Here is a 143,764-nt window from a genome sequence, read left to right on the forward strand (position 1 = left end):
TTCTGTTGCTATTCACAGACCATGCTACATTGCTTAAGGAATGAAGAAGGCCTAATGACATGACAGGTTCAAGTGGGGAGCTATGTGAGGGTGCAAGCAGCAAACAATTCCACTCTGCAAAGCAGGGAGAAGAACAACATCCTGACTGGGGAGGTGTGCTTGAAAGAGGCTTCACGGCAGAAATGTTGTTTTTCCTTCATTCATTCTACTTTTCAGCAAGGAATTGACCTCTACTTGTTCTTAAAGACTTGATTACAGCTTTAAAGCCAGGTGCACCTTCAAGAACCCTCAGGAAACAAAGAACCCCACTGATTCCTGGCCTTTCTCAAGCTGAAAGTAAACCGGAGTGTGTCTGTGAGTAATCTGTGGGCGATCTGACGTTTTCTCTCAGGGCTGGATCAGCTGATGACAGAGTGACAGAGCAACAGGAGGCATGGAGGAGACTAGGGTGTGGGAGTGGCAGGAGATGAGGAAGCCGTTGTGCTTTGTCAGTCCTGAAGAGGTGCTGAGGATGGAGTGAAAGCTCGGATTATCTCAAGTGTCTGTCAGACAAAAGCACAGCGGGTGGACACGGCCAAGAGGAGCTGGAGTAAAAATAAACAAAACTGACCTGGAGGATAAAGTTGCAAAAAAACCAAAAATCTCAGGAAACCTGAAAATGGCAAAAAGGAAGACAGGAGCAATCACAACACTTCTCCAGGTAGCATCCGAACCTGAATTGGAAGACGTTTGGTCACTCAAGTGTCTTTTTGACACAATTGAACATTTCCTGTCATATAAACACACTTGTGGAAATCGAGGCAAAGAATTTTTTTCATGCGACGCTGGTATGAAAGCACGTGAAAAAAAAAAACCCTTCAGGTAGCTACTGTTTAACAAATACACTTTTCCAAAGCAAGTAAAAAATTTCTGCATTGGAAATAATATCATCAACAGAACACCAGATAACTGAAATAAAAAGGCAAGCAACTGTGGCCTGAGCAGCTTTTGCAATATTACTAAAGATCTGTTGACTTTATCATTGTACTGAAAACCCAATGACATCCTGGTAAGTGAAATCATGCAATGCAGCTTGAGGTCACTTGATGGCAATTTCAAGCAAAATTAATGATTACGGAATATACTGTTGTGTGATTTTTGTTTCTCTTTCTGAATTGATGACAGGTGTACAGCAAACACGGGTGTGTAAATTTAATGGACTGTCTTTCAAGTTGAGGCCATCATAATGCATGTGCATTGTTCACTTTCCAGTCCTGCAGAACAATGGATTCTTCCATTTATCTGTAAAATTCCATGACTGACAACTGCAATGTCGTCTGTCAACTCAACCATGATGTCTCATCACTTAGACCGTGTTCACAATTGGTGGCATTAATGGTTGTCCTCATACTGGTCTGATCAAACTTAACACAGCCAGACATTGGAACATCTGTCTTTATCAGCTTAGTAACCACTTTCAATCAGCCTGAGCTACTACAAAAGCTGTCACTGGCACTTAAAGCATAGCAGTGTAGCATATTCATCTTTAATCTAGTCTACAGCATTAAAAGAACAGTTTGAAAACACATCTTCCAACTAAAAGGAGTTTTTGTCTGTTGGCAAAGATCTCCCAATTCCCAGAAACAATATCCAGTCGGATCAAATCTACACCACAGCATTATTTATTAATTACATAAATGGAAGGACACATTTTTTGTCAAGCAGATGTCCATTAATAATAAGAAGCACATACATTTGCACTATTCTGTAATGGTTGAAGTATTTGATATGCCTTTAAAAGGAATGCTTTGGCTCAAACTAAACATTCAGGTTTCAGATCAACAGAAACAAGTGTTTTGATGACTGAAACAGCCATCCTTATAGGGCATTCTTAATAAAGTCAGCTTTTTCAGTTTAACTGCATTGCACTCATTTAGATAAAATGTAGCATTGTGTCTCTCTTCCCCTTTTGTAAACAGTTCATCAGTCTGTGGTAGAAAACAGCTTTGTTCTTTGATTTGACTTCTGGCTGTCGAAGGATTTTCACATCTGACTGACGTAAATAGCTTGTGGCCTATGACCTTGGGGGTGTGCCTAGTTTACAGAATGACACTGGTGGGCTGTTGCCAAATTGAAGTGCTGTGCATTGTACAAGGACAGAGCATGGGGCTGCAGGGTTTAAACACCAATGTCATTACTGGCCTGCTGTAGGTAAATAGTCTTTTAAGATATCTTTCCGTAAATGGTGTTGTTTACATGACCAACTTCATTTACACCTCCTTGTATGAAAGCCATCACTAAAAACAAAGCTGCAAAACGAAAAACATGCACCTGTAGGTCATTTCATGCCAAGTTACTAAAATGGAAAGTAATGAAAATGAAAGGAATCTGCACATTTCAGTGTGTTGGGAATTTTGCACAATTTACACGGGCAGTGCTGGCTCAGTGGTCAGCATTGCTGCCATACAGCACTGAGGTCTTGGGCTCAATTCCTGGGGCGCCATTTGCATGCAGTTTGGATGTTTGTCCCATGTTTGAGTTTGGATTCCTTCAGATGCTCATTTCCACCCAGTGCAAAACCTGGTTTGTGTAAAATTGGCCCTGCTGTGAGTGTGTGCCCTGTGAACTACTGACAGCCTGTCCTGGCCAGGATTGCACCCATTGCAGGCTGGGATAAGCTCTGGCTCTCCTGCAACCCTGTATTGGATAAAGCAGTCTCACTTGTAGCATAGGCCTCACCCAGCCCGACCTTTCTCATTCCAAAATCTTCTGATGCTCCCCCAATGGTAATTTCCAAACTAGAGCTTTGCTTTAAACTGTGAAACTATTAGATTTCACATTACTTACAAAAAATATAAGCAAATTGCCCAGTCCACTAACTCACTCCATTCTCCTGACTCACAGTGAAAATACAGGAATCCTGGATCAGTGGCAGGAGCTTATCGGACAATGAAAAAAGTGAGGACTTCATACAAAATCACAAAGGGCTAATTCAGGCTTAACAATGAGTAAGGAAGAAAAAATCGTTAACAAAAGTCAGGACTAAAACTGGGAGGCATTTCAAGACATGGAGAACAAGAGCATTTAGATCTACCCATGTTCTTGAAGTTCACTCCTGGGATGTTTCAAGACAAAGCTAGATGAGGTTTCTAGATGGTCCTCTAATGATCAACCAATGCACACCAAATGAACAGCTGTATTTCTAACCTACTCGTATGTGCATTTTAAACTGGACTTCATGTTCCTGCGATTCTCAAATCAAATTATTAAAAAGTACTCCATACGAAACCAAAGAAAGTGCAAAAAAATTTCAACTCTGCTTTATTTTTTTTTTCAGAAAAAAAGTTTAAAAATGAAAAAAACAGATTTCCTAGTGATGAGATCATGTTTTAGTAAAATGTGAAAAACTCAAGTTCCGAGTCTTTTACCACAGGAATGTAGAGAAGTGCCTGGAGCCGGGAAATGAAACACAGACGTGAGACATGACTTTATTCTTCACACATGTAAATGTATCTAACTATTCAATTACACCACAGTATAACACCTTGGCTTAAACCAACTCCCAACACAACTGTAAATAAAATATAACTCACACCCAGAAAAGAAACAATTGTTATTTGACTTCCAAACAGAAACTTCACATTTTACAAGTGGTTATGGACCACTTTTTCACAGATAAAAAAAAAAATTACAATCACAGAAACATTAGCCTCGTTTCCACAAGCAGATAATTTTCATGACATACAGTAGCATTACCATGATGTTTTTTCATCTTCTGCATACTGTATCAGAATTGGCTATACTCCACTAGTTTAAAGCTTTCTGAACAGACCCTTTCCTCAATCAAAGGATGCACATTGTTTCTATCGCCCTGTTTCCATCAGCCAGGCACTTCCCAGAGGAAAGACAATGAATCACTATGTGCACAGAGGTGTTTCCAGTGTAGGCTGTCTGTGTCCACTTCATGGAACTCGCCACAACCCGATGAAATCTTTAAGAAGAAATACCTTTCTTTCCCCAAAACACATAAGTATAACCATTTCCCCAACAATACTTTAGGGTCCATTTTATTAACCTTGTGAAACATTACCATTTCCAGAAATGCAAAATCTCTTTTACAACCATGTAACTGTCGTGCCAGAGATTAAAGTCCTAGTCCTTAAACACTAAGCAGACACTTTGGGTGAACTACGCAGGTTAAGAAAAGCAAACTGCTTTATGTTGGGTGCAATTTACTTTTGTGCTGAGACAAAAGTATTAATTTCAACATTCACAATTTGCTTTTGGATTTAAGCTGTTTTTCAAATGAAAAAGGTTCATAGTCACCTCCAGCTGAATATTTATCTCGCTTACATTTGCAATTAAGCTTTTGTAATTTGTCTATCCAGCAAATAGGAGATACATGGGCCCTACACTGGCCAGGCCAATGCACTCCATTACTGAAACGCTAGGCTAGTCTTCTCGGAGGTAGGCCTCGGGAACATCATCATCAAGGGCATCTCCTTTCCCAGCTTTCTCAAAGGCTCTGGTGGCTGCAGCTTGTGCCGCAGTTCTCTGGATCTCCTCCACCTTCACTTCAGCCAGCTGCTTCTCAGCCTCCGAAGAAAGCCGCTTCATTTCTTCCACCTGCGTCTGGGCCACGTTCAGATTGGTGCGTGCCGTGACAGAGGCCTGGTCTGCTCCTGAAAGACCAACCATAACCATGACGCTTGAGCGCTGACAGCCACCCTGTCCTTCCCTTTACACGGTGGAACAAAAGAAAACAAACCACTGTGGCCTGTGTGAGTTCCACCTGTCAATGAGATGGATCATTACAAATTAAGTGTGGGACCATTTACATGCCAAGAAGACATGTAACAGTTATTGGCAACAGAAAACCACTGTCACTTAGACAGTGCTATAATACGATATCAGTTTCAAAGAAACTTTAGCTGGAGAGAGACGTCTTTTAATTCTGCCGTCAACAGTTTCTGATACCTTAAGACAGCAACATATTTTACAGACTACAAGATTATTTTAAAACTCGTTAATCCACTTTTTTGTTTAGAATTTGTTTCTTTTTATGTTAAGCAAGACTTCATTTTCTTTTACTCTGTACAACCAAAATTGAAAAACAGTTATTTAAAAAATGCTTAAGGAAAAAAAATCATAATGGGAATTAAGTAATCTGCAAAGGATTCTTTTTCTCTAAAAACTCCAACTTGCTTAATATAATGATTATATAATCGGTAATCTAGAAAAATAAGGATGTACCACTATTTTTTAGAAGGGTTACTGTGTAAAACATGTAAGAGGAAACTCTCTCACTCTGTCAGTGACATAGGCCTGTTCTACATTTCTCTTTGGACATTCACTTCATTTCCACTGAATCAATTCAGCATTATACAGACATCTGATCCTTGAGTTCAGACAGATAAAACGCCAACAGAAATACTTATTGCTTGTAGGAATAAAAATAGAAGGAAAAATAATGTGGAAATGTAATCTCCATAAAATATCTCACTTTCATTTAGTTATATTTCATTGCTTTTAAATGGCTAAAATATTTGTATTTTAGCTGGGCAGAGCGGTGGCACTGTGGCTAAGGATCTGCGCCTGTGGTTGGAAGGTTGCCGGTTCAAATCCCACAGCCGGCAGGGGATTAACCCTTAACCCCAGCTGCTCCAAGGGCGCCATATAAATGGCTGACCCTGTGCTCTGACCCCTGAGCTTCTCTCTCCCGTCTGTGGACAAATTCCTAATGCAAGAAATTGTATAAAGTTATCTTAGCTTGTTTTTATTACCCCCAGTTAACCAATTCCACCTCCTGATTTCAAAGATAAATCCCCACCCACCCAAGGTAAATATCATGATTTCATTCTTCTACTCTTAAGTTCCTGAATTTGAATCTGGCCATCTGAATGTTAACCCCCCTTACAATTTTGATTGTCGCTCACTGTTGTTGAGTGCTTAGTTCGAGAGGGCTTAAGGAAAAAGAACAATCAAGACATCTATAAATAGAGCACTGTTCCATACAGCCTGTGCACTGTCACATTAAAGGAGTACCATTATGAAAACCCAAATCAAAGCACACCTGCATTATAGGCAGCCTCAGCAGCCAGCTCTGACAGGTTTATTGCATTCATCCAGTTTGATTCAAAGTGCCTGCATGTGTCCAACTTGTCGTTCATCTGCACAGAGGAGACAAAATGACAACCTGAGATGCTCTATCACATTGAGCGATAGAAATCAGACATGGCTGAAGAGATGGGAGTAAAAAAAAAGTTTTGCCTTGTCAGTGAACAAAAAATCAAAACCAGTAGTTTTTTCCCCATATATGACCTGCAAGATATGAGGCACCTTTATTGTAAAATATAAATAAAAAAAAATTTGGACTTAACAATATTAACAATATCAGTTGCCACTCCGCTTTCAGTGGATCACTGCGGAAGAGCTTAAAGAATTTCATTGCTTACTTCTCTTTGAATCAAGGTTTTTTTTTGCTTAGAAATTTGCCAACATAATTTATCTATTCCAGCATGACTCACGGTCTCCCCAAAGATGACAAAGGGAATCAACTCAAGATTTGTATGAGGCACAATGTACTTCCGACCTTGCCTGTACACTCTGAATAAACACATTAAAAACTATTTTTTGGAAATTCTGAACACAGTAAGTAGTAATATAAAAATGTGGAATCCTTCTGAGCACATATTAAAGAACAGGCCAATGGGCTGGGCTTCTTCAAAACACAGTGGTGAGAATATTTAGACTTGAAATTCAGCTGCAAAGAGAATCTGTCGATGGACACCAGCAAAGAATCCTTTACCCTCAGACGAGGCTGACAGAAAGGAACGCAGAGCCTACCTCCACACGAGCTCCAATTATAACCTGCCAGATGGCATCCTCCTCCGCAGGGGTGAGTTTACCAATTGAGTTCATGTAGCGCTTCTGCAGGGCAATCAGCGTGTGCACTGCCTGCAGAGACAGACAAGCCTGCGTCAACACCAGAGAGAGGGATTGCTCCATTAGCAGTACAGACTGCCCTGGGCTTTCAGGAATTCATTGCGGAGAACTACCAATAGACAGCAGCAGAAAAACAACGTCCAAGAATTGGCTCTTCCATGTACCCCTAGCCCATTGATAACACATGGATGCGACACTTATTTCCATCTCTGTTGTTCTTTTAAATGCAACAGCTGTCTGCTTATGAACACAAAACAGGATCAGTGGCCAACACAACACCTGACGTGACAGGACGTCAAATGCTTGCCAATTAACATTCCTTAGATTTCAGTGACATGAAATATGCAAATAGTTTTAGGTAAAGCACAGCACAAACCAACTAGAGATTCACTAATTTAGAATGTTAAGCTTCAAACAACACATTAACATCTAATTCCCGACCATAATAAATAGATTTGAATGTTATTTTATGCTGTCATCTTGCATCTTTAACAGGTATTACAAAATCAAACAGATGTCTTATTTATGGATGATGACTGCTCTTTCTGACTATATTATGCTTGATTCTTCTACCAGTACAATCTTGTCAAGCTTTATGCTCTCTCGTCTGGAGGATTAAAGCCTCACTACACTCCTGAAGGAGTTCAGCTGCATTCACATTTAAAGCTAAACTAAGATAAACCACAACAAAAGGAGGCGGACGCCATCCAGTCGGCTTCCCGAGAGATATAAAGTTCTAAGAAAACTATCCAGGAATCATCACCGCAGATAATGGGTTTTCACACACCAGTCCCAAACCACAGTCGTTATGTCTTAACGACACAGGAAAGGTGTGCATTGTAGGTGGATGCATACATTATTGTAATACATATTTATAAATCTTTTTTTAAAATAATAATTAAGCATCCCTTTGTGTTTAAATTATAAGACCTCAAATAAGAAATAGTGCAATGAGAACGCAGTGATGCTATGGAGCACATAGCGGCTAAATAATAAAAACAAATATCAATCAGGCCTGGGACTTGCCTTACTATGATCAAATTAAGTTAGATAATACAACTTCCCCACTTATCAGGAAACATCAAGAGAGATTAGGTGATGTAATTAATTTTCTGTGAACAATTATGCTTTTGATAAATAGGCAATAGGTTAAAAAGAGTGTGTTAAAACTAATGCATTCATACATTTATATTATATTTTAATATATGTGTATGTGGAGTACTTTTCTTAGCTCAAAGCACTGCATCCAAATGTTCCCCACTAAAGTACTCACAACTGTCAACTGACGCTCAAAATCTTTACACACACAAATCTACATAAGGTAAGCTGTGTCATAAAATACCTCTGTATCCACCTCTGTAGATAAAGGCACATTTTAAAATAATACTAAAAGAGAATATTTGCCCCCTCAAATAACATTTAAATAAAAGAAAGAGTGCCAAATCCACTTGGCAGATATACAAAGGGAAATTTAATAGTTCTACAAATATGGAATAATGCAGCTCTTAAGTCTACATTAGATTACACTAAAGTCCCTTCAGTGCCCGATACCTGGTTTTGTTCATGAGGAATCCCAATAGTGAAGACTATCTGTAGTACCAGGGTATTCACTCACCTGTCCTTCTCTCCTACCTACCTCTCTGCTACTCTGTTAATCCTCTTTTACAGTCTGTCTTTTAAATACACTACTGGTCACATGAATTTGGCTGGTCAAACCTGGGAAATTTCAGCCTCAGACGCTGTCAGATGTTTGGGGTCTCAACTCAATGGGACACTGCTTGTGTACAAAAAGGAGTGGCAGACCCTTACAAAGGACAGGCTCAGTGTCCACAGCCTTGCCAAAAAAACTGGGCAACACGGGTAGACCTGGTAATCCAGAGAAGACAGGCCGTACTCCCACTGCCAACAAGGAGAGGCAGAGACAGGGACACTTTCTGCTACACTGCAGTGAGACTGTGGGATTAGAGAAACATTCTTCCCTAAAACAACTAATCCAGTCCCAGACTGACCAGAAATCAGAACATCATACTGGGGGAGAGGGGAGGACAGCATGGGATATCCTGTCACAGCCTGAGAAACAGACAGCGAGCTTTTCAAATATTTGTATTGTTCTTAAATGTTTGTAAATGTTTTGCTAATTGTTAGTGCTCAATCATGCCAATAAGGCTCTATGAACTTTAACCTAATCAGATCACATCCAGCTCTGAAAAGATCTTATCCCCTTCCGTCAAGCAATTGAGACAACATTGATGCCAGAACAGATCTCTGTCTCTTGATAAGGGGCGACAGAAAAATTACCTAAAATGCAAAGTTATAAATAACACACAACAGAAACACTGTCAATTACTGTATTTCTATATTGGCTTGTACCCAAGTTACATTATTTACATACGTGTACAGAAATTGACTAGAATTTATTTGAATTTTGCATTATTGTAAAATTGAAAAATACTTCATATGTAATGTTATTCTTGGCCAATTTACTTCCAACTGTGTCTGGGGAGGTAATTCAACCACAAGGCATTCTTATTTATTCTTATTCTTGTAATAATGTTTTAGGGCAATCAAGGCTCTTTTGACCCATCAAGAACCTTGTGCTCTCTATGCCAACAAAAATTAAACCCAAGACGCTGATGAAATCCCCATATACCCATAAATACATATCCTTCCTTGCTTTTTTGCAAGCAAAATTCTATCAGGCTTTAAAAATCCTAGAAATAAAACAATGAAATGAATAACTTGAGCAACAGAACACAAATTGCAGATTACATCTCAGGTCTGTATTGAAAAAGTATGTATTTCCTTAAAAGTATGTCTGTATTTCCTTATTTGCTGCATCAGCATACAGAGGAGTAAATGAGGACAAATATCAAAGACTAGCCATTGTAAAACAGTGGATACTAATGATTGATGATACATGGCAGACATAATCTACTATGTAATAACTGGTTATTCACAGGTGGTCCCAAGAGGTCTAATCGGTTTCTGTCTGGAAGTGAGATGTTCTAGTGGTGACAGTGTAAATGCTATCAAACTAGAGCCACAGCGGCCTCAGAGCTGCCCAGCATCTACCAGTGTGTTTGACACGTCTGTGACAGGACTTGATTTTGCAACACTCTCCACATTTTACAGCACAAATGAGTTGATTCATGGTGACGGAAAAGGAATTTTTAAACATCCTTTGTTCTGACCTATGAAGGATTGTGCAACACTGAAATTTGAAATGATTTAAATGGACAGATAAAATTGACATCCAGAAGGCTATCCAGAAGTTACAGAATTTCTGTTACAGAGGGAGATGTAAACCGCTGGCTAATACAACATTTTAGCACTTTAGTAGAACATTCAAAAGCACAAGTTACTTTAAACAGTTACTGCTTAGGAAAGAATGTAGACAACTTCCAGGGCTGAGATATAACAGCAATGTTACAGTCTCATAGTCTGATTTTGTTTGACCTCAGAAGCTCAATAAGGCTGTACTTAGTCATTATTGGAGGTGGAAATTAGACCTTCATGGAGAATGTGGTTGTTGCTGTGTAAGTAGTGTTGGTAGACCAGTAGGTAGCGTTTTTCCCACTGGACCAAACGTTTCAGACCATTGCCCCACTATGGTGACTCAGGACACTGCTGTTGGAGGAACTGGAAATCCTCTCTGGGCTTGAACAAGTTCAGAGGAAGGATATACAGTGGTGTGAAAAAGTGCCCCTTCCTGATGTCTTATTTTTTTTGCATGTTTGTCACACTGAAATGTTTCAGATCATCAAACAAATTGAAATATTAGACAAAGATAACACAAGTAAACACAAAATGCAGTTTTTAAATGAAGGTTTTTATTATTAAGGGAAAAAAAAATCCAAACCTACATGGCCCTGTGTGAAAAAGTGATTGCCCCCTAAACCTAATAACTGTTGGGCCACCCTTAGCAGCAACAACTGCAATCAAGTGTTTGCGATAACTGGCAATGAGTCTTTTACAGTGCTGTGGAGGAATTTTGGCCCACTCATCTTTGCAGAATTGTTGTAATTCAGCCACATTGGAGGGTTTTCGAGCCTTAACCGCTTTTTTAAGGTCATGCCACAACATCTCAATCGGATTCAGGTCAGGACTTTGACTAGGCCACTCCAAAGTCTTCATTTTGTTTTTCTTAAGCCATTCAGAGGTGGACTTGCTGGTGTGTTTTGGATCATTGTCCTGCTGCAGAACCCAAGTGCGCTTCAGCTTGAGGTCACGAACAGATGGCCGGACATTCTCCTTCAGGATTTTTTGGTAGACAGCAGAATTCATGGTTCCATTTACCACAGCAAGTCTTCCAGGTCCTGAAGCAGCAAAACGGCCCCAGACCATCACACTACCACCACCATATTTTACTGTTGGTATGATGTTCCTTTTCTGAAATGCTGTGTTACTTTTACGCCAGATGTAATGGGACGCACACCTTCCAAAAAGTTAAACTTTTGTCTCGTCAGTCCACAGAGTATTTTCCCAAAAGTCTTGGGGATCATCAAGATGTTTTCTGGCAAAGCTGAGACGAGCCTTTATGTTCTTTTTGCTCAGCAGAGGTTTTCGTCTTGGAACTCTGCCATGCAGGCCATTTTTGCCCAGTCTCTTTCTTATGGTGGAGTCATGAACACTGACCTTAACTGAGGCAAGTGAAGCCTACAGTTCTTTGGATGTTGTTGTGGGTTTTTTTGTGACCTCTTGGATGAGTCGTCGCTGCGCTCTTGGGGTAATTTTGGTCGGCCGGCCACTCCTGGGAAGGTTCACCACTGTTCCATGTTTTCGCCATTTGTGGATAATGGCTCTCACTGTGGTTCGCTGGAGTCCCAAAGCTTTAGAAATGGCTTTATAACCTTTTCCAGACTGATAAATCTCAATTACTCTGTTTCTCGTTTGTTCCTGAATTTGTTTGGATCGCAGCATGATGTCTAGCTTTTGAGGATCTTTTGGTCTACTTCACTTTGTCAGGCAGGTCCTATTTAAGTGATTTCTTGATTGAGAACAGGTGTGGCAGTAATCAGGCCTGGGTGTGGCTAGAGAAATTCAACTCGGCTTTCCAAAGATGCGATAAACCACAGTTGAGTTATGTTTTAACAGGGGGGGCAATCACTTTTTCACACAGGGCCATGTAGGTTTGGATTTTTTTTTTCCCTTAATAATAAAAACCTTCATTTAAAAACTGCATTTTGTGTTTACTTGTGTTATCTTTGTCTAATATTTCAATTTGTTTGATGATCTGAAACATTTCAGTGTGACAAACATGCAAAAAAATAAGAAATCAGGAAGGGGGCAAACACTTTTTCACACCACTGTACATGTCTATGCACAGGCTTCCTCTCCCTAGGAAGAAGGGAGAACTGAGGAAAAGCAAAACTTAATGGAATGCAAACCACAATGAATAGCACCTGAAAACACTGAGGTGCAGAGTGAGGGATTGCGATTCTTTTGTCAAGACATGGGCAGGAGATACAAGGACAACTCTATGTAGATCAGTAAACGAACAATGTCTTTCTATTCAGATAACATCGTTATCCACTGTTATCTGTAAGGCAACCAGCAGATGACTTATGTCCTTGTTATCTTGGATAGCTACTTTAAGAAAAACATGCAACGAATTCTTGCAAATCTATGCTCTTATGCCAGATTTTTGATGACCAAGGATGTAAAAATTCCCAGACGTAAATGCCACTCTAAAAAACGGAGTCCAAAGTGTAAAAAAATTGCACACTTTTTAGTTAAATCACTGCAGAATTGCTTTGTATTTTATCAAAAGCATTACTGATAAATATTTATACTTTGTTTTATAACTGATTATTTGAGATGTTCGTATTTCTTAAGACTTTTCTATGCCCTGACATTACGAATGCAAAGCACCCTAAAAAGTTCAGCGAACCAAGAAGCACAAGCATACTGTTGCTAGTAGTCTTTGTGGTATTAGATACACTTAATAATCATATGCACAGTATTTAATGTAACTATATGAAGTATTATACTGTACATTAAAGTTGAATTGAAAAGTATTTGGCTTTGTGTTCCTTTCATCTTCATGTGTACTTAATATGCTGGATATGCTATCTTGTGTTTTTAAAATGTTTCAAAGTTCAAATATATTTAAGTGCTCAACTTAATGGGTCATTACAGTAATCATTCAGTATATACACAGACAATGTGATTGTACACTACTGTAGACTGATGTCATTGTGTCATGGCTTTATTATAGTTTAAACACATTGATCCTTACAGAGAATGTGCTATACTTAACTCCCTCCAGGGAATATTTATGTCCTCTTGGTCCCCATTAACCCCATTTCCACTATAATCAATTCTGAATGTATTGGAAAAACAGGCACCAAAGAGTTTGCTATCAACAGCAAGAAGTTAAGACATGAGGCCAGAACAGTCCAGCAGTTTCAGTTCTGTATCTGACGTGTAAATGACGCATCTGGTATATGTGTGTGGTGGTATATGTGAACTGGAAAAAGAAAACTTCAGTGAAGAAAGTAATACAGAAAATGTACAGAAATGCAAATGGGAATTTAACTCTTTCTGGCTTGTCAGGACATTAATCTGGGCTTCTGGTCTGGTTAGTATTATGAACTCATGTCTAAAGACATTTGACTGCAGAATGGAGTTGAACACAGGCCAGAGTTCATCTAAAAGAGCCAAATGTTAACTGTCTGCCACCAAAACAAATGAACCTTGGCCACAGTCAAGGTGCACACTCTGCAAAGCTGTCTTTTGTGAGAATAAAAATGGAACTGTTTTTTTTTTTTGTTTCTCCACACAGAAATGAAATGAAGTGTTTTTCACTACACTTGACATTTGTACATTTGAAACTGAATCATCATTCAGTCCTTTATCATACATCGCATTAAACCTTGTATTAAAAGCATCTGACAACCTAATAACATCACATGGGTGCAAAAAGATCTCTGCCTGGACTTTTAACTGCAGCTGCCGGTAAATACTGATCTACAACAACAAGAACCTGAGTTAGTTCTCTATCAATGTGATCATTCCTACAATATATGAGCGAGTGTTACTTCTCATTACCCAAAAACAAAAATTTAGGCAAGAATGGCTTAAAGTAACACACAAAAGAACTGCCTCTTACTATGTTTCTCGAAGAGCTGTTTAATGGTTTCTGAAAGTTAACATCTGACAGAAACTGAAAAACTGCCATACAGTATAATGTGGAGAAAGTCAAATACTAGCTTTCACAATACATTTCCACCCAGAACTTTGTGTCAAAAATTGTTAGTTATAAACAGAATTAATCATTAATGACTAGAGCACTTCAATAACAAGTTCAGCTAAAATACTCTGGCAGAAAAGATGAGGGTCCATGATGTGCATGATGGGATTGCCTTTGGGAGGGATTTACTCGCTCTCTCACTGCACATAACACCAACAGGCACAGAGGAGGCCACTGACTTCACTTTATTAGAAATAATTTAGGGTGATGCCATGGGAATCTGATAAAGCATTTATGTAAAGGAGATGAGAAGTCATAGTAATTCACACATGCTAGAGAACAGTTTTGTTGGATTCCTGAAAACCCCACTTCCCTTCTGCAATGAGTTACATTCCTCACCTTAGCGTACTGTGCCAGGGCGTCGACTAAGGCAAGGGTAGTTTGGGAGAGATAGGTGTTGGCACTGTCCGTCACCAAGGAGGAGGCTCGCCTGATCAGTGCCTCATGGGACAGATTCTCAGCTTGCTAGATGGAAACATAAATAAAAAAAAAGACATAGACAAATAAAACAGCTTCAAAATAAGAGTTTTAACCACTTATTTGTTGGCAAATTACTATTTCAGTAATATACTATGATGTCACTTAGCATTGATAATACAGCTGATTTATTGGGTCGAAGTTCCCAACACCCGGGGTTCACTAGAGAGGCGCTTTTCATTATTCCTACAAATTTAACTTGACAACTTCATAGTGGACGTCACATGATTTTAGATGCACCCCCCTGTCATTCTGAAATTCTGAAATTCTGAAATGAACTGCAATGGACAGCAGCAGGTTATGGTGGATTCTTCCAAGCAAACCAAAAAGACTACCTGGCTGAAATCCAACATATACGTGCGAAGAGACTGTTCATATTTAGGGTTTTTAATCCTAGATCAAACATTGCTTTGATGTAACATTTTTGTGATAATGCAGTTGCATGAACCACAAACTACATCTCTTAATTAGTGTCAGTTTAAAATGTTCAGGATTTTCAGATCACGATTTTCAGTGGCCTGTCACACAGTCTTGTGACTGGAACCCCTCTGGGGTCCCAGATGTTCTAGTGGCCCCCTTCTGTACAGTCCACAGTTCAATTCTTCTCACAGAGATTGACCAAATTTAGCGAGATTTAGCAAAGTCACTATAATTCCTCATCTATTATCAGTCAATTTTAAGAATTCTCCTATTTCAATATTTCAATACCTGTACACCCAGATTTCCAACTTCACCATCTAACCCAGTCTGTTCTTTGCCCAATTCATAATATACGACACACCCTGGATTTAGCAATTGCAAATCACTATTGTTGCTCACTTCTCTTATCTTGAACTAGGCCTCTCTGACCACTTCGCTATTCTCTTTAAATCTAGATTTTTATGTTTCATAACTGGTGATCAGTTGCAACATATGGTCAAAACATCATTCTTCCACCTCAGAAATATTGCTCAACTACATCCTATGTTGTCACTAACTGTTGCTGAAAGGTTAATGAATACTTTAATCTTTTGTCAAATTGACTACTGTAATGCCCTACTCGCTGGGGTATCTAAATCCACACTGACCAAACTTCAGTATGCCCAGAAATTAGGCAGCCAGCAACTGTGGATTTACAGTAGTTGGTCCATGAAAATTTCAGGTGAAAGGAAATGGAGGAATAATATTGGACGCCCATATTTTCTGGAGTCTTGTTCACGCCAACAATTTGCCAATATGAAAGGAGTACAAATACAAGTAGCAAATAAGTAGCGCATTGGGAAGTCTAGTATGCATTAAAAGTAAAGTGAATTCACCTTCAAACTAGAAACTTTGGAACCTTCTGGAAAAAACAATTCATTTCAACATCATGGCATCATCCACAGAAAATACGTTTTGTGCACTGTTTACCTTTCTTTCTACACACTTAAGAGTGGCTTTTACCCTGAGATTATTATTTTTTTAATAATGTAAAAGTTTTGTGTGTAAATCAAACAAAAAATAATTTTTCATAGAGTGTAGTTCAACCTAATCTTAAATATCTCAAACTGGAATGGATTTGGTCTTGTTTACACAGTATTAAATAATTAAAAATATATATTTTCAAGACATTATGGATAAATGTTCAAGTCCAATTAAGTGTACAAAAATAAATGTAAACATAGTGAATAAGCGTTTCAGGATTATAGCTTTAATTTTGGTTTGGTGCACATACTGTAAAGTCAATCCTAGCAGACAGGCATACTGTAGCTGTTACTTCTGTATGTGATCTCATTAGCATGGAGTTCATTTATCTTACTTTGTATATCTAACTTTGGTAATGTCATAGACTATTCCTCGAGATGTGGAATCGAGGGGTGATGTACTGTGGCTCATGATATAAGGCCTCTAATATCTGTGCAGAACTTACAGGCAGATAGTACATCTAGGTCTATTAAAAGGAAAAGCATCTTTTAAGAGCTCACTAAAAGGAGGAATCTCACTGTGGGCCAAGTGTCCTTCGGTGCTGAAGATGGGACTGGATGTAAGAATGAAAAGTGCCCATGCACAATTGCTTTTTCAGTTGGTGGGGTGGTCATTGTCAACTACAGCAACTATTTTACCTGCTTGTTTTCTACTATACAAAATACTACATATTGTAGACTTAGCTGTAAAAAAGACCTATTGTGGAAATTCATCTAAAGGTCACACATTTACACAGTACTATGCATTAGCTAGCTTGTCTCTTTTCAACATGTACAAAAGTATACAATAAAAAGCCCAAATGCTAACTGAGCTTGAAGTCAGACACCAATGAGAAGCTGAGGGGTTAAACCTACAGTGCATATTTTCAAAGTGGAGACTGGCAAGTTTAAAAAAACAACAACAGCCTGTTTCTACTTTTTGAGTTCAAAGTGAAAACAGAGCAAAGTCCACAAGTACTGAAAGCAAAACAAGTGCCCAGTAAAAGCAAGGCATCCCCTAGACAAATAACTTTTTAAAGCTATTACAAAGATCATTCAATCTCCATATGAAACATCCTTACTTCAAGTCAGGAAACTCAGTCTGACCTGCTCACTTAAAGAAATGCGCTTAAGGAATGGAGAGTCTTTACTCTTGGCAAAATGCTCAGAACTTTTAAAAATATATATACTCTTACACTTTCCATACAGACATCTCTTGCATTTTCTTAGAATTGAGAAAGCCTGAAGCCTAAGGGTTCAGCTAGGTAGAAAAGCAATTGGTGAGGACCATTCTACCTTTGAAAAGGGGACAGCACAGAGCCCCCCGCCCGCTCCCAGAGAGAGGAAGTTACTCCTCAGCAGCAAAGGAATCCGAACAATCCTGTGTCTGCTCGAACTGAGCACGCTCCAAGAGCACCTGGAAAGAAAGGACATAAAAGGTACTAATGCACGTACACTGATCCCATGATCTGTGCCATTTCCCAGAAGACCCTAGGCAATCAGGTTTACCAGACACCCACCATTCTTCATGAAAAAAAGCACCTCCTGTATTCAGTACTAAATACACCACATTAGTCTCCACTCTGTATTTGGGACAATGCTTCACTAGGACTACTACACAGGTATTTTAAGACAAGCTTTGAAATGTTGCACTTTTCTTTTAAATCTTGAATGTTTTTTTAACTTTATTGTACCAAACAATTATGGATCCTAAAGCAAAAACAAGTCATTTAAATAATCTAGTGACGTTACTCTGTGTAGTAAGAACTGCCTGCATATATAGCAGTGACCACTATCCTCTGTATATTTTTATACTAGACTTGATGTCTAGACACGAAGCGTTTCAATTTTTCTCTAAAAATGGTAAATCACACGTTTTGAAGAGGTAAAATCGTTAATTTCAATTTTTGCAAATGCAAGATTTATAAACACATTTAGACTCCTGGAAAGTATTTAGAACAAACTAACATGTAAAATACATTAATAACCCTGATAAAAATAAACTAATCTGTCAACTCAATTACTTCGAACAACAATACTTGGCACCTTGTTTAACATCCAACTCGACAATGAAGGGTATTATTGCTGAAGATGTTAGTGATTATGTATCTGTTCATACCGAATACATACGGGAACGCACATTACTGGACAACACATTGTCGATTAGAGCACATACTGTACAGTAAGTACACAGGTTACTATCTGTTGCTGGTTTACTCACTCCTCAAAACTGCTCCTGCAAGCCTGAAAGTTATTTCTTACTTCCGAGTGCTGTTCTTTTTAACAACAAGAAGTTTGAATGTCTCAAAGTTGCACTTGCGCGCGTATGTGAAAAAGCAGTCGATTATAGCTCAAAACCCAGGCTATGGACAGTACCTGAACAAGCCAACAGACTGCACTCCCCTTCTGAACGCCGCCATGACTGTCTCTACTCACAGGAAGTTTGTCCGACTATGAAGAAAGTTCCCTCTCACTCAGAAAGCCACTATGGCACAGAGTATTTGCGTCCTATATAATTTGATTGCAACAAAAATAAAGCATTTGGCAAATTTTTGGCGTGCTTCGATTTCACTTGCACATGCTGCTCATGTTACTCCTCAGCAATGTTTGCAACTGATCTCAAGCGGCGAAGCCACTGTAACGAATCACCAGCGAAGCCTCTTGTTAATGTTTGACTATGACCGCGGACGGAGCCCTGCTACAGTTCCACCTTCTGGAAATAAGCTGTAATTGTTGACTGAAGAACTGATTTGCCTATTTGGAAGCAAGATTATCCCAAATTTTAGTTTTAGTCTCAATGTAGTGTTTGCTTCAACGTTGCTTATGCTATAATCTTGGTGTTATTATCAAAAACTTCGATTTTTTAAATAGAAATTGAAATTAATTTTTAAACTGAAATTCATTTATAAAAAACATTTTTTATCAGTTAAAGACAGAAAAGTATTTATTACATGCTACCACTTCAAACATTGAAGTGGGACATATATATATAACACATATATATGTGATATATAGATATTTCGAGTGCTGAGATCTGATGACTTAGGCCTTACCAAACACCCACAGATGCCAAAATCAGAATCACCTTATTTCCCAAAACATTACGTGTACAAGGAATTTTATCTGGTGTCTTTCAATAATATATATGCCCTCCATTTAATAATATATGAACTTTACACACTGGTCTTCAATTATATACTGTACACACTACATCCTGTATTCATGTCTTTTGGTTAAGCAGGGTGATGGGGAAGAAGCTATTCAGATGCTGGGTGGTTTTGGTTTTGATTGTAGTGTCTCCCTGAGGCAATGTTTTTAAACAGATGGTGTCTTCGATGAGAGGAGTTATCGACAATCTTTCCTGCTCACTTCTTAATTCTGAGCTTAAACAAGTCTTCAGTAGATGGCAAATGACAGCCAATGACTCTCTCTGCACAGCAGACAATGGGTTGTAATTCACCTCTAGAATGGACAGACGTGTTGCCAGACCAAACAGTAATAGAAGCTGTAAGAATGCTCTCATTAATGGCTTCATAAACCTAGATGAGAATAGTCTGGGAAACACTGAGGTTTTTCAGCTGATGCAGGAAATAGAATCTCTGGTTAAGCATCCCATTTGAGGGTGCTAGAAATGGTTATTCCTAGAATCTTAAAAGATTACCATACTCACACCATGCTAATGAACAACTTTCCCTCTGTATCTGGCCTTGGACAAAGTACTGATAAGACCCACTAGGGTGATGTTCTCTGCAAACGTGAATAGGGAGTACAGGGAGTAAAGTAATGGGGAAAGAGCACAGTCTGGAGGTGCACATATGAGGTCAAACTCTAAAGAGCTACAGACAACAGGACAAATAAATCAGCTTCTGTTACATATAGTATCAAAGAACAGGACAAATTGTCTTTCAGAGCAGGTACAGTATAGAGAAACTGGGAAGGCCGTGGAATGTGTCTGCCCTGCAGGGCTGACCAAACACAACATTGTTGTGTACTTATTGAGTTCAGTAAAGAGTGAAACAACACAAGACTGTCTCCTGCTGTTCTGATGAAGACTTTCACACATCCAGCATCAATCATACTATCACATCTATAGAAAGAGGATATCCATGATATTCCTGTTTACTTTTAAAAGTGTGTGGTAGGTTTACATGTGAAATCTACTGTTTGTAAAGCAAGATGAATCTATAGAACCTATACTGGGAATACTCCATTACTGTATAATATATCCATGACTCTAATGTGCTTATGCTGTGTGCATAACTACTGTATTTATACTGAATACTGTACACATTTTTGTAAAGTGTTTCATGAAATTATTACTATAATTATATGATGTAATTATATTATATGAGATAATTAAGCCTCCTAACCCACAGTTTCCTGTGAATGTATGATTTATATTTTTTTGTAATTGGTATTCTATCACTAATCTTCCAGTAACCTTGATTTTTTTAAATTTTGTAATGTTAGACAAAAAGTCTTACCTGATCTGTCCATGAACCTTGGTGTACTGTATACACCAGCAGACTCTCTGGTCATGTTCATCTTCAGCACTTTGGTTTTTTTTACCTCAACTGTAAAAAAGAAAAACATTCAGCAAAATGTCAAAGTAGCCAAATTAACTTTTGTCTATGTCTATCTTGTCTAACAAGACAATAAACTTTTTTGAGGGAGATGCATTGTGGTTACAGGTGCAATTTCACTTGAGAGTGAGAATCCAGCTGGTTTTCTAGCTTTCTTTAAATCTTCAACAGGAAAAGACCTTGGAAAAGTTCCTGATCAGCTCAATTAGATCACTAAGGTCTGTATGAAAACAATCCAATCCAGGATTGACCAGCCTGCATCTGTAGCAGAAAACATATTCTCTAAGATCAAGGGGGTTTACAGTTCATGTTGATGTCGCAAAAAGTTTTATATACTGTTTGTCTAGGTATTTTCAAAAATTATATTGACAATTACAAATTCATTTTTAATAGGCTTCACTTCTGTTTTTAATTGAATGTACTGATAGAGTGTTCCTGCTGGTAAGATTGATTCACTTTTTCTTTCTATGGGGATTCTCCACAGGGGTACAAAGTTGTCTTTTGGAATGGACATTTCTCACAAGATAAAGATAATCATATGAAAAAAAACTATTTGCAACCTAAAGTATTCAAAACTCTTAATAATTTGCACAGGGCTAAAGCTGCTGTATAGGCTTCATATTATAACATTAACTTGACATATGAAATACACCAAGTTAAACCTTCATTGCAGATTGTTTTGGTCACATTTCAAGGAAAATGGTGCCATAACTTCCAACCCTTTTTAACAAGCCGTTGTGGATATACAGTAGTAAAGGAAAAAAGTTCCTGCAATTGCAAATTTAAAATACAAAATAAAAAAAAAAACTTTAGCACAGCCCATTCATTTGTCACTGTCTTTCACAGATCATTATTTTCCTATTATGCTGGAAATACATCATAGGAGAGTAATAATGAGTGAGGCACTTCTGTCCTGCTCCTTTCAGTGTGTTCATTTGGGTGGTTTCTTTGCTGTGGGTTGGGTTGGGTGTGAACAAAGTAATTCAGGGCCTCAGGTGTGAAATGCCTTAGATGTCTCCTTTTGACCCTTTTTGGCCAGTCTGTTTCCCTTCTAAGCAAAGACTTGTTTTCTTTCTTTTTCTGTGTTTGAGTTGGTGACTTTGAGTAATCACCTCCATGATCCTAAAGCCAGGTTAATTCGTCAAGGTGCTTTCTCATTCTATAAAATCCCTGGCTTGATTTACAAGCATGGTGTCATGAAACAGGTTTGGCAAGTAGTGTGTTGAGAAAATGATGAGTCGTGAAAAGTGCAAGTATGTCCAGAGTGTGTATTTTATCCAGTCATTTATTAACTGCTTTAAGCAATACAGGGTCATGGGGGAGCCTTAGCCTTACCTGGTAATGGGTGCAAGGCAGGATACACCCTGGATGGGATGCCAGTCCATCACAAGGTACCCATAGACACAAACATGCACACTCACGACTAGGCCAATTTCTTCCAGAAACCAATAAAACTGGTAGAATGTTTTTTGTTACAAGTTACAAAGTATTGCCTATGTGAATGTGACATCCTTGGCCAGGATGGAAAGAAGTAGCTTCTTCCAAAGGCAAAGCACAAAAATAGACCACCTAGTTAAAAAAATACACCCGAATGACATAAAAAGAAGTCTATGTTAAAAAAAAACCGCTCCTGTCCTTTCAAATAAATTCAAGTAGAGTAGAGGGTATTATATTTTGGTGTTGTTTAGCATCTATGGGTCTTTGGGTCCACGTTAAAATAAGGGTAATATTGAACTGTAACACTTAACATCACGTTTTGAACAGGATATTTTAACAACAGGTTCTGTCTGCTAAGACGCACAAGTCTGGTTAAAATGGACATTCCTGCAGGACTTGAGGTAAATTAAATATTCTTAAATGGTCGTCTTAATCTCCAGTACAACTTTGATCTCCGCAATGTTATCAAGATGACAGTAATTTTTCTCAGAAGAGCATATCCGTATTTTTAAAAATATATATTTTTCTCTTTTTAATCAAGTGTATGAGTCTGAAGGTCTGAAGACAATAAAACGGAATGAAATCGTTAAGTTAAATTTAATGCCCATGTTGCCTTTTCCACAACAACGGAGGCTGATTTTGAGCCAGAGAGCAGTGGAGTGTAGCTCTGTTTGAAGGAAAAACTGCTAAAACAATCCCTGTAGAGTGATTACATTTTGTAAGAAAAATTGCTATTCAGGGCAAATAAAAAAGAGAAGCGAATATGCTTCCGTTAGATCTGGCCGACGCAAGTAGTAAAGCCAAGCCACAGGAATGTTTTAAATAATAATAATAATAATAATAATAATAATAATAATAATAATAATAATAATAACGTGAAGTGGTGTTTTATTGTAAAGCAGAAAAGCACCATTTCAGTTTGGGAATGATTAACAGGTTAAAAACGTGTTTCGCACACCGTTTTCAAGAAAACATTGCATTTCTTGCTTTATTGCCTCTATTTATTGCTTGATTTGGTATAGTAGATTGTACAAATGTGTACGAAAGCACTACTAAGTACAGAGAATAAACCTACGTTATCTGGGTTATTATTAGTGTTTAATAATAAATTTTTAGACACGTCTAGAAATGACATAATCACTGTGACGTAACAATTAGCTGCCTAGAGACGCGTCTTTTTAATTTAATTTGTAAAAAGCTAATATACTTAGCGGAGAAATCACAGATTTCATTTCAGAAACACATTAAGTCGTTTTTTTCCATTCTTTCTATTGGAAGGAAGAATCACCCATTCTTATTGGACGAGGTAGGGAATAGCTAAGCCCCAAATTGACGCGATTGTCTTACTCAAATGTTTTCGTCCGGGAAGAAACAGTTCTAATGGCAGCACTGCGTACCGAGAAGGAAAGGGTTGTCTTAAGCTATTTTTCTCGGGGGTTCACTAGCAGCGTTTACCACACAGTGCAGCACTGAACAGAAAATATTATTGTTCATGTTTGTCTTTTTATTATGGAACAATTCTTTTTAATGTGTTTAATAATGTCAATATGATATAGAAGAGTTGAGTGATAGACATCGAATACCAACTTCTGGCTTGTCAGAAATAAATTTATAAACGCTAAGTAACAAATAAAGTCTAGCTCACCTTTCATTGTGCTGTTCTTGCTGTTCTGTGAGAGAAACAAGATGAGCTTGAGTCACTGTAAGTGTCAGAAGAGAGGGAGAAATTGGGTCTCCTCCTGTCTGTCCACCCAGACAGAGTGCCAGTGCCCTGGGCCAGGTATGACACCTTGTCTTCCACACACACCACGTCTTATTCTTACACAATCAGCTTTTCATTACTTCATTAGACTCTTAATTTAATACTTTCCAGCTCCTAGAAGTGAGAATATTTTTTTCCCATGATACTAGGGAGAGAAGTTAAAATACAGTGTTTAAAAGAAGAAATCAATAAATAATAAAAGCTAATTAAGAAAATGATCATTTCAATAGCCTAATTAAAATGTTGGTTAAATCAAAATCTAGGATACATGGTAAAGCAGTTTTTTATTATTCCATACTGTCAAAAGTTAGGTCTTAAACAGGTCCTCTTTTATGTGTGCTGTGCTTCCAATACAGTTTTAATGAGTTTAGATTGTTATTAGAAACTGTTAGTTAATTGGGGCTGTTGTCCCTCAGACAGCAGTTTCTTTTCAGGGTTATCTGACTGGTAGCTTTAGGGGAGACTGTGTTGAAGCAGCACCAGTGTCTTCCTGCTGTCCTGATGACTGTGTGTCTGTTGCAGATGAAATCATAGCTGTAATGGAGGCTATGAACTCTGAGCCAGACACAAAGGAGCTCATGAAAGAGCTCTACACCCTCCTACAGCAAAACACGAAGGGGACACTGCCAGTGATATTGAGGTTTCTTAGCTGCACCCAGGTAATACCTCCTCATCCATACATTCACACTTCAGAAGTGCAGTTCAGTCTGAACTACAGAGAGAGCTCATTGCACTGAAACACTGTGTGAACCTGTATTCTAACTGACAACCTAGTGATCTGTGATTTATTTTTTATTACTAAAGTAATAAATATATATATATCTTGTAATTTGACAGCATTTGATCACTACTACCTCCTGGGAAATTTAGGGTTGCTGTTGGAAGAGGTGTTAGTGGGGCCAGCAGGGGGCGCTCACCCTGCAGTCTATGTCGGTCTTAATGCCCCAGTATAGTGACGGGGACACTATACTGTAAAAAAGGTGCCATCCTTCGGATGAGACATAAAACCGAGGTCCTGACTCTCTGTGGTCATTAAAAATCCCAGGGCGTTTCTCGAAAAGAGTAGCGGCGTCCTGACGAAATTTCCCATTGGCCCTTACCAATCATGGCCTCCTAATAATCCCCATCTATGAATTGGCTCATTACTCTGATCTCCTCCCCACTGATAGCCGATGTGTGATAAGCGTTCTGGCGCACTATGGCTGCCGTCGCATCATCCAGGTGGATGAGTGGAATGTCCAGAAAAGCGCTGTATAAGTGTAAGCAATTATTAATTATTATTATTACTACTAAACAGGGAATACTTTCTACTGTATATTCTATTTACTCACCAATGTGGTGAATTGGTTTGTTCTACAGTAGTAGAACTGTTTCTCCACTGTTTCAGACTCAGTAATTGTTGACAATCGTGACTGTCTCCCTGAAGGATCCCTGTGAGCTTACATCACTGATGCTGTGATGAGAGCAACAGTCTCACCCCTTGTTATCGTTCTCCCCTTTTCTAGATGACACCTGCTCATCGCACTGCAATCCTCCAGGCAGTGGAGAGGCTGCTGTGTGAGACAGGGGCAGCTCTAAAATTGGATGAGTCACTGGCTAAGAGCACCGTGTCAGTGGGCTTAAAAGAAATGACCATGTCGTCTGTAAGTGATCCCTCTTCAGGTCCTGCCTTTGGAGGAATCTTTTCCTTGACTTGTTGTCTTAAATAGGAGTAGTTTTAGTTCAGTCAAGATATGAAGTTGTTTGCATGAACTTGGCAATGAAAGAAGATTCCTCATCTGTTAAGCATGATGTCTTTATTCTATCCATTGCTCAACCACCAAGACTCCTGACATGAAAGCTAACATAAAACATTTTTTGTGACTGTTACAGAAATGGCTGCCTGATTGGCAGCAAGCAAGCAGCAATATTGTCGTGTCTGTGGTGAGAGATCACTATCATACAACCATGGACATGGTGCTGTCATATATACAGCCTGGAGAGCTCCCACACCACGCCCTGCTGCAGGCTGTGTCAGATATCTCCCACAACTGCAGTAAGTTCAGTGCTTGTAATGGTATGTGGACTAGGAACTCACACTGCATCTGATTACTGTGTTACAATTCACTCTCTTCATTTCAAAAGTTCTTTTGAGTAGGTGAAATTTAGAGCTCTCAATACTCAAATCTTTTGTTTGTGGACTGGGTGTGGGATAATTAGATGAGGTTAAAGATGAAAAACAATGAATCGTTTTAAAGAGACATGGTTATTTACTCGGCCAGGCTTCGCACCTTTAGTGTAACAGTGAGCCTTGGCCCCTATCCAGTTTGAAATGTGTTTTTTTCTACTTTTGCAGTCCTTGAAATTGCCAGTGACATGGGGAAAATTTTGAACTTTTTAGTGCCTCTTCTGCCTTTAGCAAAAACCAAAGTCATGAGGGCAATGATGTCTTTTGGTAAGTGTGAAAGCTTCATTGATTAGTGAGATATTCATTTAACATGTTTGAGAGGAGGATTTCATAGTTTAAGGCTGCAGAGTTGCATTGAGAGTACCTTGACTTAACTTATTCTCACTGAGCTACAGTACAGCTGTAGAAAAGAATCAGAGAGTGAAGCAGCTAATGACTCAACATACAGCTATGTGATAAATTGAACATCACTTGTGACTTTCCAGCATTAGGAAGCCTGTGTGAGAGTTGGAGTCAATATCAATCCCAAGCTCCAGCTGACAACATCCTGGATGTCTCACAACAGATCAGCACCAGCTATAATATTATGTCCAGTTGGCTGCCAACAACTGACTTAAAGGTATGACATCTTCCTCTCTGTATATTGCTTTATGATTTCTTGATCATTTATAACTCCATGTCCCGAAGATAATGAAAACATGGCAGGTGTGACTGTGCAGGTATCAGGTAGGACCAGCTGGACAGAGGGATGATCACCAGAATCAGGAAAAAATGGAGGACACACAAGTTATATTTTTGTGTCTATCTGATGTTGTGGACAGGTTTGCTGTCCTCTGATTGGATTGCTTGTTTGAATACTGATGTTCTCATCTCATCTTTGTCGGTAGGTGACTGAGGCCATCGTTTTGGCATTTGGACCCATGTGTAGGTTTCTGTCAGAGGAGATCCTTCAAAGAAACCTGCTAGGAATTGTTTATGCCTTCCTGCCCCTGTACGCAGTTGAATGGAATATACAGTACAACAGAATCAACAAGGTGGGTTTGTGTTAAGCACTGGGACTGCAGCTTTGCTGCTTGGGCAGATAGGAAGAATCTAACTGAATATGTGTTTAGAAGTGGTTTCTGTTTCATTTGAATTCCTCACTCATATAATCAAATTACAGAAGATTTTTAACACCTTAAGAAATATGTGTTTAGAAGTGGTTTCTGTTTCATTTGAATTCCTCACTCATATAATCAAATTACAGAAGATTTTTAACACCTTAAGAAAGAATTATGCTGAGAAATTTGCAAATATCATTGTGGAAGTTTGCAAGACAGATTGTTCTATCAGTAGTTGCATGCAGATGAATCTACCAGTACAGAATGGAAAGAGGGAGACATTCTGTCTGATACTGTTTTGTTTTCTTTATGATAAACTTTAGATTGCGAGAGTCAGGCATTTGGCTGGCTCTCCAAATTCGCATACATGTGCTCTTCATTCAGAGTCTCAGTCTGGTTGTGGAGGCAGGACTTCAGAAAGCTAGACAGGTTCTGAATTGTCATCTGAACTACATGATGAACATGATGCACACAAAGGTAATCAGGACTAAAGTTTGCAGCGATGACATATCCCTCTTCACCTACCAAGGAAGACATCACACACTGGCAAAATACTGTACAATGAATGATACATGTGTTTACTGTTGAATTCACATTAACATTAAAGTCTGTAACATATTGCATAACTTTCCAATTTGAAAATGCATCTTAATCAAATTCATACAATCTCTGCTACTAATGTGTCTGAGTAGGTAAAGGAAATGTCTATTTCTCTCAGATCTGTGAGTCTTTTGATCCTCCAGAGGATGAGAGATACATGTACCTGATCAAGAGCTTCATTGACTTAGGTGAGGGCTTAAAGCTTTATCTCAAACTTGATGCTTGAATCATAGTCTAAGACAAAGACAGTTTGACAGCTTGAGGAATAGATACAGTTCTCTGAATCTAGGAGTGAGCTGTAATCAGGTGGGCATTGATGGAATGTGTGTGTAAGCTTGACTTGTGCGACTTCCTTCTGTCTTGTTTCTCTGCAGCCAAGGTCTTTCCACAGAAGGTCCTGCAGTTTGTCTTGGTAATGCTGGACAGTCCAGTGGAAAAGAACCAACTGGGGAGCCTTACTCTGCTCTCAAATATTGTACATCAAGGTGTGTGCGCGCAGGTCCTGAGCCACTTTCATTGCTAATGAAGCTCTAACATCATGGCCACTAGTAACGTCTCAATTTCTTCACAGCATCTGTATTATTTAGGAAATAGGAATTAAAAATCAGTGCTGATGGAGCATGGGCATTTTGTCTATCTACTAATGAGGTGATCTCTATTTTCTAGTCAGCTCTTCCTCCAGTCTCTGCTGTGTCTCATTCATCTGTTTGCACTAAAACTGCACTCATACTGTATGATTGATTGTTTGTTCAGATTTCCTCAGTGAACATTTGAAGGAGTGTGTGCTGAAGTCCTTTACTGGGACCATTGGAAACACCAGCAATAAGGTACAGTCCAGCCTAAATAATATGGCCTCACTCTGTTGTGATGTGTTTATGCTCTACTGTATATCCTACTGCATCTTTGGATATGTGGATAATTCTATGGAAATACTCTAGGATGTGTAAGTAGGGTTTGTGTTTTTCATAATGTGTTGAACCTGATCCTCAGTAATGATGTGCTGTGGTTCCTGTCCTCAGGTGAAACATCTGCAGTCCCAGGTGTTGATGGAGATGGGGAAAAGGGGGTATCTGGGGCTGGAGGGCACAGTTGTTGCACTGCAATACATTGTAAAGAACTGTGCCCTTGTAGATGACATCACCAAGGTATGGAGTTGTGTATGGAATCAGGTTTACCTCGGTAGTGGTTTGGTGTAGTGACGTTTTGTAGTTACACATCTGTACATTTTAAATTTGAGTGAGTGAGGTGTAAAAACAGTGGGAAAATATTTGTGTTTTTCTGTCTTCAGAGCTCCAGGGACCCTGCGAGTATAAGCGCTGTGAGACACAGTTTTGAGGCAGTGCTGTGTTGCTGGTGCACAGATAATACTATGACTGGAGTAAGTGTCTCACTATGGTCTCTGTCACAGTACATTACTTTTCGATCTCTGAGGTAACACTGATTGTCCTCTCCACTCACTGACTTTGCTCTTTGTTATGGCCTTCATGTCTCTATCCCTCCATTTTTTCCATCTGAATTTTCTTTACAATACAGTGCTGCTTTGCTGTGGTTGAGATTTAAGTGACCTCTGTTTTGTATTGTTCTTATCAGATGCTGTGGTCCAACCTGTTGAAGTTCATTTTCTGGAGAATATACAGTGATGCTCTGCCTGTATTGTGCAATAATCTGAACGTGCTCTACAGCAGGCTATGTGAGAAGGGCTACTCTGTGATCTCTGACTTTGAAGAGCTGGGTTAGTATAGAGGCTCATCTAGTGAGTAAGTGACAGATCAACATTAATTTTACTTGTAAACAGGTACTATGTTTAGGAACTCCAATGGGAGTGGCCCTCCGCTGTCCACTCGGAGTGACGGTGTAATAAATTTGGTATTTCCAGAATCATTTCACTCCAAAGTGCTTACCTGTGTTTCATTTTTATGTCAATGTCTCTGTATTTCAGATTACATAGCTTCACCAGATATCATGCTGATTATACTTCTGGTAAGTAAGGCCACAGCTGGCAGAACACAAGTCACCTTGAGTGAGTTGAGAAAGGCATGAGTTCTGAAGTTTAGTAATTATCAGTGGTCCTGAGCTGAATTTCTGTGGTAATGTCTGTTTCCCAGCTTGGAGCCTCTCAGTCGCTCAGAGGTGGGCATGAGTGCCTGACACTTCTGCACTCCCTGAGCCCAATCATTCACCCCAGGCTGCATAGCGTGTGGGAGCATCTCATTCCACCCCTGGCCAGGAGCCTCACAGGTACTCCCATACTGACCCCACTGCCCTGCAATGGACTGGCTTTCCGCCCAAGGTGTACCTTGACTTGTCCCCCTGCCCTGAATTGCAAGAAGCAAATTCGAAAATGGATAGATGGATGAAATGTTTTGCTGCTGCTTTCATTGTTGCAGTGTGTTTGAATAGTTCGGGGATGTTTGTTAACAAACAGCACAGAAAGGACACAAATTGGAAATCAACATATGTTGCAGTGTTCTAATCATCCTCAGAATTACAGCAATATTTTTGTAGGAGAGTATAGCAGATTTGCCCTTAATCAATGGAGATATTTAGTTTCATTCATAGGGGTTGATCCGATATGAATTGTTAAGAATGTAAAAAGTTACAAAGAAGAGAACAATCTATTTTGCTTGTTTGGTAGTAAGAATCTAATTGATTCAGGGATTTCATCTGACCATTTATTGAAATAAACCAGGACATCAGTTTGAGCAACACTGCTGGGAAGCTACAGTACCTTACTATTATATACTGTATTATTTTGTCCATTGAATCCAAAATATGATGCCATTTTCATATCTTGTCCAGAATTGTACAGGACTACAGCAGATCAAACCAGGATTAACTTTGTCAGCATTTATTTGTCACAGTTGTAACTTACCTGATTTTCTGGGTTGACTGCCTGAATCACACCTATTCTTGATCAATAATCTCTGTACTGCTCCAGTCCATATATGACGGTGTTAAACTCTTTCTCTGTTGTGTTTCAGAATTGCAAGAGGTAGAGATATCCCTGGAGCAGTGGCAGGAAGGGCTGTATGTGGTATGTACTGAGAGAGAGGGCGGGATAGATAACATACTCAGAGTAAAGGGAGGGGGGCAGGCAAAGAAAGTAATCTTTTTCCTGTTAAGGGAACGTCAGGCATTAAACAATGACAGCTGTCTTATGCTTGAGCACCTGAGTACCCGTGGATTAATGTAAATAAATTTTCCTGAGCTGAAACTGCTGTATTATATTGTGTGCTAATACCTGTGTAGTTCCACAAGGTGGTGTCTGAATGTGTCCACTGTGCATCCTAATATGGAACTGAGTGCCTCCCCTGTGTGTGTTCAGCTCCTGTCTAAAACCCTGAGTTCAGTGGCAGATGAGGCCTGGGCCTGCAGCCTCACAAAGGCCATGACCAGAGGCATTTGCACACTCATCTCCACCAGTGAGGAGAAGGTGAGTCTGATAAGAGAACCTCGAAATGTTATGTACTGTCTGTGACTGGAATAGCTCTCTGTGTCTGTAGCATCATGCTTCTGAATGAGGTTTATTCCCTGAATAATGATCTCTGAAAAATATTTCAGAAAGATAAGACTCAAGATATACTGTAGTATAGGTCAAAGACTCTGACTAGTAATTTGTTCTGTATTGTGAGTGTGCAGGCTGGCCAATAGTAAGGTGATGATGTGTGAGTGATCTGTTAGAGGATCCACACTTCCCTAACTGTCATGTCCTCTCAGTGCTGTTGTACAGAGCAGCTTCCTGAGCTCAGTGTTCACTCTGCTCTCCGCTGGTATCACAGGCCTTCCTGTGCCAGTGTGTGGGTGTGGCAGTCCAGCACGTTTCTCGCCAGGACACTGTGAGAGATGTGCTTCAGGACGCTCTCCTAGGAATTCGGTACGAGAGGCCTGTGGAGAGAGAGGTAAAGTGATCCGTCTCTTGAGTAACTCTAAAAGGCTCATAGTTATGAGGATGGAAATGTGTCAGTCTAGGAAATGATATTATATGAACGTGAAAATAATTTAAAGAAAACTTTTTTCTCCTAAAAAATGTAATTTGTAATGTTGACTATATATCATTTAATTAAGTAATTAAAATATAATTATACAGTACAGTCTTACACCTGTTGCTTGGTGGGATAGGCTCCGGCTCCTCCACGATCCTAAATTGGATGAAATGGTTAGAAAATGGATGGATAGATGTTATTATAGATGATAAGCACTTACTGTAGTTGTCAGTTGGACACTGACAGTGGTCAAAACTGGAGAAACTGGAGAATCTGGAGAAACTGGTCTCCTCACACGCGGCATAGAACTGAGGTGTCTGGCGAGCACCCACTCTTGGTATTTCAGTGATTTAATAAATAGACTTCTCCATTCTTGCTCCAATGTAATGGAGCATTTTTCCCATTGACGTTTTTTAAAACATGCAGTAGTAGTGTTAGTCAGGGGGTAGAAGCCAACAGGAGCTTCTAGAGGGCCAACAGAGTCTGAGATGTGTTCTCTCTCCTTGTCTCATTCTAACACATAAGTGTTGTGTATCTACTGGAGTATATTTAGACATATATTTGTCTAAAATGATATTGGTGACTGTGCTGTATTTTCAATGAATCTGAAGAAACACACCATGGTAGTACTTGCACTGTACAAGGGTCACTAAGAGAGCCTGTCGGGTGTCCCAGGGGCTGGCAGTGTTGATGGGGCTGTGTGCCAGTGCCCACCCTGATGTGGTGCTGTCTGTGCTGGAGGGAGTGGAGAAGACCGATCCGGAGATCTACTGCAGTGAGCTTTGCTCTGAGGTAGGTACACTAGTTCAGTTCTGAGTGATAAACCACAGCTCTTCTTTAATGTCAGCCTTTGCCTACAGTTTTCTTTCAGCACTACTACAGCAATATTCTTAGGAGCTAATATAGTTGAAATGCCCTGCTTCTTGGACTTTTAATAGTTTTTGTCATTTATGTTGACTTAATTCTAAATTTTTCTAATTAACTGTGTTATTTGTAGAATCAGTAAGAACATTACATACTTAGTGAGAAGCAGAATTAGTTTTGTACATGCTTTATTCTTTTAATTCCATTATGTACATGTATTACTTGCATTTACAAAAGGTCTCTTTTGATCTTTTAAATTGGACACAATTTGTTTTTAATTGCAAGTGCACAGTGAAAGAATTCAATCATTCAGTCAGCATAGGAGCTCTGAGTGCAGGATAATTCCTCAGTTTACGTTGAGGACTCTTCTCTATGGACATTTCATGAGGACTCACACTGAAGCTCACAGTTCTTTCTAATTAAACAAACAGCTGAAATGACTAATGAGAAGATGCCATCTACACTGTGTTGGTTTTCCCTGCAGAGTGATTTTACCATCGCTCTCATCCTTTCCTATGGGCATGTTGCTCTCAAAGCACCATGGCTCCTGCAACAGAGAATGGAGACTGACTTTTTTGGCAGAGTCAGACAACATTTCACCACTAAGGTAGGCAAAGGTTTAGTGTTCCTTGAAGGACAAAAGGCCTGTGAACATAATCCTAACAGGTCCTTTCTATAATGTGTGTAAAAAAAGAATCTCAGACTCAGACTCAGCATCTCATGCCCTTTTCAGCTGTTACTGATTACACAGTGGCTCTGACACTTTCATACACTGTTTGTGCTAATTGGGCAATCAAAGTAAAATACACTTTTTTGAGACAAATAAAGTACAAATACAGTAACTTCTAAAACCAAGGGAGTACTTAAACTGTTAGAATAATCATCTCTCACCGAAAACAAAAGCAGTTTTAACAGTTGTGCACATTTCACTCTCTGAACCTCTACCTGCTCTGAAAGACTCCTTGAGTGCAGATCACAGTTCAGGCTGGTGGAGGTGAAGTGTTCATCCTCCTTGCAGGAGTGCCTGGGCTTTGAGTGAGTGAGTTACTGTCTGTCCCCCTGCAGGACTCTAGCATCAGACTGATCCTGTGCCGTAGTGTGGGGATGATCTCTCAGGCCGTGCTGAGCTCCAGTCACACTGGGACTCCCAGCTTCCCAGCCAAGGCCCAGCTCCTGGAGACAATGATGGTCAGTGTCACCTGCTGCAGTGAGACTGTTGGTGTCACACACTGATGTTCTAGACAGTCTTATTCTTTCAGTATGAATGAGCTGGGAGCGAAGTGGTATTACTCTTTCCCTGCCTGCAGATGATCCCAATCTTTCAAAACTGTGTTACATCATTTTATGTGCACCAGGCCAGCTCTGTCTCATGATTAAGGGCTGGAAATGATTTTGGTATAATGTGATTCTTAGAATATGCTATCAGGAATACCGGGAATTATCAGGAATATTCTGATATTCCAGTGACCTTCTTCATCACTGATTCTTCACTTCCTTTTCTTGACTCTGAGTTCCTTTGCACATATTGTACAAGGATCTCTGTGAGATTCCAATGGAAAGAAGTGGTGTTTTGAGGTTCTGGAAACTTCCTCTCTTCCATCACTTTACAGGAGTTTATTAAAGAGGAGCCCAGTGACCCCCTGAGCTCTCCAGTCCGCTTGCTGGCCCTGCGCAACTGTGTAATACTGAGGTACAGCTTCTTGAATAATCTTTCATTACTGCAGCTGCCTCACAATTACATTTTTAGCTGTGCTTGAAACAAGAGAAACAAGAGGAGACATTAGGTTTGATGCCCTCATAATAAGTTTAAGTGTTGTACATCAACTCCCATACTTCCACATTCTTACACTGTATACTATAATTTAGAATATACTGTAAGGTAGTGTATGATCTTCATTTATTGCCACATTATTTGTGTAAAATGACCTGATGTCATGGGATTCCAGCTCTTTTAATATGATAACTCAGTTCTAAAAGTTGATAACTGATCAGTACTGTGTCTCCTCAAACTGTATCTTGTCACACAGTTGTTTCAACCCAGTGCTGCCTGATGTGCACAATACCTTACTGCATATTTGTGCAAAGGCTGTGCTCACATTGTCTCCAGAGGATTCCAGTGGGCCTGAGCCCCAGGTAAGGAGTGATAGACTTGACTATTTGACACTAAGTAGGACACATGAGACAGTAAATGTATTAAGAATATTGTTTCTTTATGGAGTCTTTCAGGATTCACAGGTTGGAAAGATTACTTGAACTATTCATTTCAAAGCATAACCTTTGAAAAAAGTTTTTTTTTATGAATGTCTATGTGCTATGTGTGGGGTAGGTGCTGTACAGTGACATTGCTGAGGCTCTTCTGTACCTGCTGCTCAAAACACTGCAGCAAAACATCAGCCCAGCCGGACTGCAGGGAGCACTTGAGGTCAGAACTTTATTCTATTGTGATTTGGAAGCTTGGTATCAGACTTCTGTTTCAGAAGAACAGAAGAAGTTAAAACAATAAAACAGTTCAAGCATATTGTAGCTTAATGGACAGAAATAAATATATGATATTTTTGTAATTCATGCTGGTAAATTTGTAATAATAAGGTGTCAAATCTGCCATATTTGTGTACAAGGTAATTATAGAAGGGATGTGTGAGCATTATACCTTCAAACAATCCTAATAGTGTTGGTGGTTTTAAAACTGTCATTTGCTCTATCACGACACTCACTGTCTTTTCCTTGTTTTCCTCAGCCTGTGCAAGCCTGGCTCAGCTCTGCCCATACCTGGGAGAGAGTGAGAGCCATTGAAATCACAAAAGCCCTTCTCCTGTTCTACCTTGAGAACTTTTATCCCATGGTGAGACTGGAGTTATACTGCATATTAACAAAGTGGAATTCTTTTTAGGGAAAATCTATTCTTAATTAAGCACACCTGTGACGACATGATTTGAGGAATTGAAGGGAAACTGTCAGTTCATGGTTGCCATAAATGTAATTCCGCAGCTGAAGCAGACTCATCAGACTCATCTCTGGAATGTGTTCTCTGTCCCAGAATAACTTGATGTTCCCTGTTGGGGAGCTCCTAGGACTCCTCTTCCCCCGGTGCTGTGATACAGAGCCATCTGTCAGGGAGAAGGCAATGGAGTGTGTCATCACAGTACTGAACATCTGGATGAGCGGAGAAGGTAAAAATGAAGCAGCTCACAGTACAAACAAAAACAATTTAAAATTCTGACAGTGTGGATAGATAGTGGATCTGTTCCTGACAGTATTGAGAGATGGTTACTCTGTGCCTCACTGACTCAGAGACTTGTACTTCTGAGTATTTATAGACAGTGATCTTCTATCAGATCTAGTGGATCACTCAGTTCAACAAGATCTTTCTCTAAACAGAATTAATATCAAACATATCTGAGAATCACTAAGAGTTTGTATCCTGTGTGTTAAATTCATGCTGTTTCTCTGCAGATCGAGCTCACAAAAGCTGTGCCAAGAGTCTCATGACTCTGAAAAAATCAGTCTACATGGAGCTTGACCAGGGCACAGTCAGGGGCTCTTGCTCTGCTGTCACACAGGTAAGGACAGTCTCTAACACAGCCATGGCAAGGAGCTTGGTGTGCTGTCTGAAAATTATAGTGCAAAGCAGTAAATACTGAAAACTGCTTTGCTTTGGTGTTTCTTATTTTGTCTATGATTACTCTAGAACTGTACATTGTTTATTTATGAACATGGCTTAATGGTTTCATTCCATCACTTTTGTGTTCAATGTAGTGGGTTGACATCAGATTCTTGGTTGTGAGTGGGTTATAATTGTATTTGCGCTAACCTCTTGAAGGACGATGTCTATGAAGGTGTTTTCTTGTCTGAACCTCTTTGTTCACTGTTTATTAAATCCCAAGATTTGGATGTCTGCTCTTCTGGCTGGTGCTAAAACAGATGGAGCCTGATCTATCTATGTCTTTGTTTCCCAGCTGGTAGGTCGATTGCTCCCTCACCACCAAATGAAGATCATGATAAAGGGCCTGTTTGACAGGCTGCTGCTGGACTCTCAGCACAGCTGCTCCAGTGCAGCGTGTATCACCATCACACGCCTCTTCCAGAGTCACAGGAAGGAGCTGGCCAGCATGGTGAGGACATAACAGCATTGTCATATTTCACGGACAGTAGACTTATCCTTTAATCATTCTGATCTTGTGTGTTAAAAGCTTCCTAGAGAAGCAGAGTGCTGGTAACTCCATGAGAGTTACACTAAACTCTGTCTGTGTTCCCTCGAGTACCTTTACCTCTTAGGAACCAAGAGAGTCTCTGTGTGTCGGTACTTGATCTGTGAGCAATATCTCAGCTGCCAGATCATTAGGACCCTTTCATATTTGCCTCTTAGTTTCTTTTAATATACTGTAGGTGATGTGGGATTTTAGTTCACAGTAACAATCAAAAATTGTGACAGTAAATTGAGAGTACTTGATGACTTTTAGGAACCTATCAAATATAACAATTTGCAGTCTAACACATAGGTTATAAATATACAATATAATACAGTATATACAATTTATTGGTATTACACCATGCGTAACAATCAACAAACGTCATAGAATATATCTGAATGGATCTGCTGGGATTACAAAGAGTAGAGTTCAAAGATTTTAAATTTATCAACTAAATGTGTGTGATCTGTCTCATAGGTTTATCAGTCTCAAATACTTCCATCTTATTTATATGCTCAAATAGAAAATGTGCATTTACAGTCATGAAGTAAACATCAAACTTGTGTTTGGAATAACAGTTCAACTGAAAATTTTGTTGGGCAAACGTTCATGATGAGTTAAACTTCCAGCTGGTAAGGCAGAGCTTGGTTGATTGGTCCATGGTCTGACTTTCAGCTGTTCGCTCTATATCTGTCACCATGCCAGCGAGATAGAAGAAAAGAGCTTTGCCTGGCATAGCTGGGTAGCTCGCATTGGCCCTCAGGCAGCTGAGGAACACAAGATTTCTTCTGTTTCAGGAAGAATATCTTGGACAGAATTCTGTACTTTACTGACTCACTCTCGTGGCCTTTTGTCAGTTGCTAGTTCAGCTGGAGAGATAAGGATCCAGTAGGTTGGTTAACCAAAGAAAATCAGTTGGGTTCTAGTTTTTAGGGAAAGACATCACAAGTTGGTGATTGGCTGAGATCCTATCAGGTACAGATCTACAGATCTGTCATTGGTGAACTTTCCTTTGGGTGATGGATAGTGACCTTGGACTTGTAGTCTTGGGAAGAAACAGGCTACAGTTTTGATACAGTCCATCTGCGCTATATATCATTACACAGTTCAGGTTTGATACAGCTTTACGATGTCTCTTTTTACAGGGGCCTATAGCACATTCCTGTGCCCTTACACAGAGAGGCACCAGACTGCTTGGTCAAGTCAGCACAAAGATTATTAGAAATCTTTAATAACGCTTAATTCCAAGTGTAACAATTGGCCTTGTCTCTACAATCTTTGTTAAATCTTTGTTTAACTTTTCCTTTTGTAACTTTTGTTTAGTGCAGCACATTGTAATATAAAAACAATAAAGGGTTCATGAGATCAACTTGATAAATTTCAGCTTCCCTCGCAGTGAGGCGATTGACCCCTGTTATTCTTGGTCCCTCTAGATTCCTGACATGCTAGAGGTCTTTATGACCTGCTGGAATCTGCATGAGAGTGTGAGAGAGAGTTTGAAGGAGGGGGTTGTGTGTCTGGCATCACACAACCTCAAACTCACCATCAGCTTCCTGTTGACCTGCTCTTCTATCCGTGAGAGGTAACACACTGGGACACTGGAGTGCCAATACAGCCCTACAGTAGTAACTGTGCTGAAAGAGTCTCTGTTTCTCTCAGACAAACTGAAACACTTTAGCTGGGTAAAGCTATATACCTTAATGTGTAGAATGATGCTGGATCCTTGATTTATTTTTTGTGCAATAGTGACAATGATATTTTCATGTATCTTTTTCAGTTTGCTCATGGAGGTTTGGCAGGCCCTTAGCACCAGCCAGGTCGCGCCCAAGATTGTGAAGCACCTGGCTGATTATCTCTGCCTAACAAAGGGAATGCAGATGGGTGATCTGGCCCTGGCTGTAAGTGACCATAGAGTCTGTCTCAAGGCATTTCAAAAAGCCAGATAAATAGGGATACTGTGCTCAGTTTACAATGTGGAGGTACTTTTTCCTTCTCTAAAACACTTGTTCCAGCCATTGTGTACATTAAATCTGACTTCTGGTCCTCATTCCTCAGACACCAAGATACAGGAAGGAGCATCTGGCAACTAAAAACTCAACCATGGAGACCCCAGTGGAGTCAGTTGTCCTGCGGGCTCTGTCTGGACTAATGACCATCCTGTCTGTCTGCAAAAAGAGTCAGATCAAGTTGCTGGTGCCTCTTGTGTACCGTAGAGCAAAGCTCTGCCTGGACAGTGTAGGTTTCTGGGGTGTTTCTTATTCAGATATGTTTCTACGTAAAATCCAAGTAGGACCATTGTTAATGTTTATCAGTCACAATGTTTGTACAGTGAGCGACAATGACACTATATTTAATAACATGTATTTTGTTCATGTAGAAATGAACAGAAGTGGGAATGTTATGGGTTGTACAGTATGTGTAAAGTACCACTCGCCCCATGTATCCTTCTTACAGGGGAGCCATGAAGTCCGCAGCAACACTGTGCTTCTTCTGGGGCAGCTGGTCAGGCTGGGTTCAGAGGATGCTGCCATAAAAAAAGAGGTCCACAGCTCCCTGGTCAGTCTGCTGCTCAATCTCACTGACTGCTGCCCAGAGGTTAACCAGGTAAAGACACACAGCTGCTCTTGGCTGGAGTCAGGCTGTGAGACTGGAGAGCACAGAAGAGAGACTCAGTCTTTCTTCTGTGCATGGCAGACCTTTGGGTTTAACAAGATTTCAGTGCTTCTTACAGGAATGCCTAAAGCTGTTTCCATAAACTGTGGTTCTACACTGAACCAGTGAACCTGTAGACCTTTGTGCATGTGAGGAGTGGCAAGTGTGTTGTCAAATAGTATAAATTTGGAAATATTTTATGTTACCACGCAATAATCAAAAATATATTTATTAAACTTTTATATTATTTATATTATATTTTTATTATATTATATTATTTTGATACCATATCAAAATGGTAACTGTCTGAATCGGACATCCCTGACTCAAGAACTGTATTTTGCCACATTTTCTTTGGGTTGGTGCTAGAGTCATACCTGCGACATTTGTGAATCAAATGGCTGATTGCATCTTTTTTAACATTAGTTTGGGATATGGGTCATGTTTCACATAGCAGATGATGGCTTAAACAGATCGGCATGATGTCAGGTTCAAATCTGAAACAGGTGCAGCTGTGGATGTGACATCTACCAATTTTCATTTTTCCCAGTCTGCAATATTGTTTGACACCAGACTCCTCCAGTACCAGCAATTCTCACCAAGTCTTTGACCAGGACTGTTTTCAAATTGGGGAAGCAAAAAATCACTGCCATCATTGTACTGTATGTATCAAGTTCGGAAATCCAAAAACGATTTTGAGATGCTATCATTGTTGCATAGACATATTTCAGATCTAGCCTAATTTTTTGTAAATACTGAACTTCATCAATGTATTGCCTATATGAAGATTAACACTGGTTTTAATGGTCTGGATTTCTCTAGGCCTGCAGGACAGCTCTGTGGGAGGCTGTGCCATCAATGGGCTCCTCTGTTATCACAGGACTTTTGGAGGAGACCTTCAGCCAAGACAAGGAGCTGAATGTCCTCCAGTTCATTAAGGACATAGCCAGCATTCTGGTGAGTGAGGATCTCCTGGGATTGTCTTCTGAATTGATGGAGGGAGAAGAAAGCAGCCATAAGGCACTGACTCCTGTCTAGCAGCAAACATACTAGGATTTCTTCCTTTGCGATTAGTATGAATTAGGTAATTAATGAATACTATCTGAGATAAAGCATGGCCATTTGGATCTTTACATAACAAAAACTTGAGTCTGTGTCCCAACTGTGTATAAGTCTGAAATGTCTGCAAGTGACTTCACCTACACCATGAATGTCAGCCTCACTTCACACTAGATGGTGCCCAACCTCAGTATGAGTGTGAGATGAGTGTGTGCTTCAACCAGCACTGACCCTAGTTTTTTGGGAGCCCTAGACAAGACCTTTGAAAGGGCCCCTCCGGATCAAGATTTGCACATACACTTTTATTGTCAGGTCAGCTCCCAACACAACCTTATTTTACTACTTAGAATAATAAAATAAATGAATTATATAACTAGAAAACATTTATTAACCAGCTTTGAAGAACACATAATAAATAACTTATAAACAAGAACACAGGCACACATTTGACTGAAGGTAATAAAAAGGAGGATTAATAACAACAAATAATGATAAACAGGATCTCTCTTACTTCCAAATTTTAGCAAATCATAACTTACAAAGTACTGAACTGAAACTTTGTAGAAGTGAATTGTAGAAATATATGTTAAATTAAGAACTAAAAAAGTGCTCTCAATAACAAGGAGAACACAGGAGAAACTGCAAGGAAAACAATGTGTTTTAATACTGATTACTAAAAAATGAACAGTATTTGTCACTGTACATTGACTTTCACACTTTATTTGGCTGTGAATCTGTTAACTTCTAATAAAACACATAAAGTAGTCTATGTAGGAACAAGTAATAGGTTTATTCCATGCTGAAAAAAGAAAGAGAACACAACGTTTCGGCCGTGGAGCCTTCTTCAGGCCTTCTTCACGACACACCTGAAGAAAGCTCCACGGCCGAAACGTTGTGTTCTCTTTCTTCTTTTTTTCAGCATGGAATAAACCTATTACTTGTTCCTTTGCAGCCTACGCATGCTGACGCAGCTACCCACCTGAACTAAGTAGTCTATGTGTCTAGCTTGAAAATGTGACTTGTCTACTGTTCACTAGTTACGTGGATCTGACTGACTCAAAGCCTGTCATTATTACATTGTTATTCATATTGTGCATTATTACACTGACTTCACTTGGCATACCTCTGTTTTGAGGTTGCTTATCCTGCTCTTCTTTTCTGTGCTTCAGAAACATTACATTACTGGGCTTTCATTAGTATAACCAACAGCAGCAACAGAGAGAGCTGCTATAGGGTATTTTTCACTCTCATTTGAATGTAACAATTAAAAATATATTGTGTTGGAGTTGCCTGGTTTGCCTGTGCTTAGGGCTAGCCCTGGCTTCAGCCTCCTGCCCTGAAATGGAATGCTGTCTGTCACAGGGGGCTTTTTGCACTAAGTGGAGTGGAATTTCATACAGCCCTTTAATATCCTCTGTGTACAGATAAAGAGATTCCCTGGCAATGTCAGCCTTTACCAGAACTGTGCCCTCAAGTTTGCAAGGAGCAGATGTCCATGGGTTCGAGAGAGTGCTGCCATCTTCATTGGTAAGAGTGTTGACAGAGCATAGACATAAGTTTAGACATCACAAAGCTCTTTTGATTTTACCTCAAATTGCTTTTATTCAGAAGATATTCCGTTACAGAATATCACACTTTGGCACATTTCTGTCATGTTATCTCCTGTTGGTAAAAGATTATTGGACAAAATTGGTCTTTCTCTGCATATCACATGATGTTCAACAGCTGAGTTCATGTGCTACAGTTAGGCAGCCTGTATGAGACATGTTCCAAATCTCTGTACCAGATGTCTCCCATATCAATACTGCAGCAGACTGTTCGGGGCACCAGTTTCTTGCCAGGCTTACAAATGTCACCAGGAAACAAGCCATGATGATGTTGTGTCCTTTCAGAGTCTCCTGACTGTTGTGTGTCCAGTATCTCTGATTGTTAAATCTCTGTTTCAGGCCTCCTAGTGCAGCAGCGGCAAAAGACCCTCTGCTCATGCTTGGCCATCAGAAGAGCCCGTCAAGGTGAAGAAACCTTCCTGTTTCTCTTTGAAGAAGTTCCAATATGTTGAGCAGTTGTTCTTGCTGTCTGTAAGCCTTAGCATACCAAACAGAGTACCCAGAGTGCAAAGACCTTAGGGTCTCTCAGCATTGAGCAAATTCTTCTTAAAGTAAATCATTCCCACCCACAACTGAAGAAACCCCTGGGCACCATATAATCCAAATCTCAATTATGTTTAATTTCAAATTCAAAATACATAATATTTGCAGTCAGAAGACTTCCCTTGGTAATGCTTTATATCTGTTTTTAAAGCAACTAAACTGTGATTTGTAATGCTTTGAGAGTTTCTTCCTGTTTTATGCCTTAGAAGTTTTGTCCTATGTGCAGTTGTTCTTCATATGAATGTTAACAATAATGAAAGTTGAGATAATGGTGTCTTTTCTTAGATCAATTTCATTTAGAGAAAACAGATCTCACACAATAAATCTTATTCTCTTTCTTTAATCCCACTTCACTTGGTTCTGGCCATGCCATTCTGATCTGTGATCTTTACAGCTGCAGCTTGTACTTGCTGCTGTGCAGAATGAACAGGTTTCCAAGAGTAAAAGGGTTGTTTATTTTCTTCCCCAGGCCTGAGGGCGCTCCTGCAGGATCAAGAGCCCAGGGTGCAGGAAAGGGCTGCCGAAGCTATGAGGTTCTTCAGCCAGCCCTGAACAGCCATGTTGTTTTTTTGAGCTGGGGCTTACAGGGGTGCCCGACTCTGGAGGTTGCAGCCAGAGATACATGAGAACCCCCTGTTCTTTGGAGACTCTGTGTGCTGAACCCAAAAGGCCTGAGTCAATCACTATTGATGTAGTATAATAAACAAAAAATTAATAAAAGTCTACTTTTAATGTTTATTATTCAAAATGCTATGACTGATGAAGCCGACTGGAGGTAAAGTAACACTGTATTGTAGAGCACTTAAAGTACCTTGGAAAATTAGTCACCCCTGTTTTAATTGCGTAACACCCTTCTGTTATGATGAATTTGAAATGATGTATACGCATTTTCTTAAAGTGAATATTGTTCATCATAATCTGAATGCTGAATATTGATAGGGGAAACCAAATTAATTTACAGTTAAAAGAGGTTGGGAATGACAAAAGGCTACAAGGAAATTAGAAAAACCCTGGACAGTATCTGGAAATGGATGGATACATGGAAAATTAAATATTGTAAAAAAGAAGTTCAAAATCTATAACCATCTTTTATAATCGTTTTCTGGGAGTACAATCCCATGAAATAAAAAAAGATTCATTCACACATCTTTAGAAGAATTAAGACAAAAACTAACCTTTTAGTAAAAGCTCTCTCTCATGGAAGAAAAAGATCACTTTCTATACATTCACAAATGATCAACCAAGAACATAACTATCAGTGAAATTATTTGTACTCTCTAAATGGAAATCAAGTTCATTTTCTGATGTATTGATATATACAGTATACAGTATATAAAAGGCTTGTTTTGAAATTCAAACATAACTGACACCTAAAAAAGTTCTTAACAATTCAAAACAAAAATATTTTAATATAAGTTGGTACAAATATAATTTCTCATTCAGTCCAAGTCCAAAAGGCATTAAATTATATAATTCATAAGTCTCAATCCAGTCCTATTTTAAAATTTAAATTAATCTCCATAGCAGACAGGTATACCTTTTCGAGTGATGAAACAGAATGACCTGCCATCTTAAAATTAACTCCTATTGGACTATCCTGTGGGGCTGCACAGTGACACAGTGATTAGCATTGCTGCCTCAACACTGGAGCCCTGTGATTTAATTACCTGGGGGCTATCAGTGTGGAGCTTGTATTTTCTCCCTGTGTTCTGTGGGTTTTCTCCAGAGGCTCCAGTTTCCTCCCACAGTCCAAAGACATACTTGTAGGTTAACTGGCTTCTGGGAAAACTGGTCCTGGTGTGAGTGTATGCATGACACCTGAAGTGGAAATCTAATAAGTAAATTGATTCTTAAAAATGTAGAGAGCTTTGAAAAAAATATATTGGTGCTTTTAGATAATATATTTCAAGGATGTAACTGCTGTGCTACAGTACGTGCAGAATTTTAGAAAACAGTTCGTCAACAAAGTACACGGTTTAGGTTAGTTTAGAAGACAATGTACCAAAACAATATATGCTGTCTGGGTCATTAGAATTAGCTGAAAGTAACTGATAAGCTTTGAATAACAAATCTAGTTTTTCTTCTCTCGCTCTATGATGTAATCTGTTTTCTCTTAGAGAAAGGGGAAGTTTTAGAAGGGACCAAGTGCTGAACTTTTTACAGCGCAACGTCTTATAAAAACCCTGTACTGCTTGTAACAAATTGAGTCTCTGGTTGCACTTTGCAAAGTGGCATCAGGGCTCCCAATATTGCAATATTGAAATAAAGACCTTACTCAGGTGAGAACTCTCTCTTGTGGCTTCCTTGGTAGTTATATTTCCATGACACACCTGAGACACTAACTTGGATGAAACAATTGGAAAATGGACAGATAGTAGTGAGATTGTGACACGTCATAACATCATAATGTCAACTGGATCCCTGAAGAAAGGCGACATTTTTTGGTCTGTTAGCTCTTAACTTCAAAGTCAGATTAACTTCAGATTAACTTCAGGTTCAGATTAATTTAACCTGTCCCTGAGCTGGTTAAAAATAGTGGATATGTTGCTGTAGTTACTTAACTGGATAGAATTAAATTCTGCTTCATGAAACTGAAAATCCTGACTTTTAACAACATGTTTACAAAAGATACCCGGTTAACTGAGTAAAAACAGCCCCCTGGACTGGAGAAACCTAGTCTAAATGCAAGGAGTTCTCACTCAGTAGCTCTGTGCCCACTAGAACCATTGCAAACCACAGAATTTCATGCGAAGAGTGTTTATTGGAGGAATGACACAGCAGCTGATGCTGCTGTAATCAATTAATTTACTTAAAATGTGCTGGAAATCACATTCTACTATAATGCAAAATAACTTTAACTTTACAATACTAGTTTTTTCTAACAGCTTTGAAATGACTTGTCTGTCATGCTTGCCCTCAATTTATGCATTGTCTTCTATTTCCAGTTCTAAAAATGTACACAGTTCAAGAACTGTCCTTAAATGCAGAAGGCTGACTCTAAGACAAACTCTTAATTTATTTGATGTGATCTGGTTCCTATTAGTGAGGCTATCCTCATGTCAGGTTGTAGGGAATCTCAACAGAAGAACATCTGAACTTCAATGAAGTAGCTTGTTTTATTTAACTCCAATTTTTAAAAGTTTTTAAAGATACACGTGAAAATGGTAAAGAACAAGAAATAGGAAAAAATAACTTCCAGATATGATTTTATGATTCAGTGATTTCATATGTAGAAAGTTTTTTTTAGCATTCAAGATGTCCTCTAAATCTGACACAAGCTGATGCACTAATCATTATGCTGTGCAGGGTGCATCTTCTTCACCACCTGCAAAGAAAAAAAGAACAACAATAGTCATGACAATTAATGTCCTTTTAGAATCCATTTTGTACAACATTATATATAAGACTTTTATTATAGTTGTATTAACACAGAGGACTGAGCCCGATATAACAAAAATATACAGTATAGTTAGTTTATTCTGACAAACTGCAAATACACTTGTGTGTAAAAATTTGGTTAAAAATATTGGGTTGCATTATCTGTAACCTCTGATCTGGGAATTTACTCTGTATTTAAAATTCAAGAATTAGACATTTAGTGTTAGATTAGCTTTTTGATCAATTTGACAAAATACAATCAAAATCTTTTTTAAATCAAAATTAGAATGCATAGATTATTACTTTTCATAACATGAACACCAAACTTCAATTCAGCACTTTCTGTGTAAAGACAGCATACTCTATGCAGGAATGAATAACTTATTTCATAAGCTTTCCGTTCTTTCTGTGCATCTCATTTAGAGGTAAAGAAAGACAAGAGATTTAGTGATAATATTCATTATGAGACCAACTCACTCAAAAAGGTCAGGGTTTAGTTTCAGAATTTGCAATTGGTGAGCGAGTCAATGTTTTGAATTAGTCCAGTCCTAGAGTTGGCCCAGTCACTGGACCACTTGAGCCTAAATGAATTAATTTAGCTTTTGCTGGTTGTGAGCCAACCCTTACCAGAGACAGGACAGTTTCCCCACTTTTGGTCCTTGTCAAAATCACCGGTGGTTGCACACCAGGGAATGTTCTTATTATTTTTGGTTGTGCATTGGAAATACAACTGGTCCTCATAGTAGAAAGGGAAAACGCAGTGCTTCCCAGGATCATTGCCACCCACTGTGACAATACCTGTATAAGAAAGAGAGACAGTGAATTGTAAATAACACTTCATTTAGCAATTCCCAACACTATTGACATTTCATGGTAGTAAATGCATAATAACTTGTATCTGAGAATGAATGTGATTTAATTATATGAGATTACATGAAACCGATAGAACCAACGAGCTACACTGCTACACTGTGATCTTTGAAATCCCTAAGTGAACGATCAGCATTCCGTGTTCACAGCATATTGTTTCACAATATGTACTGTATTCTATTCCATTTATTGTGTGTTACAGTATGCATGTTTTGTTAACTGTATATCAATAAATTGTACAGTATATTGTATATTTAGAATCCATATGTGAGACTGTAAATTATTATGTTTGATTGGTTCCTAGAAGTCGTCAAGTACTCTCTATTTACTGGTCCAATTTCTAATTTTCCAGTGATTGCAGTAAAACCCTCACATCACTACAGGGAGAATAGCTGGACATTTGTCCAAGATAATTTATTTGCTCTGTTTATGTCCAGAAGTGTATTCAGATATGTTGCAATGATGTATACCTTAATTTTAAAAACATTTTCAGTATCAATGGTCCACCACACCTCCACTAATCATCTTGGTTAACTATCATGTTTAGTGCAACTGAAGGGTAGTGGCCTTTCCTTAGATTGAGCCTGATCTTCAGAAGCTGTTTTTCTCAAACAATGGGAATATTCAAAATAAGGGGAAAATCTGATAATGTAAGGGTTTCTGTGTTACTTAAAGTCCTATCTACAGTATTATGTTTCAATGTATGTGAAAGGAAGAAGAATCAGAGGCACCCTTAAACTGACCTGTCCTCACCAACCACGCTACTTACAGTAGATCTTCATCTCAATGCAGTAACATTAATAAATATTTAGTTTTACTGTTTTTGGTGTAGAGTATGGTTTAAATAAAAACTGATAGTGTACTAACAGGTTACATCATTAAGTGGATTGAGGTGTTTTAATAGAATCCGTTTCTGTTATCAATTTCTACTGATTATACACTGGCTGCTTACCACTGTCAGGGCAGTTCCCCCACTTTGGGTCTGTGTTAAAATCACTGGTAGTTGCACACCAAAGATTATTATGGTCCTTGGTTGTACACTGGAAATATAGCTCCTTGCCATAGTAGAAGGGGAAGACACATTGTTTCCCAGGATCATTGCCACCCTTTGTGACAATACCTGTATGAGAAAGAGGGACAGTAAACAGCAAGCAAGCAACTGCAACTGCAAGCAGGTTTGATCTTTCTCTTGTCTTACATACAGTATCTAAAACCTACGCCTTGCTGCAATTTAATAACAGAATACTAAGAAGAGAAGCAGAAACAGTATTCAAAAGAACAATATTATGTTGCAACAAGAGATGACGAGCGCTAGAAGCAATGTTTCACACTATACACCCAATAAATAAGTCTGAATGACCTTTTGACTTTTCAGTGTCATGTGTTAAAATGCTTGTGAGTAAATTGTGAGATATCAAGTTCAATATTACTTTTCAGTGCAGTCTCCATAAATGGAATTTACTTTTTGGATTCTCAAAAGATCACTGATTGCTATGGCAAGGCACATCAGTCAATTTTTCACATAAGGCAAGTAAATGACTTGTGACTCCCACATGATCAGCCATCCATTACTGGAGAGCCACTTATTACTGGCAACCCAAGCTGTATCCTAGAAGAAAAGGACACAGGACTGAACCCTGGATGGGATCCAAATCCTTTGCAGGACTTGCGTAGCACACAAGCATACAGATACAATGTAGACACCAGTTAATACAAATTAAAGCAGTCTTTGAAAGATGGGAGGATATTAATCTGGGGAACACACAATCATAAAAATGATATGCAGAAGGCATCCCAGGCTGGGCTTAAACCCACAAAACAGAAGATTTGAGGCAGCAGTGCTAACTACTCTACCACTTGGCTGTTTGATGCTTATTATTTTTATGACAATATACAGACAGCAGTTAACGTAGCCAACATCTGTTTGGAAGTTAGGATGAAACCAGACCATCTGGAGAAAAGCATGCAGACACTTGGAGAACATATAGACTCCATTCACTCAGATCTAGAACTGACTTCAGTGCTTTGGTGTTTTGAGAGGTGGCTCAAAATCCATCCCTATTGGTATATCCTTGACCCAAGATGGCCTCCCATTAATTGTAAAAAGCTGCAAAATGTGGTCTGAAAGAGTCTTGTGAGATGTGAGATTCCACATGAGGAAAAGGAACAGTTACAGTTGGATAGATTCTGCATGAAGAATTAACCCACTCATGGGGGGTAATACAGCTAATTTTGCTAATCAAGTTTTTAACCTTTTCTTATTCTGATATAGAGATTGATCAACATGTTTGAGTATGGAGCTACATCAGCAGGCCTTGGCTGCAAAGGAACAAGTGAAGGTTAATTCTGTGCTGAAAAACAAAATAATACCATATGAAAGAAGAAGAAGGCTCAACAAAAATATTCAGTTTTTTTTCTACTTTTTAACATGGAACTTGGCTTTTCATATTTGATTAGTCAAAATGTAGAGTCTTGTATGCATGTAAACGTATGACAATATTGTCTTTGCCTATGCTTAATGTGCATTTTGACTACAAAAAGTGGCAAAATTATTGTTTTTAATTTATTTTATGTTCTTGTTGACATGTTGTATTGTTTCTTTATTGAAAAGAGGTCTCAAACTGTATCTAGACTCCTGCCCGGAAGGAAAGAGAGTGAGATATCCTCAGGAGAGGTCTTGCCAGCAATGAATTGGCTGGGCTTACAGACTTGTAAGACTTAGTGTGCTATTTGGCAGCTTGAAGAAGATGTAGCCTAGACTGTACTGCGGGGAATCCCAGGTTCTGGAAAGACGTGCTGTGCAATGAAGGAACAGGGCTGGCTTAGTGTGCCAGGGCTGATCAGAAGTGTTAGATCCTCTTGATAACAGGCCATCACTTGGCAAGATACCAATGTATCTTCGCCTCACAGCACAGTGTCCCTATGCCTTTCTATTGGCCATCTCAGAGAATAACCCAACTGCTGCTGTGTCAGAGTGTTCTGGTTAACAAGTGAATATAGAGAAGTATCCCTGGCCAAGCAAGATCATCTAGAAAAGTTAGTGAAGAAGGATGGTGATTTATAAAGAGTAAGCTGGACTGAATATCGCAGTGCCTGGTGCTATATTGTGTGAGGGGTTATGGACCACTAGTTGTGTGTTATGTGAGTTATTAAAAGAGACCCAGGAAGACCTGAAGATGGGAGGAGTCTGTTCAGTCTTCCTGAGATTGAGACAGAAGAAACTCCAAAAATAGAGATGGCACATTGGTACTGTAAGGATTTTAGAGGGGTTTTATGCATCAATGATTCCTCAGGGACCCAGGAGGTGTATGGCTGTATGCTAACAGTGCTAAGACTCATTCCATTGTGCCACCCTGCACTCGTATAATGCACCTTTATGTCCTTCTATAGTATTAATGCCATCCATCCATTTAGATCTGTGCACTAATGAACACTGCAGTAACCTACCTGATGTAGGGCAGTATCCCCACTTTGGGTCCTTATCATAATTGGAGACAGTAGCACACCAGGGAAGTCTTGATCCTTCATTTTGTGTAGTACAGTAGTAGTACTGTTTATTCTGGTAGATAAAGGGGAACTGACAGGGAGCTCCGTTGCTGTTTCCACCAGTGGTAGGAGATCCTAGGTTGAGAAGATAGTACCTCAAAATGAAAACTCAAACGTGTCATGTGAGCTGTATAATTTAGCACTTTGAACTACTATATAACAAAGATATATGGAACTTTATTGTTTTAAACAAAACGTCCATAACAGCCCATTGTTTCTTTGATAAAACTTCTTTGAATTTCACAAAAGGTAAGACATAAATCGTGAGAAAAAAACTAATTTAGACCCAGACTGACTCCTGGATGTTGACTCAGTTTCAGATCCCAAATCGAGTACTTCATGGCAGGTCTCATACATTTTGGAAACCATCCAACAAGTTATAGTTTTGACATTTGCGATAGGTGAGTGCGTAAAAGTTTTCAATTCTACTCTTTGTTTTGAAAACCCCAGATTTTGGGGGATCTAAAGGGCAGAATGTGGCAATTCTATAGTAACTTACCAGAGAAAGGGCAGTTACCCCACTTTTTGTCCTTAGGAAAATCACTGGTGGTTGCACACCAGGGAATGTGGTTATTTTTCTTGGTTGTGCATTTTAAATGCAGCTGGTCCTCATAATAGAAGGGGAAGACACAATGTTTCCCAGGATCATTACCACCCACTGTGACAATACCTGCATGTGAAAGGGGGACAGTGAACTGCAAACAACACTTCAGGTTTTATTTAACTTTTATCCTTCATGTCTAAACAAACTGCTTTACAGATTAGAAATCTAAAGTACAAAGTATTGGCAAATAAAATTGTTTGAATACCAGAAAAAAAATGATTGCTGTCATAGTACAAATCAAACTGTCCTGACCCCACACATCTTTTTATTCACACATGGATTTTTACAATCATTGTGCATTGATTTGTGAGATCAAAGAACAGCGAGACTTTTCAGATCAGTTTAGAACATGGATTTTGCTTTTGGGATTCACAAAAGCTCAAAAATGCACTTGCATTAAAGACCCTTTTCCTACCATGATTATTGACCACTGTGCTGGAACTTCATTGCTGGCCTTTAAAATGGAAGGATTGCTAAAGAAAATACATGTCTGGCGTCAGCTTAGAGGCTGGAGACACTTTTAAGAGATTTCACATTATTGTCTCATTAAAACACAATGAGAAATAGGAAATACTAGTTTTAAAGCATGTACTGAAAATCATCAAAGAATCTGTGAAACTTTGCAAATACGTTATATTATAAATTGTAAATGGTTTAAAAGACAACCTAGTAGCAGAATTTGCAAAATTTCTTTGCTCATTGTACTGTATATACACAGTGTTTTATTCAAAATATGCTATAATGGAATAAATCAATTTTTCTGTATATTAAACTGGCCATTTCCTAAGGCAACAATGCAACTGCACCTCTCGGCTCGGTTATGAGTCATGATTAGAAGACTTGACCAGCATAATGAATTTATTATTTTAATGTATGATTAATAAAATATCAGTGGACTTTGTTACGACCACGGACAGAACTCCGTGTCGGGTCTTGTAGTAGACCCTACGCGATGCGGTAAGAGCTGGAGAAAACAGGAGGCGTGCTATAGGAGAACACACAGGGCTTTAATAGTGCACAAAATAATCCATGAGACAGTGAACGGGGGAGAATGGCATCCAAATCCAAACAGGTCCAAAGGCAGGTCAGGGCACAGTCTGGGAGTCCATCAACAAGTTATCCATCCTGGGACGTGACAAGGTTAAAATCCCCAGGAAGGGGTAAAACACGAACACGGGCAAAAGATGGAGGTCCAAGGGTGATGGGGCGAGATCGTCCAGACCCGGGGCTCAGGAAATGGGAGGTGTCGGGGATGAGGCCTATGCCCTCAGGAGATGGACGTAGGGTACCCTAATGTTAAGCCCCGAGGACTGGAGGAGCTAGTCTTTAAATAACAGAACACATAATGGTACACCTGGGGAAGCTTAGTCACAATCACAGGAACAATAACGGGATAGTGGAGCACCCTCTAGGGGAGGGATGTCGGGCGTGACAGACTTGCTACAAGCATGACAGACATTTCCATGATAATAAATTGGACAATTTGTTAAGGGACAACTGAATTGTTTGTTTTGATGTTCAGTATGTTTCGCCTACTGATTATACACTGAACTCTTACCGCTTTCCGGACAGTTTCCCCACTTCCCATCTGTGTCAAAATCACTGGTGGTTGCACACCAGGGACGATTATGGTTCTTGGTTGTGCACTGGAAATACAGCTCCTTGCCATAGTAGAAGGGGAAGACACAGTGTTTCCCAGGATCATTGCCACCCTCTGTGACAATACCTGTATGAAAAAGAGAGACAGTGAATTGCAAGCTGGTGGGAGAACTATTTGGAAACTGAATCCATAAAATTGTGTGTTTGAAAGCATATTTTTTGTCCAGATTCAGTCCAAATTAAAAGCCCCCAGCCCCCAAAAACAAAATGTTTAGTTTTAACAGAGAAGACTACAAGTGGGTCTGATCCACAAATTCAAAATCATCTAAGGCCCTGAGAATGTCAACACAGTGGACTTCTTCAGAATAAAAAGCAAAACATGAACCAGAGTACACAAGTAGAAATTACATGGAAGTGCACTTAAAAGTTAGATTGGGAGGTACTTCTTTACCCAAACAATTGTGGGAAAATGGAACAAGTTAGCCAACCATATACAGTGGTGTGAAAAAGTGTTTGCCCCCTTCCTGATTTCTTATTTTTTTGCATGTTTGTCACACTGAAATGTTTCAGATCATCAAACAAATTGAAATGTTAGACAAAGATAACACAAGTAAACACAAAATGCAGTTTTTAAATGAAGGTTTTTATTATTAAGGGAAAAAAAAATCCAAAACTACATGGCCTTGTGTGAAAAAGTGATTGCCCCCCCTGTTAAAACATAAATCAACTGTGGTTTATCACATCTTTGGAAAGCTGAGTTCAATTTCTCTAGCCACACCCAGGCCTGATTACTGCCACACCTGTTCTCAATCAAGAAATCACTTAAATAGGACCTGCCTGACAAAGTGAAGTAGACCAAAAGGTCCTTAAAAGCTAGACATCATGCTGCGATCCAAAGAAATTCAGGAACAAATGAGACACAGAGTAATTGAGATTTATCAGTCTGGAAAAGGTTATAAAGCCATTTCTAAAGCTTTGGGACTCCAGCGAACCACAGTGAGAGCCATTATCCACAAATGGCGAAAACATGGAACAGGGGTGAACCTTCCCAGGAGTGGCCGGCCGACCAAAATTACCCCAAGAGCGCAGCGACGACTCATCCAAGAGGTCACAAAAAAACCCACAACAACATCCAAAGAACTGTAGGCTTCACTTGCCTCAGTTAAGGTCAGTGTTCATGACTCCACCATAAGAAAGAGACTGGGCAAAAATGGCCTGCATGGCAGAGTTCCAAGACGAAAACCTCTGCTGAGCAAAAAGAACATAAAGGCTCGTCTCAGCTTTGCCAGAAAACTCTGATGATCCCCAAGACCTTTGGGAAAATACTCTGTGGACTGACGAGACAAAAGTTGAACTTTTTGGAAGGTGTGTGTCCCATTACATCTGGCGTAAAAGTAACACAGCATTTCAGAAAAGGAACATCATACCAACAGTAAAATATGGTGGTGGTAGTGGGATGGTCTGGGGCTGTTTTGCTGCTTCAGGACCTGGAAGACTTGCTGTGGTAAATGGAACCATGAATTCTGCTGTCTACCAAAAAATCCTGAAGGAGAATGTCTGGCCATCTGTTCGTGACCTCAAGCTGAAGCGCACTTGGGTTCTGCAGCAGGCTACAAGCATCCAAAACACACCAGCAAGTCCACCTCTGAATGGCTTAAGAAAAACAAAATGAAGACTTTGGAGTGGCCTAGTCAAAGTCCTGACCTGAATCCGATTGAGATGTTGTGGCATGACCTTAAAAAAGCGGTTAAGGCTCGAAAACCCTCCAATGTGGCTGAATTACAACAATTCTGCAAAGATGAGTGGGCCAAAATTCCTCCACAGCGCTGTAAAAGACTCATTGCCAGTTATCGCAAACGCTTGATTGCAGTTGTTGCTGCTAAGGGTGGCCCAACCAGTTATTAGGTTTAGGGGGCAATCACTTTTTCACACAGGGCCATGTAGGTTTGGATTATTTTTTCCCTTAATAATAAAAAACTTCATTTAAAAACTGCATTTTGTGTTTACTTGTGTTATCTTTGTCTAATATTTCAATTTGTTTGATGATCTGAAACATTTCAGTGTGACAAACATGCAAAAAAATAAGAAATCAGGAAGGGGGCAAACACTTTTTCACACCACTGTAGTTGAAGTTGATATTTTGGCCCCTTTCAAGAAACAGCTGGATGAGATCCTTGGATCAATTAGGTACTAATGACCAAATGGGCCAGATGGTCGGAATGACTTCTTGTTTCTAACCTCTTAGGTTCTTATGTCCACTACAAGCAAGGTCTTACATTATAAGTCCTTGAGATTTTTGCATCATGTACCCAAGCCTGATTGGATTTTTAGTGCCATATTGTTACAATACTTATGATTGCAATGATTTGTGAGATATGAATTTTAATGTTAATTTTCAGTGCAGTCTACCTACAATGGATTTACTTTCAGGATTCTCAAAAGATTACTAGTTGCAGCGGCAAAGCTCAAAGACATGAAGGGAGAGAATGACTTGTGACTCCAGAGGGCAAACGATTCATTACAAGAGAGCTACTTATTATTGGTTAGTGTTGCGGCAACACAGACAGTATCCCAAAAGAATAGGGCACAAGGCAGGACTACACCCTGGAGAGGATTGTAGTACATGGCTGGGCTCAATCAGCACACAGGACGTCAGGGACAATTTAAACATACAAATTAACTTATCCAGCACATCTCTGGGAGGTAAGAGAAAACTGGAGAACCTGGACAAAAATAATCCAGTCATAAACCAGGACACAAGAACTGTGAGCTCCTGTAGCATCTCTAACCACGCCGTAATACCGTTTACATTTAAAAGAAAATAAAACACAATGGACTTGTTGGGATAATAAAGAACACAGCACTAACTTACCTGATGTAGGGCAATATCCCCACTTTGGATCTATATCATAATTGGAGACTGTAGCGCACCAGGGAAGTTTTGATCCTTCATTATGTGTAGTGCAGTAGTAGTACTGCTTATTCTGGTAGGTAAAGGGGAACTGACAGGGAGCTCCGTTGCTGTTTCCACCAGTGGTAGGAGAACCTGGGTCAAGAAAAAAGAACCTCAAGGTGAAAACTAAAATGTTTCATATGAGCCCTTTTAATTTAGCACTGTGTACCAGTGTGTCATTGTTTAATAAAAAATTCCATAAGAGCCAATTGTACTTTTGCAAGGCTTCTCGAATTTCACAAAAGGTAAGAGAAAAAACACTCGAGAAAAAAACTCATTTAGACCCAGAGTTCGTACTTGATGGGGGGTTTCTATGTATGTCGGAAAACATTAAGCAAGTTAGTTTGAAATTTGTGATTGGTGAGTAAAAGATTCAGTTCTAAATTATGGGTTGTAAAAACAATGAATTAAATATTAATAAAGTGTTAATCATGTGAGATGAATATTTTAGTAACTACGGTAATTCAGCCCATAGTCTGGACCACACCCTGATCCTAACCATATGCTTACTTGCAAAAGATAATTTATGTTATTTGTAACACTTAGTAAATGCATCAACAACTGGCTTGTTATACAATTGTAAAGTGTAATTTTGTAACCTCCATAATGACCCACTTAAGTTTAGTTGAATTCATACAGCATCCACAGATTACCTACCAATGATAGCGCAGTTTCCCCACTTTTGGTCCTTGGCAAAATCACTGGTTGTCGCACACCAGGGAATGTTGTTGTTGTTCTTGATTATGCATTGGAAATACATCTTATCCTCATACTTGAAGGGGAAGATACATTCTTTCCCAGGATCATTGCCACCCACTGTGATAATAGCTGTATGAAAAATAACTGAAAGTGAACTGGAACCAGTTATTGTGTTTTCCTTGTTTTCCATGTCCAAAAACTTGGTTTTCAGAGTGTGAAAAAAATAACAATGTTTATATACAGTACAGTAAATATTGTTACAGCTATAGGTGACTACAGAAGTGTCTCTAAGAATCTAGATGGGTAACATCTGGCTAGTCTCACCATTTACAACTTTACAAGTGCAAGGGGATGTTTGGCTGAGATGTAGGGGGTCCAGTTTCAGTGATCATAACACTAAGTTATGTTTACCTTGGTTTACCTTAGTTAATTAAGTTCCAGGTAAATGATTATGGGTCAATCAACAGTTCAGAAAAAACACCATATAAGAGGATGATAAAGTCAAGCGAAGGGGAAGAGAAAAAAATGAGAAAGAGGGAGAGAGTTCCTTGTTCCAAATCACCCGAGAAGACTAGATTGGAGCTAAGTATTTGAACCTTGTAAAGAGAGTGTAGCACAGCCAACGTTTTTCACTCCCAAATATCCACCAACTGCCACTGGAGGGCACCCTCAGCCCAAGAATCGTGCTTAGTGCTTAGACAGCCACATGGGAATGTAATAGTAACTTCATTGCCTACAGCTGCTCCAATTAATAGAGTCACCCTTATAACATGCTCAAGCAGCTGTTCAGTGTTCACTACAGAACCTTGCCCAAGCACTATAGATAATTCCCTGGAATTTGTTTATTCCCTGGAATTTTTCCAGTTACTGCTTTTCAAGGAGAATATCCCAAGAAATCCTATCGCTGACCTTCTACCTACAAGAAGAGGTATTGACCGGAGTCAGCAATCGGCACAGGTCCATTTGCCAAAGTAAGGACAGGAACCCTGTTACAAAAGTTTGCATTTAATCAGTTTTAGGGATCTCTGATTTCTTGTGTAAAGAACCCCTCAGTTAAAAACAGGACTCTCCTGGTTAGTGAGTGCATTTTTAGAATAGGGAAATAAGTTTCCATTTATTTTATAGCATTTGGGTTTACAAAGAGAGATGTAAGTATAGGTTTATTCTATTTAGTTTAGAAGGCAGCATATGACTTATTTTTGGCCTTTGTAGGCATTATATAAGGGTTTGAATACTTTGTAACAGTCTGGAGTTTATCTGGGTGGTAAGGCCGTTCGCCTTTGGGATGCCTTATTTGAAAGTTTGTTCATTGCGTAACTTTATGTTATATGTTTATGTTGTGTGTAATTTATTGTGTTTATTGTCATTATTAATAAACTTTTGTTTAACCCCAGTGTGCCTGAATTATTACTCTTTTCACCAGAGCTGTGCCAGAGAACAAAGAATTCATGTGTCTCTAACTATTCCGACAGTTTGGATATATTCTTGGCAAAAATCTTTACAAGTTGGGGATCATGGTAATTTATTTTACATATTTATTATGTAAAATATGTGCCAACATATGTAAAGGTATGGCATCATCGTCTTACTGTGCTTTTGACTGTCTGATTTTAAGAGGTCACAGAGACATTGATTTCTGTGCTAACATGGGGCCCTCAAAATCCCTCCAGCTATTAGAGAGCATGCAAGTAATTTCCTGTACAAACAGAAAAAAATGATCCATTCTGCTAAAGTGCAAATAATTGGTAAATCTACATAACCTAGATGCAGAATTTCTGGGCCAATTATGATTCTGTATTTTGATGCAATCTGTATTCAATTGTTGTCAGGAGCTAAATACTCTGAATGAGATATTAATAAGTTAATATGTGCTGAAATATACCTAGACAATGCAATATTTGTTGTTAAAACATTATGAAAAAGGCTTGCTTGTTCTGCAGTTCTGTAACTGTGCCCCACATACCATGGCCTGGTCACACAACCGTTAGAATTGCAGCAATGTAAGAGTTTTTAATTTACTGTAACAATTAGATATATTATTTATTGATATTATGCCAAAAATGCATAACAAAATAACAAAAGCAATAGAATATTTTGACTCATCACTCAGTGAATACAAAGATCAGAGTTCATAACTTCAGAGACAAAATACAATGACTGTAATGTACAGTATGTTATGGTATACCTTGTAGGTTTTATTATTCAAACCTGATAAAACCTCTGGGGCAGAGAGAAGAGAGAGAGCTTTGCCTAGCCTTGCTGTGGATAAGCGCTGGGAAGTTATTGTCACTGAAAGAGTCTGTTTAAAGCAGTCTTTGCAGAGCTGTTGGCTTGAATCTGGCTGCAAGTGAGACAGTTGGCAGTAATGGTGTATCCCAGCTACAGTATAGCTGTTTGCTGGATATACCTGGATATTTAAGATGTCAACAAAAATAGACCAGCTGTCTTCTGTTGCAGAAAGAATATCATGAGCAGAATTCCGCTTTTTACTGACTTACTCTTTTGCTTTGGCCTCTAGAAGAAAGGTTTAATCCTGACATGAAGCGCTTGCAGTTATGGGGTTGGTAAAGTCAGATTGCAAGTTTAGTTGGATAGAGAAGATGAGAGTTATCCAATGAAAATGCTGCTAGCATTTAAGTTACAACATCACAGTTGTAGATTGGTTAGGGTGTTATTAGGTATAGTCCTGATAGGCACCCTGCAGTCCCCTCATTGGTTGATTGTCTGTTGGGTGATGGACAGTACCTGTACCTCTGATCCTTGGGCCTCTGATCCTTTTCTTGAGTAGAAAGAGACCAGCAGACTCAACTGAGTCAATCTGAACCACATTCCCTTAGGGTGTTTTAGGTTAAAGATAGCCTAGAGCTCAAAGGAGCTTCAGAGCATGGTTGCTACACCACAAGCCCACAGTTGTTCGCGTTGGCATTGGCTCACCAGGTCGTCCTCCTTTCCAACAGTCAGTGCCTCTGGCACTCCTTCCCTAGTGGGATAACCAAAGTCCTAAATAGGGATTATGTCACACTTTAGGGTAGCAACATGACTGGTCCCATTAACTTTATTCTGTTCCGCTCCTAGGTATCCCCTGATACCCTGAATTTAGCCCTTATGAGGGCTGTGTCATGCATTGCTGTAGCTATTGCTGTCATCTTCTCCATCTGAGCTCCTAGCTGTTGTCCTCTGCTGTCCCGTTATGTAATCATGTGGTAACCTGAAGCTAAGACCTGGAATTTTCACTGAGTGCTATCAGAGGAAACCACCTGGTTACATGTTGGGGACAAGGAGTAACACCCCAAACCAGGCTTGTGTCACGCCCTCTACAGCTAAAGGGCGCTCCTACTCTGTTCTGACCCTAGTTTCCAGTGTTTTGCTTGTCCTTCCAGTGTGTCTCTGTATGGGGCTATATATTTCCAGGTCCTCTTTCCTCATCGCTCAGCATTGAGGTTTGGATGTCCTGAGACCCGCCTAGCACCTGGTTGCCCAACGTCCATGGCCTGAGGGCATAGGTTTCGATCTGACCAGCTGAGCTTGGGTTAACCCCGTTCCGCCGCTACACGTAGGGTCTTTTTTTCGCTCTTCTGCCATTCCACGGCTTGCCTTTCCGACATCCGTGACAGGCTTGTAACTTTTCTGGACTTCTTCTGCAAAAAACGTGACCTCAACCAGCTGCTATTCCGCTGTAGTTGATGCATGGCCATGTGTGAAGTTCCCTGGCCACTGTTCCAGTAGGTCTTTCCAGGTTTTGTGCACAGACTGTTGGACTTTCTCAGTTACTCTCTCCTAGTTAGAGAGATGGTCAATCCACCAAGTCAAAGCTTTCCTTGTTCTCAGGTTCGGTTGCATCCCCAAACCAGAGGATGCATGGATCACGGATGTGAGCTCATGTACATTTGTGAGAAAAGGTTTGTGAACCCTTCAGAATTATCAGTATTCCTGCAGTAATCACTCCTAAAATGTGATCTGATCTTGATATCTGTCATAATAATAGATAAACACAGTCTAATTAAACAATTAACACACAATCAATTCTACGTTTAATGTCTACTGTATATTGAACATTTCTTTAAATATTCAACTGTCTATGCTGTAATCTATAATTAAATAATCTATTATTATGCTCTGTACACAACTCATTTCATACATTATCCTGATCTCTCGTAATTAGGCTTTTCACATATCACTTAGTAATATTCTGTCTGCTGTCATGTTTAAGTGTCTTGCTTAATGTACACATGAAAATTCATGTTTCACACACATTTTCCTCATCTCTATAGAATATTATTGCTACAGATGCAGCCATTCAAAATGCGCGGGCGATACCGCATTATTTTGCGGTGCACTTTACGCGGTCTACCTCGAGTTACCGTAAATTCTCCTATAATACCGCAATTAAAATAATAGTATCCGGAATTTCCGCAAGGTGGAGCTAATAAAGCTCAACCTCTCATGATTGAGCTGTCGCCATCAAAGTCTTTAACGAAGATATTACTAATAGTATTAATAATGAATGACCTTGGACAAGCTGTAAACTCAAAGTATTGCCCTGGTCCACATTCTTTTTTTCGTTGACCGTCTTTGTAAAAGTAACACCACAGCATTTCGCAATCACGCATTTGTTTCCAATCATGCAAAGTACAGTAATTTTTGAGAATCGATTCACCATGCCTTTCACATTCTCATAAAAGAGATTGATTTAGGAACATAAACATATTACCGTATGCAAACTGTACTGTATACAGTATGTATATGTATATTTAATGTCTTAACTGTGCCCGTTTAAGTATTGAATATTTATATGGAATTTTACCACTGAAGGGAAATCTTAGTACCTGAGCATAAAAAGAATAGGAGCATACTGTAACGCGTGTGAAGGCCATAAACGATATTAATTTTGGAACTTAAACATACAGTATATGGCTGGTCTCGGTACTTTAAAGAAAACATACACACCAGTATTCCATTTCTCCCTAAACATTTTAAGCATCGAAGTCTTTAACTAACGTGATACCGGAGTCAACAAGCATACTTTTAGAATTTGATTAACAGGGAATATAATATGGAATTGCGTATCTAAACAAATTAATAACAATATAATTATATTCATGTACTGTCTGGCGGAATAAACTGAAGAGGTTAGTTAATGCGACACGGAATTATTTTCCACCCCCTCTACATTCTCAGAGTAGAACAGACTAACCTTCTAATGAAAGACGGTCCACCCCCCACGGACAGGAAAAGTGCCCACAGGCACTTAAACTTAATATGGTCAGTAACAGTAAACAGTAACATGGTCAGAAGGAGCACGTACAAACGTTTCCAAATAACCACATGTAAGACTCTGATGCTTAAAATGTTTAGGGAGAAAGTGGAATACTGGTGTGTATTTTTAATTTGAACTACCAATACCAGCCATATACAGTCTGTAACGTAGGGATTTCTATATGTCTTTATTTAGTGGTTACATTAGTGACAAAGGCTAAACTTTTAGCTTCAGTAACGCGTACATATCTCCCCTTTTTATAAAACGACATGGTTGAAAACTGTTCCAGAGCCACTGTTGTTTCATCAGTGAAAAGTACATCATGAAATGCCTCTCCCTGTTCAATCCACTGGATAAAAGAAAAGGAGCATAAAGCGTCTGATGGTCATAAACGATATTCATTTAGGAACAGCATCAGAGATATGTTTTTAACTGCACTGCATCGGAGAGAATACCATAGTGTGTTTTTTTTTTACTCCCTGGTGGAAACTGGCTTCCATAAGAATCAGTATGGCTCAGAGATTAAATAAAACTTCGCTCGCACCAAACAAATGTATATTTCTAAATATCACAACATGATCGAATTTAAGTCATTTTAATAACAATGAATACAGTAGTCACCTAGGCGTTACAATATAAACATTTATATTGATTTAAATCGCGTTTTGATTTAAATCGCAAAAGCGGGTTTAAATATATGTGTTTTGTGATTCACAATCAGACAAATGCAACATAAATTGATATCTTTGTCTTCTAAGTATCTTAATAAACTTTCGGCATAGCTTTCTCCCCGTTTAGATTTATTTTTCTTGGGATCTTGGGATCAAACGTGGAAAGATTAGATTGTAATCGTTTTTATTTTTTAAATACATTTTAGAAAAGTGTAATCTATACTAAAAAGCTGTACACCACCTGCTATTAAAATACATATTGTGATACTTTCGGGTTCGGATAGGACAGACACAAGAACTCAGACTTGCGTAGTTAAAGCAAGTTAAAGCCTTGATTTTATATATCACCTTTAAAAGTGGCATCTCAAAGCAAAGTAAATACCCAACACTGATTGTACCCATCTGTCATGCTAATAAAGCACCTTGAATTGAATTGAGAGAGAGAGAGAGATTTAAACTGCGACACTTATCATTCAACCAGAGCTCGGAATATCACAAGGATCTCAAGAGCACAGCAAAGACTGTATTAAAAGTATACTAGTGACAAACTAGTATACTTCAGATCTTTTTTTCTGAACCGGGGAAAATCTGATCATGTTTCTCTATAACAATAATAAAAAACATTATTTTAGATATCACCTTTATGTGATATCACCCTAAGGACAGCACATACAAGGGTTAATTGCACAATGGACCGCGCAAAGAAATTTAAAACAGTCTTCTTTAGGTGTGAGGGCAGGAGTGGATCGCAGAAGGCATAATCAGCAAATTAGATTACATCTACTGTATTGCTTTGAGATGCCACTTTTAAAGGTGATATGTAAAATAAAGTTTTTTATTATTGTTATAGAGAAACATGATCAGATTTTCCCTGGTTCAGAAAAAAGACGATTAAAATCTGTAATCTTTCCACTTGTATGTCATCGGAAAATACAAGAAGTTTCTGCTTTGTGTAAGGATGGTATCAATAAGTAATCTAAGTGGTGAGAAAGCTGTGCTCCTCAAAGCGCTTTACAGGATAAAAACAATAACAACAATAGTGTTAGGCTGGGCAAACGATTTTTTTATAGAAATACAAAATGAGATATAATGATGTGTTCCGGCTAAGACATTAACGAGTACAACCCCCCTCTCTGCGGGAGTGTTGGCTGTGACGAATTAAACCGGTTTCACAGGTATTTTCAAAGTAGAAGGGGGCGAAAGACACCTCCCCCCTCCAAAACCAAGGAAGTACAGTACTTACTAGTTAAGAAAGCTAGGCTCCTCAATGAAATCGCTTTAACATGCTAATGCGTTGGTGTAACAGTCCGGGCGTGGCAAGCTTCTAATGTCAACTCGACTCGATTGGAAGACAATGAACATATTCTAGCCCTAAATGAATTAATAGCAAACATGGTTTACATAAAAGACATTTTTCCAAGAAAGTTTATAATAATACGATCTATAGTTGAAATCTGAGCCTAAATAAAAAGAAAAAGCATTTTCAGAGAGCAATTACGCTGTGTTTATGTAGAATAAGTGATTAGGTTTATGAGCAATCTAATTACTTATTCGTTTAAAACGCTATATAAAATAAAGTTTATTATTAATTTGCTGGACAGAGCAGTGAACATTATTATGCATAAGACAAAGATAACGATCCTGATCAGTTTAGAAATCTGTGTAGGCTGTAAGGTTTTTACTTCTTAAACTTTTAAAATACACGTTTCGAATAGAAAGAAATCCTCTTCCTGGTACAGTATGTACGTATAGCAAACCAGCACGTCTTTTTTCTCCAATCAGAGGGGTGTCAGATGGTGTCAGCCAATCACCATTCTGAAGCCCTACCATAATCTCTGGTATGGGGAGACCCCAGAATTCTGTCCCATAGTTTAGACAGATGATAGATACTTTTATTGATCCCGTGAGGGAAATAAAGTAAATCATTTTCATTTTAGGAAATTATTAAACGCTCGGTTAAAAGCAAAGGAGATTTTCTGTTATAGTGGACATTAAAACAAGAGTTCGCTGGCATTATATCCTAGAAGACACAGACCGGCTCCAGACCGGGAGAATGCCCGCAGCGTAAAAGAAAATGCCTGATGAACTAGGGATTGGACAGTTTCCAAGTGCTTGTACAATCGATGGAAATGTTCAAATAAATGTGCAAAAGAAATAAACAAAATAATCATTTATTTCTTTATCATATTGGCTAGCTAATGTCCTCTCTTTGCTAGTTAGTGGCTGTGTTTCTGCGTTGGGTAGCAACGGGTGACTGTTCTCAGGCGTAAGATGTAAACAGCTTAATTTTCGTGTTAAATAATTTTTTAAAATTAAAATTCATTCTATACAGCAATCGCATATTTGGGTACCATTTCATAAAACTTTCATGCTTAAAATGTTTAGGGAGAAATGGAAGACTGGTGTATTTTTTCTTTAAACTACCAAGACCAGCCATACACAGTACAGTTTACGTACATACAGTAATGTTTATGTTCCTAAATTAATATCGTTTATGACCTTCAGATGCGTTATGCTCCTCTTCCTTTTATGCTCAGCTACTAAAATTTCCCTTTAGTGGTAAAATTCCATATAAATATTCAAAACTAAGCGGATTAAAATGTGCACAGTAAAGACATTAAATAATTACATCTTTTCAAAACCAACCAATGCATCACGAGTGCCCCTGTCGGTCATTTTGGCCAGCCAATCGCTTGTGGGTAGGTTACCGTACCGCAGGTTTGTACCGCGCATTTTGAATGGCTGCATCTGTATGTGATTCCTTGCAACTATCACTTCCTGACAAAATAATCTTTTGGAATTAATGTGCAACAATATCCATGTATGTTCCTGTCTTTATATTAAATAACTTTGAACTAATAAAATAATGTAATTCTATTCCAATAAAATGTTAGTTTCAACTTGAATACTTATTTCCAAGCTATAAATTATTCAATTATTCAAGACTTTAGCACGGTGGACAATTTAAGTTAATTAAAGATGCCTACGGAACATTGTACTAAATGTAATCAATAGTGTCTGTACTGTATAATAATTAACCTCTCTAGCTTCCCAGGCTCTCCTAATTCTCCTCAGGCCACTCTTACTATCACAGAGAGTTAGCCCAGCACCTCTACAGAGAAACCTAACTTCTACCAAAATGTCCCATGATTTCAATGTTTTGGTCACTACCCAAAGCTCATGACTATAGGTGAGGGAGGTAGATTGTCAGGAAAACTTAGAGCTTTGTCTAAAAACCTGTCTCCTACTTCTTCATCATTATTCCCCATTCCCTCACTCAGAAGAACCTTAACCTCAGAGTTGGAGGTACTGACTGTTAGGGTTTAGCATGCTTTCCCCTAAGGGGTGTTCCAAATTCCCGAGTCCTAGTTTGATTGCTGTATTATTTCCAGGTGTTAAGAATCAGTGTTGATATATAAGCCTAGAGCTTCCGATACTCAGGGCTCAGTGTTAGGATACGGATGTCCAGAGGCCTGCCTATAACCAGACCGCGGAGTCGTCTGAGGGCACAGGCCTTGCCAGAGGCATCAGTCCCCCTGAGCCCGGAGTTCTGGAGGACCTGGCTCCGTATGTTCTTGGACTGTTCCTGATTTCCCTGTGTCTGTCTGGTTGGATGGATCGCCCGGTTTAGGATTATTGGACTGTGCCCTGATTTACCCCCATAGATTAGCTTGTACCTGGATGCCTTGTTTTCCCCTGTTCACTGGAGCACCTGTTGTCACTGAGCACTACCTTTGCGAATAAACCCTTGTGTGTTATCCCTGATGTCCGCCTCCTATTTGTCTCAGGTTACACCGCACCGCATAGGGTCTAATCAGAAACCCTCCGTGGAAGGCTGAGGCCCATCTGTGACACTGACTCTCATAAAAATAAATGCCAGATTTCTTTTCTTTAGGCAGGAGCCAGCACACACAATTCTTCCTTACATGTGGGTTGTACTGTAACACAACATATGAGTTGTGCTGTATGTCACAACTCTTTATGTAAAACATTTCCTCTCCTGTTCTTAGTTACTGTTTGTTTTATTAAGGTAGATAAACACAAATTACATAATTAAACGGAATAGAAATAAATGTTGAGAGATCATACAGTATTTCCTCACATTAATATCTGATTGCTTTGCTCTCTATATTATTTTATTTGGCTTCTGTAAAATGAAGTTACATATAGTCCACTAAATGTCTTACAATTACATACAGTATGTTCCCAAACATACTTTGTATACATACACATACAAAATAATTAAACTTTTTTTACCTTTTGCTGCAAGGGATTTTCCAGTAATGAACCCTGCAAAAACAAAATAGCAAACATTTAAAATTTCCACATCTTATGTGACTACACATATTTATTATGATAAATAAAAAAATTAGAATTTTAGAACTACTGAAGAACACAGTAATATTGAAGACTTTACAATGGTTTATAGAATGAACAACTCTTTCACTGCTTTATTAACTGAGGATATCAGAGAACTGCCCTGTTGTGTTTACAGATATTTCAGGATCAAACTGAAGGCAGATGATTGAGGGTAACCCCCTTCAGGAGACTAAGAAACAAATCAAGAGTCCAGGTTTTAGAGTTGAAGAGATCATCATGCCTTTATTTTAGCTGAAGTTAAGGCGCCATACAGTAGCATACAGTATTTTTTTTCTTTCTCCACACATTTCCCCTTTTTTATAGCCAGATACTGTATATAATCCAGCAGCTGGATGACTTTCCTTTCATACCTTTCTGTTATCAAAAACTTAATTTTGTTACTACCTGCAGTTTACGTATTATGTCAGAAACACAATAACATTTTGTTAGTAAAAGAAGCGTTTTAAACATAAACAACTTTTTACAGACGCAAGGTAATCAGTACTCAGAGTAACCAATAAATAACACAGAAAGTACAGGCATAAGGTTATAAGCATTATAATTGCAATAATTTTGAGATTTTCATAGTGTATAAAAGTCATATAAAAAAAATTTTTCAAGACAAAGGATCAGGAGCTCACCCAGGTGGAATGTGAGCCAGAGAACGCAGAGTCTCATGTCTGCAGATGTATTCTGCTACTGCTCTGTATCCCTTATACTGTGTGTAAGAATGAGATAATGTGGGAGGGATATTTATACTGGCGTATATAAACTGTGTACATACTATTTATTTTGTTATACCCTACCTGATAGCTCAGCCAAAAATAGCCTGTATTTTAAACCGGATTTCAGTTTGATTTTGATCAACTTTGCATACCAGCTTGGTGTAATTTTTGCCCATTCTTCTTGATATATTTGCTCAAGCTCTCTCAAGTCTTCCCATTCAATTTACTGACTTTGAGTCAACTACCCAAGAACATTAATTTTCTTGTTCTTGACCTGCAGAAAGTCTTCTTGGACAGTTTGTCCTAGTTTTACAGTAGGTCTATATTTTCTTCTAGGAATTGCCAGTACTTTGCTCCATCTTTTGTATGTCTTGACATGCTTCCTAATCCCTGCTGATTAGAAGCAGAACAATGACAATGTTGCCACCAATATAATTGACAGTAGGGATGGTGTTGATTGAGTGATGCACTATGTTGTATTTGTATCAGATGTAACACTTTGGATTTACACCTAAGAGGTCCAAATTGGTCTTGTCTGACTATAAAATCTTTTGCCAAATGTTTACAGTATCACTTAAATACTTTGTTACAAACCACCTCTGGGAACTGAAACATTTTTAGTTACCTAAAAGAACGCTTTGTGGAGTTACAAGGCAGTGTTTAGTTCCTTTTGTACATTTTGTACTGTACACCTATACTTGTAAGAGCAAACACACAGACAAGACATTGCATTAAGTCTTCTTATGGAAAGTTGTTGTCATATTATTAGAAAAATATCATGGGCCCGTTGTACATGATTTTACTAAATGGTTAACTCTTAAAAAGTTAAGTGTCTTTAAAACAAAGGACATTTAATTAATTTTAGAAACAATTCCACACCCGTCCAACCTGCTGCAATTAATGGTCAACTGTAGAAATTGTTAATGAATACAATTACTTAGGACATAAGGCCAAAAACCTGAGATGGAACAAATATTGTTTTACCATTTATAAAAAAGGCCAAAGGAGGCACTTTTTTTCTTAGGCAACACAGCTATTTCAAGACAGATAGAACTATTTAACGACTTTTCTATAAGTAATTTATTGAAAGTGTCAAAATATGCTGTCTCACTTGTTGGTTTAGAAAATCAGTACTGTTAATTGTAATACGTTGGTAAAAGTAGTGAAAATATCTACAGTAGCAAAATATTTGTGACAAATCAAAACAACTTAAATATCCTCTAAAACAAATGGTTGTAAAGAAGGCCAAGAGCATTATGGAGAGTGTGCCTCAACCTCTCCATTGTAAATTCACACTACTCCTATCTGGGAAATACCAAGGGATCTTTCATAATTGCTGCAATATCCCTCTCAAACAATATAAAGTAACTCTCTTATATCATGAAAATACTGATGTACTGGTTTCTCATGGTAAGGTTTATCTTCCTTGTTTTCATTGTTGTATTTGACTGTGCTGTAAAATACATTTCCCCTAGAGGATAATAAAGCTTGAATATACAGTAGATTAAATTGTCAAAAAGGATTATGTTGACCTTGCCAAACTGCTCATTTGGAAGGGACAGACTTCCTGTCATCTGTGCTTTTGTACAAAATTATCTCTTGAGTTGTTTTGACAGTTTCTTGGTCTTCGTGATTAAATCTTTGCTCCAAATTCTCTACTTGACGGAGAGACCTTAGAAAGTTACTGTAGGAGCATTTATTCTAAGATTATGCGAAACACTATTTATTATTGCACATAGAAAGAGACAACTCAACTAATTATGTGGCTCATTTTGTGCACCTAAAAAGTTGCTCGTGTTTGGCACAGCAAAGGGTTGAATACTTACATAATCATGAGTTTCCATTTTTCTTTCATATTATTTACTTCTTTTTGTTTTTTGCTTCGTATGTGTGGAGCGGGCTGTATATTAGAAATATGAATTGCAATTTCAAAGTGTCATACCCAATTGCTAATATGTTAAATTCGTGCCACAATAAATTCACAAGTAGGTAAGGCTGCCTTTCTGCGACTGAATTGAAATTTGTATTAAGAGTCTGAGTGACAGTTCATGCACTGAGGCAGGCAAGCAGGAGTTCTGGCCTTCTTTCAGGTTTGCAGTGCAAAATAATTACTCTTGGAGTAAGACAGCTCCCACAGACAGCTAGCAGAGAGGGGCAATAAACTCAGAATGTTGTTTCTGAGCAACAGAGGTCAAAAACAGCCATAAATAAAGAGATAATAAAGCCCTAAAACATACAACTGACACAAAGTATTGTACACAGCTAAATAAACTCATTCGTTTTATTTGGGTATGTACAGTAGGTTATTACTTACACACCCATGTCAAACATTCAAATAGAGTTAAAAGGAGCAGCATTTCCAGTGAATTACAGCAGTTACAGCATTGACTTCCAGTATTGTACTTCAAGGACTAATGTACGCACTCTCTGTTCCTGAGTATTTTATTAAATGTCACTGCCTTTGATAAATATTTTTTTTATGAATGCACAACTTTTCTTCCTTTTCCATGGAACTTCTTGATGCAAAGAAATTCATGACTGTGTCACACAGAAAAACGTTATACAATATTTCATTTCTCATTATGGTAAAAAAAAATACAAATGCAATAAAACGGGACAGACACAGCAATGCCCTTTTAATTCACCAAAATTGATGCAGTGAAACACAAACAAGCAGAGAGGTTAAAGAACTGAAGTTAAAATAAAGTACATTACAGTGCTTAAGAGCATTGATGGTCTGTGACCACACTGTTCTTTAACTTCAACTGCATGAGTCACTAGAAAGATGACATCTGGCCCATGTTGCCTTTTTATTTGCAAGTAGATTAATAATCCAATAATGCCATCTAATCATTTTTAAAGGATCCCACACTGTCATCTTTAAAGTGTCTATGGAATTGGTTCCATGCCCCCACAACTTAATGTGTAAAAAATAAATACTGCTTTACATCATGGATGTTCTTCATGTTAAATTCCACTGGTCCCCAGGTCCTTGTATTGTTGCTGGTCTTGAAAATGTACTTGAACTAGATGGATCATGTCTTTAATGTCTCCAAACAATCTTCTCCATTTCAGGCTGAAATAATTCATTTTCATTTTCTGTGTGATGTGATATTTCCTTAATTTCTTTGTAGATAAATAACACATATTGATGTGATCATTTGCTAGGTGTCTATCCAGATGCTGAAACAATAACATTGCCTATTTTTGTGTTATCTGGAATTTTGAGCAATTTCTTAATGATATCAGTGTCTAGATCATGTTTCAGAATTAGTAAAATCAACAGTGTTAATACTGATACCTGTAGTTTACTATTAATCTTTGTCTTAAGAACAGAATTTCCCTATATAAGGGTTCAGGGAGATATGCTCCTGGTTGGCTCAGGGGATCTAGACCCTCCATGTCAGGTGGGGCAGTGAGTAACGGAGTCTGACCGTGGGACTCTGTTCGTCTTCAGGTTGTGCATAATACCTCAGTGTCAGGGGACAATGACAAGGCAAATCCCACCATGAGATTCTGCAGTAAGGTCTCATGATGAGATCTTATGTTAAGTGTAAGAAAAATCTTGCCCTGTTAAGGGCTGGTTAAGGTTACAATAACGATCCTGTGGGGGGTAGTAATTATAAGATTTAATGGGAAATGCTAAGGTTGAGACAAGTTTAAAGAGAGTAGAGAAGATTAACGAAAGTTTGGTAAAAATTATATTGAATCATCATTTTGATCCAATTGAGGTTTCAGAAGCAACAAGCTATACTGGTGAAGTATTCCAGCAATAATGACTAAACACATAGTCCTACTACAGCTCTGCTCACCCTCTCTTATTATCATGATGTGTACTTAGAAGTGACCATATGCATTAGAATTACACAGTATACAGTAATTCCACACATGGTACAATGGTTGTTTCTGAAATGTCACATACAACAGGTGTCTGATTGAAATGCACTCAAGTCCATTCAGGAATGAACCCATGTCAGGTCAGGTATCTACTGTACAGATGTTACAGATTCCTATTAAATCGTACTTTCTGTCACCTGGCTTCAACTACAACTTGTTTACATACAGTATATACAGATATTCCAGGTTTTGACACATTAAATAATTTTCACATGAAGAAAAAACTGTTTTATTTTACATCTGCTACCTATAGATCTAATTGTATAGACACATTTCAGGTCTGCAAAATATACACATTATATTTTAATATGCATATCTTTGTTATGGCCTTCATGTCTCTATCCCTGCATTTCCACTTAATTTTCTTTACAATACAGTGAGAGAGCTGACAGGGTTGAGATTTATTTGGTCTCTATTTTGTGTTGTTCTTGTCAGATGCTGTGGCTCAACCTGTTGAAGTTCATTTTCTGGAGAATATATATATATTGATGAGAAAAAGAAACGCAACATTTTCTGGAATGAGAATGCTATAGTTATAGCTTATGTACTTTAACAAAAAGTTGTCATTTTGTTTTACACCCTATGACCAGCAATACAGCTTGCGCAGTAAGGCATTGCAACTTGCCAATCACATGAAAGCTCGTTAAGTGCACTTTTACCCAACGAGGTTCAGGTGGAGCAATGCCTGATCAGGTCACTTTAAAAAGGCCTTAATTCAAAGCTTAATTCAAAGGTCACTGCAAGAAAAAGGCCACACAGTTTTCTGTGCATTCCATGATGCCTCGAATGTCACCAGAAGCAAAGGAAAAGGGCCATTGGCAAGATACAGGCATGCATATCATGTGCCAACGTTGCCAGACACTATGGAGTAAGGTGCTCCACTGAGTCCCGACTGCAGAGAAGGTTTCAGCAGACCGGCAAGACAGATGACCGTCCAAGATCCGGTCGCCCTCGAGTGACCACACCAGAGCAGGACCGACACATCAGACTGGTCCATCTGAGAGATTGTTTCAGATCTGCCACCCATACTGCTGCTGAAACTGCCGGCAGACACAATGCCCACATCAGTGACAGGACAGTGAGGCTCCATGCTGCTGGCCTTAGAGCAGGGGGACCTGTCAGAGGCCCTCTGCTCACACCTCCTAGACGTCACACTTCACTGGCTTGGGCCAGACAGAGGCTGCGATGGACTCGTCAGCAGTGGCATCAGGTCGTCTTCATGGATGAGTCACTCTTCAGCCTGTTCCACACACAATGGATGGACAGAGTGTGGAGGAGGAGGTGTTACGTTTCTTTTTTCCATCAGTATAGTAATGCCCTTCCTGTACATGTTCTATTATGAGTGATCTCTGACTCTCTTGATCTTTGAAGAGCTGAGTTAGTATTGAAGTTGGGTTAAAGTAAGGAACTGTAAGTACAGTATGCTATTGATCATCATGAATTTACACTGCAACTTGTGTTCAGGAAAAAGACACTGTGACATTTGTTTCTGCGACACTTCCAAATGATTTTATATATATTTTTTCCTTTGAATCCAAGATCTGAGGGTGTCTTCATATCATGTCCAGAACCATAGTGTACTTTCTAGAGCTGTACTATAGGATTGCAGCTGATCAGATTAGGTATGCTTACTATATTAGCATGCATTGACTGCCTGAATCATGTCTTTTATACATCAATAATATTTGTGCAGTTCCATTCTATACTATGACAGTGTTAAACATTTTTTCTGTTGTGTTTCAGAATCACAAGAGATAGACATTCTCTTGGAGCAATGGCAAAATTAGCCGTGTTTTGTATGTGCTGAGAGAGGGGGGATTGATAACATACTAAATGTGGGGGTGGCACAGCTGGGGAAAGTCATCTTCTTCCTGTTAAAGGAATGTCAGACATAAACAATGACAGAATGACAGCTGTCTTATGCTTGGTCACCTACATTATGTACCTGTGGATTAATGTGAACACATTTTCCTTTCTTCTCCTGCACTCAGCAGGAGCTCATGGAACTGCCTGTGCTAACACTGTACAGTACCTGTGCAGTTCTACAACATGGTGTCTGAATGTGTCCACTGTGCATCCTGATATGGGACTGTGTGCCTTCCCTGTCTAACACCCTGAGTCCAGTGGCAGATGAGACCTGGGCCTGCAGCCTCACAAAGGCCATGACCAGAGGCATTTGCACACTCATCTCTACCAGTGAGGAAAAGGTGAGTCTGATCAAAGACTAAGCTTCAAAAGAACCTTGAAATGTTATGTACTGTCTGTGAATGGAATAGCTCCCTGTTTGTGACATCCTGCATCTAAACAAGGTTTATCCCCTGAATAATTATCTCTGGAAAATATTTCAGAAAGATAAGAGTTAAGATATAGTATAGGTCAAAGACTCTGACTAGTAATTTGTCCTGTATTAAATTCTAAAGAGTGTGAGTGTGTAGGTAGGCTGATAGTATGGTGATGATGTGTGGGTGATTTGTTAGGGGATCCACACTTCCCTAACTGTCATGTCCTCTCAGTGCTGTTGTACAGAGCAGCTTCCTGAGCTCAGTGTTCACTCTGCTCTCCGCTGGCCTTCCTGTGCCAGTGTGTGGGTGTGGCAGTCCAGCATGTCTCTCGCCAGGACACTGTGAGGGATGTGCTTCAGAACGCTCTCCTAGGAGTTCGGTACGAGAGGCCTGTGGAGAGAGAGGTAAAGTCATCTGACTTTTGAGTCACTCCAAAAGGCTCAGAGTTATGAGGATGGAAATGTGTCAGTCTAGGAAGTGACAAGATGTGAATGTGAAAAAAAATTAAAGGAAACTGTTTTTCTCCTAAAAGTTTGTAATGTTGACTTTAACCACTTAGAAATCTTTCTCAAAATCACAAAATATTATTTAAGAAACTAATTAAAATATTCTACGGTCTTGCACCTGTTGCTTGCTGGGATAGGCTCCTGGTCCTCCATGACCCTGAATTAGATGAAGTGGCTAGAAAATGGATAGATGTTATTATGAACACTTAATTGTCAGTTGGCTCAATCTTCTAGAAAATTACTGTAGTCTCCACACGGCATAGAACTGAGGTATTCAGTGATCAGTAAAAAATCTGCTCTTTGTATTTCAATGATTTGATAAATAGACTTGCCCATTCCTAATGTAATGGCACATTGTTCTCAGTGAAGTTTTTTTTTAAACTTACAGTAATAGTTTTAATCGGAGGGGAAAAGCCGACAGAAACTCATTCAGTTTCAATGGAGTCTGAGATGTATTTTCTCCTTAGCTCATTCTAACACACAGTGTACAGTGCCCTCCAGAATTATTGGCACCCTTGGTAAAGATTAGCAAAAAAGGCTAGGAAAAAATGTCATTGTTGTTTATCAGCTTGATCTTACACTGAAAATATGAGAGAAATCTAACCTTTCAGTGAGGTAAAATAATTAAAGAAAAATATAACATTTTTTCTCAAAAACACAGGTGTCACAATTCTTGGCACCCCTAGAAATTCCTATGAACAAAATCTAATTAACATATATTCCCATTCAAATTTTACCTTTTTTAAACCCACCTAAGTGTAGGAACTCTTAAGTGGTCATCCATGACTTCCTGTTTTACTGGGGTATAAATATGAGGTAACATGCAGGCCAAACAACCTTAGTTATCCATCAACATGGGGAAGATCAGAGAATACGAAAATAAAATTAGGTAAACAATATTGAGCTCTGCAAGGTCTGAGAGCAGAGGCCAGAGGAGGGGAGGTCTGGAGCTCTGGGCACTCTAGTCAATCAGTAACTGGCTACAGACATCTGCTTGGTCTGCACCTCTGCTGCGCAGTTGGATCTGCAACTAGAGCTTGAGGCGCCCTCTGCTGCCAACATGATGGAACCATATATCATGTGGAGATCTCTGTGAGACTCCAATGGAAAGTGGTGTTTTTGGAGTTCTGAAAACTTCCTCTCTCCCATCTCTTTACAGAAGTTTATTAAAGAGGAGACCAGTGACAAAATCCTGAAAAAAAATCAATATAGCATGCATTTCAGGCTGCAATGATGTATTGGTCATTTTGCTCTAGGATAAATTAGAAAACCTACCAGACCACTAATTCTCACCAAGTCTTTGACAAAGGGTGTGCTGAAATTGGGGAAGTAAACATCACTACCCTCACTATTTTATAGTTTTGAAATCCAAACTCTTCTTACAAATACTATCATTGCTGTACCAAAACTGTTCTAGCTCATTTTGTTTGGTAAATAGCAAACTGCTATTTTCGTCCACATGTACTCTTGTTCAGCACTGGATTCATTTTGGAAGTCTATATTTGAATCTCTTTCAAAAATTTTAGATGCGCCCCTCGAGCCCTCTCCTCTAATAGGTATCTTTGGTGTCCATCATAATCACATTTTATCAAATATTCAGTTAGGCACACTGGCCTTCTCCACTCTTCTAGTGAGACATTTGATTTTGCTCCATTGGAAACAACCGGTTGCACCCACCGTCACTCATAGGATAAGGGATGTACTTTCTCTACCTTGAAAAAAATAGGTTTTCCCTCTGTGGCTCAACTGCGAAATTTTATTCTGCCTGGCAACCCTTTTTAAACTTAAGAACTTAGAGTTCGACCCAGACATATGAATGACCTTGACTGTGTCTTCCTTCTTCTGTCCTTTTGCTACCTTCTTTTCTTTCTTTTCTCTTTTTTCTTCTCCTATCTCCTCCACAACTCTGGTTTCCTTTTTTCTACTCCTTTTTTCCTGTTTTTATATTATTGTTGGATTTACACAGTTTTTAGGTATCAAGTCTGTCATGCTATGATGATCGTTCTCATGTGTTCATTATTGTATATCAGGCCATGTAATATTCTTTTTTCCCTAAAAACTAATAAAAAATTGAACATAAATAGTAAAATTAATCTTTCAATTTTCTCCTATGTGAAGATTCAACCTGCTTTAAATGGTTTGAATTTATTTAGGCCTGCAGGACAGCTCTACGCGAGTCTATTGTATCAATGGGCTCCTCTGTTATCACAGGGCTTTTGGAGGAGAACTTCAGCCAAGACAAGGAGCTGAATGTCCCCCAGTTCATTAAGGACATGGCCAGCATCCTGGTGAGTGAGGATCACCTGGGATTGTCTTCTGAATTGACGGAGGGAGATGGGGGCAGTCCTAAACCACTGACTGCTGTCTAGCAGCAAACACAATAGGATTTCTACCTTTGCAACTAGTATTTTGTCTGATTCATTTAATTAATGAACACTGGGATAAAGCGGGATAATTTAGATATTTACATAAACACAAACATGTCCCAACTGTAAATCTAAGTCTGCTTGTCTGCAGGGGACTTCATAAAACATCACAAATGTCAGCCTCAATTCACACTAGTGGTGTCAAACCTCAATATTCAATAGATTAAGTTAATCCTGAGATGAGTGTGTGCTCCCAACAGCTGCCCTGTAATGCAGTGCTGACTGTCACAGAGGGGCTTTTTGCACTTAGTGGAGTGTAAGTTCACAAAGTCATTTAATATTCTCTTTGTACAGATAAAGAGATTCCCTGTCCTTGTCAGCCTTTTCCAGAACTGTTCCCTCGAGTTTGCAAGGAGTTTGCAAGGAGTAGATGGAATAGATGGGCAGTAGATGGGCATGAGTAGATGGGCAGGGGTTTAAGAGAGTACTGTCATTTTTCTTCACTGGTAAGAGTGTAGACATTAAAGGGTAGACATGAGTTTAGACATTATAAAGTTCCTCTGGTTTTACCTGAAATTGCTTTGATTCAGAAGATATTCCATTCTTCCCACACCTGAAGAAGGCTCAATGGCCGAAACGTTGTGTTTTCTTTCTTCTCTTTTCAGCATGGAATAAACCTATTAGATATTCCATTATGATAATAATGATAAGTACTTTGGCACATTTTTTGTCATATTATCTCATGATGGTAAAAAAGTATACAATTGGTCTAAACACCTCCTTTTTTAGTACTGCAGCAGAATAGTCAGGGCACCAGTTTCTTCCTTGCCAGACTTATGAAAGTCACCAGGAAACAAGTTGTCATGATGTTGTGTCCTTTCAGAGTCTCCTGACTGTTGTGTGTGCTGTAGCTCTGATTGGTAAATTTCTGTGTTTCAGGCCTCCTAGTGCAACAGCAACAGAAGAGCCTCTGCTCATGCTTGGCCATCAGTAAAGCCTGTCAAGGTTTCTCTTTAAAGAAGATTCAATATATTGAGCAGTTGGTCTGGCTGAAAATCTACCAAAATCTACCAGGAAATTTGTAACCTTTAGCATAGCAAATAAGGTACACCAAGTGGAACGATCTGAGTGTCTCACAGTATTGATTTGCAATTGTCAGTCTACTAACAGGAGATATATTTAGAAAATTCTATTGAAAGTAAGTTATTCTTGCCCACAAAAGAAATGTTAAATATGCAGCTGCTGTAGTAAAAAGACTTTGCTAAATATTGTGTTAGTTTATTTTTTAAAACAATTCAAGAAAACTGAATTGAAATCTTTTTTTATCTTTCCATTTCAGTAATATAACCCTTTTAGCAATGGTACAGTACATGACAAAAGTAAAAGGTTGAAACATGTTTGGGGGGTTTGAGCTTGCTGAGATCTTCTTAAAGGCATATATAGCCACATCAAGTGGGATGCATTGGCCCAGTATGAGTATGAGTTAATATAATTTCAGACCACAATTGGAGTGCATTTCCAGAAGGCATGCAGATGATTGTCAGGATAATATATCATTGTAATTATGACATACAGTAGTTTAGTGTCAGCACATCCCATAAGAAAAGGCTTTCCTTGAGTAAAATGTATATGATTTAAAACTTGATTATGAAGAGAGAAAAGAAGATTTTTCTGTTAATTAATCTCAAACCATGCTTCAGCTGTGGATGCAATACATGGATTTTTAAAACAAACCATTTTTAAGCTGGGTTTACCAGGAGGTGTTATAACAGCACCAGGCTATTAGACTCTTGTTATAATTCCAACCAAGAATACATATCTAATTGACTCTGATCTAGATCAAGGTATTTTTCTTTTTTTTCCTTTTATTATAAGCAGAGGAGATAATTTTACCACTTAACACAGCTTTGCTGGTTTCTTAAAGTAGCAACAATCATCAGAAAATCATCATTATTAAGTTAAAAATTGTGCCATTCTCACGGGATAAAGGAAAAAAATTGATTATCTTTAAGTAAACACCATCTTATGTCTTAATATTTTTCTCATATGGACCTTCTAAGATTATTTTATGAAGCAGTTTTTTCTTCAAATTAACCTTAACAGCATTGAAACGATGTGTTTTCACAATTAAATTTAATTCAGAGAAAACGGACCTCTCACACAAAAAACACTCTCAAGCTCTTTCTTTAATCTCACTGCATGGTCTTTACAGTTTATGGTTTGATCACCAGCTCTTGTCTGAGAGTCTGGAGGAACCCTGCAGTTTGTGCTTGCCACTGTGCAGAATTAACAGGTTTTCAAGAGTAAAAGGGTCATTTCATTCCTTCCCCAGTTAATGAACATTATTGTATTATAATGAACAAAATATTAATAGAAGTTACCTGGAGTACAATCTGTGTGGAGTTTGTATGTTCTCACGGTGCTTGTGTGGGTTTCCTCTGGGGACTTTAGTTTTCAAAACACATTTTAGATTAACTGGCTTCTGAGAAAATTGTCCCTGGTATCTGAGTGTCTATATGTTGACTGTATGGACTCATGCCTGTTGCTGGTCGAGAGGCCCCGGTTCACCAGCAACTCTAAATTAGACGAAGCGATTAGAAAATGGATGTATAGATAGAAAAAATTGCACAACTTGAAATGTTTGCGCACAAAGGCCATTAAAAATTAGAAGGAACATTGCTAGTTAGTGAGACATACTGTACAGTTAAGCACAAAACTAAAAAACTCCAACTGTATCCATAGTTGAAATCACAGTAATCACCATGACAAAATAAAAAAATCAGAAAAATTCAGACAAACAGAAAATCAGGAAACAGAAAAAATAATTTTACTTGCATATAGGATTTTGTATTTCTGAAATCTCATTTGTTAAAGATTTTTTTTGTAATCAGTCAAGATATCTCCTAATTCTGATTATTCCTATTTAGGGAAATGCAGTGTATTGAGCCATATACGCAAGAAAAATAATGTGAAGATACTGTAACATTGAAATATAACTTTTACTAAATTTCATTTCTGTCCTAAAACACACCATCTGTGAAGAAAAAAGAAAATAATCATCCTAATAAATTTCCTTTTAGAACATGATCTATTTTGTTAAGCTCATCTGTAACACATAACACCCATATTGTAGTCATATCAACACAGCAGACCACATTTTATTTTAAAATTTGATTGAGTCTTTTGACTCGGGTGTCTTTTTACTATTTATTTTCCCAAAAGGTGCTCCTGACCAAGATGTTGACAGATTAAGGGAAGTACAGGACATGCAAATAAAATGTCAATATTATTTTCCATGTTCACCAAAATATATAGATAAAAAATACACAGTTGATTATGTTCAGGTGGGTAGCTGTGTCAGCATGCATAGTCTGCAAAGGAACAAGTAATAGGTTTATTCCATGCTGACAAGTGAAGAGAGAAAACACAATGTTTTGGCTGTGAAGCTTTCTTCAGGTGTGAAGGTTCTTCAGGTCACCTTCACAGCTGAATCGTTGTGTTTTCTCTCTTCTCTTTTCAGCATGGAATAAACCTATTACTTGTTCCTTCACAGTTCATTATGGCGAGCTGCAACTAAATATGCTTATGCAATCCAACCCTACATTTTCACATTTTCTGTCATGGCGCTCCCATATTTTCTAATTTAGCTTTAATTAAGCAATTTGATTTTTGCTGATTTTGAGTACACTTACCAGAGAAAGGCCAGTTTCCACAGTTTTGGTCCTTAGCAAAATCACTGTTTTGCATAACCACAGAGATGAGTTGTATATTTCACAACTGAAAGTATTTCTGAAAAAGTTATCTATGCTGTAGGTTATCATTGGTTATTATTCTTGGTTGTGCATTTGAAATACAGATGCTTCCCATTGTCAGACACAAGTGTGAGAGTAGAGCTTTTCCATGACTACTGTTGTAACAGAAAGAATAAGGTTCTGGATCCCGAGATGAAGTAAAACAGATGAGTTTATTGCATGCAAGGAACAATAAAGTCGAAGTCTTGTTTCCCGCAAGAAACAACAAAACCGAACTTTTGGTTTATATAGTCCTTCCTTGCTGCTTCGGATGTCATTCGGTGTTATGGTAAAGAGGGGGGTCATGGTATTTGGCCAGTTAAGAGACCCTGGCCAAATGGTCAGTTTAAGATTACGTCCCCAGGGGGTTTAAGCTCGCATCTGGAATCCTTATCAGTTAACCCCCTTTCCTGCCATAAACTCCAGCTTGTTGTTTAGAAGTCTAATCTTCATGCAGAAAGGACTTAAAATTAACCCCGTCTTCACATCTTACTTCATTACATTCCCCAGAATCCTCTCTCAGTCACCTGACCAGGAGCAGGAAAGCAATTAATCAAGTGACTATTTAAAAAGCAGGAAAGAAAGGGCTTCCTTGGTCAATCTGTGGGGGTGAATGCCTACCCTTCAAAGGCCTAGAGGCCAGAGGGCAAGCCCTTGTGTGCACTATTCATCACTGGGGGAAGGACTGACCATGGACTTAGCAATTATTAGTCTGAGGACTTTAAAATGCTTGTTTTAGGATCAGGTTTTTTACCATTTTTTGTGAACTGGGCACAGAGAACAGTACTTCCTGTGCCTTTCTATGGGTAGACAGATGGGCAGTCTCGGAGAGTGGAAACAGCAAATCCAACTTTTCCTTTGTCAGTGTTTTTGTAAACAAGTGTTTGATATAGAGATGTATCCCTGGCCAAGCAAGATCAGCTGGAAAATGTAGCAAAGAATGCGTATGATTAGTAGAGTCTGAGCAAATATAGCATAATTCGCCATTGGAGAATATAGAGAATTGTGTAACATGGAATTAATTCGTTTGAATATTCCAATGCCTGGTGATAAAGTGTGAAGGATGTGTGGGGTTATGTATGAGTTGTGTTTTATGTGAGTTATGAAAAGAGATTGAGAAAGACCTGAAGATAGGAGTCCATTCAGTCTTCGCAAGACTGTGACAGAACAATTCAAAATATAAAAACAAAGGTGGCAGGTTTGTACTCTGAGGGTTTTGGAGTATGGATCAGTGAACCTTTGGTTAAAATCATCAGTATTTCTTTGGGATATACTGTACTGTAAAGGGCACAATGTAGCATTTACAACATCTGAACAGATCACTTACTTTTTGTCTGTGGCATTACCACGGGTGGTTGCAAATTTTTTTCCAGGATCATTGCCACCCACTGGTTCATTACTTGCACAAGAGAGAGACACAGTGAACTGCAAATAACACTTTAAGAAAACATATTTGAATTTCCTTTTGTCAAATATGCATAACTATTCCAACACCAAAAAAGGAAAGACTTCACACAATACAATTAAACTTGTCTGGACCTAACAGTCTTTTTATTCACATATTTTTTCACATATTGTGTGAAATGTACTGTATTTTGAGATATGAAGAAGAGAGTAACATTTTAAACCAGTTTGCTGCCCTAATTATGAACCACCATGTGCTTTGCCATTGTGATGAGCTTCCTTGTCGATAGGTGAAATGGAAGCATTGTTGAAGAAAATACATGTAAAGTGGCAGTTTATGACCAGAGGCTGAAAAATAAATTAAAGGCATTAAATCCTATTATCTCATTAAAACATTGAGTCATAGAAAGTACCAATTTCATACCAAGCAAACCAACAAACAGTGAAACATGCAAATGAGGTTATATTACTATCGATTGTAAACTGCTTAAACTGGCAGCCCACTGGAGCTCAACAGGTGAGAGCCTCATCAGTACCTAGGCAAAACTAAGGTTGCTGCTGGTATTAGATGGACCAGCAAGGAGTGCTCACCTTGTAGTCTTAATGCCTCAGTATAGTGATGGGGACACTATACTTTAAAAAGGCACCATCCTTTGGATGAGATATAAAACTGGGGTCATGGCTGTGGTCATTAAAAATCCCATGGTGCTACTCAAAAGGAGCGTCTTGGCCAAATTTCCCCCTGGGCTATACCAATCGTGGCCTCCTAATAATCCCCATCTATGAATTGGCCTTATTACTCTGCTCTCCTCCCCACTGATACAGTAGCTGACATGTGGTGAGCGTTCTGGCGCACTATGGCTGCCTTTGCATCATCCAGGTGGGGCTGGATGATGAACCCAAAAGCATACTTTTGCATAATGTCTTTGATCATTGTATATAGACTGGCAGTAGTCAGCATGGCTGCCTTGGGTCTCACCAAGGAGCTGTGAACCACAGCTCTGCAAGGGTCTGAAAACCACAGACCTTCATATGAAGAGTGATTATTGGAAGTATAAGAAGTTATTATACTCTATTATTTCCTTGACATGTGCTGGAAATCAAATGCTGTGTTAGTGAAAAATAACTTTGGAAGTTTACATTACCAGTTCTAACAGCTCTGAAATAACTTGCCTGTCATGCTTGTCCTAGGTTTATGTTTGATTTTCTATTCCCAGTCCTAACATGCAAAACAGCGTGCAGCATTTTGTTCAACTCCTTAATTGCAGAAGGCTGACTCTACATACAGTACTGTTAACTCATTTGGTTGTGAGCTGTTTCCTAGCTGTTAGTTGTCCTCATGTCAGGTTGAGGGGTATCTCCAGAAGAAGTTTTGAACCTTAATTAAGTATTCAGTTTATTTAAATCCATTCTTTAAAAATTCTTAACGATATATGTGCTTTTGTAGTATAACTTTACAAATATGTATTCCTCCTTATTCTCCAAATTTACTTATGTAACACTTGTCTTTAACCAGGAGGAGTAAGAGACAGACAGGGATGAGTGGTTCACAATATATGGTCCTAGGCCATCACACTCTCCATGCTGGAAACTGAAAGCATCAAGAGCAGATCTAAGACATTGCTTTGAGGACTAACAGCACTAGAGAATACCAACTATTTTCTTGTATCATTCTAGCCGTGCCTTGCAGTTCCAGACAGAAGCCCCAGCAGTTCAATGATACAGCCAAGATGCTAAACCTCCATCTCTGGGCAATTTTGTATAACCTGCACTACATGCACAGAGCTTTACTAGTTAGTGAGACATAAAGAACAAAACCAACAAACTCCTATTGTATCCAGAGTTGAAATCACAGTATTCACCATGAGTAAATTAAAACATCAGAAAAATTCAGACAAACAGAAAATCAGGAAACAAAAAAAAATCATTTTACTTGTAAGTAGGATTTTGTAATTCTGAAATCTCATTTGTTAAAGATTTTTTTTTTATCAGTCAAGATGTCTGAATATTCCCATTCAGGGAAATGCAGTGTATTGGGCCATACAGTATATGCAAGAATATAATGTGAAGATTGAAAAATCACTTTTCCTAAATTTAATTTCTGTCCTAAACACACCATCTTTGAAGAAAAAGGAAAATAATCATCCTAATAAATTTCCTTTTAAAACATTATCTTTTTTGTTAAGCTCATCTCTAATACATAACACCCATATTGTAGTTGTATCAACACAGCAGACCACATATTATTTTAAAATTTGATAGAGCCTCTCGACTCAGGTGTCTTTTTACTGTTTATTTTCCGAAAAGGTGCTCCTGACCAAGATGTTGACCGACTAAGGGAAGTACAGGACATGCAAATGAAATGTCAATATTATTTTCCATGTTCACCAATATATAAATAAAAAAAATACACAGTTCAATGTGTTCAGGTGCCAACTCACACCAGGGCCAGTTTTCCCAGAATCCAATTGTCTTTGGACTGTGGGAGGAAACTGGGGCACTAGGAGGAAACCCACACGAACATAAGGATAACAAATAAACTCCATGCAGATAGGACCCTGGGCCTTGAATTGAATGACTCTAGTACTTTAAGGGAGCAATACTAACCACTGCTATTGTGCCATTGCTTGTTTAGATTCATTAGCTATTCAACCCAAACCACCAATATGGGCCAAAGATACTCTGGCTTGTAACATTTCTTACTGTCTTATGTACAGAACAATATAATAATTAATTAAAAAGAGAGACAGTGAATTGCAAGCAGATGGGAGTACCATTAGAATACTGAGACAACAATATGGTGTGTTTTGAAATGTACTGTATATATTGCTGTGTAGACTGAGTCCAAATAGAAAGTCTTAAGGAAATTAACTTTTTAGTTTTGAACAGAGAAGCCTACAAGGTGATCTGATACACATATTTAAAATCATCAAAGGCACTGACAATGTCAACACAGTGGACCTCTTCAGAATAAAGAGTAAAAGAGGACACAAGTTGAGGTTATATTGTATTAGATTAAATTGAGATTACATGGAAGTGCATTTAAAAATTAGAATGGGAGGTACTTATTTACCCAAACAATTGTGGGAAAATGGAACAAGATTCTTAACCATATAGTTGAAGTTGATACTTTGGTCTCTTTCAAGAAACAGCTGGATGAGATCTTTGGATCAATAAGCTACTAACTACCAAATGGGCCAGATTATCTGAATGGCTTCTTATTTCTAAATGTTTGAAACTTTGTTTCTGATCTTAGAAACAAGACCATAGGTTCTTATGTTCTCTAGAATCATCTTACATTATGAGTAATTTATAGCTGCATGTACACAAGTCTGATTGGCTTTTCAGTGTCATTTGGATACAATTCTTGTGATTAATTTATGATATCTGAAGTTCAATGTTATTTCTAACATAGCCTACTTAAATAGGATTTACTTTTTGGATTCTCAGAAGATTACAGGCAGCTAAGGCAAAGCTCAAATACATCATTAGAGAATGATATGTGACTCCCAAGGGATCAGCCATTCATTACCAGAGAGCCACTTATTATTGGTTAGTGTTGCGGCAATGCAGACAGTATCCCAGATGAACGGGGCACGTGGCAGGACTACACCCTGGATGGGATTGTAGTCCATGGCTGGGCTCACTCAGCACACAGGCACTCAGGGACAATTTAAACACACAGATGAACTTATCCAGCACATCTCTGGGAGGTAAGAGAAAACTGGAGCACCTGGACAAAAATAATCCAGTCATAAACCAGGACACAAGAACTGTGATCTAGCATCTCTAACCATACCGTGATACCGTTTACATTTAAAAGAAAATAAAACACAATGGACTTGTTGGGATAATAAAGAACACAGCACTAACTTACCTGATGTAGGGCAGTATCCCCACTTTGAGTCCTTATCATAATTGGAGACAGTAGCACACCAGGGAAGTTTTGAATTCTCATTATGTGTAGTGCAGAAGAAGTACTCTTTATTCTGGTAGATAAAGGGGAACTGGCAGGGAACTCCATCACTGTTTCCACCAGTAATAGGAGGTCCTGGGTGGAGAAGATAAAACCTCAAAATGAAAACTGAAATATTTCATATGATCCCTTTGATTTACCACTTTCTTTCATTATACTAGGAAAAAGATACATGTAATTTAGTTTGATCAAAAATTCAATAAGAAACCACTTTTTCAAGACATCTTTGAATTTCACAAAAGGTAAGAGAAAAAAAAAGATAAAAAATTAATTTGAACCTAGAGTGACTCCAGGATGTAGACCCAGTTGCAGATTTGAAACCGAGTGCATGATAGAGGTTTCTATATCACAGGTCCCTTGCACATTGGAAAACAAGTTTTAACTTGTGAATCAAAGTTTCAGTCCTACCTAATGGGTTGTATTGTGTTGTTAAATATTTTAATAAATAGTTGAAATGACTGTGACTATCTCCTCTGTTAAAGCAGCAACTAATCTGAACCTAACCATAGGGTTACTTGTACAAGTTATATTATTTGTAATACTTTATAAATGCGTCATCAACTGGCCTATTATACAAATATAAAAAGGATCCAGTTGACTCAATACAGGTTTTACAGATTCTAAGCTAATTACAGTACCTACCAGTGAAAGCATAGTTTCCCCACTTTTGGTCCTTGGCATAATCACTAGTTGTCGCACACCAGGGAATGTTGTTATTCTTCTTGATTATGCATTGGAAATACATGTTATCCTTATACTTGAAGGGGAAGATACATTCTTTCCCAAGATCATTGTCACCCACTGTGATAATACCTGTTTGAAAAGCAACTGAAAGTAATCTGGAAGCAGTTCTTGTGTTTTCCTTGTTTTGTTCTATAAAAATGCATTTCAAACTGTAATTTGAAACTGTAGACCAAAATTTGCATAAGTATTCAATGTAAAGGGTACAGAAGTAGAGGCTGATAACACCGAACGGCTTTCAAACATGAGAAGAGAAAGGAACAGGCTAGTTAGGAGCACAGGATAGGACAATACTAACACATGTTGCATTCAGTGTATTCAGTGTGAAAGATACTCAAAGCACTGGCTACAAGAATCCTTTTTTACTAATTCGGTTTCACCAAAAATATTCCAGTTATGACCTAATGCAGAATCTAATATCGGTATGGGTTAATAAGGGTATTCTAATTTATCACTGAACATTGCTTAAATTGAATCTGTGCAGTACCAAAAAGCTCTTATATTTAACTTTCTGTCAAATCTCTGTTGAATCTGTATTTAGAAATGGGGTTCAGTGTACCTTCAGATGTGAAAGTGTTAGCAGTATTGTTTTACTGTACATTGCTTCTTACTGTCTGATTTTAAGAGGACAGAGAGACATCAATTACTGACATGTGCCATTCCATATACTTGGAGAACTGCTCCATGGTATTGCTTCTAAGATATGTGAATACTTAAAAGCCATCGCTGATGTCTGGTCATTCCCTCTGCTTGTAAGGTTTGTTCCAGACCACCTTTCTGCAATACAGTACATGTTTATATTAAAATATAATGTATATATTTTGCAGACTTGAAATGTGTCTGGACAGAACTAGACAACTAGATCTATAAGTACCAGATGAGTATCACCATTAACAATGTAAAATAAAAGGTTTTTCTTTATGTGAAAACGATTTAATGTACCAAAAAAATAAAGAAACCTGGAATATCTGTATATCTGTAACCAAGTTTTAGTTGAAGCCAGGTGACACAAGCTATGATTCAAGAGGAATCTGTAACATCTGTAAATACCTGACCTGACATGGGTTCACTCCTGAATGGGCTCGAGTGCATTTTAAACAGACACCGTTGTATGTGACCTTTCAGGAACAGCCATTGTGCCATGTGTGGAATTACTGTATACTGTGTAATTCTAATGCATATGCAATGGTCACACCTAAGCACACATTCATGATAATAACAGAGGATTAGCAGAGCTGTAGTAGGACTATAAAACTAACTATAAAACTACTACGATTCAGAACATCATGGGAAATACACCTTGTGTTTGTCTACTTTGGTGCTCTAAGGAAATGGTCATTTTTTGTTATAAGTTAAACTCATTTCAAACCTTCACAAAACTATGGTGTGACGTCTTGCTTCTCTGCATACTCATGAATGGATTCTTAATCATTTTATCTGGACAAAGGAACTGATGGCAGCTTATTACTTATTTCAAAGGAAACACTGAGCAATTCTTCAATTTAACAAATACAAATACTGTGCAAATACAAAACCAACTACTGGTCCAAATTAAAAAAAAACACCAAATGTTGGACTTCTTAAAGGAACTGATAATGACTTCCTAATAGTTACTTTATTAATAAAACCAGTACTTCGAAATGGCTGCAATAGGGTATATCCTTATTTTTTACAGATTATCAAACCCAAATGCACAGAAAAGTGCTTGGAAAAAAGTTTCTTTGGTGACATTGGAGGTCTGTCAGGAATTGCAAATTCAGCCCGAAATTGTCAGATAATTTCAAATACAGAAACATATCTGGATATCTATCTGGATTGCTCAGCTGTCATAGCAATGTCTTCATTTAGTACTGTCAGATTTTTGGGTTAGATTTATTCAACTCAGTCACAAATTAATTATTCAATTTTAAGATTAGGAGTGGCACCCAGATATGCTATGGAAAATGTTAAAAATCTTTAGACAAAATTTTCAAAAGTTTGTCTGTGTATTTATACCTTCACTGGTAATGAGTTTATGGTTGCATCACGATAATCACCCTAACAAGATTACCATATATAAAACAAAACATTTTTGAAAAATTGTCCAAGGAATAAGAAGGGTATAGAAGGACTTGATCTGTTTTTTGAAAAGCATCATTCTAACATTGGCTGTGCTTTGTGTATGTTTCAGAAAGTGTCTTAGTGTCTTACAGTATAGGGATTTTCAAAGCATAGCAGAAAATATATTTCTGTCACAGTTTTGTTCTTTTAAAAGGCCTTCCATAAGATATATCTCATTTCAAAACTTAATTGCGACTTTTTGTATCCCTACAAAAGCTTAATGAGGAGTATGATACTTTTGACAGTAGTTTACAGGAGCATAACATAGGTTGGTACACTGTATTATTACGGTATTCAAATGTCCAAATTCTAGAAAAATACTGTAGCATCCCCCATCCTCTCCCACTCCCTCTTCATCTCTTTCTTAGTCTCAATATCAATCTCATTTTCTATTTCCTTTTCTCTGCAATCCTGATTTATCTCACAGAACTGAACCCTACTCTTCTTTGATCTCTACATCTCTGTGTATGCTTATTAATAAACGTGTGCATGACACCTCTAAATGTGTGCTCACAGTTCACACACATTTTCTCCTTAACAGTCCTTTCACATAGTGTATTTCTTGGTATTCTTCTGTTCACAGCTAGAATTGTACTGCTCTGTACAAATGTGAAATGTATATTTGTAAAGTTTTTACATACATTTTCTTGATCTCTCGCCATTTTTCACTTTTCTTTTAGTAATGTACTTTTTAAAAGTTGCTCATACACATTTTTCTGATATCTTTAGAATATTAATCAATCACAGCTATCATCACCTGACTAAACCTGCCAAAGCCACCACGAGTGGAATAATGGTCTTTATGTCCCTCACCTCTCATTGTCAATATGCTCAGGCCATCTGTATTAATGCTCATGAAACAGACCATTGGATTGAATTTTTAGTTTCTGGTATTTGATTGTTACAAGATTTTCATGGTGCCCTTTCTTGAAGGATCGTAAAACATAAGAATTATACTAAAAAGAGGAGCTCATTTGGCACATCTACTGTAGCTTGCTAGAAGTTAATTAAATCCCATACAGCCAGTTCTTTGAAGGAAGCCGAAGCATCAGTTTCAAGCATATGCTGGGTTAGCCTGCTCCTTTTAAAAATGTTAAAAAAGTGCCTTCTGTTCTCAGTTTCCACACATGTGCCCTGCTTCATGTTTCAACATTGATTCTGATTCAATGGGTTGGATTACACTTTCAAGTATTTGAAGCCAGATTTTTATAGGTTGTTGATGGAGTAGATTCTTCTTATAATGGCATAGAAGGGGCTGCATGTCTTCTCTTTCAGTGCCCTCACTGTCGGGTCCAAACTCCCAGTCCGTGAATGTCCGTGACTGTGATTGTCAGTCTGAAGTAACTATAGAATAGTTGTGTGTCCCAGTGTGTTGCTGTTCAGTGTGAAGTGGTACCTATTCCCCTGAAATCTGGCTTTCTGCTGGAAACCCATGACTCAGGGCTTGTTTAGACTGACTATCAGTACCCAATTCTGATAGTACTGATTCAGCAGTGCCAGGCTGTGCTGCATCCCATGTTCTGTGGGTGACAGCAGGACCAGGTCGTCAGTGTAGAGAAGGATCATGAGCTCTGTGTCATATAGCATGAGGCCAAGTACTGCAGACTGTTCCAACATTTCTTCTAAATCATTGACATACAGTACATATTGTAGTTCAAGTAGGTAGCTTTGTCAGCATGCCTAGGCTGCAAAGGAACAAGTAAAGGTTTGTTTCATGCTGAAAAGAGAGGAACAGAGACACAACGTTTCGGCTGTGGAGTCTTTTTTTGGTGTCAAAGGAAAATGTATTAAATTTTAGATGAAATCCTTTAGGAAATATATTATAATACAACATCTATAAATGAGTAGGAGGTGGTGGGACCCGAAGAAGGCCCGAACAGCCATTACTTCCTGAACCACTTTGAAGAAGTCCTTTGTGCCAAATTGAATCAAATGCTTTTTAAAAATCAAATATTTTTCCTTTGTTTGTTCATGCTGTAATGGTTTATTGTGATGTACTGTAAAAGCAAAGGATTCAGTTGAAATTTGACTCTAACTAATTATCTATAATTATTAGGATTAGGATGTTTGAAATTATGCCTCAAATAGGTTAACTTGGCATTTCTCTTTATTTCATATATGAAGTATATGAGAAAATAAATCCTCTTATCCATACTTTAAAGGATTCCCAAAGCCATCTTGGACATGACACTAAATGTGTATTTTTTTTAAAGAAAATCCTGTGCTTCTTTAGGTTTAAGGATTGTCTTATGGATTGTGAAAAGTTTTATTAATTCTATTAAACTAAATTGTTTTAATTCAGTAATCACACTTACTGTAGATGACAATGAAGCAAATAAACCAAAAAGATCCTGGGTGGGACATATATTTTCATCTTCTTATACTTCAAAGGCCAGAGAACATCTTATCCTCACACACAATGTTATTTTGTAGTTAAAAAAATAATTTTCAAGAGTCAGAAGGCTGATTAATATGAATAAGAGTAAAAGCACATACAGTAACATGGGATTATGTATAATTAATGGTTATTCCCTAATAGTGGTCAGGGCACCTTTTTTTAAATTCTATTCTTACAATATTGCTTAATGGTCCTCAATTTCTCTCACCTTTGCAGGGGACTTTCATTTGGTCAATAATGAACACACTGATAGGTCCAATAATAGTCCAATAATAGTACAGGCTTCTTTCCAAAGTCTTCTTGACAATTAATACATACTGTATATACTGTACTGTATTACCTCACCTAGAGAGAGCAAGCCACTCTTTTCCAGGACAGAACCATGGCCTCAGAGTTGGAGATACTGACCCTCATAAGAAGGGAAAAAGGAATAGAGGTCTATAAGAATAGAAGCCTTTTATTTATAAAGAACATAGCTCACACTTTGAACTTCTTCCTTACATGTGGGCTATAGCACAAAGTGAGGGTTGTATTGTAATATCACAACTCTTTATGTAGAAAATTGCATCTCTTTTTCCTAAGTAACTGATTGCATTATTAAGGTAGTCAGATACTGTACACAAATTTCAGAAAAATTGAAAATGAACAGAAAATTATTTTGAGAGATCATATTTAGTCTCATCCAGTATCTGATTACAAAGCTTTCCTCTTAATTTAATTGTGTGTGCATTCTGTTAAATGAAGTTACATATAGTCCACGCAAATGTCTTCCAATTAAATATTTGCCCAAGACAAACTGTGAATACATACAGTACATACAGTATACAAAATAGTTTTACTTTCCAGTAACCAACACTGCAAGAAAAATAATTTCAAACATTTAAACTTATTTCACACCCCATGACAAACAGGTGTAAGTTTAGTAACACAAGTTTATTATGATAAAACTAAGCCATTTAAAAGTTAATGAAAATTTGAACTACTAAAGATCACAGTAGTATTGACGTTTTGACAGTTGTTTATTGAATGAACAACTCTTTCACTGCTTAATTAACTGGGGATATCAGAGAACTGCCCTGCTGTGTTTACGGATATTTCAGGATCAAACTGAAGGCAGATGGTTGAGGGTAGCCCCTCTTCAGGAGACCAAGAAATAATCAGAGTCCAGGCTACAGAGGTGAAGTAATCATCAGGCCTTTATTTCAGCTGATGTTAAGGCACCATACAGCAGCACGAGAGGAAGAAAACATTTTTCTTTTTTTTCTTTCTCTGCCCATTTTCCCAGGCAGAGCTCTTTTTATAGCAAATATAAGAATTTACAATTCTCGTTCCACTCAGCCCTCTCTTCCAGCAGCTACGGTAGATGACTTTCCATTCTTGCCTTAAAAACTTAATTTGTAACTACAATACCTGCAGTCTTAGTATTATGTCAGAATCACAAGGACATTTTAAACATAAACAACTTTTTACACATGCATGGTGATCAGTACTCTGAGTAACCAATGAGTTACACAGAAAGTACAGGAATTAGGTTATAATTGTTTTGAGATTATCGTGGGGTTATATAAAAGATATATAGAAAACAATCCTTCAAAGCAAAGCTTCAGGAGTTCACCGAGGTGGAATATGAGCCAGAGAACGCAGAGTCTCATGGTATCAGGCACAGACTGGTGTAACAGAAAAATTATCATTTTTCTATGGGGTGCACTTGGTGAGAGGTTTTGTTTATTTTATCTGACATACTTCTAATCCGAATGTCTTACTTTTTGTATGATTAACTGAAGTAATAGCTGTAATATTTCCTCAGTTATATTTTGTAGTTTCTGAAACTTTAATTACAACAAATTATGGATCAAATCCAGTTTTGACTCAACTTCAGTAAAATACTCCCTGACAGCTTACAGAAGTGCAGTGTCACATCCAATAACGACTAGTCATGCACAAAGACTGTAGCATGTGGTGAGAATGTAGAATCTGCACGCTGTCATCTGACATGCATTGCCCAGACATCAGACACACACTTTGTTTGACATGCTGCAAACTTCACAGTGACATACAGGAGACACATGTCCCTCACATTTCATACTCAATATGCTCTGGCCGTCAGTACTATTGGTTAAAGAACAGACCTTTGGATTTATTTTGCTTGGTTTCTGGTATTCCATTGTTGCAATAGTCTCATGCTGCCATTTCTTGAAGAATCACAGAATTTAAGAAACGTACAAAAAAGAGTACAGTAGGACATTTGGCTTATCTAGCTTGTGAGGGTACTAGTAGCTAAGTAAATCTCTTACAGATAGTTCTTTAAAGAAACCCAGAGTACCAGATCAAAAAATATGGCAGGTTAGCTTGCGCCTTTTAAAACTGTAAAAAAGTGTCTTCTGTTCTCAATTTCCCCTCATGTCTCCTGCTTCAAGTTTCACTAATGTTTTTAAAGAGGTCGTCTGGGTTAATTTCCTTAAGGCCTTTGAAGATTTTGAATATTTGTAATAAGTTCTCTTGTAGTTGTCTTTATTCAGGACTAAAAAGGTTCACAAGATATGTTCCAGTAATGAACACTGCAAAAAAAATAATTTCACAAATGTATTGTAAACATATTTCACACCCAATGACAACCAGGTGTAATTTTAGTGTGACTACACTAGTTTATTATGGTAAAAATTAAACCATTTAAAAGTTGGTGAAAATTAAAACTACTAAATATTCAATACAGTAGTATTGAATACAGATACAATACAGTAGTACTGAAGATTTGACAGTTGTTTATTGAATGGACAACTCTTTCGCTGCTTCATTAACTGAGGATATCAGAGAACTGCCCTGTTGTGTTTGCAGATATTTCAGGATCAAACTGAAGGCAGAGAGGTAAGGATAACCCTTCTACAGGAGACCGAGACATGAATCAGAGTCCACACACAGTTTCTGCTTGTCTGTCCTACTCCACGTTTCACTGATGTTTTCTAAAGAGTTTGTCTGGGTTGACTTCCTTAGGCCTTTGAAAATTTTGAATACTTGTAACGAGTCCTCTTGTAGTTGTCTTTATCCAAGACTAAAAAGGTTAGTTTTTAACATATCAAAATAGGAGGATCCTTTGAGCTCCTGAATGTACTTGATCACTCTTCACTGGATTGATTCTATCATAACAATTAATTTTTTCCACTAACCCTCAGGAGCACGTTAAACATGTCCGAGGCGTTCTATCCCATCTCATTTCCTAATAAGCTTTATGCTAAGCTTGAAAAGTGTACTTTTCATGTAACGAATATTCATTTTCTTGGATATGTTATCTCCCTCCCTGGTGTAGAGATGGATTACTCCTGTATGGAATCCCCAATGAAGAGATGAGTGGATCCTGTGCAGACGCAGGAGTAAGTAGATGTCGAGACAGGCGTACAATCCGAAACGTACGAGATCGTGGTCGAAAGGCGAAAGGTGGTTCTAAATCCAGGAAATACTAACTGAGGTGAACAATCCGAATCGAAAGGCGAGGTCCAAGGTCGAGAGGCAAAGGGGAGTTCAGTATCCAGAGGAAGCGAGGTTCAGAAAACACAAGGTAGAGCTCTCTATGAGAAGACTCAATACCGAGTAGCAGGAAGTGTGTGCTGGTGGATTAACACGTGCTTGTTATTATTAACCCACTGCTGGTGCTAATTAGTTCTCTTGTGAGTAGATTTCCGCTGGCTGGCGGTCGTGACACCCCAAGCTTTCTGCAATTAAAGATTAACCTCCCCACGTAATTTAAAGCAAATCCAGCATTTTTTGGGTTCGCTAATTTTTATAGATGCTTCATCAGAAATTTCAGCTCGGTAGTGGCACCTGTAACTGAACTCACATGCCAGGGACTGGCATTTGGTAAATGGACCCGTGAGGCTGACCATTCCTTCCTCCGTCTAAAGGGACATTTCACCACCGCCCCTTTGCTCTGGCATCCAGACCCTTCCCTTCCTTTTGTAGTTGAAGTAGATGCAACTGCATATGGAGTTGGAGCAGTACTCTCCCAGCATCGTGACGAAAAGAACATTCTACACCCCTGTCTGTTTTTTTCAAAGAAATTGTCCCCTGCTGAGATCAACTATGACGTTGGTAATCAGGAACTACTAGCCATAAAACTGGCCTTAGAGGAATGAAGACACTGGCTAGAGGGAGATCAACACCCTTTCCTGATCATCACTGATCATAAGAACTTGTCATATATCCAGTCCGCCAAAGACTCAACTCACGTCAGGCAAGGTGGTCTTGGTTTTTTTCTAGATTCAACTTCATCATTACTTACACACCCGGCCCCAAGAATATCAAAGCAGACGCCCTCTCTCACCTACATGACCCTCCAGACCAGAATAAGCCTCCGGAGCCTATTATTCCGTCCAGCAAAATCATCGCTGCTGTTTGATCGCACCCTCGCCACAACTGCAGTCCCCTCACAGCATCCCCCCCAGTAAGCTCTTTGTACCCAACGAGCTGCGTTCTGCAATCTTAGAGTGGGGTCACGATTCCCGCTCGGCTAGACATCCAGGTGTCAGATGCACCCCTTGATCTCATTTCTAGGGAATTCTGGTGGCCTACTATTAAGGAAGATGTCGTGGACTATATTTGTGCCTGCCCTGTGTGTGCCAGAACTAAGACTCCTTGCTGTAAGATGGCAGGACTTCTCCATACCAAACCGCCCTTGGTCCCACATCTCGGTGGATTTTATTACAGACCTTCCCAGCAGCCAAGGGAAAACACCATTATGACTGTTACAGATCGCTTCTCGAAAGCGGTCTATTTTATTCCTCTACCTGCAATCCCTGCTGCTCAGGAAATGGCAGAGTTATTCATTCTGTATGTCTTGAGAATTCATGGAATCCCTAAGGATGTGGTCTTGGACAGAGGTCCACAATTCATTTCCAGATTCTGGAAGGTTTTCTGTACATCCCTTGGTACCTCCACCTCCCTTAACTCTGGTTACCACCCGGAGGCCAACAGTCAGGCCAAAATGACTAATCAAAGCCTTTTGACTTACCTGAGAGCCTACTCTTTCTCTGCCCAGGACGATTGGGCGGCGCATCTCCCCTGGGCAGAGTATGCCCACAACTCATTGGTCACATCTACTACAGGTATGTCGCCTTTTTACTGCTCTTTAGGGTATCAACCGACTTCCATCCCTTAACAGCTTCCAGTCTCTGACACACCTTTAGTTCAAGACTATGTATGGAAGCATATGGAAAATAGCCAAATCAGCGCTCAAGAAAACATCACAACTTTGATCCACTCCGCTAACTGTTACTGGCACCCAGCTCCTCGATTAAGAAGGCGCAAATTTGTATGGTTTTCCACCAAGAACTTACCTCTACACCAGCTCTCTAGGAAGCTTGGCCCTCGATTCATAGGTCCATTCTGAATTCTCTCTCAAGTCACTCCTGTATCTTATCGTCTCGCACTTCCTCCATCACTCAGGATTCATTCCACATTCCATGTCTTAAAACCATTCCATCGTTCCCCCCTTTCGAAGCCCCAGCCTCGACCTCCTCCTCCCTGTCTGGTAGGTGAACTTCTGGCATAGATGGTAAATAAGATCCTAGACTCCCGGCAGCACCGTGGATCACTACAGCACCTGGTTGACTGGGAGAGCTATGGGTTCCTGAGAAGGACATTCTGGATCAAACCCTGATACTTGACCTCCATCAGACCTATCTAGATCGACCAACTAGGGCGTCGGGTGCCGCCCATGAAGGGGGGGGGGGTACTATCACATCCGCTGCTAATCAGAACCCTCCTCACAAACGATCTATCCCTTCATCTAATCTGAGCACCTCACTAGTTAATACACTCTCTACTTCCAGACTTACTTAAGCCTTTTCCTTTTCACTGAACACTGCTTGGTATTGATAGCTTATTGATAGCTTATTAATATATTGTTTATAAATTCAATATACATTATACAGTAAAATGGATTGTCTGCTGCTCAATCTTACCTACCCCAGCCCAGATCACTTTTTATAGCTTAAAAAATAATTAAAATGTGGCATTACGTGGCATTACGTTTTCTGTGGAATCAATTTTATTTTCAAAATATAATGTTAAAGAAGTATGTTTTTTTACTAAATAAGCAACAAAGACAACCAAGAAAATTCTACTCTTATTAAATATTTCAATTACGCAATATAGCAATTAGGGCATTGCAGAATGTATATAAGGTGTAAAGAAACCAAACATTAGAATAATGTTTGTCTTTAGTCATTTCTTCATTTATATCTGATTTCTCTAGACCTACAGTACAGGTCAGCTCTGTGTGTGTCTGTTCTATCACTGCCATCCCCGGTTATCTCAGGATTTCTGCATGAACACTTCAGTTGAGACAAGGAACTGAATGTCCTCCAGATCATTAAGGACATGGGTTGTATCCTAAAGAAGGAGGATCTCCTGGGGTTGTCTTCTGGGTTGATGGAGGGAGAAGAGGGCAGTCATAAAGCATTGACTCCTGTCTAGCAGTAAACATACTAGTATTTCTTCCTTTGCAATAAGTATTCTGTTTGAATTGGGAAATTAATTAATAGCAACTGGGATACATCAGCGCCATTTTTATTTTTAAATACCTGTAAACTATAAAAATACTACATTGTGTGCCCCTGCCAGAAGTGTAAGTGAATTGTCTGCAGATTAGCTCACACACAGTATAGTACAACATCACAGATGTCAGCCTCAGTCCTCACTAGGTGGAGCCAAACCTCAGTATTCACTGGTAGACTAGAAGGGAGTTTATCTATTTTTACTGTACCTCCTGCCCAGTAATGGAGTGTTGTTTCTCACAGAGGGGATTTTTAGTTTTTAGTATAGTGCTGTTTCACATGACCCTTCAATATTTTCTGTAAACAGATAAAGATTAGTCTCTACCCAAATTGTGCATTCCCATTTGCTTGGAGCAAAAGAAGGTTCTTCATCACTAAGATTTCACCACAATTTACGTTCTGTCACATCTCATGCAGGTATCTATCTTTACCTATCTCATGCAGGTAAAAAGGCTCTCGTACAAAATCAAGCTTTCACCGCATTTCATATTATGCAGCATTTCTGAGTTCATGTGATACATGGAGGCGTCCTTGTATCTCTATGAGACATGTCTCTATGAAACGTGTTCCATGTTGCAAATATTTCCGTACTGACTGCCTCCTGTGTCCTGCAGCAGACTATTTTGGGCACTAGTTTCTTCCTTGCTGGGCTTATGAATGTCACCAGGTAACAAGCCGATGTTGTGTCCTTTCAGAGTCTCCTGACTGTTGTGGTCCAGTATCTCTGATTGTTAAACCTCTGGGTTTCAGGCCTCCGAGTGCAGCAGCAGCAGAAGAGCCTCTGCTCATGCTTGCTTGGTCATCAGAAGGGCCAGTCGAGGTGAAGAAACTTTCCTGTTTCTCTTTGAAGAAGATTCAATATGTTGAGCAGTTGTTCTTGCTAAAAAAACCATTTCCAAATCTACCAGTAAATATGGCTGTAACCTTTAACAACACAAAAAAGGAACCAAAACCAGAAAGGAAAGGAAAGATCTATTGGTCTCAGTATTGATGTACAACTGTCAATCTACTGTCAATCACAGTCATTCTGTTCAGCAAATTCTTCTTCAAGTAAATTATTCTCACCCGCAATTGAAGAAACTGCTGTGTACCATTTTGTCCAAATATTAATTATGCTTCATTTAAAATGTATTTAAAACAAAAACAATATAATATTTGCAGTTAGAATTGCATTGGTTTATTGGTTTAGTTTTTAAAGAAAGAAAACTGTGATTTGTAAATGCTTTGAGAGGTTCTTTCTATTTTTTGTATTTTGTACCTTTTATAGGTTAATATTTTTTTATGAAACAGTTCGTCTTCAAATTAATGTTAATAATAATGAAAGTTAATGAAATACCGTCTTTTTCTTAGAAAAGAGAAATTCAGAGAAATCCGACCTCGCACAATAAATATCATTTTCTTTCTTTAATGCATCTTCACTTCACTTGGTTCAGCCCATGTCATTCTAAGCTGCAGCCAGTCTTTTGTCTGACCATCAGCTCTTGTCTGAGAGCCTGGAGGAGCCCTGTAGTTTTTGTTTGTTGTTGAGCAGAATTAACAGGTTGCCAAAAGAAAAAGACTCCCTTTTTTCTCTTATTTTCAGGAGTTTCTCTATTTGGTTACTACATATCTGAGGCTCCCTGTTTCAAAGCAGCAGAAAGCTTCGCTTCGTTCTGTGCATCAGTTTCAGCAGCCTCAAATCTGCCCTTCGAATCTGTCTGTTTCCATTCCCAAGAGGCTCACCATTCGGTTTCTCCCATACACAAGGCTCCCCGTTTCCGTCCAGTGGACTGTTTTTGGCAGCAGTTTCGGTTTCAAGACTGTGCATCGCATTGTGCAGCAGCCTCAGCTTTCAGAGTCGTCCAGTGCATTAGCTTCAGCTCCAAGCCTGTTCTCTGCATCGCCTGGCAAACCAGCCACAGCTCCTACCCTGCTCTTCGCGCCACCTGACGCAGCGGCCTCAGAATCTAGCCTGCACTCCAGTCCACATTTTTCTTTCACTGGTCACTGCATCGAGCCTTGGGTTTGCCAACCTACAATCCTGGCACTCCTGAGGGCTGCCCTTTTAAGCCTGTGTGGATGCCTTTTCAGGGTTTCACTATTCGGTTTCTTTTCATACCTGAGACACCCTTTTTCCAACCGACAGCCCGAGTTTAGCAGCCTCTTTTCGCCAGGGATGCAGTTAGTCCGGGTTCTCCCTGGATAGTCATTCCTCCCCATGGGTCCTACTGATGGCCCTGGGCTGATCAAGCCCCGCCGGCCAGTAATCAATTATTTCATTATCACCCTTCACTTTTCACTTTTTTCGGTCTCTTGGCTCTTGGTTTCAGCTGTGGAACCTTCTTTGGTTGTGTTCACACACCCTACATATTATTGCTCATACATACTGTATGTAACTACACATTAGTATTAGAATCATTTTGAATCATCCTAGCTTGTACCTCTGGTTAAAACTATATGAAAAGCCGAATATTCATATGGCTGACACCGTTGAACCACCTGCTTAGCATCCCACAGAATATCTTGAGAATATTTTATTTATTTATAGTTTATTGAACTCTCAAGGGTGACATACAAGGAACACAACCTTGATGGAGAGAACTAGTGGATCGTGGTACTACGACATCCTGATAAGAGTAGCCATGAGCATGTTTTCAGGGAACATTACAGGGGGAAATGTACTACCCCTGCAGGTTCAAGATGGGGACACCAAGTTCAACATCCCCGTGTCCAGGGGTTGCTATGGAGAACTTTCTTATTTGGGTTTAATTTCCTTAAGTTTTATCTTTGAGTTTTACTTGTATTGTGGAACGTCCATTGTGCGCACATTGTGAATAAAAGAAGAAAATTAATCTCACTGCTGTTTCCATCTGGTTCATTTGGGCTGTCCTGACAATGTGCCTTGAAAATTAATTCTGGTGTGTAAAATACTGTGGCAAGTCACACAAGTAGTTGGATGGCCTCTGTGTGCAATAGTATTGGTTCACATTAGTCAATGGACAATCAGGACATGTTCAGGAAGACAAAGGCTGGAATTTGTTCTGTGGACAAATTGAAATCAGGAATTAGAGAGGAAATAAAGAACTTATAAAACAGGTGATAGGTTTCAGACACTGGTCCTGGAAGTTGGAAGATACAGTCAGCAGCCAAAAAAAAAACTTGGTAAATAATATTTACCAAGGCTCCAACTACATTAAAAGAAAGGGTAGGTGCACCACAAGCATTAAGTAAGCAAATAAAAATAGACATTATGCTGCATCACTATTTATGTGTACCAGTTTAGGAATGAAAGCCTTTACCAAAGTAGAAGACGGAAATGAAACAAGAGTGCTCAACACATCACAAAGCTAGAGACCAGAAAAGCCTCCAGCCTATCATATTTATTCTCGTATTATTATTCATCAGAAGACAAAGAAGGAATATTGATAAAAGGCAGACTTTTCTAGATAAAACGTGTATATTTACATCTATAATAACTTATATTTATGCATGTTATAAATTTCTGAATTTTGTGAAATAATACAATGCGTGTCCTCTGTTGTATAATTTTACTCTGGTTGTTTCACGCTTCGATAACTGGGACATAGTTTACTACCTACAATGGGGTGTTCATAACCGTGTTAGAGGAGTATATTAAAACACCTCAGTGCTGTAACGATGTTTAGTAAACACTTCTATCGTATTGTGGTGTTTTAAAACGAAGTATAAAAGCAAAACCTGACTTTGGGAAAGATGCTTTAAAAATCGAGCTTTCTGTTTCGGACACGGTATTGAAGAAATAGCAATTCCTGTAAATTAGTATGGTAGGAGATTTTATATGCTATTATTACTAAGCAGTATAGCCCCGATTTCTTTTTCTGTCGTAAAACGAGGTGTATTTTGCTTATAAAACAAATAGTGGAAAAAATAGTGGCATACTGTACATTTCGGAGGAACTACGACATGCTCTAAATCACATTGCGTTTCGTCTTCCGAAAACTCGCTAATAAATTCAGCAAAAAATCTTTGCTGCTATTGGTGAGTTAGGATATTTATACAAGCAATTAAATAATAATAATATGTCAGGTGCGTTGCGAAATGGCATAATCGCTGTGACGTAACAATTAGATGCCTAGAGACGCGATGTTGATTATTAGTTTTTACAGAGTTTAGCGTGATAGTCTTAGCAGAGAAATCACTGATTTCTACTGAGAAATAATTAAAGTCTTTTTTAATCTTTCAATTGAAAGGAAGAATCAGCCATTCTTAGTGGACGAGGTACGGGAATGGCCTGGTCTTAGAATGTTTTGGTTGGCAGGATGGAAGGAGCCATTTTAGCGACACCATTTCCGACCGAGAAGCAAAGGGTTAAGAGCTCTTAAGGTGTATTCCGGGGGGGGGTTCACTAGCAGAGTTTAGCAGCACACAGAGCAGGTCTCAACAGAAAACAATTGTTGTTTATAGTTGGGCTTTTTATTGAGGATATGTTCTTAATGAGTTTAATAATGTTAATTATGTGATATGGAAGAGTTGGATTATAGACATTTTTTGTGGTATCCATAGAATCTGTGTTTCTGGCTTTTCAAAAATATATTTACTGTATAAACGCTGAGTAACAACCAAAGTCTAGCTTTCTTTCTACTGTTCTTACTACCTGTGACAGAAACAAGATGAGCATGAGTCACTGTGAGTGTCAGAAGAGACAAAGCAATTGGGTCTCCTCCTGTCTGTCCACCCAGTGCCAGTGCCCTGGGCCAGGTATGACACCTTGTCTTCCACACAAACCGTGCATTATTTGTACACAGTCACATTTCATTACTTTTTTAATCTCTTGATTTAATACTTTCCAGCTCTTAAGAGTAAGAATATTTTAAGTTTTCTTTGATACTATAGAGAGAACTTAAAAAGCAGTGATGAAAAAATTAAATAAATAATAAAAGCAAATTAAGAAATGATCATTTCAGTGGCCTAAATAAAATGATGGTTATATCAAAATCTAGGATAAACGTCAGAGCAAATTTATGTTTTCCATTCTGTCAAAAAATAGGTCTTAAAATGTCCTGTTTTATGTGTGCCGTGCTTCAAATACAGTTTTAATCAGTTTAAATTGTTATTAGAAAAATGCTAGTTAATTGGGGCTGTTGTCCCTCAGACAGCGGTTTCTTTTCAGGGTTATCCAACTGGCAGCTTTAGGGGAGTCTGTGTTGAAGCAGCACCAGTGTCTTCCTGCTGTCCTGATGACTGTGTGTCTATTGCAGATGAAATCATAGCAGTAATGGAGGCTATGAACTCTGAGCCAGACACGCAGGAGCTCATCAAAGAGCTCTACACCCTCCTACAGCGAAACACAAAGGGGGCACTGCCGGTGGTCTTGAAGTTTCTCAGCAGCACACAGGTGACTCATCCATACAGAACAGCCTCAGAAATTGAGGCACACTTTCCTAAACACATTGAAAAAAAGTGTGAAAAATTCAAATTTAAGAAGTGCAGTTTAATCTGAACCCCAGAATAGGTTCCCTACACTCCCCCTAAAACATTGTGTGGACACTGTGTAAATTAATAAAAAAAATATGTATCTTGTCATTTGACAGTATTTCTTCACTACTAACCTACGAATAGTTTCTCAGTAATTGTTGACAATCATCTCCCTGAAGGATCCCTGTGAGCTTACACCACTAATGCTGTGACGAGAGCAGCAGTCTCACCCCTTGTTATTGTTCTCCCCTTTTCTAGATGACACCTGCTCATCGCACTGCAGTCCTCAAGGCAGTGGAGAGGCTGCTGTGTGAGACAGGCGCAGCTCTATTGGATGAGCCACTGGCTAAGAGCACCGTGTCAGTGGGCTTAAAAGAGATGACCATGTCACCAGTAAGTAAAACTTGCCTTTTCCCTGGACTTGCTGTGTTCAGAAGGAGTAGTTTTAGTACAGTCAAGACATGAAGCTGTTTGCATGAACCAATGGTTGGTTCAATGGTGCGACAAAAGGAGATTCCTCCTGTGTTAATGGGCTTTATCTTGCCCATTGCTCAAACTCCAAGGCTCCTGACATGAAAGATGCCATTTAACTATTTTTGTGCTTGTTTCAGAACTGGCTGCCTGATTGGCAGCAAGCAGGCAGCAATATTGTCGTGTCTGTGGTGAGAGATCACTATCATACAACCATGGACATGGTGCTGTCATATATACAGCCTGGAGAGCTCCCACACCATGCCCTGCTGCAGGCTGTGTCAGATATCTCCTGCAACTGCAGTAAGTTCAGTGCTAATTATGGGATGTGGACTGTCTAGAAACCTATACTGCATCTGATTACTGTGTTACAATTCAGTCTCTTCATTTCAATGTTCTTTTCAGTAAGTGAAATTCTGTCTGTCTCTCACTACCGAAACCTTTTGTTAGTGGCCTGATTGTGGGGTAATTAGATGAGGTTGAAGAGGTTACTGAATCATTTTAAAGGCACCATTATTTTACTTAGCCAGGCTTCGTACCTTTAGTGTAACAGTAAGTAACTTGGCCTCTGTCCAGTTTGAAATGTGTTTTTTTTCTTTAAATTTGCAGTACTTGAAATTGCCACTGACATGGGCAAAATATTGGAGCTTTTAGTGCCTCTTCTACCTTTGGCAAAAAACAAAAAGATGAAGGCAATGATTCCTTTTGGTAAGTATGAAAGCTACTGTACTACCTCGATAAGGGAGATATTCATTTAACATGTCTTTCAAAGGTGTGAGAGGGGGATTTCATAATAGATCCTGCTGTAAGGCTGCTGAGAACCTGACTTGTCTCATTCCCACTGAGCTACTGTACTGTGATTCTATAGAAAAGAATCAGATAGTGAAGCAAGTAAATACTCAACACACAGCTGTATGATAAGATGAGCATCTCTTGTGTTTCCAGTATTAGGAAGCCTATGTGAGAGCTTGGCTCAGTATCAATCCCAGGCTCCAGCTGACAACATCCTGGACGTCTCACAACACTTCAACAGCAGCTATGATATTATGTCCAGTTGGCTGCCAACAACGGACTTAATGGTATGAGATCTTCATTCCTCTATATTGCTTTATGAAATCCTGTTGATCATTTAAAACAGGGGTGGGGAACCTTTTTTCTGCCAAGGGCCATTTGGATATTTATAACATCATTCGCGGGCCATACAAAATTATCGATGTGAAAATTAACCTGCTATATTTGGTCAAACATTTAATTAACTCACCCCTAATGTGATAGCTGGAACTGCCTCTCTTTGGTGAGGCGTGTGATGTTAGCTGGTATTGATGATGTTGCTACTCGCAACTGCTTTTCCAGATTTGCGTCCGTCAGTCTGGAGCGCAGTCGATCAAACAGCCACTTGCTATCATTGAGTTCCCTGACAGGTTTTCCCTTCACCTCCATGAACTGCTTGACTTCATCCCGCAGTTCGTAAAACACAGTGTGTTAACACTTTCGCAACGTGTACACTCCCAGCCTGCCTGGCACTGACTGTCCTCTGAGTCACCGCAATACAGGCAGACGGGCAGCGGGCAGCCGGCGAGAAGCATGCGTGTCTGTCCCGTCATGTACTCGTATGTGTCCTGTCTATCCCGTAATGGACGTTCCTTGCTTGTCCCTCACAATTTACGTTATTATTCTGATTCACTTAATATACATTTATGTTGCTATGAAAAAAGCTCCTAGATTTATTGAATTTCGAGTCCCGCCTGCGTAGGGCTGGGCGATATGGCCAAAAACATTATCACGATAAAAATTTCATATCAATCGATATCGATAATTATCACGATAAATGTCAAATCATTATTTCTTTCAAATTTAAAGGCAGATTTTGTTCTCCTGAGTGAAAGTTGAAGAAACCAGACAGTTAATTGGTGAATTAAACAACTCTTTATTTTAAGAACACAACACCTGCCAAACAGTAGAAACATTAAATAAATTTGTTAGCTGCCCGGTCTGCAACACGCACGCGCACTCGCGCCGTACTTAGTGCGTAAAGCATGAACATTTATCGAACTTTTGTTAAAATTATATCGAGGAAAATTATATCGCGATAATTTTCGTTATCGAATTATCGCCAGGCTCTACGCCTGCGGTTGCCTTGGCAGGGCCAGACCAAATGATATACGGCCCGCGGGCCGGACGTTCCCCACCCCTGATTTAAAACATTAATTTGTCCTGGAGAGAACAGAGGATTGTAAACAAAAGGTAAAGAAAACATGGCAGGTGTGACTGTGCAGGTATCAGGTAAGACCAGCTGGACGAAGATCATCAGAATCAGGATAAAGTGCAGGACACACAAGTTATATTTTTGTGTCTATCTGATGTTGTGGACAGGTTTGCTGTCCTCTGATTGGATTGCTTGTTTGAATACTGATGTTCTCATCTCATCTTTGTCGGTAGGTGACTGAGGCCGTCGTTTTGGCATTTGGACCCATGTGTAGGTTTCTGTCAAGGGACACACTTCAAAGCAACCTGCTAGGAATGGTTTATGCCTTCCTGCCCCTGTACGCTGTCGAATGTAATTTCCAGTACAGCAGAATCAACAAGGTGGGTTTGTGTTGAGCTGCAGCTTTGTTACTTGCCAGATAGGTGGAATCTAAATGAATGGGTGTTTAGAAGTGGTTTCTGTTTCATTTGAGATCCTCACTCACTTGTCTAAACAAATCACAGAACCCTGCGAGAGAATTGTCTTATGAAGTACGCACAAGTCATTGTGGACATTTGTGAATCGAAAGTATCTTCCAACAGCTGACACCGGACACCAGAGAATGGAAAAAGGAAGAAACATTGTCTTTTGCTACTTTGTTTTCTTTTCAATAGAGTTAAAAGGTTCTGTTAGGTTCTGACTGAGAGAGTCAAGCCTTTTCATTTAGAATCTCCAATTTGACATCCGTGTGCTCTTCATTCAGAGTCTCAGTCTGATTGTGGAGGCAGGACTTCAGAAAGCTAGACAGGTTCTGTATTGTCATCTGAACTACGTGATGATCGTGATGCACTCAGAGGTAATAGGGAGTGGAGTTTGAGGTGACGACATGGTACTCTGTTCAGCTTCCAAAGAAGACATCACACATTGGAAATATACTGTACGATGCATCATATACTGTATTTCTCAAACCTTTAATCCACATCATAAGTGTGCTTCTATTCCAGTAACTTTTTAATTTGAAAATGCTTCTTTATCAAATCAGCACAATGTCTGTCAATAATGTACTACAGTATATCTGAATAGGTAAAGGAAATGTCTTTTTCTCTCAGATCTGCAAGTCTTTTGATCCTCCAGAAGACGAGAGATACATATACCTGATCCAGAGCTTCATTGACTTAGGTGAGGACTTAAAGCTTTATCTCAAACTTGTTTCTTGTGAGACAGCCCATGACAAAAATAGCTTGATAAAGACACAGTTCTCCTAATCTAGGACTATGCTCTAAGCCAGGGGTGTGAAACTCATTTTATAGGGGGGCCAAACTAAAAACTTTTAATCATGTCGCGGGCCACACATGCAGAGATAAACACTGATTAGAGTTTTATTATAATTTCTTTCACATACAGTATGCAAGTGAATGTAGCCTATACAAACAACATATTGCTTCAGTATTCCACTATTTAAGAATATGATTGAGAATTTCATAAAAGAAAATGTATTCAAGATAAAAATAAGATCAAACATTTTAGGTAATTTTTGGCAATGTAACTATATTGCACAAAATGAATTTAAATAAATACATGAATTGAAATAAATAAAAACAGACAAACACAAATAAGGATAGGTCTACATCACAAACTGTTAGCCTACTGTTGCTTTAACAAGCCAGAAACCTGAGCTCTTTTCTTTGATGAGAGAAAGTCTAATCTGGGCATAAAATACTGAATTGCAACGAACGGCAAGTGATTTTGCAGTAAATTTGGTCGCTTTCTCTGAAAGCTGCTCTTGTAGATCGTTAGCAATCTAGTCCACTCGAGTAGCCATCGTATTTCTAGTGAGACTGATGTTTGCAAAAGCAGACCCTGTCTCTGGACACACCACTTCACTGACATTTAATAGGCACCGCTTTAGAAAATCGCCCTCACAGAATGGTCTCCCTGATTTAGCTATTTCTTCAGCCACGATAAAACTTGCCTATATCACAGTTAGGTGTTACTAGGAAGATGATAGCAGTTTTACTCCTGAGGGGAGGGGAGGACGTTAATACTCGGTTGATGCGTGATGCGATTGGAGCCGAGGGGTCATGGGAATTGGAGTTCCTGCTGTTGCGGGACTTATACAATAGACCAGGAAAAGTCTTGCAAGGCCCGGATTAAAACTACTTGCGGGCCGAATGTGGCCCACAGGCCGTGAGTTTGACACATGTCCTCTAAGCACTTAGGTGGAGGTTGATGGGGAATGTATGAAATTTGAAATTTCCTTCTGTCTTGTTTTTTTCTTGCAGCCAAGATCTTTCCACAGAAGGTCCTGGAGTTTGTCTTGGACTTGTTGGACAGTCCAGTGGAGCAGAACCAGCTGGGGAGCCTTACTCTGGTCTTAAATATTGTACATCAAGGTGCGTGTGTACAGATGCTTTCATTTCTAATGAGGATCCAACATCGTGGCCACTACAAATGTGGTTGTCTTTTTTCGTATTGGAACAGTCTTATCTAATCACAGTGGTTGTGTGTTTGTGATTATGTGTTTATTCAGATTACGTCACCAAACATTTGAAGGAGTATGTCCTGAAATCCTTCACTGAGACCCTTGGAAACCCCAGCAACAAGGTACAGTCAATCTTACAGTGATATGACCTCACCCTTTCTGATGTTTTCATGCTCTGTATCCCCACTGCATCTGTGAATATGTGGATAATTCTATGGAAGTACTCCAGGATTTGTCAGTATGTTTTTTTTGTTTTTCATAATGTGTTGAACCTCATCTTCAGTAACAATGAGCTGTGGTTCTTGTCCTCAGGTGAAATGTCTGCAGTCCAAGGTGCTGATGGAGATGGAGAAGAGGGGCTATCTGGGGCTGGAGGGCACAGTTGTCGCACTGCAATATATTGTAAAGAACTGTGCCCTTGCAGATGACATCACCAAGGTATGGAGTTGTGTGGAAATCAGGTTTACCCCTGTTGTGGTTTGGTGCAATAATGTTTTGCAGTTACACCATTGTACATTTTAAATGTATTTTTATTTGTGCTTCATACTGCACTTGAAGGATCAGAAAAGAATGTGGGTTTATAACTGAATATATTTATGACGACTGAGTGTAAAAACAGTGAATAATATTTGTGCTTCTCTGTCTTCAGAGCTCCAGAGACCATTTCAATAACAGCACTGTGAGACACAGCTTTGAGGCAGTGCTGTGTTGCTGGTGCGCAGATGATACTGTGACTGAAGTAAGTGTCTCATTATGGTCTCTGTCACAGAGTACAGTCCTTTTCTAGTTCTGAGGTCACAAAGACTGTTTTTTCCACTAACTGATAGATTTTATTTCTGTATGTATCCAGTTTCTTCACAGAATATTCTTTATAATGTAGAGCAGCTTCCTAGTGAGGGAGCTGATGGGGTTGAGATTTAAGTGACCTCTGTTTTGTGTTGTTCTTGTCAGATGCTGTGGTCCAACCTGCTGAAATTCATTTCTTGGAGAATATGCAGTGATGCTCTGCCTGTATTATGCAAAAACCTGAATGTTCTCTACAGCAGGCTCACTGAGAAGGGCTACTCCTTGATCTCGAACTTTGAAGAGCTGGGTTAGTACTGAGATTGAAGTAAACTGAGCTAGTGGCAACAGTTCAGATCAGCATGAATGTGACTTGTAGCACTTGTTGAGGAAAAGAGAGAGGATATTGTCCACTTCATTGATTGGATTATGACCAATTCAGTCTTAGAGCAATGAACAGCAAAAGACCTTTGTTGAGAGGAAATCTTAAAATTAACTGAAGTCTATAAAAAATCTGCCATTGGCAAATTGCAATCATATTTTTTTTAAATTTAGGATTTCTGTGACTGTGACCCTTGTTAACCACATGTAGTATCTCCTGTCCAAAGAGTCATTGTAGTTCACTGGGAGTCAATTTGTGTACTACTCCAAAAGTACTTCATTTTATTGTTAATATCTGTGTATTTCAGGCTACCCAGCTTCACCAGACAACATGCTCATCAGACTTCTGGTAAGTCAGGCGATAGCTGCCAGAACATAAATCACCTGACAGTAACACAACCAGCTTCTCCCAGAGCAAACTAGAGTGGGAAAACAGGACAAACGGGGAGGTGATTAATAAATTGATCTACTGTGAAGTGGGGGCCAAATTGAAAAGGGTGTATTAGCTCTAGATGCAGTGTATACAGCAGTGAGAAAGGCATGAATTCTGAAGCTTCATAATTATCAGTGGTTCTGAGCTGAATTTCTGTGGTAATGTCTGTTTCCAAGCTTGGAGCCTCTCAGTCGATCAGAGGTGGGCATGAGTGCCTGACACTCCTGCACTCCCTGAGCCCAATCATCCACCCCAGGCTGCACAGCGTGTGGGAGCATCTCATTCCACCCCTGGCCAGGAGTCTCACAGGTACCCCCACACTGACCCCAAAGCAGAACAAGACCTGCTCTACTTCGGCACAGTGATGGTACTGTCCCTAAAGTATATAGACATACTTCAGGGCTCAGGGTTATCTTAGAGTTGGGTAATGTACCGATTAATTGAGGGTACATTTAATTTATTTGGCAGTTACATATATGACAGCATCCTTTAGTAAAAAACTTAATAAAGATTAAATAAAATGTTTTGCTGCTGCTTTGCAGAGCCCCTTTACAGTTATAGGCATTGTGCTCAATACTAGCAAACAGCACAGACAGGACACCATTGTACATCAAGATATTTAGCAGGGTTCAGTTAATCCTCAGAATTAGACCCACATTATTGTAGGACGACATAGCAGGTTTGTCCACAATTTGTGTTGTTAGATTTATTTATAGAACTGATCAGATATGAATCCTTAAATTTCAAAACATTTTTAATGTTAAATGCTCCAAAAGTGTACATGTTTTAAGAACAGGAGAAAAATTACACAAATGGCCAATATATTTTGCTCTTTGGCACTTAGATCTGATTGATCCAGGGATTTCATCTAGCCAGTTCTTGAAAGAAACCAGGGCATCACTTTCTTTCTGATCAGCTTTCTGATTATTATATATTATTTTGTCCTTTTGAATCAAAAAGATGACGTTATCGTCCAGAACTGAGCAGGATTGCAGCAGTTCAGAGTGGTTGTCACAGTTGTAACTTACCTGATTTTCTAGGTTGACTGCCTGAATCACCCCAGTTCTTGATCAATAATCTCTGTGTTACTCCAGGCCATATATGACTTTCTCTGTTTTTTTTCTTTCTGTTATGTTTCAGAATTGCAAGGGGAAGAGATTCTCCTGGAGCAGTGGCAGGAAGGGCTGTATGTGGTATGTACTGAGAGAGAGGGGGGATTGATAACATACTAAGTGTGGGGGAGTGGTAGGGAAAGTCATCTTTTTCCTGTTAAAGGAATGTCAGGCAGCTGGCAGCTGTCAATGACAAACAATGACAGCTGTCTTATGTTTGGGCACCTGAATGCCTGTGAATACATTTTCCTTTCTTCAGTAGGAACTGAAATGTTATAGTGTGAGAGATTCACTGCCTGTGGTACTAGCTGTGCAGTTCTACAACATTGTGTCTGGGTTTGTTCACTGTGCATCCTGATATGGAACTGAGTGCCTCCCTTGTGTGTGTGTTCAGCTCCTGTCTAACACTCTGAGTTCAGTGGCAGATGAGGCCTGGGCCTGCAGCCTCACAAAGGCCATGACCAGAGGCATTTGCACACTCATCTCCACTAGTGAGGAGAAGGTGAGTCTGATCTAAGAGAACCTCAAAATGTTATGTACTGTCTGTGAGTGGAGTGATTGGAATAGCTCTCTGTGTCTGTAACATCCTCCTTCTAAATGAGGTTTATCACCTGGATAATGATCTCTAGAAAATCTTTCAGAAAGATTTCTGACGAAATCTAGAGTTTAGATACTGTATAGCATAGGTCAAAGACTCTTACTAGTAATTTGTTCTACATGGGAAGTTCTAAAGAGTGAGTGTTCAGGTAGGCCGATAGTATGGTGATGATGTATGAATGATCTGTTAGGGGATCCACACTTCCCTCACTGTCATGTCCTCTCGGTGCTGTTGTACAGAGCAGCATCCTGAGCTCAGTGTTCACTCTGCTCTCCACTGGTGTCACAGGCCTTCCTGTGCCAGTGTGTGGGTGTGGCAGTCCAGCACGTCTCTCGCCAGGACACTGTGAGGGATGTGCTTCAGGACTCTCTCCTAGGAGTTCGGTACGAGAGGCCTGTAGAGAGAGAGGTAAAGTGATTCGACTCTTGAGTCACTCTGAAAGGCTCATAGTTTAGACATCTATTGTTTTGGAAAGACTACTGCTGGCCAATTTCAGAGTTTTGCTCTACGCAGGATCATTTCCTTCCATTTCCTAAATGTCATTATGAGGACTGAAATGTGTCAGTTTAGCAAGAGACAACATATTAATGTGAAAAAAGATTAAATGAAACTTTTTTCTGCTAAAAAGCATTTGTAATTTTGGTTTACTTTAATGACTGTTTGAAGAAGAGGAGAAAACACTGATACTGACAAAGTAAGGCTTGGAAATCTTTCTCTACATATTATTTTAAAAAGTGATATATTAGTTTTCCGCTTGTTGCTTGCTGTGATACAGTAGGTTTTGGCTCCTCTACGGCGCAGAATTGGATGAATAATGGATAGATGTTATTATTTTAACTATGAGCACTTAATTGTCAGTTGGCACTTTCTTGAAACCTGGTCTCCACAAATATGGCATAGAACTGATGTGTTCGGCAAGCAATATAAAGCAATATAAAGCCCACTCTTGGTATAACAAAGGGACTTGTCCATTCCTAATGTAGGGAAGCATTTTCCCAGTGAAGTTTCTTTTTAAAACTTGCAGTAGTACTGTTAGTCAGAGGGTAGAAGCCGACAGGAGCTTCTTCAGTGCCAGCGGAGTCTGAGATGTGTTCTCTCTCCTTGGCTCATTGTAACATAAAAGTGTTGTGTATCTATTGGACTACTAATCGATATTTGTCTAAAATGATATTGGTACTGTAACTGAGCTGTATTTTCAATTAATCTGAAGAAACACACCATGGTAGAAGGAATTATGTGCACTGTACAAGGGTCGCTAAGAGAGCCTGTCGGGTGTCCCAGGGGCTGGCAGTGTTGATGGGGCTATGTGCCAGTGCCCACCCTGATGTGGTGCTGTCTGTGCTGGAGGGAGTAGAGAAGACCGATCCGGAGATCTACTGCAGTGAGCTTTGCTCTGAGGTAAGTACACTAGTTCAGAGTCCTGAGTGACAAACCACAGCTCTTCTTTAATGTCAGCCTTTGCCTACAGTTTTCTTTCAGCACTACTACAGCAATACTCTTAGGAGCTAATATAGTTGAAATGCCCTGCTTCTTGGACTTTTAATAGTTTTTGTCATTTATGTTGACTTAATTCTAAATTTTTCTTTTTGAAAATATTAACCGTGTTGTTTGTAGAATCATTAAGAACATTACATACTTAGTGAGAAGCAGAATGAGTTTTGTACATGCTTTATTCTTTTAATTCCATGATGTACATGTATTACTTGTGTTTACAAAAGGTCTCTTTTGATCTTTTAAATTGGACACAATTTGTTTTTAATTGCAAGTGCATAGTGAAAGAATTCAATCATTCAGTAAGCATAGGAGCTCTCAGTGCAGGATAATTCCTCAGTTTACATTGAGGACTCTTCTCTATGGACATTTCATGAGGACTCATACTGAAGCTCACAGTTCTTTCTAATTAAACAAACAGCTGAAATGACTAGTGAGAAGATGCCATCTACACTGTGTTGGTTTTCCCTGCAGAGTGATTTTACCATCGCTCTCATCCTTTGCTATGGGCATGTTGCTCTCAAAGCACCAGGAGGGCTCCTGCATCAGAGAATGGAGACTGACTTTTTTGGCAGAATCAGACATTTAACCACTAAGGTAGGCAAAACCTTAGTGTTCCTATAAGAACAAAAGGCCTGAGGGCATAGTCCACTTAATGGGTCCTTTCTATAATCCTTTAAAAAGGATCAGACTCAGGATCTCATACCCTTTCCAGGTATCACTGATTACACAGTGGCTCTGACACTTTCATACACTGTTTGTGGTAATTGGGTAATCAAAATTTCAAACTGATGAAATGTTAGCCACTACATATTTTTTCTTTAAGACAAGTAAACTTTTCAAGACAAAGAAAGTGCAAAGTGTATCTTCTAAAGCCAAGAAAGTACTTACACTTTTAGAATGATAATATCTCACTGAAAACAAAAACAGTTTTAACAGTTGTGCACATTTCACTCTCTGAATCTCTACATGCTCTGAAAGACTCCTTGAATGCAGAACACAGTTCAGGCTGGTGGAGGTGAAGTGTTCATTCTCCTTGTAGGAGTGCCTGGGCTTTGAATGAGTGAAGTACTGTCTGTCCCCCTGCAGGACTCCAGCATCAGACTGATCCTGTGCCACAGTGTGGGGATGATCTCTCAGGCCGTGCTGAGCTCCAGTCACACTGAGACTCCCAGCTTCCCAGCCAAGGCCCAGCTCCTGGAGACAATGATGGTCAGTGTCAGCTGCTGCAGTGAGACTGCTGGTGTCCCACACAGTCTTATTCTTTCAGTAGTGCGAGACTCCAATGAAAAGGAGCTAAAGGGTCTTTTGAGGTTCTGGAAATTTCCCCTCTTCCATCTCTTTACAGACATTTATTAAAGAGGAGCCCAGTGACCCCCTGAGCTCTCCAGTCCGCTTGCTGGCCCTGCGCACCTGTGTGACACTGAGGTACTGATTCTTGAATAATCTTTCATTACTGCAGCTGCCTAACAATTACATTTTTAAATGTCCTTGAAACAAGAGGAATTAGGCTTAATTCACTAATGCACATTTTGAGAATATTATGTGTTGTACATCAACTCCCAAGCTCATTTATTATGAGACTTTGGTAACGTTATGATTTTCATTTAATATCACATTACAGTGGTAAAATGACATGATTTCACAGAATTCCAGCTATTTATATACAAACAATAGCTAAAAGTTGATAACTGATCAGTACTGTGTCTGCTCTAACTGTATTTTGTCCCACAGTTGTTTCAACCCAGTACTACCTGATGTGCACAATACCTTACTGCATATTTGTGCAAAGGCTGTGCTCACATTGTCTCCAGAGGATTCCAATGGGCCTGAGCCCCAGGTAAGGAGTGACACACTCAACTGTGTTGAATTTAGTGTAGGACACATATGTTAGTAAATGTCTTTAAGGTGTCCTTTAAGATAAACAGGTTGGACAGGTAACTTTAACTATTTCTCTTTAAAGCATAACCTTTGACAAATATATATATATTAATCTTTCTGACATCATGTATTTTGATGTCTTTTTTCTTAATTCCTTTCTTAATTAAGCACTTGATTAACATCTGTGTCTGTGCTATGTGTGGGGTAGGTGCTGTACAGTGACCTTGCTGAGGCTCTCCTGGACCTGCTGCTCCACACACTGCAGCAAAACATCAGCCCAGCCGGACTGCAGGAAGCACTTGAGGTCAGAACTTTATGCTATTGTGATTTGGAAATATGGTATCAGAGTATAACAGACTTTTATTCTGTCTGCCAATTACTGTAGATGTCTTAAAAAACAGAAGTTAAAAGCTATATAAAAATTAAAGCATGTTGTAGCTCAATGGACAGAAGGTTTTTGTAGTTCATGCTGGTACATTTGTATGAATAACTTGTCAAATCTCCGATATTTGTGAACAAGGTAAATATAGAAGGGGTGTGTGAGCATTATATATTAGAACAATCCTAATTGTGTTGTTGGTTTTAAAACTGTCATTTGCTCTATCACGACACTCACTGTCTTTTCCTTGTTTTCCTCAGCCTGTGCAAGCCTGGCTCAGCTCTGCCCATACCTGGGAGAGAGTGAGAGCCATTGAAATCACAAAAGCCCTTCTCCTGTTCTACCTTGAGAACTTTAATCCCATGGTGAGAAAGAATGTGGTGCTTTCTGTATGACAGAACAGCAACATCAGTGTGTCATCTGTTACCATGGGACCTGCTGTTACTGGACTGATCTAGGAAATATTACAAATAGCTTTGCCTGACAAACTGGGGTTATACTGTATATTAACAAAGTGAAATTCTTTTTAGGGAAAATCTCTTCTTAATTAAACACACCTGTGACAACATGATATGAGGAATTGAAGGGAAACTGTCAGTTCATGGTTGCCATAAATGTAATTCCGCAGCTGAAGCAGACTCATCAGACTCATCCGTGGAATGTGTTCTCTGTCCCAGAATAACTTGATGTTCCCTGTTGGGGAGCTCCTAGGACTCCTCTTCCCCCGGTGCTGTGATACAGAGCCATCTGTCAGGGAGAAGGCAATGGAGTGTGTCATCACAGTACTGAACATCTGGATGAGCGGAGAAGGTAAAAATGAAGCAGCTCACAGTACAAACAAAAACAACTCAAAACTGACAACAGTGTGGATCGATGGTGTTTCTGTACTGTATATTCAGAGGCTCTGTACTTCAAGACTATTTATAGACAGTGACCTTTTATCTGATGTGGATTGCTCAGTACAGTGAGATCTTTGTCTAGCAAGAATTAATATCTAAAATATCTGAGAATCTCTAAGAGACAGTTTGTATCCTGTGTGTTAAATCCATGCTGTTTCTCTGCAGGTGGAGCTCACAAAAGCTGTGCCAAGTATCTCAAGGCTCTGAAAGAATCAGTCTTCATGGAGCTTGACCAGGGCACAGTCAGGGTCTCCTGCTCTGCTGTCACTCAGGTAAGGCCAGTCTCTAACACAGCCATGGCAAGGACCTTGCATGCAGTCTGAAAATTATAGTGCAAAGTAGTAAATATTGAAAACTGCTTTGCTTTGGTGTTTCTTAGTGTGTCCAATTATTAATTGGATTAGGATTGAGATTTTCAGGTAATTGGTTTAGTTCCATCACATTTGCGTTCTTTCAACATAGTGGGGTGGCAAAAGTTTCCTGCTTGTTAGTGCGTTGTTACATTTGCAGTGACCTCCTGAAGGAAGGTCTTGTCTCGTCTGAACCTCTGTGCTCCCTGTTTACTTAGTCCCAAGACAATGATACCTCCTGCACTAGCTTGTCCTGAGGAGATGGAGCCTGATACTCTCTCTGTCTCTGTTTCCCAGCTGGTGAGTCGATTGCTCCCTCAGCACCAGCTGAAGATCATGGTAAGAGGTCTGTTTGACAGGCTGCTGCTGGACTCCCAGCCCAGCTGCTCCAGTGCAGCGTGTATCACCATCACACACCTCTTCCGGGCTCAAAGCAAGGAGCTGGCCAGCATGGTGAGGACATAACAGCATTGTCATCATTCATAGACAACAGCCTTATACTTTCAGCACCCTGATGTGGTCTGTTGGCGTACTAGAGAAGGAGAGTGCTAGTAACTCCATGAAAACTGCACTGACCTCTTTTTATTTTCTTAGAGTAAGTTTGGGTTTTAGTAACTGAGAGACTCACTGTGCTGTGAGCAGAGACACAGTTGCTTAATCACAGGGTCTCCTTCAGAAATGATCCCTTAGCTCCTGAAAAGAAAAAGTGTTTTTGTAATTTAAGATACCAGGACCAGCACAAGGATATTCTAGCCAGAGAAATACTCAAAGTCTTATGCCAGCTTCCATAGCAGCAAAGTGATTGGCCCCTGGTGTTCTTGTTCCCTCTAGTTTCCTGACATCCTGCGCGTCTTTGTCTGCTTCTGGACTCTGGATGAGAGTGTGAGGGAGTGTTTGAGGGACGGGATTGTGTGTTTGGTATCACACAACCTCAAACATACCATCAGCTTCCTGCTGACTTGCACATCTCATTGTGAGAGGTAACGCACTGGGACACTGGAGTGCCAGTACAGTCCTTACTAATACAGTAACTATGCTGAAAAAAGCAACCAAACACAAAATATAAAGAGCGCTACAGTAAATTGCCCATTGATGCTGTGTGTTTTATTCCAGATCGCATGTTAATTCATTGCCCTGCAGCAACAGCAGGAGAGTGAGACTGTCTCTTTGTGTACCTTTCAGCTCACTCAAGGAGGTGTGGCAGGCCCTCAGTGCCAGCCAGGTGGCACCCAAGATTGTGAAGCTCCTGGCTGATTACCTCTGCCTGACCAAGGGAAAGAAGATGGGTGATCTGGCCCTGACTGTAAGTAACCATTGAGTCCATCACCTGCCATTTCGAACTGGCAGATTAAATAGCAATACTGTGCTCAGTATACAGTGTGGTAGTGCTTTATATCTCTCTGTAACACTTGTCCCAGCTGTCACATACATCTAATCAGACTCAAATCTTTCCCTTCTTCCTCAGGCACACACATACGGCAAGGAGCAGCTGGCAGCACAGGATTCAAACCTGGCACAGCAGGAAACCCAAGTGGAGCCAGTTGTCCTGCGGTCTCTATCAGGGCTGATGACCATCATGTCCGACTGGGAGAAAAGTCAGGACAAGTTGCTGCTGCCCTACGTGTACCAAAGGGCCAAGCTCTGCCTGGAAAGTGTAGGTTTTGTGGGTTCCACTATTCAAGTGTGTTTCTCCATAAAATCCAAGGAGAACAATTGTTACATGTAATAATTCATATTTATCAATTACAGTATTTGCACAGTGAGCAACAGTGACACTGGAGTTAACAGCAAGTATTTCTTGCATGTAAAAGTGAACAGAAGTGGAAAGATAAAGGATTGTGTTTGTAAAATACCCCTCATCTCCTGCATCTTTCTTACAGGAGAGCCATGAAGTCCGCAGGGTATGTATGCTTCTTCTAGGGCAGCTGGTCAGGCTGGGTTCAGGGGATGCTGACATGAAAAAAGAAGTCCACAGCTCCCTGGTGATCCTGCTGCTCAACCTCTCTGACCCCATTCCAGAGGTCACCCAGGTAAAGACACATACCTGTACCACAGAAGATGACTACAGTGGCGTCTCTGGTCTTTCTGCTGTGCAGGACACACCTTTGGGTTTAACAAAATTTCAGTACTTCTTACAGGTGATGCTAGAGCTGACAGTTTCCATAAATTGTCAGTCAGTTGTGCCATTCTTCTCTTGACCAGTCTGAACATTTTGAGAGGTAGAAAATGTGTGTTGCCAAATACTGTCAAGATTTTGTGGTACCAAGGAATAAACAGAAACGGTATTTTTTTGTCTTCAAAATAATTAAAACAATAAATGTCACATTACTGTCACATTTATTATTTTCACTTTTAAGCTTCAAAATACAGATGTTAAAGAGTATTTTGTGTCTTCAGTGAATTTTTTCCCTCATATCAGATTTGTTTTTAATTAAAATGTTAATAATTTGCCTATAAAAATGATTACGTAAGACTCTTACATACATTTTCTGACTTTACCAAAGCAGAATATTCAATAACTTATCAAGTACCAATTGCAGTTAAGTAATACTACAGTTGGTTGTAATTGTAATATTACTAATTGGTAATTAGAAATACTTCAGTACTACTCTATGTAAATAATTTTGAAATATACTGTACACTTTTTTTCTAATAATACCATGTGGTAACTATCAGAATCTTTGAATGATGTCACTATGTTTGAAGTGAATTGTGTGAAGAATAATTTAACAGAAGGCTTTAGCTGTACAGACCATATACTAGCAATGAATAAATTAAAATCACAGTCAGACATTTCTTTCATCAGTTTGGTGCCTACATCCCACATTTGTGAATCATAACCAAACCAAATGGCTTTTTTGAGCAGTTTGGGATATGAGCCATGTTTCACAAAGCACATGATGGCTTAAAGAGTGCAAATCTTAAAAAGTTGTTTCTGTGAATGTAACATTTACCAATTTTCAAATCACCCAGCGGCAGTGATTCACAGGAATTTTGGCCTCACATTAATTGGCCTTTTTGTCCCACGATTCATGACAAAACCTAACAGCTATTTTCACCAAGTCTTTTACGAGGGGTCTTTTGAAGTTGAGGGAAAAAAAAGTCATTACCTTCATTGTTTTCTAGCAAGTTTAGAAATCCAAATACTTCTTACAGGTACTATCATTGTTGTACAGAAATATTTGAGTGCTAGCTTATCTTTTTGGTGAAGTACCAATCTTATTCTGTCAGTTTTTCTCCTGTGTGAAGATTAACCTGGGTTTTAAATAGTCTGGATTTTTCTAGGCCTGCAGGACAGCTCTGATGGCCTCTGTTCCACTGATGGGCTTCCAAGTTATCTCAGCATTTCTGGAGGAGAGCTTAAGTCAGGACAAGGAGCTGAATGTCACCCAGTTCATTAAGGACATGGCCAGCATCCTGGTGAGTGAGGATCTCCCGGGACTGTCTTCTGGATTGATGGAATGTGAAGAGGGCACTCATAAGGCACTTGACTGCTGTCTAGCATTTCTACCTTTGCAACTAGTATTCTGTCTGATTTTGTCAATTACTTAATTGTAACTAAGATAAGCTTTGCATAAAATGCATAATGTACTGTGTGAAATGTCTGTAGATGACTTCATAGATAACATCAGAAATGTCAGACTCAATTCACAATAGATGGTGCCAGTAGTGTTCAGTAGGTGAAGTTAATCCTGAGATGAGGGTGTGTACTCCCACCTGCTGCCCTGTAATAGAGTGTTAACTGTCACAGGGGAGCTTTTTCCACTTAGTAGAGTGGTATTTCACTCTGTTTAATTTTCTCTGTGTACAGATAAAAACATTCCCTTCCCAAGTCAGCCTTTATCAGAACTGTGCCCTCAAGCTTGCAAGGAGCAGATGGGCATGGGTTCGAGAGAGTGCTGCTATCTTCATTGGTAAGAGCATACTGTAACTACACTAGTGATGTTTTGTTTTCTAGGTGGGAGTTCAGACATTATGAAGTTCTGTTGATATTACCTGAAATTGCCTTGATTGAGAAGATATTCCATTCCAGAGATTTCCCCAAAACACTTTGGCACATTTCTGTCATATTATCTCATGCTGGTAAAAAAGACTCTTGTACAAAATTCTGAAGCAGAATCAGAAAAAAATGCCTGTATAAGACATGTTCCAAATCTCCGTACCAGACGCCTTCTGTGTCTTCACTGCAGCACCAGTTTCTTCCTCGCCAGGCTTACGATTGTCACCAGGAAACAAGCTGCTGTGATGTTTTGTACTTTCAGTGTCACTGTACCCAGTAGCTCTGAGTTAAACCTCTGTGTTTCAGGCCTCCTAGTGCAACAGCAACAAAAGAGCCTCTGCTCATGCTTTTCCATCAGAAGAGCCCGTCAAGGTGAAGAAACCTTCCTGTTTCTCTTTAAAGAAGGTCCAATATTTTGAACAGTTGTTCCTTCTGAAAATACAATTTAGAATGTAATATTACAAACAAGGTACCCAGAGTGGAAAGATGTGAGGGTCAGTGTGCAACTGTTTGTTTTTACTGACTGAGATGTACAGTTGATCAGTTGAGGAAATTCTTTTTAGAGTGAATTATTCTATACACAAATGAGGGAACCCCTGTGCAGCATTTTAACCATTTCTGTTTTGTTTTATTTCCAATGTATTTAAAAAACCAAAATGCACAATTGTTGTAATAAGAAGGCTGTCCAAAGAATGATTATATTTTAGTTTTTAAAGCAATTCACTTGCCAAATTGTAATGCACTGTGGGAGTTCCTTCATATTTTTGTCCTATGAGCCTTTTATATGTCACAAATGAAACAGTTGTTCTTCAGCAATGAAAGTTAAAATAATTGTTTCTTTCACAGTTAAATTTCAGAGAAATCAGATCTTAAAGGTTTTCAAGAGTAAAAGGGTTGTTTAATTTTTCCACAGGGCTGAGGGTTCTCTTGCAGGACCAAGAGACCCGGGTGCAGGAGAGGGCTGCTGAATCCATGCGGTTCTTAAGCCAGCCGTGAGCAGTTATGAGCTGTGGGGTTCTGGAGGCTGCAGCCAGAGACTCCTTAATTCCCCCCTGTTTTGGAGAAGAGGACAGTATGGACCTTGAGTACAGAACTCTGAGTCCATCAATATTTGTATATATATGTAGTAAATTTAATATGTAATGTAATAAAAAATAATAAAAGTATACAGATCTTTATTATTCAAAATGTTGTAACTGATAAAGCTGGCTGGAAGTAAAGTAACAATGTATTGTATGGGGCACTTACAGTACCTTGGAAACATATTTACTTCCTTCCAATAAAGTCCTGTCCCTCTGTTTTGATGAATTTGTAATGATGTATATGCACTTTATTAAAGTGAATATTGTTAATCAAAACTTGAATGGTGCATTACACAATATTGATAATGGAAACAAAATTAATTGGAGTTGGAGGAGAGAAATGGCTGTCGGTATCTGGAAATGGATGGATACATGACAGATTAAATATTGTAAAACAAAGAAGTTCCCAGTTTTTAATCAACCAATATGACATGATTCTGGGAGAACAAACCCATAAAATGAAAAGGAATTGCTGTGCATCTTCAGAAATAAAAGGTAAAGCCTTCTCTCAAGGATGAAAAAAGATAGATTTTTTCACATTCACAAATAATAATGACCATATCTATCAATTGGCTTATTTGTTTACAATAAATGGAAAACAAGATGATTATCTGAAGTATATACTGCATAAAAGGCTCATTTTGTAATATAAAACTAACATACACCTAAAACTAACAATTTAGTAAAAAAGAACAATTATATAAGTTGGTACAAATATTACTTTTCAATCAGTTCTAAAATTATCTAATAAATCTCAATAAATAAATTTACCATCATATTTATACAGATCTTCATTTTCAATACCAAATACAGTACCTCAGTGATGAAACAGGATGACCAGGCATTTTAAAATTCACTCCCATGGTAAAGAACAATGTTCTCCAAACACTGTATTTCATCCTAAGTAATCCTAAGGGCAGTAGGTGTGATAAATCATAACACATGCTATAGACTTCCAGCAGCAATGCTTATTGATGAGCCTCAGAAAGAGGGGTTGTTGTGAAACCCCAGCAAAGCACAGCTCTGTGATCATAGCCACAGATAACCTGGAGATGGATGTCCACTGTTGGTGCCTGAATGTCTACCAGAAGGGAATAGATACATCTGGACATAATCCTAAAAGTCAAAAGGCATGGTCAATCATCCAAAAAGATGACCGACAAACCAGTAACCTGATGAGTGTGGGGACCCACTCCACCTGGTGACTTCTTGACCAACTGTATTTTCTCCCGTTAAAAAGTGCATCACCTCTAACTCTACTTCTCTCCGCTGAACCAACTTGGCTCACTGACAATACAACTATGTGTCTGGCACCGAACTTTGGCATTTAAACTTTTTCCCAAAGTGTTTTTAGAGAGTGAGCCCATACGTAACGACAGAATTCTGCCCAAGGACTAGCCTGCAGCACCAGCTACAGTAGCTATTGTACCACCATGTGCCGCTTGATCAACGGAGCAAGTTGAAACACCAGCTTATAGCATTATTCAGCAGTAGCTGTTGCCCCGGTAACAAACTAAGTATCTCCCCTTTATGCATGACTCCCATTTAGAATCCATGTTTGGAGTAATTTAATTGACTGTAAATTACTATATTTAATTGATTCCTAACATTTATCAAGAACTCTCGCAATTTACTGTTTGAAATTTCTAATTGTTACTATAAATTTAAACCCTCATATCACTACACTGTGCATTATAAGAAAACTCCAAATTTGAACTTTTGAGTCAGCTGAAGGACAGATATTTTTTACTTCTGTCAAAACTCTTTTGAATCTCTTTTCAGAAATGGGCATTGGGGCATTACTCCCTTATGTGAAGGTGTGGTAGTATTGTCTTACTGTGTATCTGACTGTCACAGATGTATCAATTGCCAACATTTGGCATTCAAAATACCTCATGCCCATAGACAGCATTCAAGCACCTTTATAAATAGAAAAAGTATCCATTCTGTAAAAGTACAGTTAAGTGGTAAAGCAAAGCATGATATATAATTTGCTAGGTGCAGAATTTTCTGGCTGATCCTGATTCTTTATATGACACAGTTTGTAATCAATTGCTATCAGAGGCCAAATATTCTGAACAATTCAATCCTTATTACTGTAACCTCCTCCGAGGTTAGTTAGATGATTATGGTCCCTTGTGGACACCTCTCAGGTACAGGTACGTGCTGAGATCCAAGTCTCTCCAGAAGCTGAACTACTTCCTGGTCCCCTTTCCAACTTCTTCAGGATTCAAGATCAAACAAAGCATCAGCATCTGACCCAGGTGTAACATGAGCCAGAGGAGGCAGAGACCCATGTCTGCAGATACAATATGCACTGTTGCCTTTCTGTTATCTTGTGAGGTAAAACAGTGAAAAAAAGATATTTATACTGGTGTATATGACCTTTACACGTACGCTTTAATTACTTGTACTTAATAGCTACCCAAGAAATCAGCATGTATTTTGTTTGAACCTGAATTTGGATTTGACCAACTTTACACACCAGAGTGGTGCATACTCAAGCTCCCTCAAGTGGCTTGAAGATCACTTATGGACAGCAGTTCTCAAGTCTTTCTGTGGGTTCTCAATAGGTTTCAAGTCGAGGGCCACTAAAGGACATTAACCTTCTTCTTAAGACTCTTCAGTGTACTGTTGCTCTTCTGATCATGTTCTACTGAAAATCCTCCCGCTGAATGTTTTGTCGTAGTTTAAGGTCTATAGCAGATTTTCTGGTAAGAATTGCCAGTAATGACAAGCTTCCTAGTCCCTGGTGATGAGAAGCAGAACAATAACATACAGTATGCAGTAGTATTTTTACCATCAAAATGCACTATGTTGTGTTTGTGTCAGATGTAATGCTTTGCAGTTATACCAAAATGTATGAGTTTTGTCTTGTCAAATCATTTAAATACATTGTGGCAAACCCCACATGGATGGATGGATTTTTTCAGTTACAAAAAAAAAACCTTTGTGGAATGATTGGGATATTATTGATCCATGTCTCCCATCTCAGCCCCTACACTCTGTAACTCAAAATCACAGTTGGTCTCATGGTGGCATCCATAACCAGTTTCCACCTTTCCCACATGCTCAGTTTGGAGGAGCAGACTTATCTAAGCAGTATCTGGATACCTTGCACTTCTTAATGAACAGCTTCACCATGATCAAAAAGATATTAAGGGTCTTTGCAATGTTTTTATACACTTCTCCCAATCTATGCTTTTACACAACATTATCTCTGAGTTGTTTTGAAAGCTGGTTGATCTTCATTGTTAAATCTGCTTCAAATTCTCTACCTAACAGAGCAAACCTTGAAAAGATACAGTAGGTGTTGTTATAAGATTATGTGAGCCCCTATTTATTATAGCACACAGAAAGGGGCAACTCAACAAATTTTGAGAAACCTAAACATTGTTTTGGGTTTGTCACAGCAAAGGATTGAATACTTATGTAATTAAAACTTTTCTATTGTTCTTTCATATTAATTATCTACTTACTTCTGTTTGTATTTTTATTTAAATGAGAATATTTTGAATGTACAGTGTTTACAGCACAGCACATTCATTTCTACTTCACATTTCTTTACTGCAAGGTTTAAAGCAGCAAAATGTGAAAACTGAGCAGGGGTCTGAAGATGTTAGCAGGGCACTTTATAATAAGCATATGAGCAGAAAGACAAGACTTTGTTTTGTATGGTTTGAATGGCTCTGTCTTTTTAGTCTCTTACACTGTTGAGATGTGTAACACGTTCACCAGTCAACAGGATGGCCAGCTCATACCCAGGTGCTGGTATGACATCATTGTGACCTCACTGAATTCTGCCACTTTTCGACAAGTGGATTAAGATCTTTATTCAGTCTCATTGACAGTTCATGCATAGGGTTACCCGTCTTTGATAAATACTACCTTCATTTGGTTCTCATGGAGTTTTATGATGCAAATAAATTAATGACTTTGTCAGAAATAAAAAAATAAAATGTTTTATCTGCATATGATTATAAAATCCTCTGTGATAATATAAAAATTAAACAAAATGGGACTAAAGAAACTTCAGAAATCTATCAGGTTATAAGAGGGTATGAAAACACAGCACTAATGTAATGTAATGACAAAGACCTAATACTGCACACGCACACCTCAGACATACAGACGCACACTCCTCGTGACATCTAGTAGGTGGAGTTTAGGATTAAAATGGCTGCGCCCATGTCAAAGTCATGTTAGATGTTGCTACTTTGTTAAATTATTTTTTTTTATAGAAATGTTTGGAAGAAGGCGTCCCATGCTTTATTTGTAATGCTTTTACAGCTATCAAAATTGAACGAATTAACCTGAGCAGTAGCCAAACGAAATAGACTACTTTTCCTGAGGAGTTCACATCTTCTGATCTTATTTATTTTTGTGGATTAAAATAATCGTCTTTCTTTTTAAAAACAACGTATTAGCATTCTTTGAGGTTTGGAACATACAGCATCATGGATCGCGATCAACAACTACGCAATGTAAGTTGCTTTAAAAAGTAGAATTTCCTTAATGACGTTAAAGGCGGTGTTTTATTCGATATAGAATATCAGAACCACTGGAGATACAACAAAGGAAGCTGATCATTTGGGGGGGAATATGCTTATATGTTCACTTTCCAAACATTGAGTTAGTAAAAAAAAAACTATTAAAACGGGTTATGTTTGGTACCCTGAGTATTCATTCAGTTTTGTATTGTCAGCTATTAGAGTCATGATTAAAGTATGATTTTATATTTTATTAATATAAATCTGTTTAAGACCATTGACTTTTTAATACACGTTATGGATAAAGTGTTAGAGAAACTCATATCAGGAGAAGGATCCCAAACAATGTAAACAGGTGCAGATCATCATTAAGAAGTGTAACGTGCCTTTTATTACCTTGACTACCCTTTAAAATTTACAGTAGCAGCCAGGTGAGCAGATAACCACTGTAACAATTATTTTTTCAGAAAGATTTTTGTTGCCTTTAATGGACAATATCCCAGGTTTAGCTCCTCTTCTACCTTAAGAATATATCTGAAATGTGGCTCTCTGATAAGACACTGACTTTCAAAACAAACCAGGACATTATAAATTGAGTTCAACTTGACACTACCCAAATGTACTGGATACCTGGAGGTCACCTGTCACAAACCCGAGTGGTCCAGATTCTGTAAAATACAACAAGTTAATGTTGTATAAAAATGGTATTGTACACCTACACAATGGTTTAAACAGGAGCGCCACTTAAGTGCCGTAAAATTCATAAGTTAGGTTATACCAATACATGCGTGCTTGCTTAATTTTTTAAATAGTTTTGTCTTATCTTGAGATATTCCATTGGATTTCACAACTTCCACGTTCAATTACACAAATTTCTTTATTTGTGTATAATTTTAATGTAATTGTTAATAACAATTAATAACAATAACAATTAATGTAATTGTTCAAGTAATTTATATCATATCTTTCATTCATATATTTAAGGACACAAACTGAAGATGTGAGGACTGGCACACTAGATCCCCTGGCTAAAATGTACCTGGAGGATTTGTAAACATTGGAAATGAGCTGTGATAAAGCAGCATTGACTTTATAACCATCAAAATTAAATGTTACAGGTTGTTAGCACAAACTTCCTAACCCAATTCCCCTGCCCTCAATGCCTTCTGTTTTTTTTTCTGCAGATAAGTTCTTGATCTTTTGATATAATCCCAGATTTAACTAAACATTACTTTACCAAAATAACTTTATTAGCTAATTAGGCACCTTTGACTAGTTTTCTTCTCTGTACGAGTTTCCAAGTTTCTTGTAAATATGGGTAAATAACTTGTGAAAACAGCATTTGTTTAGGAGCAAAAAAACATTAAAAAGAACTACTCAATCAGATTATCAGTTCAGTAGGCAACTCGTGTTGACCTCTGCTGTGTCAGTCAGGGGGTGCTGGTACGTTAAATCAGGATGACTGACTTTCGATTCTTTTCTAAACAATACTGAGGACGGGATGGAAAAGTAAGTCAAATCTGTATCTCGTTTTAGCTACGGGATTTTCTCCTTGTCTATAACAAGATGACAGAAATCTGCTTCCAGCGTTGCACAAGTAATTTGAACTACAGGACACTCACAATGGATGAGGTAAGGGTGGTGAGTGAGGAAGGATTATTTCACTGTGTGTTTATTGTGTGAGAAATAAAATAGGAATAGCAAGAAACATTGTTCGGGATGCATGAAACTATACAGTTTCTTTGCTGCTGCCCAAGAGGCACACGAAGTCACCGACCAGAGATAGTTTTGGGGAGCAGCAATGCTGGACAGTTATTTTGGAACATTTGGTTCTGGTAACTGGGTCCATGGGGTTCTCTATGAGTAACTTCTGTCATGTGTTCTGTGCATTATTAAGGGGGCAGTCGTAACAATTGTGTTATGTGGCTACCTTTAGTGAAAGACAGATTGAAATACTGTGAATAAATGGGATATTGTGTATGATAAATCTCTTGCCTGTCTGCAGATGCACAGATGGTTCTGGGAAATAAAATGCAGCAGAGGAAAAACATCCATTTATAATTGCTACAGTAATTGGTGTAGTCAGCTACATACAGTAGCAAAAGCAAGTCTTGTATTTAGGGGTCACTGAACCCTTGACATTAGCTCTTCTCTGCAGTTCCAGATTGGTCTGCTATGAGATACATCTGTACATTTAAAAAATTGTAGTACATATAATTGTAATGCACTTATTTTTCTGAGGTTATTACAAATGACAAATTCCACAATCAGTACGATATCATTCTCTGGAATTGGGTGGTTTATGTGTACTATACTGTATGTGATCTCTTCTCCCATCTTCACATTTGGAGGCGAAATCTAAGTATTAATCATTGCAAATATTGCTTTCAAATTATTAAAGGAACACTATTTAAAAATGAATTGTCCTTATTGTTTTGTAAATGTGAATTTACAAAATGTGATGTGTTTTGTAAATATGATGGTTGCATATTCATGATCATTTATTGTGATCTTGCAGTACCTAATGGGTAGCTTTTGTTTTAATTGCATTTACTGTTAATCTTACTGACATTTGAAGGTGTGACAAACTGCACCTGACTTTGTTAGATGTGAGGGCATGAGAAAGAGTACACACTAAATGACTGTTCACTCAGAGATACGGTGCTATGACCCAGCCTACCAGCATTTTGTATTACAAGGAAATATTAAAGAATATTCTCCTTCAGGTGTCATTTCAGATGTCAACAGTTGGTCTAAGCTTGTGAAACATGTGAAGACATTATTGAGATCTGAAAGGACACGCTTCAGAAAGAGATTCAGACAACGCAAATATTAGAAAAGTGGTTGGGAGAGCAGGCCAGGTGATTGGTGCCAGAATCTGATTATTTGAACTTTCCCAGGAGCGCTGTCTGGACAGCTGTGCTGGCAAGCTGATTCGCTCCAATCACCGCCTCATGGGAGCCTACCTTCAGGTGATGCCCGGCATCGTGCAGCGGAGAGTGTCGGAATACGAGACCAAGGCGAAAGAGATGGCACAGGCTTCCGAGGCAGCCTCCCTTCCTGATCCGAGTACCCCTCAGCCTGTTGAGGGCACCTTCTTTCCAGGACAGGGTAATCCAGACACATCCACTGACAGTGCCCAGCAGAGCCCTGGTCTATAGCCTGTGTGGAGACACTTAGAGACACAATCCAGTGTCAGCAGTGGATCACAATGGCCTGCTGGGCAAGGCTGAGAAAGACAGGGGGTTCAGAAGAGCAGCTCTGCTTCTCTGGAACCCAACTCCTCCAGATGGATGCAGAATGTTGGCCAGTATGACTGTTGAAGCAGAGGAAGCTGTCCCATTTTTGGTGATCTTCAGATTAACATGACATGTGGTTTATTTGTGAGTTAATTTTAGAGTTGTTTTTTTATTAAAAAACACAAAAGTGAAATTGGAGAAGACAGTGTTTTCATTTCTTACATTTCTTAATGTAATATCAGTATTGTCTAGATTTTGTAAAGCTCTTGTATGGGAGTCACCTCAATGAACTGTATGTTCATCTATTTTTTGTTATATACTGTATCTGCCCACGTTAGAATCAATTTCTCATTTATCTGCATTAGTGCCCAGCAGACACACGCAGGGTAGATTGAGGAAATATAAGCAGACTGGCCTACGATTCTACTTAGCCACCTTTAAAACATTTTTTGTAATTGTAATTTTCCAGTACATGGAATATATTTTATTAATAATTCAATGGAATCAACACAAAACACAAATTTTGCAAATTAAATTCATTTCACAAAAATAAGTGCCTCAACTATTGGCACCCTTGATTTCAGTTGTTCATGTTGTGCACCCTCCCCTTGCACGGCTATGCGCACTGAGACTTTTTCTATAATGCCTTATTAGATTGAAGAACACATCACGGGGGGATCATAGAATATTCCACTATACTGAATCTTTCCAAATCCTTATTATCCTTCAGGCAATGCTTATTGATTACTATCTACAATTCAAACCACAGGTTTTCAATGGGGATGAAGTGGCCTGAGGTGGCCATTGCAAAATGTTGAGTTGGAGGTCAATTAACCATTTTTTTGTGGATAATGATGTGTGCCTGTGGTCATTATCTTGCTGGAAGATCCACTTAAATCCAACTTGAAGCCCCATGGCAGTGGCAACCAGGTTTTTGGCTAAAATGTTCTTTGTAGAGTTCATAATGCCAGTGACCTTATCAAGGGCCAAGGACAAGTGGAAGCGAAACAGCCCCATGACATTAAAGATCCACCATTCTGTTTCACATGAAGTATGATGCTCTTTTCTGCATAAACATCCTTTTTTAGACTGGAATTCCTGACAAAGGGCCCTATTTTTGACACATCTGACCATAGCAACCTGATCCAAACCAACTGCCAAAGCTGTTTAGCAAGCTGCAGGCACTTACTGTGCATTTGTTGGTTGCTCTGAACATATATTACAATACAAGAATTTTGTTTTTTTCATTTTCATTTTGAGTGTAAATGTAGGTTCTTATCCGTGTTGTTTATTTTATACAGCATTTTTTGCTAATCTTCATCAAGGTTAACAAATTTTGGAGGTGACTGTAAATCGAATGAAAACGCCAACTTAATGAATTTTTGTATTTAAGTGCGTTCTGTCAATCTGGCTTGAAATTTTCCAAAATAATTATTCCCAAAGAATTCAGATGCAAATTGACACATCCTTATTAAATGTACAGAGCATTATCTGAAACTAACTCACCTTCCTCTTTTTCAAAGGGTTTAATGCAATGTAACTAAATTAACAGGAAGAATTTTCTCTCAGAGCTTAATACTTTTAGTGGATTTCACTTGAGAAACTATGAGTAGTAACAAAAGGATAAAAAGCTATTTGAAACTGATTTAAAATTATAAAGTAAATCTGGGATAGTGTATGTATAATTCAAGTCAAAAGAAATACAATGATTGTAATGTTCTGTTTCTCCGATTCAGTGGCTCTAATTTGTGAGCATATTTGTTTTTTACAATTACAATAAGGACTTTGCAATTATTGTGAAGTGGTCTAATCTATCTCTGTTAGTCTCTGTTGCCTATATTAATGTAGGCTTTAATTGCAGTCCTTGGAGGCCCCAGGTGCTCCTGATTTGCAGTCTATCTCTGTTCTTAACTGCTCATTTAACTCTGTATTTGACTAAACTAGACCAATTTTACCTATTTCCTTGGCCTGAAGCAAGGGAAAGATTTAAACTCTAAACCTTTCTGATGAACCTGGACTTTAGCACTTAATGGACACTGGAAAAGCATTTAAAATAACAAGTACTGACACTGTAATGGAGGAGGAAACTGCTGTGAACTACTTCAATGGCATCATTTACATGCACAACCCTAATCCCTTGAGAACCACACTCCAGAAGGTTTCTTTATGCCTCTTTGTCTATATCTGAGAGAAGTGTGGAATGACATGAGGAAGATCTCCGGATACAAGTTGTCTGGTGACCAACAGAGTGAGGGAGGCCTGGAGAGGGCCAATGAGCTGAATCTTTTCTTTAACAGATTCGATACAGGGTCCACTGTCCACTCACCTCACATGCCTTCACCCCAGTCACCCCATCATGAGATCCCTCCATCTTCCCCTGCCCTCCTCGGCCTATCCATCACAGCTGACCAGGTCATAGAGGAGACTCTATGCAGGGAATGCAGCGGGTCCTGACGGTGTCAACTCCAGGGCCCTAAAGATATAAAGATCTGCGCGTACCAACTGGGTTCAGTGCTGCAGTACATCTTCAACCTCAGCCTGAGATTAGAAAAGGTTCCGATGCTCTGGAAGACATCTTGCCTGGTGCCAGTATTCAAAAAGGGGCACCCTAAAGTCTTGAATGACTACAGACCAGTGGCACTGACATCACACCTAATGAAATCTCTGGAAAGCCTTGTACTGGACCACCTCAGAACCCTGGTGAGTACAGCACTGGACCCCCTGCAGTTCACCTACCAGCCACACTTGGGAGTGGAGGATGCAGTCATCTATCTGCTACACAGAGCTAACTCTCACTTGGAGAAGACGGGGAGCATTGTGAGAGTTATGTTCTTTGACTTTGACTTATGTTCCAGTGCCTTTAACACCATCCATCCACCTTTACTGAGAGATAAGCTAAGGGCGGCGCAGGTGGACACTCCCCTGGTGTCCTGGATTATAGACTTTCTGACCTGTAGGCCACAGTATGTACGGCTACAGAGCTGTGAGTCTGAACAGGTTGTTAGCAGTACTGGGGCTCCACAGGGGACTGTCCTTGCTCCATTCCTGTTCACCTTTTACACCTCTGACTTCAGGTACAACTCTGAGACATGTCATCTGCAGAAGTTTTCGGATGACTCTGCAATTGTGGGGTGTATTAGAGAGGGGAGGGAGGAGGAATATAGGAGCTTGATTACCAACTTTGTGGAGTGGTGTCATCTTAACCATCTCCAGCTTAACACCAGCAAGACCAAAGAAATGATCTTGGACTTCCGAAGGAATAAGTCTCCGCTGAACCCTGTTTCCATCCAGGTTGAGGACATAGAGGGGCTACAGTCCTACAAGTTCTTAGGGGTACACCTGGATGATAAGCTGGAGTGGTCCGGTAACACTGACGCCCTGTACAAGAAAGGTCAGAGCCAACTCTATTTTCTTAGGAGGCTCAGGTCCTTTGGTGTGTGTGGAACACTGCTACACATTTTTTATGAATCAGTGGTGGCGGCAGCCATCTTCTACGCTGTTGTGTGCTGGGGCAGCAGCATCATGACAAGAGATGCAAATAGGCTCAATAAACTTATCAAGAAGGCTGGCTCTGTGTTGGGGTGAGCCTTGACCCCCTGGAGGTGGTGGCTGAGAGGAGAATGCTGACCAAGCTCACAGCCATCATGAACAACGCCTCTCATCCGCTTCATGGGACTGTTACTGGGCAGCGGTGCACTTTTAGCAACAGAGTGCTCCAGCTACAGTGTTCAAGGGAACGTTTCCGCAGGTCTTTCCTCCCAGCGGCTGTCAGGGTGTATAACGCTGCCCTAGGCTAGGACTGTTACCCCTTCATTTGCTCGTCTATGGACAGCATGTTTGCTCCACTGTACTTTTTGGACAATCAGTCTGTATAAACATGCATATTTTTCACATATTTTTATTGTTTCTACAGTGACTATGGTCATCACATTTTGCACACACCTATGTATTTATTATTTAGGTATTTTATATTTATTTTGTTGTCTTTTGTTTTTAGAACTGTTGTTTTTGCTTGTCTTGGGCTGGACTGCTGTAACACATCAATTTCCCTACGGGATTAATAAAGTCTTATCTATCTACAGTGTATCTCTATGCCTCTTTATATCATCAACAGCTGGAAACACATAGAAAGAGTGGTTCTCTTAATACCCAACTCAAGTAGATCATTAAGAGCAGAGAGACACTCCAGGACTGGAGTTGTGCACCTGCAATAGACCGGTCTTCAGATTAGGAAGGCTGCTTTTCCTTTTTTGCTTTACATAACTAACCACAGGACAAAAATGGGCTTCACTATGTGAGCGAGTATAACAGTATTCATTTTAAAAAGAATGTACAGTCAACTACAAGATGTGCAATCACAGTCCAGTCCAAGGAGGATTTTTTAAGTGCTTGTAATCCAGATTTATTCCTGAACCAGGACAGCTGAGTACATCATTAACAACATATAACATTCTTGATCGTTTGTGATACTTAAACCATAAAAATGTGGATGCTGGAGTCAAGAAAACTACAGGATTAATTAAACACTACAGGTAATATAAAATTTGATATGAACAGATTTCTACCGTTACCAACTTGCAGTAATGCACACTTTAGTCCAGGGGTTAGCAAACTACGGACAGCGGACCAAATCTGGCTTGCTGAATGTTTCTAAGTGGCTTGCAGCTCGCTACTGTTTGAATCATGAGGGTTACTTTTTGCATCAGATATTGAAAATCTTCCCCCAATCTAGCCTCTACTTATTAGCTCTGCTGCTTTCTCTCAACACTAACAGTCAGTGGGTCCCTGGGGTTCTCTATGAGTAATTTGTGTCATGTGTTCTGTGTATTAAGGGGGCAGTCATAAGAATTGTTGTGTTATGTGGCTACCTGTATGAACAACATCTATTGCACGATCCATTTTACTTTTAGCCTAGGTTACATATGCCTCTGCTACAACTGATTCTTACCATAAATTAATATGGCTTTTTGTTGCCTACTGTGATTGGCTCAGTCACGCAAATGACGTCTAGTTTATGCTATCTTGTTTGAAAGCAGGTAATGATTTCAAACGGTTCTAAAAGATCGATGCAGAAGGTAGAAAATTCAACGACAAATGGTCAGAAGAGTACTTTTGTGTCCCTTTGAAAGAAAAGGTAAGGTGTCTTATCTGTCAGGAAACAATCACTGCGATTAAAGAATACTACATAAAAAGACATTATGAGACAAAACATCAGGCTACGTATTCGGAATACACAGGAGATGAAATGAGGGAAAAAGTAGAACAGTTGAAAAAGTCGCTTCAGGGGTGTTTATTAAGCGGAGAAAATGTGCCCGGAGAAATGCAACCTATTCCAGTCGGTGAGTTTATCGGCTAGAACAGTTATTACACAAGTGGAGGAAATGGGTGATGATCTCTTGCAACAGTTTAAAAGCAATGCCCAGAAATTTATTTATTTTCGCTCTGGATAAAAGTATTGATATAGTGGATACAGCACAGTTGCTTGTGTTTATTCGGGGCACTTATGAATCATTCAACTTCACTGAGGAGCTAGCTGCTCTTTATAATTTGAAAGGCACAGTTACTGGAGAAGAACTGTTTTTGAGTTTCTCCAAAACAATCAAATTGTTTGATTTAAAGTGGGAGAATCTGAAATGTGTTACTGACAGTGCTAAGAATATGACAGGAAAAAAATGGACTGATGGGTAGAATAAACTGTTCTACACTGTTCACTGGCTCGGGAGAACCAACATGTCTGAGAAAGTGCGCCCTAGAGTGATCATGATACAGTTTACAAGGAGGACGGTGAGGGACATGCTATTGCAAGTGGCGAGAGAATGAATATTAGAAGGATAATAAACTGATATTTGCAGAGGACCTGTCCCCCGCAGACAGGAGCACCAGGAACCTGCTATGGCCCCAGGCTGAAGCTGCCAGAAGAGAGGGGAGGAGAGCCTACTTTGTGGGAGTGAGGGATTTTGTAGACGGGAAGGAGGTTCGCTCCCAATGATTGTTCAGTTAATGAATGTTATGTTATATTTTTTATAGCAGCATATACTAGTGTTTATTTAGTGCTGGGTTTGGAATTTTGTAGTCATGTTTTAAGGATTGTTATAGTTCTGGTTCTTGAAAAGCACACAATAATTTAGACAGTCTTAGAGAGTTAGTTATGTGCTTTTGTGTACGTCTTTTTCTCAATCAATGCCAGGGGTATTCGAAATGTTGTAAAAAGAAAAGCGATTTTTTTGTTTTGTAAAAAAAAAATGAATGCTGATTTTTATTTTATACAAGAAACACATGCATGCCAATCAGATTTTCACTTTTAGAGGAATCAGTGGGGAGATGATATTTGGCTTTCCAATGGTACTAACCACTCTGTCACGCCCTCTGCAGCCAGAGGGCGCTCCTTCTCTGTCCTGTCCCTAGTTTCCTGCCTGCTGTCCTTCCGGTCCCTCTCTTTCCCTTGGGCTATATATTTCCGGGTCTTGCACTCTGCCCTCGCTCAGCATTGACGTTCGGATGTCCTGAGACCCGCCTAGCACCAGGTCGCCCCACGTCCGCTACCTGAGGGCATAGGTTTCTATACGGCACTCCTGAACTCTTTGCACTATCGAGCCCGGGCCTTTTTCCCGTCTCGCCGCTACGCATATGGGTCTTTTTCCGCTCTCCTGCTCTCCACGGTTAGTCCCTTTGGACGTCCGTGACACACTCAGCCGGTGTTGCTGTTTTGAAGGGGAACTTTAATGGGAAAAATTCTTCCCATTAATTTAAAAAATTAAATTCTTAATTCTTCAGTATTATGCATCATTCTGGGAGGTGGATAATTTTAACAGTTGACATTGAGAAAAAAAATATAATTGTTAATTTCACCAATAATAAAACACAAAATAGACTTCTTTTTCAGGAATTAGAAGATAATATGAAACAGATTTTAAATAGATTATCTGAAGCCCAAATAATTTTGGGTGGAGATTTTAATACAGTGTTTGATGAGAGCTTGGATAGATGGACCTAAATGGTTAATTATAGCGGCGAGTCTGTTCTTTTGGAAAATTTGTGTTTGGGATTGGGTGTAATTGATATCTGGAGATGTTTGAACCCAGGACTAAGTCGGTTTTCTTGGAGTAATCAAGAATTCTCAAAACAGTCAAGAATTGATCTGTGGCTTATTTAAAAAGAGTTGGAAAATTTTACCACCGATGTATATATGAGTCCTGCTGTTTTGACAGATCACAAAGGTATTTTTTTGTTGGTTAATACATCTGGTTCTTTAAAAGCCAAAACAATTAGTTACTGGAAATTTAACAAAACTCTCTTGGAAGATGATCACTTTGTAAAGCATGCTAACTTAATTATCAGAGATTGTTATGGAAAGGCATTATACAACAACACTTGCAGCAGTTATTGGGAATTTATGAAGTATTAAATAAGGCAACAAGCTATTAAAAGGAGTAAAGTCTTAGTTATCTCAAAAGGAAAAAAAGAAGAGTCTCTTATTAAAGCTATAATTGACCTTACTCAAACCACTGATTACAGTCAGGAAGAAAAAGAAAAATTGAATCTATTGCAATTGCAATTAGACGAGATTTATGAAGAAAAAGCAAAAGGTGCATTTATACTATCAAGAAGAAAGTGGATGGAAGAAGGTGAAAAAAAATACTAAATATTTTTATCATTTAGAAAAAATAAATTTAGAATACAAATCGATTGACAAGTTAAAACTTGATGGTAGTATTACGGATAATTTCAAAGATAAGGCTTAATATGTTACTGATTTTGATTAAAAAAATATTCAGCAAGACAGGAAAATTCAGATATGGATGCCTGCCTACATTCTATAAGGAGAGATGCTTTACAGGTAATGGGGACTCCCCTCCACCACCACCAACCAATGTGCAGCACCTACCTACATGATGCAACAGCAGGGGTCACCAGCAAAGGAGAGTGGTGTAACACCCCTACTGTTTTTGAGAAATGCCCTGGGATTTTTAATGACCACAGGGAGTCAGGACCTCAATTTTATCCGCAGGTGGCTTTTTACAGTATAGTGTTCCCGTCACTATATCGGGGCACTGGGACCAACATAGACCTCAGGGAAAGCACCCCTTACCCCTTATCTTTTTTTTCCAGGAGGTCTCCAATCCAGGTACTGGCCAGGCTCACACCTGCTTAGTTTCAGTGGGTTGAAAATTGTGAGTTGCAGGGTGATATGGCATTTACGTTTCTCAGTCATAATGTGCCTCATAAGGGTGTTCTGTGCTTCAGTACTTAATTGACTTTATGGTTTTTATACATTTTTGAATTACAAAGCAGACGGTGCAGTCCCTGTATTCATTCAAACAGCAGATATATTAACATACCACAACTACAAACAATACCCTTGAGAAGGGGGATCAATAACGCTGTTAAACAAGTTATTTTGGAAATAAGAAAAGAATTAAAGTGAACAAAGAAGGAACATTCTACACCCACAATTCCTAGTGCTTCTAGGCTGAAAAGCCATGTGATTGACTAACCGGAACACGATTGGCTAAAACCATGGCCTGCATCTTGGTAGAAGGGATGGCTGTGATTGGACAAAAACTACCAAGAATGAGAGTGGATACTGTGACTGGAATGTTCTGGTTACCAATAAGGACCTTGATTGGCTAAAGCTACCAAAAATGAATTGAGACTCAAGGCTGCTAGGGAGCGCCATACAGCCTTCTCAATTCATTTTGTGTTTTTACTATAAATTCAAGTAATCAGTGCTGATTTACTGTACTGTATATGATTAGCAGAAATTGTCATGAAGACTTCCTAGAAGGCTTTGTAAAACTCCTTGCTTTATTTTGAAAAAAAAAATTACTTTAATTACAGGCATAAAGGGTGATTAATTGTGCAAATAAGATTTGCTAATATCATTTTCATGATTGCAATTCAATGAAACAGTAAATTGCTTTCCCTGAAAGCAATTTTGTTATCCAGTTGTATATATGTGATAACCCCAAGCTCAATTGTATTTTATTTCTGTACATTTAATAAAAATATAGAACCATAGTTTTCATTTTGATTCTTTGGATGATGTTTAGGTCACTGTTCTCTGTATATAATGTAGCAAGATGGCATAACGACTCTAGTCTGGCATTTCATAATGTTCACCTTGACTAACATTGGTCCTACATTTAATGTGAAACAAATGGGGTTTGAATTGAGGTTTTATGGCTTTATTTGCATATCAAAGCAACAGTTTAATTATTCTCATAAATCAGCATTTAACTGATACTCAGAATAGTCTCTAAAATACAACAGGTCATTAGAGAACACTGAGTTTGTTGCATATTCAGACCTCAAAGGCATTTTATGAGTTACTGTATGTTGTAATTTACACATTCCCAAAAGTGAGCAAAGAACAAAAGCAAATAAAAGAAGCTTTTGAATTTCGTTAAGGACATACATTATTACTGTATTTCAGTTCTGCTTACCCTTTTCAGGAGTTCCCAAACCGATCTGCCATGAAAAGCCCATCACAAATGGTCACATTCAACAGATGATATGAAAATAAAATGTTAGAAATCTTCTATTTCAAAATTAAATAATAATTGTGACAGATGCCACCTTGTGATACAAGGCCTCTAGGGTTCTGAGCACAAATTTCACAATAATGTTTTTTATGATGCAGGAGGCTTTATTTTGGGTTATAACCTGGTCTTGCATACCCGAGACTCTGAAGAAACTCCTCCTTATTTACTACACATTCCCAATTAATCAACTGTGACTGCTTTCTATTCCAAACACCACTAATAGTATGAATTTATCTTTCATACACAAAAACACCCATGTGAAAATGTGCACTAGAACACCTCACTAATAATGCGCTAATTAACAATGAAAGTGAAATTTTAAGAGTTAGAAGCCCCTGGCAGCCTTTAGTGGCAGCTTTATAGGCAGGTTTTTGTATAAAGCAGCACTTCGCATTTCGTCCTCCTCAGCGTACTCAAAGGGGAGTATTAGCCTGTGGCAAGATAAAGGACAGGCCGAAGGCAAACAGTTTAAACAACTGTGGGGAGGGTGGCACTGTCACCTACAGTAGGGGCTGTCCTCCCCCCCTTACAGAGACTGCAGGCAGGATGGTGTTGTCATTCAGGTAACATCTGCTTGCTTTGCATTTTCCACAGCGTTTGTATCTGCTCCGATCACCATAGAGACAGCTGATGCAGAGCACCTGGATTTAATAAGAGCTGTCACAGTAGCAGGTACTCTGACGGTATTTATACCCTTCAGTCTCTCCTTGGCGATCCGCCATTGTTAACATCTCTTCCCTTCTGAGCCACCATCCAACATCCCAGCTGAGCCCTTCTTGTTGCTGGTTCCAGTTCCCTTAGGCTCTGCTTGAGAGTTCTACCCACAGCTGTGCTGTCTGGAGGATTCCAGTGGCTGAGAGCAGACTGGAGCTCAGTCAGGTCTGAAGCAAGAACCCAGCCTCAGCAGAAGTCTCTCTCAGCCTGGACCAGATAGCAGGAAAATTAATTTTGTCCTCTTCCAGGCCTACCTTACAAGAGACCACGCAAACAGCACCCAGCTTAGTCTTTGGAGGAGACAGCTCTTAGGCATACACCTTGAATCAACCCATTTCCTGGTGCTCTCCAGCTGGACCACTCCAGTTTGGGGTTTCCTGCCTGCGTGAAATGAAATAGTGATTTTTGTATTCATAAACAAACATCTCAACAAAAGGAAAGGGGGGAATATTAATAGAGAAGTAATAGAAAAAATAAACAGTAATATGACAATTTATAAATTCTTATTTCTGAACACATCAAATCATGGTTATCAGCTAATTCTTAAACAGTGGCATGGTAATGTAAAACTCAGCAACATGAAATTTAGTTTATTTACCTATTTTACTATTTGTCTACCTACTATTTAACACATTTTGTTATTTATCTAGTCTGAGATATACACACTATTAAACTGAACCCAATTTGGGTGACTGTGATTTCAGACATTGTCTACACTTTATTCAAAATATATATAAACAAATTTATGCATTGCTTCTGTTGTAGACTTGTCTAAGGTTTGTTATAAATATTACTTTTATTACATTTTGCAAAGTTTAATCAGTTCATCTGACTAAAATAACATGCCAAAAATATCTAAACACAGCCCTCAAATTCAGACACAATCAATACCTGGGCTATGAGTTGTTTTATGGTGTTAAATTATAGAGATGGACTATTTGCAATTGCTTTTTATTATATTGCATATACAGTAGGGTTTCTGAGTTGGATTGCTTCATAGCAATGGGGCCCTGGGTTCAATTCCTGGGGTGCTGTCTGCTTGGATTTTGCATGTTCTTTCCAAGATAGCATGGGTTTCATCCAGGGGCTTCAATTTCCTCGCACATCTCAAAAACAGTAGTAAGTTAATGGACGTCTGTAACCTTGGTCATGCAGTGAGTGTTTGCATGTTTTATTCTGTGTGCGAGTGTGATGGACTGCCTTTCACCTCATGCAGCCCGGTTAGGCTCCAGTGTCCCCCACACTCCTGTACCGGATAAAGCAATTTAGAAAATGGATGCTTAAAGTGTAATTTTTAGTAGGTCAATAGCAAAAAATCTCACGTAAATCTATTCTGAATTTACAACATAATTGTGAAAAATACAAAAGGCTGAAAGCACTCCAGGCACTCCAGCAGCTGTTTTGCACTCTTTTGGTCTGTTCAGTTGTTGGTCTCTATAATGTAGGTCTCTAGCTGTACTGGTAAAGCTTATATCAGGGACATTATTGTGGCTTCCTTTGTTCTTAATTCCATCATATTATTTAATTGTTGTTTTGTATTGTTATTTCAAGGAAAAATGTCCTTTATTTAGGTCATCTGTCAACCTGTGTCTTTTTTTATTTGGATATGAATACCTTAAACAGCCGACAGAAGGGCACCTCAGTCCATTCTTTTTTTAACCGCTTCTTCCAATTCAGGGTTACAGTAGAGCCCATTCCAGCAAGCAACAAGCACAAGGCTGAATACACCACGCACTGGACACTAGTCCATCGCAGGGCACACACACACCAGCGTCAATTTGCCCAGAAGCCAATTAACCTACCAGTATGTCTTTGGATTGTGGGAGGAAATGGAAGCACCATATTAAAACCCACAAAAACATGAGGTGGAACATACAAACTCCACACATATAGCACTGAGGTCCCCAGCGAAGTGATTTTCTTAATGACCAATCATCGATAACCTCAAAAAGTAAGCAGTATATCTGTGTATACAGTTACCTTTCTAAGCTGTGCATGTTAATACGGTGCACTTTCAGTATATCACACAGTTTAAGTTTCAAAACATGTAACCAGGTGATAATGTGGGGGAAAAGGAGTAGTGTCCTTGCACAAGTAGCATGAACTAGCAATATTATGCAACACAAAAACCATGACATTTCCATCAAAGTAAAGTCCTTCAGTCCTTCAGTGACCAGTACAGCAACATTAAGCAACACAAGTGACAGCCAAAACACCTGTTATTTCATCCAAGTTACCTGTAATACAATTGTGGTGGTACGTGACTTCTGCCCTATGTGGAAAAAATGTGGCATAATAACAATTAATGTGACTGAAATTAAACATTCAGAAGTCATACAGCAATTGATCAATACCGCCTACCTTTCACAAAAGGGTAACTTTGTAATCAAAGTTTAGGCACATCAGAAGGAAGACTCCAAAGAAGCCAGAGGAAACACAGCAGCAGATAAGGCAGCCAAAAGGTCCACACCGGAGACATTAGATCTGGGAATGAACGTTGCCCAACTTAAGCTATCTATATCTGAGAACAGACTGGGGACCTAGTGCCCTGGTATGAAAAAGAGGCCTCAGAAACTCTGAGGAGTTAGGAAGAAAAAGTAGCTGGGCTCACTACGGAAGGAGTCTAGAGTTGAGGGGATCATGTGGTGGTATTCACTGGATTGTGACAACCCCTCCTGCAGACATACCATGGACCAGGACATGTAGGGAGGGGGGGAATGAAAGCTCAGATAGAAAAAACATGGTGGTGGCCTGGCATAAGCAGGAACATTAGTGATTTCTCCAGATGGTGTGTGATATGTCTGAAGAATGAGGTTGGACAGGGATTTAAGGTTAAACTGGGGCATGCTTCTTGACTCTTAGGGTCGTGGACACACCTCCAGATGGACTTCACTGGCTTTGCCACACAGTGATAAATCATCTAATTAGTAGGTAAGTCAAAGCATTCCCGTGTAGAGCATGTATACTGTAGCTTTAGTTGAAGCAAAGTTGCTAGCCACAGACGTTTTCCCAAGGTGGGGAAAACTAAGGATCAGGGTACACACTTTATGGGAAAACTACACAATTAGTTTTAGGATTATTCGGGGTAAAGCAAACGTTCTATATTTCATACCGCCCCAGAGCTCAGGCATGGTAGAGCACATGAACCGGACAGAAAAATAACACAGCTTATCAAGGAAGTACAAGAGATAGACAAGGGGTGGCACGTGCTGCCGCCTGCCATCCCATGGAACATTAGGGCAGTGTCAAACTGACTGACAGGACAGACAACATTTAAAGTGATGATGGGACAGTTTATGAGGTTACCACACAACGCACCACCAGTAGTGGCCGGGGAGGGGAACATATTCTTCCATGGAAAAAATAATTGAATTCCTGAAGGAGCTAAACAATATATCCAGAAGAGACAGTGAGCAAACAACAGAGAGATAAGAGGAAAGTGACAGAAAGGAAGAAGAGAAATGGGAAGGGTGCCCAAAAACCTTACCCCGATGTAGGCGATTATGCATTAACCAAAAGGTCTGTCAGAGGGGCTTGGAGCCCAGATGGAACGGGCCATATCAACTTCTTCTTACATCACACACCTCAGTATGCCTGCGGATGAAAGGGGGGTTGAGATAACGGCACTGATCAGAAGTCAAATAAGTGCATGGGGAAGGAAGTATTCTTGCAGGAGAAGAGATTTGTGAGGATGTGAATCTTCCTCTTAACTAACACTTTTCTTTCCACAAGGGTACCCCCGACAGCGCTTCTAACCCTGGGTGACCTACAGTATAAGATGCTGCTTGGTTTGCTCTGTTTGCTCTGTCTCTCCTAGAAGGGCATTACATGAGATTCCCATCAGAAGACCCTCTGTGACCCCCTGATCCCCTATCGTGATCGTAGGGGAAAGGACATCATCCTGTACGATACAGTGGGAGTTATGTAATCTGGGGAAAGCCACTCACATTTTCTGCATAATATTAGCTTCTCAGGTAATTGATCCAATAGTAAAATAAATCGTCTTACCTGCCAAGTAAAAAACCTTAAAAAAGACTGGAAAAAAAGACCTACAGATACCTCCAAATTAGACGGAGTGTAAAAAGTTGAGTAAAACAACTAAATACAGAGTAAACTAATAAACTGTTTGATAATTTTATAGCTTCACACAAGTAAAGGAACCAGAAGACAAATAATATTAAAACTGTATAGTAACTTTGAAAATATGAAAAAAGATTCAACAGAATATATTAAAATGAAGTGGTAAAAAGAAAAAGATAAATCAATTTATGCAGAACAGTTGAATAACATCAGCAGACCTCAACAAAGCTCCACCAGTTCACAAACCTGAAGAAATTTCTGTTGGAAAAATGTGACTTGTTTTTTATCAATCCTAAAATTCAAGCAAAATAATGAGGCAATAGTTCACAATATTGGAGGTTATGTGGAGAATTAGTAGCAACTCATTTACACATATTCTGGTCATTTCCGAAAATACATTAATATTGGAAATTCATACATTTTGCGCTTATTAGTATAGTGAAACTAG

The 143,764-nt window shown here is 39.0% G+C and overlaps 5 protein-coding genes across 8 annotated transcripts; 3 read left to right on the plus strand and 2 right to left on the minus strand.

Annotated features, from left to right (window-relative positions):
• Nucleotides 1-3,290: 3,290 nt before the first annotated feature.
• Nucleotides 3,291-18,640, minus strand: diabloa (diablo, IAP-binding mitochondrial protein a). Of its 2 annotated transcripts, none has more exons than XM_088921242.1 (6): nucleotides 18,451-18,640; nucleotides 17,371-17,491; nucleotides 14,516-14,641; nucleotides 6,826-6,936; nucleotides 6,053-6,149; nucleotides 3,291-4,661 (listed from the first exon to the last, which is right to left on the minus strand). In XM_088921242.1, exons 1-6 carry the CDS (start codon nucleotides 18,492-18,494, stop codon nucleotides 4,432-4,434), a joined length of 729 nt encoding a protein of 242 aa, XP_088777368.1. In that variant the 5' UTR covers nucleotides 18,495-18,640; the 3' UTR covers nucleotides 3,291-4,431. The 2 variants fall into 2 exon arrangements, with proteins under 2 accessions (XP_088777368.1, XP_088777367.1); XM_088921241.1 differs by having other exon boundaries at nucleotides 6,826-6,954.
• Nucleotides 18,641-22,471: 3,831 nt separating this feature from the next.
• On the plus strand, nucleotides 22,472-43,341 carry LOC148830725 (maestro heat-like repeat-containing protein family member 1). The gene is made up of 38 exons (XM_088922247.1): nucleotides 22,472-22,495; nucleotides 23,781-23,874; nucleotides 24,379-24,515; nucleotides 25,362-25,499; nucleotides 25,729-25,891; nucleotides 26,192-26,290; nucleotides 26,509-26,642; nucleotides 26,911-27,057; nucleotides 27,508-27,600; nucleotides 27,842-27,911; nucleotides 28,098-28,208; nucleotides 28,477-28,550; nucleotides 28,743-28,868; nucleotides 29,012-29,101; nucleotides 29,314-29,455; nucleotides 29,663-29,703; nucleotides 29,829-29,961; nucleotides 30,705-30,757; nucleotides 31,049-31,156; nucleotides 31,503-31,622; nucleotides 32,382-32,498; nucleotides 33,055-33,177; nucleotides 33,636-33,758; nucleotides 34,181-34,260; nucleotides 34,598-34,703; nucleotides 34,897-34,992; nucleotides 35,308-35,412; nucleotides 35,608-35,740; nucleotides 36,024-36,130; nucleotides 36,527-36,682; nucleotides 38,194-38,342; nucleotides 38,538-38,658; nucleotides 38,816-38,995; nucleotides 39,215-39,364; nucleotides 40,235-40,369; nucleotides 41,896-41,998; nucleotides 42,418-42,483; nucleotides 43,091-43,341. The coding sequence occupies exons 1-38, from the start codon at nucleotides 22,472-22,474 to the stop codon at nucleotides 43,171-43,173; spliced, it is 4,230 nt and encodes a 1,409-aa protein (XP_088778373.1). The 3' UTR covers nucleotides 43,174-43,341.
• Nucleotides 43,342-45,718: 2,377 nt separating this feature from the next.
• LOC148830726 (matrix metalloproteinase-9-like) lies at nucleotides 45,719-67,317 on the minus strand. 2 transcript variants are annotated; one of them, XM_088920795.1, is made up of 10 exons: nucleotides 67,199-67,317; nucleotides 66,456-66,488; nucleotides 56,229-56,399; nucleotides 55,491-55,664; nucleotides 52,578-52,745; nucleotides 50,915-51,085; nucleotides 50,317-50,490; nucleotides 47,822-47,989; nucleotides 46,627-46,797; nucleotides 45,719-45,946 (listed from the first exon to the last, which is right to left on the minus strand). In XM_088920795.1, the coding sequence occupies exons 1-10, from the start codon at nucleotides 67,233-67,235 to the stop codon at nucleotides 45,915-45,917; spliced, it is 1,299 nt and encodes a 432-aa protein (XP_088776921.1). In that variant the 5' UTR covers nucleotides 67,236-67,317; the 3' UTR covers nucleotides 45,719-45,914. The 2 variants fall into 2 exon arrangements, with proteins under 2 accessions (XP_088776921.1, XP_088776920.1); XM_088920794.1 differs by having other exon boundaries at nucleotides 56,229-56,414; nucleotides 67,199-67,286.
• A 34,602-nt stretch (nucleotides 67,318-101,919) lies between these two features.
• Nucleotides 101,920-121,165, plus strand: LOC148830727 (maestro heat-like repeat-containing protein family member 1). 2 transcript variants are annotated; one of them, XM_088922348.1, is made up of 37 exons: nucleotides 101,920-102,007; nucleotides 102,508-102,644; nucleotides 102,983-103,117; nucleotides 103,336-103,498; nucleotides 103,805-103,903; nucleotides 104,141-104,274; nucleotides 105,635-105,781; nucleotides 106,144-106,236; nucleotides 106,490-106,559; nucleotides 107,663-107,773; nucleotides 107,911-107,984; nucleotides 108,175-108,300; nucleotides 108,512-108,601; nucleotides 108,814-108,955; nucleotides 109,335-109,375; nucleotides 109,636-109,768; nucleotides 110,600-110,652; nucleotides 110,966-111,073; nucleotides 111,458-111,577; nucleotides 112,451-112,567; nucleotides 113,135-113,257; nucleotides 113,750-113,872; nucleotides 114,009-114,088; nucleotides 114,395-114,500; nucleotides 114,750-114,845; nucleotides 115,181-115,285; nucleotides 115,598-115,730; nucleotides 115,985-116,091; nucleotides 116,467-116,622; nucleotides 117,001-117,149; nucleotides 117,352-117,472; nucleotides 117,635-117,823; nucleotides 118,050-118,199; nucleotides 119,455-119,589; nucleotides 119,981-120,083; nucleotides 120,476-120,541; nucleotides 121,083-121,165. In XM_088922348.1, exons 1-37 carry the CDS (start codon nucleotides 101,920-101,922, stop codon nucleotides 121,163-121,165), a joined length of 4,206 nt encoding a protein of 1,401 aa, XP_088778474.1. The 2 variants fall into 2 exon arrangements, with proteins under 2 accessions (XP_088778474.1, XP_088778475.1); XM_088922349.1 differs by having other exon boundaries at nucleotides 117,653-117,823.
• Nucleotides 121,166-125,405: 4,240 nt separating this feature from the next.
• On the plus strand, nucleotides 125,406-129,167 carry timm10b (translocase of inner mitochondrial membrane 10 homolog B (yeast)). Its single transcript, XM_088921237.1, has 3 exons — nucleotides 125,406-125,735; nucleotides 127,278-127,373; nucleotides 128,642-129,167. Exons 1-3 carry the CDS (start codon nucleotides 125,709-125,711, stop codon nucleotides 128,900-128,902), a joined length of 384 nt encoding a protein of 127 aa, XP_088777363.1. The 5' UTR covers nucleotides 125,406-125,708; the 3' UTR covers nucleotides 128,903-129,167.
• Nucleotides 129,168-143,764: the final 14,597 nt, after the last annotated feature.

The sequence above is a fragment of the Atractosteus spatula genome, chromosome 7, assembly GCF_055471065.1.
Source record: "Atractosteus spatula isolate fAtrSpa1 chromosome 7, fAtrSpa1.hap1, whole genome shotgun sequence".
Classification (NCBI taxonomy): Eukaryota; Metazoa; Chordata; class Actinopteri; order Semionotiformes; family Lepisosteidae; genus Atractosteus; species Atractosteus spatula.

Excerpts from the sequence above, each read along its gene's own strand:
- diabloa (XM_088921241.1), bottom strand. The coding sequence starts at position 18,494 with ATGGCGGCGTTCAGAAGGGGAGTGCAGTCTGTTGGCTTGTTCAG. Across the intron at positions 17,492-18,450 it reads CAGTCTGTTGGCTTGTTCAG|GTGCTCTTGGAGCGTGCTCA; the intron begins GTACTGTCCATA and ends CTTTCTTTCCAG. Across the intron at positions 6,955-14,515 it reads CCCTGGCACAGTACGCTAAG|GCTTGTCTGTCTCTGCAGGC; the intron begins GTGAGGAATGTA and ends GTGTTGACGCAG.
- LOC148830727 (XM_088922348.1), top strand. The coding sequence starts at position 101,920 with ATGAGCATGAGTCACTGTGAGTGTCAGAAGAGACAAAGCAATTGGGTC. Across the intron at positions 103,499-103,804 it reads AGATATCTCCTGCAACTGCA|TACTTGAAATTGCCACTGAC; the intron begins GTAAGTTCAGTG and ends TTAAATTTGCAG. Across the intron at positions 104,275-105,634 it reads TGCCAACAACGGACTTAATG|GTGACTGAGGCCGTCGTTTT; the intron begins GTATGAGATCTT and ends CTTTGTCGGTAG.
- LOC148830725 (XM_088922247.1), top strand. The coding sequence starts at position 22,472 with ATGGACATTCCTGCAGGACTTGAG. Across the intron at positions 28,209-28,476 it reads CTCAAATATTGTACATCAAG|ATTTCCTCAGTGAACATTTG; the intron begins GTGTGTGCGCGC and ends TTGTTTGTTCAG. Across the intron at positions 33,759-34,180 it reads AGCTCCTGGAGACAATGATG|GAGTTTATTAAAGAGGAGCC; the intron begins GTCAGTGTCACC and ends ATCACTTTACAG.
- timm10b (XM_088921237.1), top strand. The coding sequence starts at position 125,709 with ATGGATCGCGATCAACAACTACGCAAT. Across the intron at positions 125,736-127,277 it reads GCGATCAACAACTACGCAAT|CTACGGGATTTTCTCCTTGT; the intron begins GTAAGTTGCTTT and ends ATCTCGTTTTAG. Across the intron at positions 127,374-128,641 it reads GGACACTCACAATGGATGAG|GAGCGCTGTCTGGACAGCTG; the intron begins GTAAGGGTGGTG and ends GAACTTTCCCAG.
- LOC148830726 (XM_088920794.1), bottom strand. The coding sequence starts at position 67,235 with ATGAGACTCTGCGTTCTCTGGCTCACATTCCACCTGG. Across the intron at positions 47,990-50,316 it reads GGGATACTGCCCTACATCAG|GTATTGTCACAAAGGGTGGC; the intron begins GTAGGTTACTGC and ends TTTCTCATACAG. Across the intron at positions 46,798-47,821 it reads GGGGAACTGCCCTGACAGTG|GTATTGTCACAGTGGGTGGC; the intron begins GTAAGCAGCCAG and ends TTTCTTATACAG.